Source organism: Pteronotus mesoamericanus, unplaced genomic scaffold (assembly GCF_021234165.1).
Source record: "Pteronotus mesoamericanus isolate MK-2021 breed Mesoamerican mustached bat unplaced genomic scaffold, CSHL_Meso_final scaffold_137, whole genome shotgun sequence".
Taxonomy (NCBI): domain Eukaryota; kingdom Metazoa; phylum Chordata; class Mammalia; order Chiroptera; family Mormoopidae; genus Pteronotus; species Pteronotus mesoamericanus.
Window position 1 is genome coordinate 6,442,247 of NW_026555306.1, and position 131,678 is coordinate 6,573,924.

Sequence of the window (131,678 nt, forward strand, 5' to 3'; positions counted from 1 at the left end):
CTGTTTCATTTACCGGATGGTGTTGTTACTTGACTGCTCTCTGTGCCTCAGTTTCCTCTCTTGATGAAATGAGAACAGTGGCATCGTCGTCACAGTGACAATATTGAAAGAATAAAACAAAATGGTCATAGCGCAGTGCCCCGCACATAGCTGAAACATAGGTCCTGCGCTGCTGTAGCCTGAGCCCACTCTTAGAGAACCTACCTCCCTACAAGACAGGCGATACCTGACCCAGGCTGGTCGGTGAGCCGTAGTCAGCAAAGGGTTTCTGGAGAAGGTGGCATGCAGTAGGGTTTTGGAGGGTGAGTAGGAGTTTGCCGGCTGAAACAATGGGGTAAAACAAAGTGCTCCCAGAAGAGGAAACAGCGAGGACAAAGGCTGGGTGTGTGCATGAAACCGTGGTGCTTGTTTCGGGAACTCAGGAGCAGAAGGCGGGGAAGCGGTAGCTGTGAGGCCGCCGTGTGGGAGGGGCCACGAGAGGTAAGGCTGCCAAGGCGGGGCTGAGGGGCTCGGACCTCATCCTGGGGCGATGGAAAGAGAGCGCCCGGGGAAACAGAGGACGCTTCAGCTCACAGGTGGGGAGACTGAGGCTCATGCTCAGACTGCGTGTGGCGGCCCCTCTGGTTTCCAGCCAGACGCTGGCTCCCGCTTCCTCGTCCACCCTCCTGTGAGCTGCCCGCTCCGCCCCACCCCAAGCCCTCGGGGGGAAGCCCGGCTGCCTGGTTCGGCGGGAAGACACCTGCCCCCCGCCCGCTGGTGAGTGCAGCACAACAGGGGAACAGAGTGGGTAAACCGAGGCCCACGAACAGAGCAGGACCTGTGTGCAGATCCCCCAAGTTAACATCCAGGCCTTTGAGGTGGCGGAGACATGAGTTCAAATCCAGCCGGGTCTCTGCTTAGCCTGCTTTGATCTTTGAGCAAGCGAACCTCCCTCCCCTGCCTCAGTTTCCCCATCTCAAAGGCAGAGCTGTTAAGAGCGGCTGCCCCGTAGGACTTGGCACAGCGAGGCTTCCGCGGTCCTCGGACGGTACAGGCTTGCTGAGGGGACCGAGAAGGACGGCAGGACCTGAGGCTGCAGAATGGGCTGGTTCGGGGAGCAGGCGGGGCCCCCGACCCGGGGCTTCACCCCCAGACCGAAGTCACCCCCAAGCTCTGTCCAGGGGCACCGGGGAGCCATGGGAGGGCTTTGAGTAGGCGAGAGACAGGCCAGCTCTGGAGCCACGGGGTGGCCAGACCGGAGGTGGAGGCGGGAAGCAGGGAGGCAGGGGCGGAGGCTGAGCTGAGCGCACAGGTGAGGTGGGCGCCGGAGCTGGGCCAGGGCAACGGGGACAGGGCGGAGAGAATCGGAGTGAGGCTGAGCGGTGACCGGAAGACACGGGGAGAGGACAGCTCACTGGGTTTGTGTGGACGGTGATTGTCCCTAGGATGGCGGACCAGGGGAAGTTTGGGCGGCGGGCGCGGAACATGCCAACGTGGAGGCCTCTGGGTCCCGACAGCGCGATCCGGCCCATGGAAGACCCTTCGGAGACTCGGTGGCCGGCAGCCCTCGGAATCCTGTTCCCACCAGGGGTGGCCCGCTTCCTCGGCTACCGCCTGGCTGCCCTCGCCTCCTCCCTGCTGGAGGGGGCCAGCCGGGGCCTGGTGACCCAAGCAGCCGGGCCCCGCCTGCCTCCCCACCTCTCAGCAGCCCGGTTCGGCCACCAGGCCGCAACCAACATCGTCCTCATGACCCTCCTGCCGCCGATCCTCACCTGGATGCCCTCCGGCTGGCCCCTGGGAGGCAGCTTCTGTCGCCTACGCCCCGGCTTCGCCTTTCTGACCTTCTGTGCCAGCGGCCGCCTGCTGACCCGTGGGGCCGTCGACGGCTGCGCCTCGCTGCTCCGGCCGGCCCGGGCGCCGAGCCACCGCACAGCCCGCCGGGTGGTTTTCTGGGCCGGAGGCTTCTGGCTCCTTCTGCTGGTCCTGGGCATGCGGGCAAGGCGAGCCCCATGGGGCTGGCTGACCCGGGTCCCACCGCCCCGCCTCTCCCCCCGACCTGGCGCTGAATCAGCTGGTGTTTGGCTTTGGGGTGCCGCCAGGGTCCTGAGTGCCTCTCACAACCTCCTGAAGGCCAAGCTGCACATGGCGAGGCTCACAGGGAGGCCCCCGCTGCTGGCGCCCTGGCCTCGGGGGCCATGTTGTTTCTCTGCTGGTTCCCCTTCCACCTGCTCTTCGGGACTCGGGAGGCCGGACTGGACTCGCCGGAGGTCTGGGTGCTGCTCAGGCCCCTGGGGCTCACGCCGGTGGGGACCAGCGGCTGCCTCAACCTCCTGCTCTACGCGTGTGGGGACCAGGCCTTCAGGCAGAGGTTGTGCAGGACCCTGTGGTCCCGCCCAGCTGGAGGGTCTGAGGAGGACGCGGGCCGGAGTCGGGTGCTGGGGATGGAGACCCAGCCTCCCCGCGAGGGCCTGAGGGAAATTCTCGAAGGGTCGGGGACAGTGAGGGGGAGGACGTGAGGAGGAGGCTTGCCATCTGTTCATCCTCTGGAGAATTAGGGACGCGGATGTAGTGAGAGACGGTGAGGGGAATGCTGGGGGGGGGGGGGGGGGAGGGAGAACAGAGACCCAGAAAGAGGGGGACAGGGGCCCAGAAAGAGGGGGACAGGGGCCCAGAGAGAGGGGGACAGGGGCCCAGAGAGAGAACAGGCACAGTGGAAGAGGGGACAATGGGCGTGATGCTACTGGGATGGGACCGCATAGTCTTGGTGGCAGATGGAGGTCACGTCCGGGAGAGGAGGCGGGAGGTCAGGGAACCAGATGCTGCGGCAGATCGGGAAAGGACTCCGTGGACACCAGGAGAAGCGAGGGGAAGGGACGCTTTATTGACGCCTGCGGGCCCAGCCGGGTAACCCCGCAAAGTCTGGGCCCTGAATCACGACCCTGCGGTCCTTGTATGTTTGGCTTAAGAGGGAAGGATTCTACGGGGCAAAGCCCTGCTTTTGGCATGAAGCAGGTTATAGAAGCGGAAGAAAAGCCGTTACTGCCTCAGCCGGGGTTAAAATGGCGATTGCCACCAGGATCGCGGTCTTCCCGCTACATTCCCCCGCTTTGGTGCCTATGTTACATGGCATCATCATAGGTATCATTCCGTTCCTCTAAAATTAGGTGTTCCTCAGCCTCAGGGCCAGATATCCCTGCAGGGCTAGCGCGTGGGCGGTGTTTCTGCGCGTGACCGTGGTCTCTATGGACCGAATGAGCATTCTCACTATGCAGGGGCCGAGGGTCGCGGCCATAATGATCACTAAGAACAGCCCAACCCGTGGGAACAGCCAGGGCCAGGGGCTGCTGAGACTTCCCCGTCTCTTTTGTAGACGGTCTCGGTCTCGGTCTCGGAGCTCTTTTACTTTCCCTGGGACGATTCTTGATTGGTTAACGAAACAGCAACATTCCTCCCCTAGGAACCTGCAGGGGCCGCCCTTCTCCGCGGTTAGGAGATCTAAGGCGCTTCGGCTCCGCAGGGTAGCTGCGGCTAGGAAAGTACCCTGATTTTGGAGGGACAGCAGTGAGTCGGCTACCCCCTCCATGTCATCATTCAGTTCCTGGGACGGTTTGTAGTATATTCCTGCTGAGGTCCCTGGCCCACTGACACCAGCTCCGATTCCAGTGGCGTCCCCAGCCCCGGGTGAGGGCCGCAGCGAGAGCTGCTGGCTTCCCTTGCTTCCTCTGTAGGGAAGGAGGAAGTTGGATACCTCTTCAGCGGTGTAAATGCTGATATCTGGGGTTAAGAACACCCTTATACACAGTCCAGTCCAGTCAGTTTGTGTGGGGAGAAGGCTGACGTCAAAAACCAGGTTAAGCGCTTGGCAAGGCCACGCTCGATGGCTTGTACCTGTGAAGCAGAGCAAGCTGGCAACTGGTAACAGCCCGAGCCCAGGGGTGCAGGGTGAGAAGGGAGTAGACACCCGCAAGCTTCCACTGAAGATGACCGCAACCTTTGCAGAAGACAGTTTTATCATGTAGACAGGCTGGGGACGGAACAATCCATGCCCAACAGCGTTCCCCTAAGTCTGCAAAACTCCCCTGAGCCTTATCTACCCAACCCCTGTAAAATAAACACAGAGACCGTGGTCATTGTCGTCATCTCTCCATCAGAGGACAATGTCCCACCTGGCCTCCGCTTTTCTCTAAACTGTCTTGTGTTGTCTTTGGTTGTGCGGTCCTTTCTCGATCTCCCGTTGCCCCCACTCAGGGGCTGCCGCGCCGCGCCGCGCGGGCCGTGGCAGGTGTGTAGGCCTCGGTAGGCCGCGGAGCCACACAGGAAGAAAACACCTGGAAGGTTACAGAGTTTCATTGTTCAGTAGGGTCTCGTTCTCGTGGCAGAGGCTGCCCGGGATTGACCCTATTTCCCGAGGTTCCTTGCTGCTCCCTTGGGGAAAGAGGCAGGTTAGGCTGGCCCCTGACCACGTGAGTCTTACCCCGGAGGCTACCGGGCCAAGGAGGACTGTTTCATTCTCTGTGTCCCACTCAGGTTCCCACTCGACAAGGGCTGGTACCCCAACGAGTGCCTGTCACACTAGGGGTAGACATACCGAACAGGTGGCTTGGGAATGGGACTGGCTGATATTCTGGTAGAGGGAGCAGATGGCCTGGACCACCCACTCAGCTTGTTCTGCTGGATGGAACCTTCGTACTAGTGCGGTTCCAAATCCTGTCAGGTTGAGGCCTTCTTGCTTTGTTGGGGCCTCTACCTGTACCAGTTTTTCTTTATCCAGGTGTTCCCGGAGCGCCTGGTCCGGCTTTCCCCTCTTACTTGAGCTTCCTAATCAGGGGTAACAGGTCCAGCAGGCTCGGGTCCCGCTCCTCCCTATGTTGTTACCTACAGCCTGGCCTCTACGCTTTAACTGCCCTGTCCAATAGGTGGCGCCCCTCCAGGTGCAGAGGGTGGCCTGGGATTGGTCGTAGCAATATGCTGGCACCAGGGTGTGTGATGTGAAGGCAGTGGAGGGTGCTGTCCAGTAGGTGGCGCCTACTTTTATTCTTCGCCCAGCCTGCCCGCAGGAGCAAGCCAGGCAGGCACAGGCCACGCCCCAGAGTGACACAGCCACTGTTACTAAGTGTTGCAGCCGCATGCTGAGTTATTTATGGGGGGGGGGGGCAGCACAGGCACCCGAAAGTTACTGCCAGCCCAATGTAAGTGAGCCGGAGCGCCAGCAGCTGGCCTGGCGTCTACTCTTCTGGGGTGGCAGCTCTTAGTCCAGCTCCTAATGTGGCGGCTGCTAGGGCAACGGGCACAACGGTCCACCAGGAGCGATCCACCATTACACATTGTCCTTGATTTGAGTTCGTTGGAGCCGGAGCAGGTACCTGGAATTCTGCTTAACCTTCCATTGTCTCTCGGGTTCCTCCGGTGGGGCTGCCCGTTTAACTCGGCTGTGATGCACCCAAGGGGCGATACCTGCAACTTTAAGGGCAGTTGGGGTGGTTACAAGGACAGGGAACGGCCCTGTCCAAGTCGGTTGGAGTGGCTCCTTCTTCTAATCTTTTACCCATACGTAGTCTCCTGGACAGAGGGGATGTGCTGGGGCCCCTAAGGGGATACGCTCCCTCCCGAGGGCTGCTCTGTGTATTTGGGCTAGTGCCTCTCCCAGTTTCTGAAGGAAGACTCCCTTCTGTGTCTCTCCAACTATTCTGGGGTCCCCCGGGGGTAGCGGTAACACTGGCGGGGGCCTCCCAAAGAGGAGCTCGAAAGGGGACTAGCCTGTGTGGTGGGGGGTGTTCCGTACTCAGAGTAGGGCTCGTGGCAGCAAGTCCACCCGGGGGAGTCCGGTTCCTCGGCAGAACTTGGCCAGCGTATTTTTCAGAGTCCGGTTCATGTGCTCTGCTTTTCCTGAACTTTGGGGCCTGTAAGCAGCGTGGAGGTTCCATTCTGTTTGCAGCTGGCGTCTGAGGCCCTGGACCACCTTAGCCACAAAGGCTGGCCCGTCGTCGCTTCCGGCTGAGAGGGGACGTCCGACCTGGGGAACGATGGCCCTGAGCAGGGCCTGGTAACTTGCCCGTGCTTTCCTGTGCGGGGCGGGTACACCGCTACCCAGCCCGAGGAGGTGCAGGTGAATACGACCAGGGACTTGCAGCCTCGACTTGGTTTGACTTCAGTAAAATCATCCTGTACATCTTCAAAGGGGGCCGCCCCGGATAGCGGGACCCCTGGAGGACCTTTGGACTTTGTGTGCAATTCCCAGCGGCTGGCCGGCGTTCATCCCGGCAGAGCCCGCCAGGTTGGGCAGTTTCTCCTATGCGTGTGGCAGCCGGGTGACAAAGGCGGCCTTCACCACGCGCTGGTTGTCAGGGCTTCCCGGAGCAAACGGGGTGTCGTTGTGGAATGCTTCGCGAAGGCGTTCGTAGAAGTCCCCCGGACATTCATCTGGCTTCCGAATTACGGCGGCAGTTTTGGACGTATTTGTGAGCCTTCGAGCCCCGTCTCGAACGCAGCACAACAGGGCCTCCTGGTATCTCTGGAGGGCTGCTTGCCCGGCTTCCATATTAGGGTCCCACTCCGGCTGGGTCTCTGGAGCCGCTCCCCGTGCCCAGGCCTCCGGGTCTCGTGTCCCGGCTGGGGTGGTGTTCTGTAAATATTTCCGAGCTTCTTGCAGAGTTTGTCGTCACTCCTCCGTGTTAAACAGGGTGAGGAGGCGCTGGCGGCAGTCGTCCCAAGTGGGCCGATGGGTGTGCACGAGGGACTCCATGAGGTCGGTGAGGCCGGTGAGGCCGGGGCTTCTCCGAACAGGACGGAGTGTGGTGCTTCCAGGGCAGCAGGGCAGCGGTGGTGAACGGTTGGTGTACACGATCGGCCGTCTGGGCTGTACCGTCCCATCGGGGCCTATCTGGGGCGGGCCCTGAGCCTCCCTGAGGGGCTTCTGGACGACGGGCTTCGCCGAGCGCAGCCTCTGGGCGACAGGGCTCCGGGCTGTCTCAGGGGGTGGTCGGTGGGGAGACCGACGGAGGCGGCGTTCCTGGGCCGACCTCTGGTCCTACGGCACCCGGGGTGGGCAGACGGGCATCGGTGGCTCTTCATCGGGGGCTCCCTGGTACATGGGGTGCCTTCGTGTGCCGGCTGGTTGAGCGACTAGGATGCACGGCTTCCTGCATTTGGAGGCTGGCATTGATGAACTCAATTCCGGCCTCGTGCCCCGTTTGTTCCTTTCCTTTTCTGTTGGGCTCCTGTGCACCCTCGGAGCCACGCTGGCATCTGCCGGGCCAAGTCCTGCCACCGGTCTGTGTACTGAAACTGGTCCGGGTACCCTGGCCTGCCTGTCACTCTTACATGGACAGCCCTGATAATCCCTAGGTCTAAGGTCCCCTCTGAGGGCCACCCCACCCCGAAGGAAGGCCACTCCAACTCACTGAGGGTAGTCAGGGTATCTGGATCCATGGGGGGGAAACGCCATAGTCTGCCTTGAATTTGTCAAAGTTCTGAACCATGCAGTCTAGGACTGTGGGGGTAGACTGTCCGCCTCCCATCTTCCCTCCTTTACAGTGTAGAGAGACAAGGTGTCAGGATGCCTCCAGTCGGAGACCGATCAGGTAGGTGCCCCCCTCGCCTCTTTCTCTGGGGAGAAACTTAGGTCCGTCTTAGTTAAGGCTGCCTGCGTAGAATCCGGGTTACTCAGCTGTTACGGCCGTTTGGCGGTGCCGAGGCATCGCAGGTTCCGGCCACCCAGGCTCCCTGGTTATTCACCATGGGGTCACAAACTGGATGCCCGGCCGCCAGCAGCCGGGACCCCACACTCGCTCACTCACTCAGAGGCTATACAGTCCTCCCCCTCCGTTCCCGGGAAGGCCCCACCTGGTGGACCTCGTGGCCCTGGGAGGCGATCAGTCCCCTTCCCTCCGAGGATGAGGACGGGCCTGACTTGGGGCACTTTCCCAGGGGAAAACTCACCGGATCCGACGCCACGTGGCTCCCAGGTTCCGTTCGCTCTCCTCGTGGTCCTTCGCTCTCCTCGTGGTCTGGAGTCGGGGTGGAGGTTCCCAGCGCTGTCCTGGGAAACCTCAGCGCGACGTGGGTCCCGGTAACTGTCTCGGGCGGCGCCTCCCCGTTCACCGCTGGGCCTCCCAGGGGGCTGCTGCCGGTCCCCCCCCCCCCCCCGCCCCGCCCACCGGAGGCAACTTGCCTGAGCGAATGGGTCGTTTCCCGGTCAGGGAACCAGATGTTGTGGCAGATTGGGAAAGGACTCAGTCAACGCCAGGAGTAGTGAAGGGAAGGGAAGCTTTTTTAACGCCTGCTGGTCCAGTGGAGTAACTTCTTAAAGTCTGGGTCCCGAGTCAGGGTCCCGTGGTCCTCTTGTGCTGGGCTTAAGGGCGGGGGCGGAGGTGGATTCTACGGGACGGGGCATTGCTTTTGGCGCGAAGCAGGTTACAGAAGTGGACGAAAGCTGTTACTGTATCAGCCAGAGTCAAAATGGCATTTGCCGCCAGGGTCACGGTCTTCCCTCTACACTGGGAGGGACCAAGTGGGAGCCAAGGCAGGAAAAGGTTTGAGACAAGGACGCAGGGAGAGGCAGAAGCAGGGAGAGCTCCGGGACGGATGGAAACAGCGCCGGCGTTGGACTGAAGGACAGGAGGATGAGTAGGGAGGGAGGCAGACGGACAGGGAGGCAGAGCCCAGCGGAAGACAGAGAGACAGGGGCCTGGATCTCAGGATGGGAACGTAGCCCCAGGGGTGGGAACTTGGAACTAGGCTCCCAGCCAGCCCGGTCGCTGTGGGACTGCGCGGTACCAAGACGTGGGGCTTTCAGGCTTAAAACCGGGCGAGTCCCATGCACATCGGGGTGCCTTGGTCCCCCAGGTGGACTGGGTTACACAGTACAGCCCTGGGCCACCCACTTCCCCTGGTCCCCAGGGGCTTCGGTGTCATTTGTCTTCCCTGGAGATACGCGCGCACCTCCTGACCGGCCCGGCCGGGTCCCTGCCTGGGAGCCACGTTGTTTGCTCTCTTCCCTGTTCAACTGTCCCCAATGTTTCCAACTAAAGGTTAATTTTTGCTCCATGTTCTGTGTCTTCAGTGTGTCCATGGAGCTACCTTGGCAATGCACTGAGCCCCGGGGGCGGGGGTGGGGGTGGAATCTATCTCTTTCTGTCTTCAGGAAATGCATCGCTGTGATGCATCTTGACCCTGTCGGTGCATCAAAATCTCCAGGGGGAGCTTTTAAAATCCAGTCCCGGACCAGGCCAAATCTCCAGGCGCTGTGGGTTTAGTGGGCTGCGGGGGCGGGGGAGGCGGGTGGCTGGGCTCTGGGAGTTGCAAAGGCCCCCCAGGGAAACCCAGTGGCCGCTGGGCTGAGCCCCATCCCTCTGCCGTGCCTGCGGTCATGGAAATGCAATGCCGATGGCTCCCAGGGGACAGAGAAACCGGCGCTAAGTGGTTGAAAAGCCTGGGGGAACCAAAGACCAACTTCTTTGTCAATAAGTTGTTTTGCAGACATCGACATCCACGCTTCACGTGGGGCCCAGCAGCAATCAGGGTCCATTCTGGGTCCTCCCCATCAAGCTCCCAGTTCCAACCCCCAAGAATGGGAGGGGAAGGGAAAGGGAAGGATTTCCAGGAACCTTCCGGAAGGGCTGATGCAGACAGAGGCGGCGAAGGACACTCCAGGCAGCAGGCACAGCATGTGCCAAGGCACTGGGGCATGGCGTTAAAAAAAACAATCTCTGAGTTATATGTGGTTAAGGATAGGCCTTGGCGGGGGCTTAAGAAGGGGACGAAATGTTTAAAAAAGAAAGATGGGAGGGAGCCAGGCCACACAACCTTCAGTGCCCGGCTGAGGGGACATGAGTCTTGTCTTGGGGGGCTAGGGAGCCACGGGAGGGCTGTGAGCAGGGAGGCAGCAGGTCAGCTTTGGGTGTAGAGAGACCGCTGTGAGGGGTGGAGAAGAGACACAGGAGGCTGAAGCAAGCGTCCAAAGTAGTCCAGGCAGGGAGGTGGGGGGCTGGGGGTGGAAACAGCAAGGGCCCCTCCTCTCTCCCCTCCTTCCCCAGTCTCAGAATATTGGTTCTGCAGAAACCCACTTCCCTCCTGGACTGGGCTGACTCCTGGCTGGGAGAATAGTCCGACACTGCCTCTCTGTGGTTATTCAGAGTATTGCAACCAAGGCCTCCCCTGAGCGAGGCTGTCCAGATCAGGGCGCTGAGGGTTGAAGAGGGCGAGACTAGGAAATACGCGGCGGCAACTGGCCCAGCGTTTGCAATCTCCCAGCCAAAGTGGGAAACTATGGGAAACTATGATCCCATCCCTAATTAGAATTTGCCGGGTCTTTCCTGGGAAGCCCTGAATCTTTAGTCACCCTATTCAGGAGTCGCCTTCTCAGATCTTGAGTTGAAATGAGAAAATTGTTTTTAAATCCTGGCTTGAGGATTATCTTTTTATTAATCAGAGAGAGAGAGAGAAACATCCACGTGAGAGAGAAACACCTATTAGTTGCCTTCCTTACGAGCCCCAACCGGGGATCCAACGGCAACCTTTTGGTGTCTGGGACGAAGCTCCAACCTACTGAGCCCCCCCCCCGGTCCTCGGCTGTTTCTTTCCAGGTGAGAAAGTAGCTACAGCTCAACCAAAGGCTGAGGTGTTGCCCACCCAAGGCATTGCACCCGCTGGGGATGGAGGCAGAGCGTGGGGCGGCGGCGGTTTTCCGGGGAGCTCTGTCTTGGACGCCTGGACGCTTCTGCAGGAAGGGGCGTTGACAGGGAGCAATGAAGGGTGAATAGGAATTTGCTAAGAAATAGAAAGAGGTATTGATATAATACAACAAAAGAGAGGACAACGACAGACCCCTTTGACGCTTATAACTTCCATTCTTGGCTGTGATCTCAGGCTGTCCTTGCTGTGGCCTTCTGGGGCCCAGGGGACAAAGATTTTTTCTCTGTGTGACTGGTAAGAAACCAGGACTCAGAGAGGAGGGATGCAATCGATGCACACAGAGCCTGTGTCGGTGTCAGGTGGCGAATCGGCCCTGTGTTCTGACACCCAGACTTAGAATACCCTTCCCCTCTCTAAAGACTCCTGACAGACTCCTACTCATCCCTCAAAACCCCACTCAAATCCCGGGCCCCTTGGCTCAAACCCAGGAGTCCCTGCCCTGGCCCCTCCTCTATCGGGCCCAGGAGTCCCTGCCCCTGGCCCCTGCTCCCTCAGAACCAGGTGTCCCTGTCGCGTGTCCCCTCCCCCCTGCCACCCCTCTGACGGAGCCGGCCCAAGGTGGCGGGATGAAGCTGAATGTGCTGTTTCAGTCACATTTATTTGGTCTCAGAGGCCTGGGTCATGGTCGGGGCCGAGCAGGGCTCTTGGCTTAAGCTGTCCTGTTTCTTCTCATTGTTGAGCCTGAGAGAGGCGGAGAGACAGACAGACACAGAGACACGGGAGAGAAAGAGGCCACGGCAATAAGACGGGCCCCAACTGAGGGAGATCCAGCCCGCCGCCGGCCTCGTCCGCTCACCTTGTTGAAGAAGTAGATGGAGGCGAGGATGGTGAACACAGCGATGGCCAGTGTTACGTTCTGCGGGGTGGGGGGTCATAGATCAGGGCCCATCCCCATCGTCCCCAGCCCCAAGCCTCCCTTTCCCTGCCAGGTCCGTCCTCACTTCTTGAAAGTTCATGGCCATGGCCAGCGCCCAGTCGCTTGACCTCCCCCTGCTTTGCTTGGGCTTCTGACACAGAGCGGGGAGCTCAGCCACTTGAATCTGGGAGGGGGTTGTCTAGGAGACCAGAATGGTGGCCACGGTGACGGAGAAGGGCATTCTGGGTAGAAGGGACACGGGGGCGGAGGCTTGGGGGTCCAGGGCACTTGGGTGCAGAACGTCCCAGGCAGCATCTGAACTTGGGATCAGGACACTGAGATAAGAGAGTCTAGACCCTCCACTTTAGTGAGGAGTTTGCCTCCTCCCACCCCAGGGCGCTGGGGAGCCACCGGAGGGCCGGGAGCAGGGAGACACGGGGGAGCTCGGGTGGCCAGCCAGAGGTATCTGGGAGCAGGGGGGGCTCGCTGGAGGCCGGGAGAGCAGGTAGGCGGCCCGGGCGCGTTCCCCCTAAGCCGTGCCTGCCACACACATGGCCGCCAGGTGCAGCAGAGGTTGGACCGGACATCCCAGAGCCTGGTCGCCTGTTTTGGGGGAGGGAGTGGCAGTTACAACGGTAGAAATCATGGCCGTGGCGGCGGCTTCCCCACCTCTGGGCGACAGGGACAGTGACGTGCCCGTGGCTCCCACAGGCCACCACCACTGCCGGCTCTTACTCTGCCAGCCCTCCAGCTGCTCTTGTAGACACTTATCTCTTTTTTTGTCCATCACACCTTTAGAACTGACCTCCAGGTTCCCGGAAACACAGTGGAGAGAGAAAGAGGGCAGCCGTCCCTCATGAACAACAGAGAGCCCATCTTGCTAAAAGCTGTTTCTAACCCCAGAATGAATACTCACAGTGCTCTGCGGTCATTTGTGGAACACACACGCACGCACACACACACACACACAGGATCCAGCACAAATAACGCCCCGCCTTTCTTTAAATTTATTTATTTATTTATTTATTTATTTATTTTTAGAGAAGGGAAGGGAGGGAGAAAGGGAGAGAGGCATCAATGTGTTGTTGCCTCTCGCGCGCCCCCTGCTGGGGACCTGGCCCGCAACCAAGCCTGTGCTCTGACTGGGAGTCCAACTGGTGACCTTTTAGTTTGCAGGCTGGCACTCAATCCACTGAGCCAGGGCTAATGCCCCTTTTTTTATGATGAAATCTTTTATTACAAAATCATAAACACATAATTCTGTAATATAACAATACCACACTCAAGCACACCAATATGACATTTTAGGTGAAATGTTCAAATCAAAATTATGACACCCCTATTATTACCCTACCAACCACACTAACCAGGCCTGCCTCTGCCAGACCCTGTGAGTATAAATACATCTCCCCTAGAAGCAGTGATTCAGGGTTTGCCAACTCAATGTCCCCAGTGACTTTATACAGCGTAGCTACTGGGAATGACAAGAATCAGCTGTGAAATGATACATCAGGGCACCAACCAGAAAGCTCCAGAAGGCAAAGCATTCAACAGGGCAAGTATGCACACAAAACAGAACAAACAAACCAAAAAACTCAAAGGCAAAGGGGCTTTCTATACTTTAGAAAAGCCCATTAGAGACATAGGAGCAGATTCGATGGGTGGTCTGAACTGGGTTCTGCTTTGGACAAAGCAACTGGAAACGATATTTAGAGGGAAATCGAAGGCATCTGAGAGGAGATTGGGGTTAGAAAGGAGATGTTAACTGAAAAACGCAGTTAGAAAACTGCATGTCCGGTATGATCTCGTTTTGCTAAGAGGCGTGTATATGAATAAAAGTGCATAAAAAAGTCTGGCAGGGCATTCTATCTTGGCATCACAGCCGAAAGCAGCAGGCCCAGCTTGACAGGGGTTTGTTTTGTTTTTTTTTGTTTCGTTTTAAGATTTTATTTATTTTTAGAGGGAGGGAGAAAAGGAGAGAAACAGCAATGTGTTGCCGCCTCTCGCGCGCCCCCTGCTGGGGACCCAGGCAAGTGTCCTAGCTGAGAGTCCAACCACGGACCCTTTAGTTCAGAGGCCCGCACGCAGTTCACGGAGCCACACCAGCCAGGGCTTGAAAGGATTTAACTGGAGACACCTTAATGCGGGGACCGTGCTCAGAGGTGGCAGGAAGGCGCAGTACTCCAGCTTAGCAAAAGTGAGACGCTGCTACCCCTCTATCAGAGGCGGAGTCCCACCCCAGCAAGTCTGTTCAAGTCCTCATCCCTGGGACCTTTGGATGTGAATTTATTTGGAAACAGGGTCTTGGCAGATATAATCAATTAAAACGAGGTCATACCTGGTGTCCTTGTAAGAAGAGGAGAGACCCAGAGACAAGCAGACCTGGAGAAGGGAGAACGCGGGGTCTACAGAGCAAGGAACACCAAGGGCGGCCAGCAATGCCCAAAGCTAGGGGAGGGCCTGGAACAGATCCTGCCTCCCAGCCCTCGGGGCCGGCGGCTGGGGGCCAACCCCGCCAGAGCGTGGCATTTCTGACCTGGCCCCCAGAACCGAGAGAGAATAAATTTGTGGTGTTGAAGACACCCAGTGTGCTCTCATTTCTCCAGCAGTCCTAACAAATGAATTCATACACAACTCCAGGGTGTCAAGGGCCCCGAGAGGGATCTGCATCCCAAGAGATGGGCAGGGACGGGAGCTACAGGACAGTTGGCGCCGCGTGTCCCTGGGGTGCCTGCTCCCCTTGATGGCCGATGGAAGCCGGGGCACAGCAGCCCAGGACAGAGTCCCTCCCTGAAGGCAGAAAGTGGATGGGGGAGCGGGGGGCCTTGTGAGGCAGGAGATAGGAAGGAGGAAACTCCAGAGGTGCCCCAGGGCTAAGATAAAGAACCTCGATCAAGGTCCAAGACCCAGTTCTAAGGCTGGAAAAGCACTGAACTCAGTGAATCAGGAATGCAGCTGTGCAGAACATGCGACCTGACCCCTGCTTCATTATAATATCATTATAATAAATTAGCATGGTGGGACCCCCTTCCAATCAAGGAAGTCATGGGAGACCACATGCGCAGTAGAAGCCCGCCCCAAAAAATAAAAGCCCTCCAGCCCCTATGGGTAGGCCCTGCTCTGCTCAGCTCTGCTCGGAGCTGGCCTGCTCCCCTGTTCTGTGTGGCTTAATAAACCTGCTTTCTCTCGCTTTCTGCTATAAACTCTGTGTGTTCAGTTCCATTTTTTGCCCGCGATCACCAAGAACCTGGTTACCTGTGCCCACCTGCGACACTTGGGGGAAGAACCTGGATGTCCGCCCGCCCCCCACACAGTGGTGGGCGGAATCCTGTCCCGGGAGAGGCCCTGTCCTGTGAATACGTCCGCTCACGTGGCCAAAGGGACTTTGCTGAGGCGATTCTGTTAGGGATCTTGAGACGGGGCCTGTGCTTCCTCGTGGGGGCCGCGATAACGGCATACTGTAGACTGGGGGCGTCCCAACAGCCGCATGTACGCCTCGTGGTTCTGGAGGCCGGAGGCCCGCGGTCCAGGTGCTGGCGGATGCGAGGTCTGAGCGAGCCCGCCTCCTGGCTCACAGTCGGCCAGCTTCTCCGCGCCCTCACAGGGTGGAGGGGTGAGGGAGCTCTGTGGGGCGTCCTGTCTAAGGGCGCTGGTCCCATGCAGGAGGGCGCCCCCCTCATGACCCGCTCTCCTCCCAAAGGCCCCCCCCCGCCTCTGAATACCATCACCTTGTGGGGGGTTAGGATTTCAACATATGGATTTTGGGGAGACACAGGAAGTGGGCTGAAGAGGCCTCTGTATTTGTTTAAAGAAGTTTACCAAGGCCCTGGCTGGCGTGGCTCAGTGGATTGAGCGCCGGCCTGCAAACCAAAGGGTCGCTTGTTCGATTCCCAGTCACGACACAGGCCTGGGGTGCGAGACAGATCCCCAGTAGGGGGCGTGTGAGAGGCACACATGATGCTTCCTTCTCTTTCTCCCTCCCTTCCTCTCTCTCTAGAAATCAACAAAAAAAAAAAACTTTTTTTCTTTTTAAAAGGGAAGTTTACCAAGGAGCGAGCTTCCAGGATACCCTGGTGATCCTCACCCTCTGGCGTTCAGGCCCATGTAGTCCCCGCCCACCTGGAATAGGACCCACCTGTGGAATAGACCAGACCTGGTGGGAGTGTTCTTCTGAGGCTTAAAAGACGTTACCATCTCTTGAGCCATCAGCGTGGGAGACGCTGGCCATGCTGGGAGGAAGCCCGGGAAGCTCCGTGGAGAGGCCTGTGTGGTGTGGCCTGCCCACAGCCACGTCACTAAGCCTCAGAGTGGCCCGTCCGGCCCCAGCCAAGCTTCCCAAGGACTGTGGGCCTGGCCGGTAGCATGATGGCAAGCCCGCGAGAGACCCTGAGCCAGAATCACCGGCGAACCCACTCCCAGATTCCTGACCCACACGCTCCGTGAAAGAAAAGAAATGGCTATTGTCTTCAGCCACTAAGTTTTAGGGTAATTCACTACAAAGCAATACCTAACTAACACTATTTAGTCGTTACTGCGCAAAACCCTGTTCCAAAGCGCTGGATATATTGGAATGCATTTAACCCTCCAAGCGGCTGATTGCGCTCTTCCTCATTGCGGGAATGAGCAGACGGAGGCACAGAGAGCTACAGCGCTTGCCCGAAGTCACACAGCGCGGGCATGGTTAAGTTCGGGTTGGAACCCGGCCTGTCTAACTCGGGGGTGGTCCAGCCCAGCCGTGGGTGAACACCCGGATTCTTTACCGAAAGAAGGTGAAATCCCCGTGACACCCAAGGGATCCTCAAAGAGCCCCGGCATTTAAGGGGTGAGAAAAGGAAGCCCAGGCTGGGGAGCGGGGTGCGAGGAGAGAGCAGAGACCATGGGACTAGACTGTGGGGCAGTGGGGGGCCTCCTCGCCTCTGTGCCCAGGTGACGGGCGCGTGGGTTCGCAGTCCACCTCGGCCTGCCGCTCACTAGCTGTGTTCCCTCAGTTGGATGACGTCACCCTTTTGTGCCTCGGTTTCCCCATCTGCACGGTGGGAGTGGCGATAACAGACTCAGCACCTCTTCGGGTTATAGGGAAGTTGAAACGGGTCAGCCCACAGGTTCCTGGGGCCGGCAAAGGCCCGCGGGGAGCTGGCTGCCCGGGGGGCGTGCCGGGACCCGCTCCGGCGGGGAGCTGGGGAGGTAATGGGCGGGTGTGGCTGTGGCACAGCCGGCGGGCTGAGCTCAGCGTCTGGCTGTGTGGACATGGCCGGGCCAGGGTTTTGGGGCCACGCCGCCGGACCGCTCCTGCTCCTGCTGCTGCTCCTGCCCCAGGGCCTGCCAGAGGGACCCCTGCTGTTCGTGGCAGTGGTGAGGAGCCCCCGTCCCAGCCTGGCCCCACCCCCCTACCCCCCGGCCGGCCCTGATCTGGTCCCCTCCCCAGGTGTTCCGCCACGGTGACCGGGCCCCGCTGGCCTCCTACCCCACCGACCCGCACAAGGAGGCTGCCTCCAGCCTGTGGCCGCGGGGCCTGGGCCAGCTGACCTCGGTGAGAAGCTGAGGGCGAGCGTGAGTGGTGGGCCGGGCGGGCTGGGCGGGGCAGGGTCTGCTGAGCCTGCTCTGTCCCCAGGAGGGGGTCCGCCAGCAGCTGGAGCTGGGTCGCTTCCTGAGGACTCGCTATGAGGACTTTCTGAGCCCCGAGTACCAGCGGGAGGAGGTACTGCCATGTTGGCCTTCCCCTGGCCTCCTGACCCCCCACCTCCGACCGCCTCCGGACCCCAAGCTCTCCTTGGGCCTCCGCCTCTGGCCTTTGATTCCCATCAACCCCATCGGCACCCTGTGTCTGATCTCTGACCCCGAATCAGCGACTCACCCACCCAGCCTCTGACCCCATCCCAATCTGAGTCACACCTTGACCTCGCACCTCTGGCCCCCATCAACTCTGGCTTTATTTTCTGGCCTTCACCTCTGTCTCCTCACTCCCACCGGCACTGGCCAGACCTTCTCTCCACGCTCTCGCTCCAAAGCTTGATGGATTCTGTCTTTGACCTTCATTGAATCACCTTGCCCTCCTGACCTCAAAGTTTTGACCTCTACCCATCATCAAACCTGACTGTCTCCTCTCCTGTCCTCAGACCACCGCCGGTCAGGATCATTCCTCCTGACCTCTGACCCCGATAGGCATGTACAGAACTCTGACCCCCTGTGCTCCCTCCCACTCTCCTAATCTTGACCTCCAGCTTCCAGCCAACATCCTTTCTGATCTTCCTTCTGACTCTTTTTTTTCCTTTTTGACTCTTACTGACTCGACCGACCCCCTTAATCCTACACGCCCACCCAACTTCTGACCTCCAATCGGACTGCTCCTGCCACTGACCTCTGACCTTGGACCCCTACTTCCAACACTGAAGTTCAGGCACTCCAATCTGCCCTGATATTTTGACTCTTGGCACCTGACCTTCGACTCCAAAGTTTTTAGTTTGCCACTGACACCGACTTCTGACCCTGACCATGGTCCCCCGGCGACTGTCATCCCTTTGCCCCCCGACCCCCACCCCAGGTGTACGTTCGAAGCACAGACTTTGACCGGACGCTGGAGAGCGCGCAGGCCAACCTCGCTGGGCTGTTCCCCGAGGCCGCGCCGGGGCGCCCCGAGGCCGCCTGGAGGCCCATCCCTGTACACACGGTGCCTGTCACTGAGGACAAGGTCAGGGGACTGGATAGGGCGGGGGGTGGGAGGGACGGAGAGAGGCCGAGACCCCAAGGAGCGGGCCAGAGGCTCGGAGACGCGGCGCTGGGCTTGGTGGGGCAGCTCCCGGGAGCGAGGCTGTCCCCCGGGGCAGAGTGGCCCCGGGGGGGTGAGCCACTGCCCCGTGCTGCTCAGCCAGGTCTGGGACAGACGGGGCCGCCCAGCCCCGACGCTCCCACTCCCAGTCGTGCTGCTGTCCTCTCTGAGCCTCAGTTTCCCCCAGCTGCTGAGGTTCCCCACGCGCAGTTGTCCCCGATACCGTGAGCTGCTGCGCGAGGCCACAGAGGCTGCCGAGTACCAGATGGCCCTGGAGGGGTGGACGGTGAGCCGAGCGGCCGGACGGGGCGGGGCGGGGCCGGGGCGGTGGGGGTCCGCCGAACTCACCTGGCCCGGTCCGTCCAGGACTTCCTGGCTCACCTGGAGAACTGCACGGGGCTGTCGCTGGTCGGGGAGCCCCTCCGCCGGGCGTGGAAGGTTCTGGACACGCTGATGTGCCAGGTCAGCCTCTACCCCGCCTACCCTGCCACGTGGTTTCAGGGCACCTGTATTCAAACCCCGCTTCGCTGCTCAACACCCGTGTTCCCGCGGGCAGGTCACTTGACCCTTGGTGCCTCCGGTTCCCCATGGGCACAAAGGGCCTGGTGACCCGGGGAGGAACGGCCCCTGGAGTTGCTGAGAGGAGTGAAATGGGTTAGTCCACGCTGCGTGCGTAGGACAGCGCCTGGCCGGCACTTGGGCTCCAGGCTGTGTGTGTGTGCGGTTTCTCCTTTGTGGACTTATTGCCCAAGAAGCTCCCTGCCCTGGGCAGCAGGGGCTGACCCGAAATGCGGTACTCCTCGCGGGCTTGGGCACTCCCAGTCACGGGACTGCCCTTAGTTGCACGGTAGGACCAGCGACGTGTATGCCTCAGGGGTACCCCGGGCCCTGCTGAGTGTTACGAGGCACGTGGTGTTGGCACTACGCGACGAGGCCAAAATCCCAAACGTCCGAACTCGGAAACCTCTGGGCACTAGGGTCCAGATAAGGGCTCCTGGACTGGCAGCAACGGCGATTGCTAATAACGGTTGCCCCAGCCACAACTTCCAGGCCAGACCCAGCCCATGAGAGGGCAGATGGGAAGGGGGCGGGGAGAGAGGATCGCAGGGAAGGGAGACAAGCGCAGACAAGCATTGGGAGGACAGAACACCCCAGTCATGTTGTCCCCTCACCCTGTCTCTCCCCAGAGAGCCCACGGTCTCTCCCTCCCACCCTGGGCCACGCCGGACGTCCTGCAGACGCTAGCCCAGATCTCCGCTTTGGACATTGGAGCCCACGTGGGCCCACCCCGGGCAGCAGAGAAGGCCCAGCTGACAGGGGGTGAGGTGTGGGGCTGGGGGGCGGGGAGGCCGGGCGCCTCCCTCTAGGGGTTCTCAGTGCCCTGGTTTTGCACCCTCAGGGATCCTGCTGGATGCCATCCTTGCTAACTTCTCCCGGGTCCAGCGCCTGGGGCTGCCCCTCAAGCTGGTCATGTACTCGGCTGTGAGTCTTTGGGATGGGAGGCAGCAAAGGCCACGTGGGCACAGGGATGAGGGGCAGCGTGGAGGTTGGGGCGAGGAAGAGCCGGCGGTCTCGCCAGACCCCCAGCCCACTGGTTTGGGGCGCAGATCTGCAAACCATCCTCTTGGGCCCTCTGGAAGGAGGGAGGAGGTGGCGCTCTGAGAGAAGGGATTTAGCTCATCTGGAAGGGCAGGCCGTTTCCTCGGGCTCTGCAATCATGCAATCGCTTTGCGTCCATTCGACCAATCTTTACTGAATGATTAGCTGTAACTGGCGGGGCCGCCTCCCGGGTGAGCGGGTGTGGGCGGGCCGCGCCCGGGAGGCTGCGGGAGGCACGAGGCTGGCGCTGGGGCGAAGAGGGCACCGGGCGAGGAGCCGGCTCAGCTCCGATCCGCCGGCAGCACGACAGCACCCTGCTGGCCCTCCAGGGCGCTCTGGGCCTCTACGACGGCCACACGCCGCCCTACGCCGCCTGCCTCGGCTTCGAGTTCCGGAGGCGCCTCGGGGACCCGGACGGGGACGCGGGGTGAGGAGCGGTGGCCCCGGGCCTGGGCGGGGCGGGCCTCTCTGGCGGGAGGCGGGAGGGGGAGCCGGCGCGGGGCGCAGCCCAGGCGCGCGCCTGGGGCGGGAGCCGCCCTGAGACGCCGCGCGGAGCTCGGCAGGTGGGAGTCCGGCTCCCAGCTCTCCTTGCGGACGCTCTTCTGGGGATCGAAGGTCGGCGGCAGGGAGGTGGGCAGAGCCCGCGAGCCGTCGCCTCCTGTGCCCCTGCAGGAACGTCACCGTCTCCCTCTTCTACCGCAACGACTCCGCCGGCCCGCCCTTGAGCCTCAGTCTCCCCGGGTGCCCGGCGCCCTGCCCGCTGGGCCTCTTCCGCCAGCTGACCGCCCCGGCCCGGCCCCCGGCTCGCGGGGTCCCCTGCCACGGCGCCCACGAGCCTGCCGCTTCCACGGGTGAGGCCTCGGCGTTGGGTGGGGGGCTCGGAGGGGGTAAGTCCCGAGGTTGACCCCTCTCCTTCTCCCCGCAGCCGCCGCGGTGCCCCTGTTGGCCGGGGCCGTGGCCGTGCTGGCGGCTCTCAGCGCGGGGCTGGGCCTTCTGGCTTGGAGGCCGGGCTGCCTGCGGGCCTGGGGAGACCCCGTGTGAGCCGCCGAGCCGGGCACCCCTTCCCCGCCGCTGCCCCCGAATCCCAACACGTCTGCTCACCCGCTGCGCTGGCTCCCGTGACTCACTCTGTCCACCTGCGCGCGTGGGGGGCGCCCGGGGCTCCCGGCCGGAAGCCGCGAGCGGTTTCTGTGGGAGCGTGCCCTTGTGGGCACCCGCGGGCTCGTGCGTGCACGTGGCCTGTGCACACACACGCGTGGGGCTCGAGGGTAGGCAGTGGTGTGAACGTTCCTGCACTTCGGACGGATGTGTGCAGAGTGGCTGCGTGTGTAGGTGCCTGTGAGGGGCACGTGTGTGGACATATTTCCCTCTACGTGAGGCAGCAGGTGGTGAGGCCCTGCAGGGCCCTGTTATTTGCGGGTACAGCGCGTGTGAGGTGTGTGGCCCGCGTGCACGTGACCCCCGACAAAAGCTGCGCGCGCTCCGTGAGCCGCTCCGCGGGCCACGCGCTGTTCTGGCTCAGCGCCTTAGAGCGGAGCGGCACTAGTAGGGGGGTGGCGGCCAAGCCTGCCTTGTGCAGGGAGAGTTGGAAGCCTGGCTGGCCCCCCACTGTGAGATCCCCGCAAGCGACTGGCCTCTCAGGGCCCCCCTGCTCACTGGGCAGAGCCACGACGCAGAGCCACGGGGCCGCAAGGCCCCTGAAATCAAGCTCCAGGGACTGGCAAAGATGCGGCCGGTGCCCCTCGCTCCGGGATGCCACCACCTGGCCGTTTAAGTAAAATGTAAAATTCGGGCCTCAATCACTCCGGCCACATTTCAATTGCTCGTCAGCCAATTGCAAACCGGCTGGCTTAAAGCTTCGGCACACCCAAAACAGCGGGCCCCGCGGGGCCCGCGGTGTCCCCGGGCACGGCCCGGCCAGCTCACGTGCTCCGGCCAGCTCACGTGCTCCTGCGTTCAGCCCTCAGCACTGCCCCCACCCCCACATGCCAGCAGCACCAGGCTCAAGTTGGGGGAAGCCCCCTCCTGGTGTGGCCTTGCCCCACGTGTGGCTCCATCGGGCAAATGTGTGAACATCCCAGGTTAGAACCCAGCGCAGTGGGGGAGCCTGGTGTGCCGTGGGCACTCAGCCGCTTGTGCCCATTACAAGTGGCAGAGCTGGAGGATCAGAGGCAGGGAGGATCGTGGCTAGAAGTCACTCCCAGCTCCCAGGACCCCCAGCCTCCAGTGGGGAAATCCGGGCACAGGCCCCCCAGGACAAAGTGTTGGGGCTTCCGATAAAGCCTCCCCCAGGCCTACCCGGTTCCCAGCGTTCTGGGCAGGGCTTAACCCTGGGCCCCGATAGTAGCCGCGTCAGGAGCCCCCACCCCTGGGGAGCCCTTGGGTGCCCCACCCATCATTGTCCCCGGAGGTGCAGAGCAGCCGCACCACGCAACACACTCTGCTCTTCTTGGTCCTGGGATGAGACCGGGCTTCCTGCTCAGAGACCCAGGGAAGACCCCGCCAGGCTTGGGCAGGTCCCCCTGCTCTGCTGCTGTGAGCTGCTCCCACAGGCCGGGCGACCGGGGGCCACGTGTGCCTTGAGCACAGCCTCCCCACCCCCAGGTATGCTCAGCACCGATGGCCAGGGCCGTCTGTCCTCACCAAGCCCCCAGACACTGACCAGAGACCACACGCTGCTGGAGAAACCGGGTAAGGCTGGCCTGGCCACCCTTGCCCCAAGTGAGCAAAGAGCAAGTCTGCTTTGCAAGGGAAAGATAATACGAGATAGTCTTTTTTTTTTTTTTTAAAGATTTTATTTATCTTTAAGGAGAGGAAGGGAAGGAGAAAGAGGAGGGAAACATCAATGTGCAAGAGATGCATCGATCGGTTGCCTCTCACAGGCCCCCAACTGGGGACCTGGCCTGCAACCCAGGCATGTGCCTGACTAGGAAATCAAACTGCCGACCCTTCGGTTCATAGGTTGGCACTCAATCCACTGAGCCACCGCCGCCAGGGCTACAAAATAACCTTGAGAGAGAGACCATGGCAAGAGAAAAGAGCACCCTTAAAACCAAAGTGCATATATGCTTAAAGTATTAAGTAAAAACAATACATTAAAAAGAAATAAAGAAAAAGCCCTTAGGAAAAAGGGTACAAACTTCATGTTGTGGGCCGCGGGGCCTCCCCGCAGGGCCTGTAGTGCTATGGGGGTCCATGGGACAGAGGGGTGGGTGCCCACCCATCATGCCGTCTGGGCTGCAATGTAAGACGCCTGCTGGGGTCTCTTAAGGAGCCACCGGGCGCCCAGTCAGTTCACTTCCCTCTATCAGCTCCACCTGGTGACAACAGCATGGCTTGGGGCAAGGACAGTCTTCTAGGCTCCTCAGAAACGATGCAGGGGTAGTCTGCCCTTCACAGGCTCAAGGGCAGGTGGGAGGTCCCTCAGCCCACCCCAGGAATGATTGGGGGCTTTGCATCTTGCCTACAAGGACCCGGTCCCCCGGATCTCCAGCATCCGCCTCGCTGGCGGGTTCCTAGTCAGGGCGCACGGGTGGGTCGTCCCCACAGGCCTGGTCAGAGTAGGGGGGCGGTGTGGGCTGCTCCTCCCCCTGCATGTAGGCCGGGTGGCTTTGGCTGCGCTTGGCCTCTTTGATGTACAGCTCCAGGAGGACCTTGGTGGGCTGCTTGTCCACCCTCTCCCTGGGCACGCCGTGGCTGAGGAGCCAGCCCAGGAGGTCCTTGCGCGTTGGGTTGGGTCCCAGCAGGAGCTTGGTGCGGCCTGGCTGGTTGTGGCGCCAGAGCAGGCCAACCTCTGCGACAGCCTGGATCCTCATCACCATCTCCAGCACCGTCACACCATTGACCAGCAGGCTGAGCAGCGTGACCCGCAGCTCAGAGGGTGCGGCCGTCAGCAGGTGCCGCTGCAGGTGGCGTGCAAAGGGCACGTCCTCGGGCGCAGGCCACGGTGCCTGCTCAGATGCGGGGGGCGAGGTGGGCTCTTGGTAGATCCAGTCCAGCATGCCCAGCTCGCGCACCAGCTGGACACCCTCCTCTACGGTGGTCCAGGGCCGGAAGGGCAGCTCGGTACCCTCGAAGTACATGAAGGACTCCCAGCGCTGGCGCCAGGCCTGCAGCAGCCAGGTGAGCAGCGTCTGGCAGCCGCCCCGCAGGCCCTTGCAGTGGTAGTTGAAGGCGGTGTCGCTGGTCAGGTCGCCCAGCAGTGTCAGCTCCCGGGAGTTCAGGGTCAGGGCCGAGCCGCCTTGGTCATACACGCGCAGGATCCAGGAGATTATGAGCTCGTTGGGGTTCTGTTTGAAGCGCCGGGAGATGGCCAGGAGCTCCGTGTACGTGTAGTAACAGTCTCCACGCCCCACCTGGGTAGGTGCCGATGCTCTCTCGGCCATGACCACGGTCACGGCTGTCTTGGAGGGAGCAGCAGGAAGCCCGAGGGGTGCCGCCACGGGAGCTGTGGGCATGGACAGAGGCATGAGGTGGGGGAAAGTTACAGGCCCCAACAGCTCCCCAGAGCCAGGAGCCCTCAGACTCCTGGTGTCAACCGTCCAGGGGGCACAGTGTCCTCACAAGTTGTCAGCACCTAGTGCTGAACGTCATGGGGACCCCCAAGGACAGCATGTCTCCCTGCAACACTCCCACTCCAACCCCACAGCATTAAAGATTCAAGGAACCAAGTGAAGGGGACCCTGTTGAATGGAGTCCTCCTGGTCGCGGACGAAATTAGTCCGGACACATTCTGTATGGAGGAAAGGGGATGGCGATTCTCCCTACTGGAGAATGCCCCAAACCCTTCCCCAAAACAGCTTTTATTGAGATCAATATGTGCAGGGGTATACAGCATGCATGCATAGCTCATCAATCAGTATCAAAAGGCTACAGCTATAGAAAACACACTATTCTATAGATGACAATAGAAGGGACACAAAGATCTGCGTCAGGTCAAGGTATGTTAGACATGCTGACACCACATGGTCATTAAGCCGTGGTTCATAAGTTGAGAGGATCACTCCTTACGTTTTGAAGTTAAACATCTACCTGGTTTATACCATCAGGGCCACAGAAAGCAAAGCAAGCTTCAAAGGGCACAATGCGTTCTTCAGGCCTGATTTCCCACGGGAACCCTTGGTGCTGGCATCGGGTCATGCTGCCTCCTGCTTTCCTGGGTTTCAAGGCCTCGCTTGTGTGGGGCTAGTCTCTGATACCACACAAAGCGGTCCCCAACAGAGCGCCTTTGCACTCTCAGGTCCTCAGCTGGGAAATAGGGACATACCATGCCCAGTTCGCAGGGTTACCGGAAGCAGAATGAAGCAGGGCTTAGGACTGTGCCTGGCTCCAGTAGATAGTCAGCATTTCTTTTATTGTATCAATATCACCATCATCTATACATCTTATTATCTATCAATTTATAACATGAGAAATGTAACACGATTGTTATAGTAAGGCAGTACTTCTGTTCTTACCAAGAGAGGTGGTGGGGCTGCGGACTCCGGGAGGCACCACCTGCAGATGCGAAGCTGTGGGGGAGGGGGAGGTCAGTGGAGCGCAGGGCAACCACGGCCCCCACGCATCGCTCCCCAGAGCCAGGGCCCCTCAGACCCCTGGGTGTCAAAGGTCCCAGGGGGCACCGTGTCCTCAGCGAAGGTCAGAGCCCAGTGCTGGCCATCACGGGGGTCCTGTTGCCCTAGTGCCCCTCCTCATCCAGGTCCCAGAGCCCTTGCCTACAGTCCTAAGGGGATGACACAGACAAGAACCCAGAGACTCAGGCAGGGAAATGACCAAGAGCTGGCCCCTGCGCTGCCAACACGCAGTGCCCACGGCCTGACTTCTGACACTGCCCCTCCCGATCGCCACCTCTCAGTGGCTTAACTCCAGGCATCATTTCTTGTGTGGCCTGCAGCAACCGATCTAAGACCCACCACTGAAAATAAAACTGGATTTGCCCCGCAGACGGGGTGTTGGCAGCATCCAGCGAGATGAAGGGGCGCCTCCATTGGATCAGCTCCGGGGCAGCCCGATGACCGCTCCCCTGCACCTCAGGCCACGTTCCCCACCCTGCTCTCTGAAGCCTTGCTCCGTGCGAGGCCTGCAACGCTATGCCTTGCTCTTTAACTTAGGGAACGCGCTGCACCAGAACCTTTTGTGAACCAGGGACAGGTTATATGCCTGTCATCGGAAGCCAGGGAGGACCCGGTGAGTTAATCCTCAAAAAGTAGTGTGAGCCACTATTTAGCAAGCAGAAATACTTAAACCCAAATTTTGTATAGGAATGCGGTGTCCGAAAGACAAAGACACTATTAAATTTACATAACATTAGAAAGCCCAGTTCCCAGGTGCACTCCCCACACTTCAGAGCCACATATGGCTGGGAGCTACTGAACTGGACACCACAGAACAGAATGTTTTGTCTAAGGCCGTTCTGTTGGACTAGGCTGCCTTAGAAATCAAGACATTCCATGACCCTCTTCCCCAGCCTGCCCTGGACGTCCTGTTCTCTTTGGCCCCTCCCCTTCTCCACACTTTCCCAGAAGAGGACACCTGGGCAAGGAGCGCCAGCCCACCCGAAAGGCAATGAGCGACACAAAGCCCAGGCTCACCAGAGAAAGCAGTTTCTCCTCCCGAAAGGGCCGCTGAGAACCCCAGAGAACACATCTGCCCTCTGCCAGCTGGCGTTCCCACTGCTCCTGCCACCCAAGGCCAAGAGGGAAAGCCCTCAAGGCCTGAGAACACTTGCCTCTTGTTGGTAACAGGTATGGAGGCCCATTTTATGATTTAGGCCTTTGAAACACTTGTGAAACACCTGTCAGATACATTGTGTCCCTTGCACAATAGCTACTGTGTCAATCAAGGGAGCTTTAAGAGCTCTGTTTATATGCACATGACTCTTGGGAAGCTTGGGCAGCTTGGCTGAAAGATACATGGTAGCCAGTCTACCCAACGGCATCGGACAGCGCTAAAGCTGGGAGCCATTCTGCTTCTTCTGCTAAGTCTGAAAATTGGACTTCTGATTAGTCCCCCCATCCCAAATACATGTACATTTCTTGCTTTCAGAGCCTGTATGTTTCGCTCTACTCAACCCTTCACACCCGCCTCCCCCCCAGCTGAGAGAGGACAGGCTCGTCTGCTCTACAGACAGAAACTGAGGCTCAGGAACACAGTCCCTTGTCTGACACCTTCAGACTCACAAATAGCAAAGCTGGTGTTTGTACGTAAATACTGAACATGACTGCTGGCATACAAATTAGGTCCCAAGGATATGCGAAGTCACCCAAAATGTTGATTTTAGACCTGGGTGGGTCAGCAAATGGGAGCAAAGGCACTTACCAAGATGGGGTGGTGGTGGGTGGCCTCTCAGCTTGGAGAGAGAAACCTGTAACACAGGAAGGACGTGGTGAGCGTGGGCAAAGAAACAGTCCGGGGGCCCAGAGAACATCAAAACCAGGGCCCCTCAGACCCCCAGGTGTCAAAGGTCCTGGGGGGCACTGTGTCCTCATGGGTGATTGGAGCCCAGTGCTGAACATCATGGGAGCCCCAAGCTGCTTGCAACCAGGCCCGGAGGCTACTCACCTTTGGGGACAGAGACAATGCTGACAGCTCTCAGAGACTGGGAAGCATTAGGGGTGACAACGGCATTGTCATTAAGTAGAAAATGTTATTTTAGGCACAGAAGTGGTAACTATTTTGGATGAAATAAGAAATTTACTTTCAAAACACTAAGCACAAATAATGCAAACACGGTGGCATGTTAATAACTCTTAAGCTTATGTGTTTCCTGTAATGTTTGAATATTTCAGTAATAAAAAAAAAAACAGGCCTAAAAAAAAAAACCACTGTGGACAATGGTGAAAGAGTGCGTGCCAATCATGAAAGTATGAGAAAAATCTACTTGCGACATGGCAACAGGAGAAACTCAGCTCGAGGGAGTTCCTGCTGGGTGCGGGCAGGGAGACAGAAAATCAGCTCACTGCCCTCGGGCGAGCGCCTCGGGTGGGGGTGGGGTGGCACTGCTCGGCGGCCAGGAGACGGAAGCCCAAGACCTTAAGGATCGATTAGCACATAACTAACATTTAACAAACTCTATTTGGAGTTGACTGTGTCAAAATGATTCCTGACGGTGACCAAAGGCCTCGTTTGCTTTCTCCTCAGAGCATTCCTCTCCGCTTCTCAGAAACAAGTCAGTAATTCACTTAGGAGGCCCCACTCCCTCGTTTTCCTTAGCGACCCCTGGGATCCTAGCCGCACCCCTCCCCGCCATAGCCCCCAGTCTTTGTTCGATGTGGCAAAAAAAATGCCAGCCGCCTGGGATTGAAAACACAGGAACGATGCCCTAAGGGAAGCCCGTGTATCTAGCACCAGCTGAAAAAAATCTCAGAACTCGATGTCACATGCGACCCCCTTCTCACCCCCCAAGAAAGAAAGACAAGATGGCGCGGGTCGGCAACGTGGGCCGCAGATTTGGCGCAGCCGGTCTGCGATGCAGACAAAGGCGGGCTAGCCCCTGTTCACTCCGACGTAAAGAGTCCTCCCCACTGTGAACACCCCAAAGAGCCGCCACCCGCTTCAGACGCCATCGCCCGCCCCACGGGGGAATCCCCCAGCCTCGCCTCTGAGCGCGCTCACGGTTCTTAGGAAAACCGCGATCCCAACATACGACAACGAGGCCACCCGGTCGCAGCCCCGGTCACCTCATTACACGCGCGGCCCACACTCCGAAGCCCCCAAAAGAAACCAGGAATTTAAGAACACCTCACCCGATCCTCGCTTTGTCCAAAGCGTGTGCGGGGTTGCCGCGTGTCCCTTCTTATAACGCGCGCCGCTCGGAAGGCCCCCCGCAAGGCCAGCCTGGGCTCCGCCCCGAGGCATCTAGTATACTCGCCTGTGCCGGAAAGTCCGCTTTGTTGCTTGGGGACGGGACAGTGCCTATACTATTAGAATCTTCCTGACAAGGGCATAAGAAGTTGTCTCTGGAGGCGGAGAATAACGAACAAGGAAATATCGTTGCCTGTTGTCAGGAGCGTCAGGCAATTCTGTGGATGGCCGCATAGGGGGACCGTGAAGAGGAAGGACCCCGGGTGTGGGCGGGGCCAGGAAGTGAAGAAACTGGAGTTGCCAGAGTGGCAACTATGGCTGAAGGGGCGAGGCCGACCCAGATGAGGTCCCCGCCGCAGAGCGGGAGGTGGGGCCAGACCTGAGATTGACGGGGGCGGAGTTCTGGGAAAGCGCAGGGGTGGCTCCGTCCGAGGTTGAGCCGGGACGTCGGGACCGGGTTGTTAGACGTTGGTTCTGGGAGAGGGGGGAGGAGGCTGGGGTCCTGGACTCCCGGGTCCATGGGAGGAGGCGCCGAGAACAGGACCCCTGGGGCTGAGGCAGGACCGGATTTGGGGCTCACTTCCCGGTTTAAATCGTCGAAGACTGGGGGGCTCGGATTCTTGATAGGGTTCGAGATCTAAGGCGTGTCTTTCGACAGGACCGCAAACATTTTTTTCAAAGATAAAAAAATGAAACTTCTTTATACCAAACCCACTCACCAGAGGTCGCCACTGTCACCAGTTTGGTGTGGATTCTTTATAGCTACACACACACACACACACGTATTCCCTTATATGAGTAAAACACATTTTGTTTAGCTAGGTCTCCTGGTCATTTGGGTTTTTTTCTTCCTTCTAGTTGGGAAACTCCTCCCGTGAAGTCTGTCGTCTGAAGTGAAAAGAAAAGACGCAGGCTCCTCTCTTAGGAAAACGAGGCATTTCCTACCCTGTCCTCTGGCGGAGTAAAGCAAAAGCCTCACTGTGACCGCTCACCGCAAGGCGGGGAGGGATCTGGCCCCAGGCTCCTCTGCGCGTGTCTCGTTCTTCTCCCACCCTGGCCCCGGCTACACGAGCACGTTGGATTCCCTGGTCTTCTAGGAACCTGCCATGGCCATTGGTACCTCAAGACCTTTGCATTTGCTGTTCCCTCTGCCTGGAACTCTTTTCCCCAATTTAACCCCAAGGCTCTCTTCCTCTCTTCAGGCAGGATTCTGCTCAGACGTCGCCTTAGCATAGAGCCCCACCCCTTTGCTCTGTATAACAGACCCCTTCCTTCCCAGACTGGTCTCCCTTACCCGCCTTTATTTCTCTTCAAAGCAAGTATCCCCTAACATACCTCACTCTTTGGTTGTGGATATATTATATATACTATACATAATTATATATAATAATATATAACACAATTATTATTATATATTATTATATATTATATTGTATTATATATAATATATAATATATTTGTATATATAAATATATTTAATAATATATAATAATATATCATTGTATTATATATTATTATATATTATACTGTATTATACATAATATATAATTATATAATAGATAAATATATATTTATATATAAATATATAAGTATATATTTAATAATAATATATAATTGTATTATATTAACATATAATACAATTATATTTAATATATATTATTAAAAATACATTTTTTGCTTCTCGATTGAAACGTCCGTTCCATAAAAGCCGGGATTTGGGTCCAGTTTGATCACTGCTATAGATCCAGGGTCTGGCACATGGTTACAGCTCAGTCTATGTTAAAAATGAACAAACCTGAGCTCTGGCCGGGTAGCTCAGTTGGTTAGAGCATCTGTTCCAATACGCCAGAGTTGCAGGTTCGATTCTCAGTCAGGACATACAAGAAGCAACCAAGAATGCATGAATAAGTGGGACAACAAATCAATGTTTCTCTCTCAAATCCATCAATAAAAAATGATTTCAAGGAATAAACAAATGGGAAAGCCTTTTTGTAGGAGACAAGAGGAAGGGTTACTGCAGCAACACGGACAGAGCCTGTACTCTGGATCAGGTGTGACATTAAATGCTGTCTGCATTGAAGTACTATAATTATCCTCATTTTACTGATGAGGACGCTGAGTCTCGGTTGGGTTCAACACCTTGCCACAGGTCACAGAGCTCGTAAGTGGTTGCCCTTAGACTCACAAGCTGATGGCTTAACCACCTAACCAGTATGAGAGGGAGCTACATGGGACTTCCAGGTCCAAGCCCTGCAGGGAACCTCAGGCAACAATATAACTTTGTACTTGAGTTTCAACTCTACCCTGTTCAGTAACTGACTCTCTGTTAGCCCCAAACCATCTGCAAAAGTCTGCTACATACGACAGCCTGAAAAATAAATAAAATAAAATAAAAATTAGGGGAAGAATGGGAAACCATAGAAGGAAACTGAAAAAAGAACAGCCTTGTGTTGGGGAATTTGGGGAAAAGAAAGAGGCGGTAGTGGCAGGTAAGACAGGAGGGGAAGTGTGGGTGCGGCGAGAATTTGCCTTGGGGGGGAGGGCAATTTATTAGGAGGTCTCAAAAGTAAAGGATGGTCCTGGATAGGTGGCTCAGTTGATTAGAGCATCATCCGGATATGCCAAGGTTGTGGGTTTGATCCCTGATCAGGGTAAATACAAGAAGCAACCAATGAATGCATTAATAAGTGGAACAACAAATCTCCCTCCCTCCCACCCTCCTTCCCTTCTTTTCTCTCTCTACAATCAATAAAAATTAAAGAAAAAATTAAAGTAAAGGATGAAGCCCAAAGGGTTTGGGGAGAATCAGCTATTCAATAAACATAGATTGAGCGCCGGCTGTATGCCAGAAACCACTGGCCCCAATTCTTTGCTGACCTTGGGCCTCAAGTCTTTTTCTCTTGCATCTCTTCCCTCATCTCTACCTCTGAGTCCCATCCTTCTGCCTTAGAAGGCTCGAGGGGTGGCCCCAGGGACGGATGGCAATTCCATGAACACTTTCAAGGTACGGAGCTAAAAAGATGTTCTGGGCAAAAATATAGGTTTAAAAATACTGATTAGTAATCTGAGTGGGGGATATTCAGCGGGGACTGAAAAAGGACAAGAATCTTGGTGGGAGCGGGAGCCAGAGAGCAGGGCAGTCAGGCGCCTGGCAGGAAGCTGTGCAAACAAGCAGGCCGGAAGTAGGGTCATTCCCGCATCCTAAGTCCAGATGCCCTGGAGTGCCAGGATGCACCAGAAATTAATGTAGTTCAGGTAGGAGAAGAAACCTGAAGGAGGGGAAGAAAGTAAGGGGTCAGGCGTAGAGCTCGTCAGCCCAACCCTGACCCCAGTCCTCTCCCTGAACCCAATTACACACCTTACCCTGTCCCCAAACCCCATTCCCTGCACTGTCCTTAACCCATGCCCAACCCAACGCCGTCCCAGCCCAGACCTGTCATCATGAAGAAGAAGATGCCCATCCACGCGAGGTAGAAGCTGCGCCCCAGCCTGTAGGTCATGCCTTCCTGCAGGAACTCACGGGCCTGCATCAGGTAGAACAGGACGCCCAGTACCATGCTGGTCCCTGCATGAGCACAGGCATTAGGAGGCGGCGCAGCAGGTATGGGACGACCCCTGCCCACAGGTGTGTGGCTGGCTGGCTCTTGCTCACTCTTTCCCCACTTCCTTTCACCTCCCTGAACCTCTGCTCGCAAGCAGAACAGCTCCCATCAATGTCATGGGAGGTGACACTGGAAATACAAGTCTTGGACTCTAAGCAGGCAGTGGTGGTGTCTAAAACCACAAGCTGTGGGCCCGGCTGATGGGAGCTCTCGTCCTGTCTCCTTCTGCCATCTCTGGGCGGCCACTCTGTCGCTTGAGCCTCCTTCCCTTCCTCTGTGAGGCGGGCAGAATCCCAGGAACCACCTCCTTCGCTCCCAGGAAGAGCTGGCACATTTCCTTCAAGTGGGCCTTCAAGAGTCAGGATCGACTATTATCGTTACATTGGGTCTTTAACTTGGGCCTTCCGAGGGGGTGGATAGGGAATGACATCCTTCTGGATGTTTTTCACTATTTTGAAATGATACGAATTCAAGATGATTTGTGAAGAGGGAATATTTTAGGGGGTTTTTTTTCAGGTAGTGGACAGAGTCCTAGGTGACTTTTTTCTTTATGTTATTGAAAAATAATATAGGAAGTGTTTTCTTATTTAATTAAAAAGGAGAATAGGTGGACATGATTTCCTTATAGAAAAACATCCTAGTTGAGAGGACATAAAGCCGAGGTGGTCTCCACCCTATGGACCTTATATTTAAACACTCAGAAAGAGCTAACGGACAAACCAAACAAATAACAGATGCTAACAAGGAAGCAGGAAGTTGGGTGGTCTCCCTTCTCGGCCTTACTACCATTCTCCAAAGACGTTCTCTTGATGCAACGGAAAGTTGTGGTTAATTACTACAAGCAAAGGCAACGTCCTTCATTTCCCAATTAAAGGGCTCCCCCTACTGCCTCCTTTTCTAGAAAGCGTCGTTTGGCCCACGAGTGGAAAACGGAACTATTCTAATCGGAATATGAGTTTTGAGCTATCTGGGGAGGAGTATGGAGACCAGGACACAAACAATAGCTGCTCTCCAGAACTGACGTTTTCTGACTCAGCTCTCGTGACATCTCCACACGGTAGGAAATTCGCCCCCACCCCCCACCCACCCGACAGGAGAGGAAACTCTGGCCTGGAAAGATTAAGCAGCTTGAACGGGAGCGCAGGGCGGTGGGGAGACAGGGTTTGGGACGGGGCGGGGACTGGAAATGGCAGTGGGTACTGGGTGGAGACTGCAGCCTGAGTGATAAGACTGGAAAGTGCCCTGGCTGCTGTGGCTCAGCGCATTGAGCGCCGGCCTGCAAACCAAAGGGTCGCTGGTTCAAATCCCAGTCAGGGCACATGCCTGGGTTGCGGTCCCCCATTGGGGATGTATGAGAGGCAACCACACATTGATGTTTCTTTCTCTCTCTCCCTCCTTTCCCCTCTCTCTAAAAATAACATATTTAAAAAAGACTGGAAGCTGAGGTTGAGGCTGGTGTGGGGTTGTGGCAGGGGATAAGGGTGTCTGGGAGACGGGTGAGGTGAAGTCGGAGAGCGAGGTTCACAGGCGATAGGGACAGGGTGGCAGCTGAATGTTGAGATTTGTCAGGGGGTGGGGGATGGCTTCGATTTTGGAGAGAAGCCTGCCTCGGAATGGGGGTGAGGGTGGGGGTTGGAGGTTGGCCAGTGATGGAGACGGGAGATGAAGCAGAGGCTGCTCCGGGGGCTGGAGGTGGGGTCAGGTTGAAAGGCGATCTTTCTTATGGGAGGGGGGGTGTTGGGAGACGGGATTTGTTTGGATCGAGGTTGAGGGTGAAGGTGGAGATGGTGCCGGAGCGCAGTGTCGGGGTCGGGGGTGGTATCACGGTGGACACTGGGCCAGGCATGGTTCGTCTCCGTGTCCCTGACCGAAGGATCTCAGTGCCATGCCTGTCAGGATGCTGAGGATGATGCAGGAGAAGTCCAGAATGGGCAGGTTGGAGTTGGTGAAGAAGAGGAGGTTTACGAGTATGAGGCAGAGGCAGGAGCCGGTGATGCTGGCAATGAGGATGGAGGTCCAGGCAAAGTCCAACAAGTCTGGGGAAGGAAGCGGAGCAGAAACACCAGGATGAGTATCAGGTAGGTGGGCCGGAGCGCAAGGCCGTGTGGACGGATGGACGTTCCGGGGGCAGGGAGGGCTGTCCCAGCAAACACGGGAGGGAGGTGGGGAGGAGGAGGGCAGAGGAGAAGCAAGTTCCAGAGCAGCGAGCCCAGGGCGGGCCTTACATGCTTTGTTGTCATGCTCCTGCAGGCAGGAGATGTCGGTGCACCGCACGAAGAAGATGGCTTTGGTGGCGATGGTCAGGGGCCCAGCGGGGTCCCCGGGCGGTGTCAGCGGCACCTGGAAGTGGATCCAGGGCTGGCCCAGAGAGATGAGGCCAAGGATCACCATGCCAGCCAGGCTCAGCGCCAGGCCCAGCTGGCGGCTGATCTTCTTGGCCTCGTGCAGCAGCCGCTGGCCGAGGGGCAGCTGTGACCGCCTGCGTTTCTGCATGTCCTGGAACCTGCAGCAGGTGGCCCGCCCCCAGGGTCAGCGCCGAGCCCAGCCATCCAACCCAGCCACCCCAGGTCCAGCTGCCAGACCCTGTCCCTCACCCCCAGTCTAGCCTTCAGACTTTCTCTTGCATCCACCCTCCGTGTCCTGTGTCCCCCCCAGGCCCTGCGTCCCCCAAATTCAGCCCTGGGGGTGAGCCACAGGTCCAGCCTCTGTGCCACGACCTCTTCCGGGCCGGCCTTCAGATCCAGCTACCAAGCGCCGCCACGCCCAGGCCCAACCTGCCGTCTCTGAGGTGCCGGCCCCGTTTCTGGTCTCTGACATTTGACTGCAGCCCCCACACCTCCAAATTCTAACCCATAACCTGGCCTTTTGCCTGGACCTCTGCCTCTCACCTGCCAGAACTGGCCTCCACGGAGCTGCCTGGCAGCGTGCTGTGGATGCTGCTGTCTAGAGCAGTTTCGCTGAGTTGTAAGCTGACCAAAGAGTTTTTGAGATTCTCCTGGGAGGTCCCGAAAATAGATTCGATGCTTCCGATACTGGCCTCGGGGCTAAGAGTAATCGAGGGGGGGACATCGACTTTGCCCCGGCTTGGTAACCTGGAGCCTTGAAGACTTGAGTGGAGCCTCGGGGTTGTTGGCAGGTGGTCTTGGATTCTGACTTGACTAGAGGAGGCAACCGATTCTCTGTTGAGGATGTAGGTAATTAACTGAGGGCTCGGGAGGCTGAAGTGGCTGGTCTGGGCACCCGGTAGAGCCTCTTGGGTACTGACGTGGGAACTGTAGGTACCTGACGATGTGTCTTGGAAACTGGCGCCGTGACTATTGCTAATGGATGATGTTTCCTGGATACTTACTTGGTGGCTGTTACTAATGGTTGGTGACTCTTTGATACTGACCCAGCGAGGGTGGAAAAGGGATGGGGGTTCTTGGACGCTGCCCCGGCGACTGTGGAGGGCGGGGGGAGGTTCTTGGATGCTGACCCGGCGAGTGTGGAGGGCGGGGGGAGGGTCTTGGATGCTGACCCGGCGAGTGTGGAGGGCAGGGGGAGGGTCTTGGATGCTGACCCGGCGACTGTAGATTATGGGGGGAGGTTCTTGGATGCTGACCCGGCGAGTGTGGAGGGTTGGGGGAGCGTCTTGGATGCTGACCCGGCGAGTGTGGAGAATGGATGGAGGGTCATGGATGTTGGCTCTGGGCCTGTAGGTAATTGGCAAAGTGTCTTCAGTCTCATCTTCGGCGTTGTTGTTGGGAGCTTCCGGAAGGAGATCCGGCTGGTCGCTCTGTGAGCCAGGTTGGGACTTCTGGGACATGTGGTGGTGCAGGGCAAGGCCAGTTCCCCGGGGCACCCAACAGCTGCCAACTGCCGCAGCCTTTCTTTCCAGGCGCCTCTGTGGCCACCTGGAAGTCCGCCGGTCTCTCTCTGGGGTGCGGGCTCCTTCCCTTGGGATGTGGATCTCTTTGTCCCTTCGGCGTTGTTTCTTGGTCTCCCGTCGCGTCCGCAGGCAGGTTCAGGCTGCGGTCTGGCCGGAGGCTGGGGGCTGAGGGGGTTCCATGGCAGTTGGAGGAGTTCCAGGAAGTTGGGACACTGGCCATGGACACAAACTCCACATTAGACCTGTGTGAGTGACCCGGGGTGGGGCTGGGGCCGGTGCGTTGAGTGTGGGGTCTGGGCAGGGTCAGAACTGGGTCAAAAGGAGGGCACAGCTGGGTAGGAGAGGTGCCAGGACAGGACAGGGGTGGAAGGGGGGTAGGGGGCAAGCTCAGGGTGGAGACAACCGCGTCAGACAGGGGCCAGAGTGGGGTCAGGACTAGGTAGGGCCCAGTCAGCGACATCTCGGAGGTCGGTCCTTACAGCTTCTGGGAGGGGGGGTTGGGGCGGAGCCTGAGATCTGAATTGGCCACACCCTCTTCCGACCTGCCTCCAGGGCGGTCTCGGAACCCATTTAATCCCTTTATTTATTGCCTTCTCAATTTCCAGGTCTCTCCTAACTCCCCTTTTCCTCTTGTCTCAGCCCCTCTCCACGTTTCCCTGAGGCCTCAGGGACCCAGGGAAGATCGGGCTGCTCCCTGCCCCCAAAGAACTACAGGCCACAGCTTAAGAAGGGCTTCGTGGTGGCGGGGCGGCGGGGCGGGGCGGGGGGGGGGGGGGTGGGTGGGGGGAGTAGGCTCACAGGGGCGCAGGTGCCCCAAAGCATCAGGAGCAGAGGACTTGCAAACCACTGTTTCTCTCACCCTTTCCTCTGGTTTTTGCAATGATCTTTTGAAAAACAAACCGAACATAAGTAAATAAGTAAATACACACAACAATCCCCACCAACCTTTAGATCTTTAATTACACGAATATCCGTTTAACTACCCCGTGCCTCTGTTTCCTCCTCTGTCAGTGGAGATAAGGGCCCTTTGGAAGTTTCGTTAGTTATCAGGGTGAAATGGGTTAATAGCATGGGAAAGCACTTAGAACCCGCTGCAATAAAACCTGTGGAATTTTCCCTCTTCATCGATATTGATTGTGATGCTAAAAGGTTTTTTTCCGTCCCCCACACTCCTTCCTGAGTTCCAGGCCCATAGGCCCCCGCTTCCTCTGAAATCCACCCTGACGTGCACCCCAGAAGATGAGAAAGGAGTTACTGTTAGTGGGTGCCCTTCATGCACCCACCCATTTGCTTAGTCACACACTCATTCATTACTCCTTTTATTTAAAAATAGCAAAGGCTATTTTCCCCAGAGGGTGGGGGTGCAGCAGGAAACACCAGAGATCTGCCCTTCCCTTCAGGGAGGTCTGTCGGGGAAGACTGGTAGCGGCAAAGACGGTTGAGGAAATAATGCACGAGGAGTTGGCGAAGAATTGCACATGGTACTAGAGGACCATTGAATGGGCACCCAGCCCCGAACAGCGGGGAAGGGGGGGTGGGATGCGGGGAAAGGAGATGTGAGGAAGCGACGCTGGAGATGAGGGTGAATTCGGCTGCCTGGGCGAAGGGAAGGAGGCCCCCAGGTAGAAGGGGCAGCCTGTGCTGCGGGGAGGCTCCGGGGCAGGGAAACTCCTGATGCGCAGGAGACGCCCTGGGAGGCCTCGCAGGGCTGGAGATACGCGAGCAATGGGGGACGGGGGTCCCTGCCAGCGGGGGCGGTTGGCAGGACCACAGGGGCTTGGTGAATATTGGCTGCCTCACTGAGTTCCTTCTTTTGACCCTGTGGGCCTTGGGCTCGTGATCGCGCTCTGGGAACTGTGCCGTGGTTGTGTGAGCCCTGGCTTGCGGTTTGCAACCAGGAGGGAGATAAGGGGATGAGGGTGAGTCGGTATAGTTTTAGCATTTGGGTAACAGCGCCCGGAGGACGGAGCTGAGCTCGCAACTGGGTTGTGGGGGGCGGACGAGCTGGGCCTGAGGGTTGGACATGGGAATGGAGTCGTGTTTGGGCCCGAGGACAGAGACCATTTTGGGTGACGTGGGGCTGCGAACGGCACCGCTGGAGACAACGTTAAACTTGGGGATGAGACAGGAACAGAGACGCGGAGGAGGCTGGGGCGGGGGCTTGGGGCGGAAGGGGATGGAGCACAGCGTAAACGGTGAGGCTCGGGCGGGGGCGCAGACGTGGCCGCGGTGGGGTGGACGTGGCTGTGGTCGGGGCAGCCGCGAGCGAGCGAGCAGCAGAGGGACACAGGCAGATCCAGATCCCCAGGACTCTATTCTTTCCCAGGGAACCCGAACTATTCCTGGGAGGAGGACAGAAAGTTCATCCTGCGGGGCTGGTCCCTTGTCTTCAGCATCCTCGCCACCCTGCTGGTGCTCAGCGTGGCGGACGGGCGCATGGCCTACCTGCAGGGCTCCTACACCGGCTACGTGAGCATCTGGCCCAACTGCGGAAGGCACCGGTGCGCCAGCCTGGGCCAAGTGCCTGGTCAGTGGGGTCTTGGACGGGCTGGGGGCGCCCTGGAAGGGAGTCTGTGGAGATTTTCAGGTGTGGGAGTCTTTAGGCGTGCTTTGGGGAAAATCTTTACAATTGTGAGAGAGGGTCCCTGAGAGTGTCTTCTCTGGAGGCCTTGTGACGGGGTCTCCTGGTGGAGTTCGTTTTGGCTTCTCAGGAACTGGGACAGTCGGACGCAGTGAAAGGGGAGCATTAGGTGTGACCCAAACCCAAGCTGCCTCATCAGTAGGTGGCTAAAAACATCATCGCTTGCTCTCTCTCTCTCTCTCTACTTCTCTCTCTCTCTTAAAATGTTGTGTCCCCAAAAAAGGCAACAAGAGACTTTCAGCTCCTGTGGAAACATTCTGCCTTCCTGCTGGTCTTGGTGCATTTTCATTGCTTTTAAGCACTGGAACAAGAGGCGGCCCAGAGCCTGGAGCCAGAGTGCCTGGGTTCAAATCCTGGCTCATCCGCTTGGTAGCTGAGCGATCTTGCATACTTTCTTCACCTCTTTTTTTTTTTTTTTTAAGATTTTATTTATTTCTTTTTAGAGAGGGGGGAAGAGAGGGAGAGAAACGTGTCTCAAACGCCCCCTACTGGGTACCTGGCCCGCAACCCAGGCACATGCCCTGACTGGGAATCGAACTGACAACCCTTTGGTTCACAGGCTTGCACTCAATCCACTGAGTCACACCAACGAGAGCCATTTATTCACTTTTTTATGCCTCAGTTTCCTCACTTCTAAAATGGCAGCGATAGCAGTATCAATCTGCTACGTAGGCTGTTTACATGAGAGTAAAAACACGTAAAGGAGTCAGAACACTGCCTGGCACATATTAACTGCTACACCAGGGTTAGCAATTATGATTATAAGAACACTTTTTTTCCTCAGCCAATGCATCTACCTTCATTTTATTTTTTTGTCTATTCTTATTTTTATTCTTTTATCCTCACCTGAGGACTTGCTTACTGATTTTAGAGAGAGGGGAAAGGAGGGAGAGAAATGTCAATTGGTTGCCTCTCATATTCACCCAGACTGGGGACCACACCCACAACCTAGGTATGTGCCCTGACCGGGAATCGAACTTGTGACCTTTGGTTTATGGGATGACGCTCCAACCAACTGACCCACACCAGCTGGAGCCTTACCTTCATGTTAGATCTCAAATGAGCACTTATGAAATTTCCAGAACACTGTATAGCATTGTTGTTATTTCTTTGAGTATCTTTTTCTTTCATACCTCCCCAACTCCGGCTTGAGTTAAGTAAGGTGAACGTGTGTAGTTTAAAGTTTTGGGTTATGGGAGAGTCCAAAGGCACATACCTCTCAGGTTCACGTACAGCTGGACCCAGGCGCTCAAAGGGCGCGGTTAGCCATCTGTGACTCGCCGTCTCTCCGGGGAGGCTTCCGCTCTGCTGGGCCCTCAGGGAAGCTGCCTCCCCTGCAGGGACAATGGGGCACCGGCAGCTCCCACGTTCTCCCCTTTGTTGGTACGCAACACAAAGAAAAGAAAATAAGTTATCTTCTGTGGCCCTCAAAGCTCTCGGGACTGGCTCTGAATGGACAGACTTGCTTTGCCAGCTGCTGTGGCTGGCAGGACGCCATGCTGGGACTGGCTGGATCATACCCTTTTCTTAGGGGGCCTTGGGTGGGGGTCACTTCTGTCAGGAGCATGTGGTGTGGTGTGGGCGGGGTTCCTCTGAACAAAGCTGCTGTTGCCAGGATGGGAAGAGATGCTGGGTGGGCAAAAACAGCGGCGAACCTCTCTGCATATATGAGAAAATGGCTACATGTTTGCACACATGTAACATAAATGCATGTAGATACATCTATGCATGACAATATAGAGGTATGAGTACACTTAAATGCTTATTTATTTATCATTCAAAGTACACACAGGAATATTTTAATTATCTTTTTACAGGCAAAATCACCCTGTAGTGAATGCCAGTAAGAGTGCACTGGTGTGGCCCAGTGGGTTGGGCGTTGTCCCAAAAACGGAAAGGTCACTGGTTTGATTCCGGGTCAGGGCACATGTCTGGGTTGCTGACCAGGTCCCTGGGTGGGGGCGGGTGAGGGCAGCTGAGCCTTGTCCTGATACACCAAGGTTTCCGGTTCCGACCCCAGAACAGGTCACAGACGGAAATCAACCAATGAATGCATAAATAAGTGCAATAGAACAATAAATTGATGTTTTTCTCTCTCCTTTCTCTCTCTAAAATCAATTGATAAAAAGAATGTAGAAAGCTTTATGGTTGGCCTAAAAAAATACCATACAGGTTACAAAGGATTTTTGTGTGTGCAGAAATTAGAATTTTTATGTAGTTTCATTTCTCTCCCTTGCTTCCGTGACTTTACTGATTACTTCTCAGCTTCAGGAAGATCTTCTCCCTCTAGGGTTTTGGCAAATGTTCAATTCTGGTTTTGGGGGGGTGGGTGTTTCCAACTTTACTGGGTGGTATGCAGACGGCATGGAATCCTGTGCTTCTTGCAGACCCACAAAGGGAGCTATGAATTAATCCAGAGCCTTTATCTCACAAGTGACGGAAACTAACCTGAACTAGCGTGAGTGAAAGAATTTATGGGCTCCCTTAAGAGCAAAAGGCTGGGAGTCGGAATGTTTTTGGGTATGGCTGAATTCAGGGATGCAAGTGATAACATCAGACATTACTTGTGTCAATGTAAGAAATGTCTAAACCCTTAGGAATTTTTAGGAGCTTCTTTGCGCCAAGCTGACAATTGCCGGGAAGCAAAAGGGATGGAGAAAACGCTCCAGAAAACGGTTGTTTCGCATCTTATTTTATACACTGCAATCAAAAGAGGAGGCATAAGGGGGTTTACGTGATAGATGAGGGAGGCGGGGAAAAGGAAAGGCGGGGGTGGGCGGAACCTCTGGGATTGGATAAAGTAAAATGATAGGCACCTACTTCTTTAACTCCGTGGGTAGAGGAGAGTAAACAGTCGGCACTGAACAGGACAACAATGAGGGCAGTTGTGGTCTCTGCCTTGGGGGATGCTTGTGCTTTGAGGGGGGCAAAGGTAAATTACTCCGACATTCCGGACCTTATCGTAGACGCAGAAAGACAACAGAGAGGCTTCACTGAGGTAAAGATTGACCTTTGTCAGGGAAGATTGTAGCCCTGGACAGGACTACCCACCATGATCTGCCTGGAGTTAGAAAGTTTTAACTCCAGACCGTCCTATGTGGTCACTTTCAGTCTCTGAGTTTGTAAGACCACCACGCAGGCTTCCCCTGAGCCTGTCAGGTTCATATGTGCCCCCCTGTTTGTCCAAACTTGCCTGTTTGTTTCTTGGCTACTTGAACTGGCTTTATTCTCAAAGCTCCGTGGAGTCAGAATCTAGTTAGGAAAAGAAATCCTTCTAGGTGCATCAGAGGAAAGTAAAGGTAGGGAATTGGCTTCCTGGGTAACGGAAGAGTGGAGAAGCCAAGCAGGGAATGGTGAGACAGGGCAGGAGACAGCAACTCCGGAAAGCACCGCACCGCTGGACCCGAAGGACGAAGGGAGGAGGTCGTATTAATAGGGCCCGGAAACTGGAGCCTTCTGGAAGGCATAGGCCCTTGGTGGGGTGCGTAGGGGCAGCTGCATCACAGAAGAAAGGCAGCCGCTGCTGGAGACACCAGCTGAGGCAGAGAGAGTAATGGGGGATAAACATCCTAGCTTGTCCCCTCCTCCCCGAGCCATTCTTCTGCCATTGCCAGACCTGGCCGGCCAGAGAGCAGAGGAGCCTGGGAAATGCAGTCCTTGCAGCACCGAACAGAGCAGGGTCGGGGATGGACCAGGGGGCAGGCAAACAGATGACTGGCAGAACTGCTAACAACGTGGGCCGCAAGTGCAGTGGGAAAGAAGGCAAAAAATTTCCCGCGGAAGCCCTGGCTGGGCCACACCGGGGCCCCGAACCAAGCATCGGGGCCGGAGCCAGGCGGTGCATTGGTTGGCTCATAACTGGGGCTGGGAGAGGGGAACAGGTAGGAGCCTGAAATGCATGGTGGACAGGCAAGCTGCAAACGCCCACTCTTTTCTGACCACACCCCAGAACAGGCTGGTCTCAGGGATGGCAACAGCCAGGGTCACCTCGACTCTCCTTCTCTTGTCTGCTTTCCTTTCTCCGTTCTGTTCTCTCAGGTCTCCCATCGCCCTGGAGGCTGGGACCAAGGCTCAGGCAGCGCCAGGCCCCTACCCCTGTTGACTAGAGGAGAGAGAGCTGTCCCTGACAACTTCAGTTAGAAAAGGTCCCCGGGCGGAGCCTTGAGCCTGTGCCCATCTTGGGGCCGGTCACCGTGGTCTGGGACGCTGTGCTTGGCTCGGCCAGCCAGGGTCACGTGACTACCTCTGTGGCCCGCAGCGCGAGGTGTGTCATTGATGCAAAGATCACCATTGCTGTCCTGTATATAGGACTAGCCTTTTGCTTGCCGGTGAGGTGATAGAGACCCACGGTTTGCCAGAAACAAAGCAGACCGAGTCTTGGCTCCTTTGGCTGAAAGTTTTGCACTGTTCAAAAGCAGGCCACGTGGGAAGGGACTAGGAGGAGGGGATGGTCACACTGCCGTGCGACTCGGGTAAATGCCAGTTCTAAAGCGAGTGTGACGTCATCTTTCAGGTGCACTGATTTGGAGTGTTTGCAAGTTTTTTCTTTTGTGTACATGTGCGCGCGCTCTGGGGGCTCTGGGGGGTGAACAGGGGCGCCATTGAGGAGGTTCTGGGGTGTGAAAGGGGCCACTTGGGAACCTAGGCTGACGAGGGGTAGAACGGTAGAGTTATTCTGGAGATGACTAAAGTGAACGAAGGGTCTTGGATAAATAACTTTGAGGCTGCTTTTGCGAGTGTCCGGGAGTGAGAGTGGGGATGTTCATGTGAGTTGCGGCGAGGCGTCTTCTGGGAGTGTGAGCACGATGACTTTGGGGCTCTCTGTGGAGGTGACTCGAGACATGACTGAGATGATTCTGTGGAGTGACCTTGAGAATGTGAGTTGAGGGTGTTGGGGGAAAGCCCCAAAAGTCTAAATTCAGGATTGGTTCTGAAGAACGGACATGTAGCCTTGATCAAGTTCGTAAGAGCTTTAGTAGGAGACACTTAACAGGCAAGGCAGCAGCTCCCAGCGGTGGGCGGCCGGGGAGAATCCACACCCCTCCCAGGACAGGGCCTCTTTTTCAAAGGGCGTTAATACTGAAACCACATGGCGGGTGGTCTTGGAGACCACCAGGAAGAACCATAGGTCCCTAAGTTAACATAACATTAGGCAGTTATCATACTCTGCTCATCCATTAACCTCCTCCCTGGGGGCCTGACGTTTACCTGTGGGCGCCATTCCGGTTTCCTGGGGCGTCAGCCAAGCCTGAGGCTTGAGAGAGAGTTAAATAGAGTCCAACATTTCCCAGAGGCCTTTGCTGCTGGAGCCATATTGCATCTTAAGTAAGTTCCCCTGCAGGGGGTGACTCAGGGTCCCTCCGTGGGATGACCTTGGTGAGATGGGTAGTTGATTACGAGGGCGTCTGGGGGTTGACTTTGGGGTAAATGGGGGACAACTTTGAGGGTGTGGGTGGGGGTGACTCTGAGTTTACGGCTGCCTGGGAGGGACTTGGTGAGAGTGGGAGTCATTGGGGGACTCCTAGGAGGTGACTTTGGCGATGCGAGAGGGGGTGACTTTGACGGTGTTGGTAGTCAGACTCGGGGGAGGGGTCCTTTGAAGGTGATGTACCCGGGTGTCCGTAGGGGTCAGTCTGGGGGTTGACCTTGGAGAGTGTCTGGGGATGACTCTGGGACAACCTCTCTGCTCCGCTGACCCCTCCAGTTCTCATGCACATGAGCATGGGCTTCATGATGCTGGCGCTGGCCCTGTGTCTCATCCTCCTTCCCACCATGGGCCTCTCCTTCCGGCCCATCTTCAACCGCCTGAGCAAGATCGACCTCATCTTCAGTTTCCTTAGCTTCTGCATTGGTAAGCGACGGCTCGGGGGGGAAGGCGGACCCGCCCCCCGCTCCCCCGCCCCCAGCATCTGTCCCCCGGCTTTATTTTTGGCTTTGGGCAGGTCTCTCTCTGCGTGTCTGTCCTGCTAGTCCCTGGGTCCGTCTTTGAAAGTTTCTCGGAATCTCTGCCCACTCTCACAGTTCTCCTTTCTCTGTCTCTCTCGGCCGCGGTGAGTGTGTGGGATATCTTCCAGGCATCTCTGTCTGTCGTGTGCATGCGCGCGTGCTGGAGGGGTGCTGTCGTGTCTCCTCTTTCTGGGCGTTCCGAGGTTCCTGTCTAGCCTCGTGTCCATCTCTGGCCCCACCCAAGTGCAGGGCTCCTGATTGTCCTCAGCATGACGCTCTTTGTAGTCAACTGCCAGACCCTGGAACCGAAGCCACAGGTATCCTACCTGTTGACCACATACCTATGTTGGGGCGGCGGCGCCTTGATGCTGTGGGCCGGTGAGGGCAGGGCCTCGGGCAGAGGGGCGGGGCCTCGGCAGGTTAAGGGGCGGAGCCCCGGGGAGAACCCTAGGCAGGGCCTTGGGCCGGAAGGGGGCGGACCCGAGGGGAACGGGGCAGGGCCTAGGGCCGGGCTCAGAGTCCCCTGGCCCACGCAGGCCCCTCTCCCCAGGAACTCTGAGCTACTTAAACCACGTGGGCATGTGGGGCCTCCAGTCGATCTCCTGGGAGCGGCGGGTGAGCAATCGGAGGATGAGCTGTCGCCGCTGGGCCTTGCGGCGCAGCTCTCGGAGGCACACGATCGCCCAGCAGTCAGGCGCAGACCCCAAGCCAACTGTGGACCCGCCCAGTTCACTGCCTTCCCAGGAGACCCCCGCCAAACCTCTCTAAGCAACTGTTTCTCAGGACACGGACGGGTAACTGCGGCCAGGTGCGGGGCCACGCGCCTGAGACTAGCCCTCCCTTGGGGCCCCACTCCCGTATAACAAGCCACGCCCTCCGAGGACTGTTGACGAGGCCCGGTCCCTCGAGCTTGGGCCCACCCCCTGCGACTCCGTTCCGGCCCGTTAAGTCCTCATTCTGCCCTCACCCTCGAAGTCGGAGCCCGCGCTGTGTGGTCAGGGGGCGTGACCAGCCCCGAGCCAGGCCACGCCCCCCTGACGGCCAGCCTTCGCAAGCCACGCCCCGAGGGCGCACTTCTTCGCCGGAGCTCCTCCCGCTCCGAGGGTTAACCCCACCCCTGGATTTCTAGTCTTGCCTCCGGGCGGATACGACCTTGCCCAGTTTTCGAGGTAACCCCTCCCCAGGAAGGCGTGGCTTGCAATAGCATCCCTGTGTCCCCTTCCCGCCACAATAAAACGTGGGCGCCACCCAGCCTCTGGGAGTCAGACGCTCGTCCTCTCCCGCGAGGTAGGGGCGGGCCCCGCACGTGGAAGCGGTCTCGAGTCCCTGCCTCCGTTCTCTGCCTGTCTGTCTGGCCCTGTGGCCCGTCCTTCCCCCCTGCCCGTAACTGCGCGCTTCCCGCCTCGAGACCGGGAAGGCTGGGCCGGCTCCTGGCTGGCTCCAGGGGCAGGTCCCGGGCTCCCAGGCGCTCTGCGTCTGGAAGGCCAAAAGACACCAGAACTTCGAGCGCATGTGATGCATATTAGGTTTTACTGGGGCTTAGGGAGAGGGCGAGAGCGCTCAGGAGTTGGCTGCCATGGTCTCCTTGATCCAGTCCAGGAGGGACACAACTTTAGTGAAGGCACTGGGCTTATTGGGCCGGGCGCAGGGGGTGTGGCCCCATGACACGATTCCTTGGAGTTGACCGTTGCAGATCAGTGGGCCCCCCGAGTCACCCTACAGAACAAAGCGGAGGGAGGGAGAGCGTGGGGTCAAGCCGCTGACCTGTGTCCAGGGTCCACTCCCAGAAGAAGGTGGGCCGGATTCCAACCGAGGGGACACGGGGTTGGGTTCTAGGCAACGGGGATGGGACACAGGGGTCCAGTTTCTGTGGGTGGGGGTCAGGGCCTGGGGGGGCAGTCCCTGCAGACGGGTCAGCAGGCAGGAGAAGAGGGATCGTCTCTGGGACCCTCTTGCCTCCGGACTCATCTTAGATGTCACGACTCCCAAGCGGCTTTCTCTGACAGTGTGACAGGATAGTAAGACGCTAGGAGAATTCCTGGGCGAGTGGAGTGGGGAAACGGAGACAAGGAAATGAAACAAGCCCAAACAGTTCGAGCAACTGACAGACAGCCGGTGAGTCGCAAGACCTTATCTCCCCTGACCAAGGACACGTGAGAGCCAATGGTTCATGCCTCTCCTCCCCACCAGAGAATACATAGCGTCCAGGCCATAACCCGCTGATGTCCTGGGAAGGGAGCAAAGCTAGTGCAAAGGAGAGATAACATCGGAACAAGGGGAGGGAGCTTGGGAAGAAGCAGCGTGACTCCCTTTCCAGCCTCCCATCCCCCTCAAATACCCAAGTTTCCCTTACACACTTGCTTCTGAAAGCTCAAGGGGAGGTGGACGTTAGGGTTTTTACCCGCCACCTGCTCAGACGGCTGGCGTCTGATATGAGTAAAAGCGCAATTGCAGTCCAATCCCTGTCTCTGCTTTGTGGCTGAGCGGCGACCGGCAGTTCAAGCCCTGCACCCAGTGGCCCTCTGGTTTCAACTGGACTGTAACTATGTTTTAAAGGGAGGAAGGGGTGAATGATGATGTGGAAGGGGGGTGCATGTGACACCTGGAGGGGGGTGCAGGAAGGAAAGGGGGCTGAGGCACTCGGGGGAGGGGCTACATCTGGGCAGCCTTGCAGACGGACGCCTGGAGGACTCAGCCCCAGCCCAGAGCCTGCGTTCTGTCCCCCAGCGCGCTGGGGCCCGCGGGGAACAGGATGGCTCACCGCGCAGCTGTCTTTGCCGCCCTTGAGGTATCCAGCACACAGCATGACATCTGTCACCTTCTGTGGGTGGGCTTTGGCACACTCTTCATTGGGCAGGAGTTGGAGGTCCACACACTGCAGGTCCTTTGGGTATTTGACTATGGGCCATGGAGACACATGGCTGTGGCCGATGCTCCCTGGCTCCTCAGCCCTCCTCCCTCGGACCCCGGGGTCTCGGCCCCCAGCCCCTCCTCCCTACACCCAGGAGTCCGGGCTCCGGGCTGGCGTACAGGGATACGGTTGGATGCTGCCCCAGCCAGAGGCGTAGCAGATGCTCCCCAGTTGGGGTTCCTGGGTGGGCAGGTCCAGGACATTCACAGTGTCTGTTATCTGGGCGGGCTCTGCCAGGCGGAGCAGCATGATGTCGTAGCTGTAGTCTTCTTCGGGGTAAGTGGTGTGGTTCTTCAAGAGGCTCAGGTTGAACTGAGGGTGCGGGAAGCTCTGGCTGACCTGCGCGTACTGCCCCGAGTCTTCGATGTCATTCAGGTTGTGGAGCCCCAGCCAGAGCTGGTAGTTCCTGGGGAGAGAGGAGGGGGAAGGGACATGGGGCGGGGCAGGGCAGCAGGCAGGCAGGTCCCAAAGGAGGGGAAGAGAAACAAAAAGGAAAACTGAGAGGGCACGGAAGGTTCCGCATGGCAGAGAGAGGGACAGTGAGAGAGAAAAAGAATGTGGTCGTGTGAAAGGCTGATCCAGGGACAGAGAGGGAGGGAGCAAAGAAGGGAGCTTACAAATGCCAGGGAACGGGAAAGACAGAGGAAGAGCAGAGAGGAGGAGGGGGCAGAAAGGCCGAGCGAGGAGGAGACAGTCAGACAGAGGAAGGCGCAAGAGGGAAGGAGCAGAATAAGGGAGGGCAGTGAGAGGCAGAGCAAGTGAGGCAGGAGCGGAGGGAGGAAAGACGGAGAGCCGGAGATGGAAGCAGAGGAAGCCAGGGGGTGGCGGCCCGTGAGACAGAAGGCGGGGGTGGGGGGGTGGGGGGGGACAGGAGGGAGCCGCGCAGGCGGAGAGGAGGGGCCTTGGACCAGCTCAGGTGCAGCTGGGGCTGTGGGGCTGGTTCCCCAGCAGGCGGGTGACCTGGCCCCCAGCCCAAGGTCAGTGGCCTCCTTCCCTCCCCAGCGCCCTTCCCTTCCTCTTCTCACTTCTTCCTTCTTCCTCCATGGCCTGCGCCCAGCTCCAGCTGAAACCAGCCCTTCCCCATGAGCCCCTGGAGTGGATGGATTGTCCTGAAGGGTGGGCCTGGGCAGTGTCAGAAGCCCCCCCACCACATACACACACGCGATGTTGCAGACAACCCTCCCCTTCCTCTAGGGGTCCCCTTGGGTCCCATCCTGGTGCCGGAGAGAGGGAATGAGGCAGAGACCCAGAGAGGGAGACAGAGCAGCGAGCTGGAGTTTAAGACGTACAGAGATGAGGAGAGACCCAGAGATGGACAGAGACAGGGAGACACCGGGGCATGGAGACGGGAGAGAGAGGCAGCAGAGCCAGTTGGCAAGAGACAGAGCCAGGACAGAGGAAGACAGAGAGACGGGGGAGAGGCAGAGACAGGCTCAGGCGGCCCTGGGGGGCTTCCCTCCCCAGGCCTCCCGGCGGTAGTGGGATCTGGGGACTCAGGAGCCAGACCATCGGGTCAGAGGGATTGGGGGCGAGAGGGGCCCCAGGGTCTGGCGGGACTGGGGGCTCCTTGGAAGAGTTGGAGTCCCCCAAAGAGAGAGGACGAGACGACCCAGGCCCAGCCCTGCCTCTCTCCTTGTGGCTCTGGACCACGACCTTCCCTTTCGGCCCTTGGTCCCCCAGCCTCCCCTGAGGGTATCCCAGGGGACAGTGCTGGCTGCCCAGTCCTATGGTAGCTCAGATATCCCCTCCCTGGACACCGCTGCCCCGCCCCCCGCTACTCACTCGCCTATGCAGTGGGCAGCCGTGAGCACCCACTGCGGGTGTACCAGGATGCCCCCGCATTGCAGCTCGTGGAAATGGTACAGGGCTACCTGCCAGGGGTGGGAGCCCTCCTTACACTCCCAGCCTCCTACGATCCGGGACTGGATGGCAGGGGCGGCACCTGCAGAGAGGGCACTGGGTCAGGGCAGGCGGTGGCGGCAGCAGGGCCAGGGGGCAGGACTGAGAGCGGGGACCGTGCATGGGGCGGAGGAGCGGGGGCTGAGGACGTGGGCCAGGGCTGTTGGGAAGGTCCCAGGATTCGGAAGAGTGAGACTGTGGGCTGGTGGCGGGGGCGGGGTGGGGACAGAGAGCAGACCCCAGGGTCAGGGCAGGAGACAGCAGGGTAGCACCTGGAGCAGGTAGCGGGTGTGGTGGCTGGGCTTGCAGGGTGGCTTGGGTCTTGGACGGGGTTGGGGGCGGGGACAAGAGGCTGTGGGTTCTGAGAGGGAAACCAGGCTAAAGGCCTCAAGGGAGCGGCTCAGGGGCTGGGAAGAGTTTAGCTGGTTAAGGGCTTCCGGGCTGACGAAAAGGTGAGGGCCTTTTGGAGGCTTGGGCTTTCGGGGGTCCTGGGAAAGGCGTGGATTTGGGGAATCAGGTCTGATAGGCTAAGAAGAGCCCCCGGGGAGTTTGGGGTGATGGGGGTTCCCGGCTGGGGCTGGAAGAAGTGGGAGAATTTGAGACTGCAGGCCAAAGGGTGAAATCAAGGACCAGCCTGGAGGGGCCGGGCTTCGAATGGTATTCTGGGAGGCGTGGGGGCTCTAGGCGGCCTGGGGGTCGGAAGTGGGAGGGGCTTTAAAGGAGGGAGAGCCGGCGCTAGTCCCCCTGGGATTGGGTGAGCCTATGGATGCGGGGTCGGGGTGACCTGGCTGGCCTCCATGGTGTGGAGAGGGGGGCGGGCCAGGGGCCAGGCAGCTGTGGGAACCCGGGAGGGCCCACGTGTGGGGTTTCTGAATCCCGTGTTGGGGGACTGAGGGAGGCAGGGCGGGACAGCCGGTCCGGGGAGGTGTCTGGGGTCCTGGGGAGGGGCGCCGCCCCAGAGAGCCAGGGCTGTGCAGGAGGGTGCAGGCGGAGAGGAGCTGGAGCTGGGGGGAGGATGGGACTCCCACAGGGAGAGGAGCGTGTGCCGGGGGTCCCGAGGGTTTTCCTGGAGGAGAAGGCCCAGGCTGCTGCGTGGGGGCCCCCGGGAAGAAAGAGACAATCCCAGAGCCCCCATACCAGGATGGACCAGAAAGTCTGTTTTGGAAGAAGCCAAGGCCTCGGATGGAATTGGGAGGGTCCGGGATTGGGCGGGAGTGGCCAGACGCCTGGGGGGCCTGGGGGGGCCTGGTTGAGAGCTGCCAGCTGGATGGAAACCACCTCCAGGGAGGGGTGGGATCTGGGGACTCGGGAGCCAGGCCATTGGGTCATAGGGATGCGGGTGTGAGAGGGGTCCCACAGTCTGGTGGGGCTGGGGGCTCCTTGGAAGAGTTGGAGTCCCCCAAAGAGAGAGGATGCAACGGCCCGGGATGCCCCCTTGGCAAAGTGAGTGCGGGCGGGGTCCGAGTGAGGAAGAGTAAGAGATTCTGGGGGTTCCTGGGAGGGAGCGGGGCTTCGTGCGGGGGAGAGGGCTGCGGGGAAGGTGAGAAGGATGCTGGGCTGGGGTAGGGTTTGGGGCGGGGGTGGAAAGAGCCTGTGGGGGTGCAGGCTGGGCTGCTGGGTGCAAGGGAAAGGATTTATTATTCTATTATATGGGGGGGGATGAAGGCAGCAAGAGAGTCGGGGCCCGCTCCCCTCCCACATCTTCCCCGCTGTCTTACCAGTCCCAGCCAGGGACAGGGCAAAGCACAGGGCCAGGAACCACATGGTAGCAGGGGTGCCCCGGGCCAGGCAGGTGGAGAACCAGCAGCTGAAGAGCCTCCCTGAGGAGCCTTTAAAAGCCGTCACCCCCCCCCCCCGCGCCCCTCCCCTGCCCTGCTGGCGCCTTGAGGCCGGCCAAGGCCCTGCCCCCGCTGCCTGGGGGCCCGGACACCTCCTCCCACCGCAGAGCCGCAGAAGGGATGTGAGAATAAGCACCTGTTGTTCTGCGGGCCCTCGACTGGGCTGGAAGCGTTCCTGGGGCCGAGGCCAGCCGGGGCAGGGCCAGGACGGGGCCCCGCTCTTGGGGACAGAGCCAGCGGGGGTAGGTGGGGCAGTGAATGGGGACTGAAACATGAGGGCGGGGGAATCACGGACCCCCCCCATAGAAAGCGCCCTATTCCTGAACCCCGAGTAAGGCCGCACGCCCCAAGACCCAGCGTACCATCAAATACCAACTGTGGGGCTCTGGTTCCCTTCTCCCTGCCTTGCTTGGGGGCCAGGATGCCAGCTTCTCAGCTTCCTGGTCCCCCTGAAATAGAAGCTGTGGCTTGCAGAACACCCTGGTTCTTGCATTCCTAGACTCAGGATCTAGGTCCCCCCATCTATTGTTCCTCTCATAAGAAAATCTTAGAGTGTCCTTCCCAGTGCAGCGCCCCCAGAATATGGGGTAAGATTCAGCGGGGTAAGGCTGGAGGTCAGCCCAGGGGTCTCAACGGCTTGTTCGGATAAGCCGGGGGGTGGGGGGGAACCGAACCAAAAAACAGAAACAAAAACAAAACCCACAGGGAGGGCTGGACGGAGCAGACACAGCCTTTATTAGTCACGTTACAGGGAGCGCCAATGGCGGCAGGTCGGCGAAGCAGGACCGCACCTCCCTGAGTCCAAGGCTCGGGGTCCCAGACAAAAGGAGGCCCGTGTCTTGCCCGTGACTCTGAACTACTTTGCCTCAGCGTGTACGTGCGGAAAGAAAGGGTCAAGACACGGTCACGTGGGACAGAAAGCTGTTTCCGAAAAGGAGATAAGGAGGGAAATGCAATCCATTTCCAAAGCCTTACCCGTTCCCTCTGGCCAGGGGCCCTCGGGCCAGCCTTCCGTCCTGAGTGTGGGAACAGCCAGGTCCAGCAGGGCCCCGCAGGTGGTCTCCCTGAATATGTCCCCTGGCATTTCAACGTCCGTCATTCCCCCAAGCCCCACGGAGCCCGTCACCCCTCCCTCAATGCCCTGTTTTGCGGATCAGGACGTTCAGGGTCACATCCTCCAAAGTCCCAGAAATCCCGGGCGACCTGCCTCCCAAGAGCACCCTCGTCACAAATTCCAATCTCCCCTCTCCCAACAGAATACGTAGGTCTCAGGGGCCAGGTGTGAGCACCGCCACATTCAATGACTTTGCCAATCACATTTTGGGCATCTCTGAAGAGAATCAAACACTAGATTCCCGGCAGCCTCCACGGTAAACCCTATCGGCCTCCGACATGTCCCCTGGGGTCTTTAGTAAAATCACAGCAGCTCATGGGGTCCCCGTCTCTGCTGTAGGTTGGGAACCAACCCCAAACTAAACCTGGAAGAAAATGAAGTCATTCTAGACCGGGTGTGCACTGGGTCCTTTGGCTTGGGTTCAGAGATCTCAAGTATTTTCCCAGTGCCAGGTCCTATTTGAATTGGTTTATACGAATTTCCTCGTTTAATCCTTACGACCCTCTGAGGTGAGCAACATGAGGATCCCTGTTTCACAGAAGGGGAAACTGAGGCTGGGTGAGGTTGAGCCTTTTGCCCGGGAGCACACGGACAGACGATGCCCGGGGTGAGTGAACAGAGGCCCGCCTCCAGCCTTTTCTCCTCCCTGCGGGGGCGGGGCAGCGGGCAAAGAGGGACCCAGCACCTTGGATCGGGGTTCCCCGCCCCGTTGCTGCTCCCCACTTCCGTTCCTCCTCGGAAGAAATCACAGAAACTTATATAGAGAAACTCGCATCCATGCTGTTATCTTGGTGTTAAACAGGTGACCTTCAGCACCAGCTGGCACCTCAGGCGGGACAAGTCCTTGGCTGACAATGGGGCCTTGGACAAATGGGGGTCTCGGGGGATGGCTGGACTCTGCCCCAGGTCGGGATGGAGCCGCTGTGGGAGTTTCCGCTCAGCGTGGGAGAGAGGACTGTGGGGAAGGGTAGGGAGGGTGGTGGGTGGGGGTGGGCCAAAGCCATCAGTTCCTCTTCATGGTGTCCCTGATCCACTCCAAGTAGCTGCACACTTTGGTGTAGACACCAGGCTTGGTAGTACTGTCACAAGGGACATCACCCCAGGACACAATGCCCTGTAGGACGCCTCCGCAGACCAGGGGTCCCCCAGAGTCGCCCTGCGGGGAAGAAGGGGAAACTTGAGGGAGAACCTCCGGCTCCAGTGTCCCCGTCCCCATCCTCATCGTCGTTCGCGGTCTCAATCAAAATCCGGCCCCGCTCCGTCTCAGCGCCGTTCACCCCCGGGGCAACCCACATCAACCTAACCCGGCCGGCGCAGCTCAGCGCAACGCACCGGCCCACCCAGCCCAGCCGCCCGCCGCCTTCCTGGTTCAGAGCCAAACCCGCCCGCACCCACCCTCACTTCCCACGCGACCACCCCGACCCTGCTGTCGTGTCTTTGGCCTCCCAGACTACAGTCTACCCAGTCCCCGGTTCGACCCTGACATAGTGCCCATCTGCAGTCAAAACCAGCCCGCGCCCATTCTTAGCGCCAGCCTGTGCCGGCCCAAGCCGCCCGCCGTGTCCCTCCCCCACCTGGGCCGCCAAGCCCACGCTCACCCGGGTTCTAACTGCCCTTCCTGCTCCCTCCGCAGACCTAGCCCCAGGCCCTCCTCTGGCCTGGCCCAAAGCAAGCAAAACCCGGCCTGTCTCAACTCCCACACCTGCCCCCTTCCAGTCTCCCCAGGGCACGGCGCTGCGCCCCCCCCCCCCCCCCGCCCCTGCCTTGGCGCTGACCTCACAGGAGTTGGTGCCTCCGCCTTCCACACCTGCACACACCATGGTGCTCATCAGGTGGCTCGCGTAGTCCTTGCTACAGGACTCGGCCGGGATGACGCTGATGTTGGCGCAGTGCAACGTGTCCGGGAGATTGACTGGGAAGGACAAGGGAGCTTGGAGTAAACGCAGGCATTTCCAGGCCCTCGTTCGCGCTGCCCAAGAGCCCCGGACGGTAGGGTCCCTAAAGGCCTGACATTCGGCTCCATTATTTCACGCACCTTGTGACTCCCGGCTTCCTGTGGTCTCAGGCTCCGTGTCAGACACCAGGCCCCAGCCCGACACCACGCAGGACTCGCCAGGCTGGGGGCAACGCGAGGGCAGCGGCACGGGGCGCACTTGCGGGGAGAGGCGCGCGGGCCGCCTTAGACGCACCAGCATCAGGTCGTGGAGATGGGAGCGCGCTTCGTAGCGCGGGTGTGGGATGAGGCGAGACACAGCCCGCAGCTGCTCCGGCCCGTCGCGCTTGCGCAGGTTGTGCTCGCCCAGGCGCGCCATCATGTTGCTGCGTGGCGCCAAAAGCGGCGAGCGGAGGAGACAGAAAAATCAAAAGAGCAGACAGCTGGGGGCTCCTCAACCCTATGGGAGTCTGCATATCCCATTACCCTCCGCGCAAAGCCCCAACGCCAAGAGTTCAGCCGTCGCCCCCCGGGGGCCGAAGTGTCCGTAGTCCCGCGCACACCTGGGACTCAGTCCTCCGGCTCCAGCCTTTCCTTCCCGAGTCCTAGAGCCCCAGATCCCTCGGCACTTCCTGCCCGGCCCCCTGAGGCCCTTGAGCCCCGCCTTCATACCCTTCATACCTCGTGTGGCAGTGGGCCGCAGACAGGACCCAATACGGGGAGATGAGGGACGCGCCGCAGTTAAAACGGCCGCGCTCGAAGAGGGCCACTTGCCAGGGCTGGGAGTGGGGCCTGCACTCCTCGTCTCCCAGGAACTTGCTGCTGCCTTCCTGGGCTGCTGGGAGAGGAGACAGAGGAGCATCTCTGAGGACAAAGTCCTTTCCCTTGCGTCCTGCCCTCACGGTGTATATTTCACCTGTGCCTCCCTGCAGCTTCCTAAGGTGGCCCTGCTGTTGCTTTTTTAAGCACTGCCTTCTCTCTAACTTTTACAACTTCTGCTTATTTTCTTCCAAACGGCGTCCCTGTGCCTGGCCCCCACCAGCTTACCACGGGGCTGGGGGCGGGGGGAGAGAGAGGACAGGGAAGGGGCCAGAGGGCGAGCCGTCCTCTGTGGCTGGGAGTGGAGACAAGGACGATGGACCCCGTCCAGCTATTCAAGGTCACTGAGCTGTCACAGACATCAAATGGATGTGGCCACTCACTATGTATGACACACAGTCTTGGCTCCAGAGTCTAGATATCTCAGCCAAATGTAGTGTGTCCTACATACAGGGACACAGACATGACCACACAAGGTCATGGGCGCGCAAACAGGCACAACTGGTCTTCCAGACGTAGGAACTGGTGGGGACAGCACTTGACGCAGAACTCACTTGTGCATCCGTGGGTTGCAGCTTCAAGGATCAAGCATCATGGCATCGGGGTGAGGGGGGGTCGTCGGTGTGCGGGAATAGGGGCAGTCAAGACAGGGGCACCCGCGTGCACGCACGCACGTCCACAGACACAGCTTCGCATGTAGAAGCTCAGACCTAAACTTACGTCCGTAGGGCGGGTCTGTACGCACTAGGTCACAGGTGCTCACACTTGCCCTTGGGGTCCGGAGGTGCAAGGCGGGGTCTTTAATAAAGGTGCATGTGAAGAGGCAGACACGGGTCTACAGTATCGAGGTTAAATTTGGGGTGACAGAGTAATCCCTGCCCCCAGGTCTGCACGTATCATCCGTGGGACTGTGAGCAGATTATCTGACCTCTCCGTGCCTGTTTCCTCATCCGTAAGATGGGCTTGTTATAATGATGACGCAGGAGTGTGTGTGCGAGATGCCTGACACATTGTGACTGCTTAATAAATATTCGTTATTTTAAACAAAGGACTCGTAGGTTTATTAATGCAGGCATGACGCATGGATGTTCAGGTTGTGGATACAATGCACATCAGATGTATGACTGGACCCAGATAAAGATAGTCAAGGTCAAAACTGACTCATCCCCAAGCCACTTTATGGAGATTTGAAGGGCCAACACTCAGAGGTGGACCAGCTAGATCAGCCCTCAGGGCAACCTCTGGACACTGGTCTGGGCATTCAAGGCCAAGGACGTAGAGGTGGAGACACAGGCTGCCAGGACAGGACATATTTATCCATCACCAGATCAGCCCCCAAGTCAGTGGCTTGGTGTTCAAGGTCACTCACTCATCGGGGTTCGCATGTGGGTCCCTGGATCACACATGGGAGCAGGGACCCACAAACGGCACCACGCACAAAGACATGAACAGGGACGTTTCAAGATCACAGGACCATGCCTCCCTTCACTGGGCAACGTTGATATGTCTCCTCAAGGTCACGGCCAGGCACACGGTTATATCCACACGCGGGCAGGATTTGCACAGTCAAGACCAAATGCCCACACTCTGCCCGCTAGGGCTGGGAGCTGGGCCAAGGGCCCTGGCAAGGCGGAGGGAACTGGGATGAGGTGGACAAGGGGCTTAACAAGGGTGAGGTCGTCCTTCAGAGAAGGGCAGAAGGTTCGGGCTGAACAGTTGGGTGCCAAGGCTGCAACTGGCCAGTCCGAGCTGGAGGAGGGCGGAGGCCCCAGCTGGGTGCCGCAGGCGGGCAGGAGACGGGGGCGGGGGGGGGGGGGGGGGAGAAAGCGAGGACCGAGTGCAGGGGGACGCTGGCCAAGGGGGCGGGGGATGGCTGGAGGGGCCCCCAGGGGCGAGAGAGGGTCGTGTCTAAGTGGAAGGTAATGAAAGTCCACCCTCCACTCCTCCAGGGTAGAGGCATCAGGTTACAATTAATTTCTCCACAGGTGGTGGATGAACGTGGTCTGGAGTTCTCCGGCCACCTAGGGTCACCTTGGCCTAGTGGCTGCCCCTCTCCAAGCCCCAGCCCGCTCCCCACTGCAGAGACGTTCGCTGGATCAGACGAACTGAGCCTGGCAGGTACTGGGCGCTCAGCAAAGCTGGCCACCCTTCCAGGGCACTGCCCTGGGCCAGGCCCTGGGCCAGTGGGGAACCTGTCACAGGGATGTCCAGTGACTAGACACTGGCAGGGCCTAGAGAGGTAAAGTCATTCCTCCCAGTCTCCCAGCGAGGCAGGGGCAGCCCTGGCACTCAAACCCAGGTCTGTGCGCCCCCCGTGAGAGGCCCCGCATGGCACGGGGACCCCGCAGCAGCGGGGTACGCCCGGGGTGGGCGCGGCTGAGGGGGCACCCCGCTCCCACAGACCCTGACCTGACCTGGGCCCGCCTCACCTGCCGACGTCAGCAGGAAAGTGAAGATGAGAAGCCACATTGTGGAGGAGGGGCCAGGGCTCTGCTGAAGTCTGGGGAGGGGAGAGAGTAAACTGGGGTGCGCTGGAACCCCCTGCCCCGACTTGGAGCCCGGCCACGACCCCCACAGGAAGGTAGCCCACCTGCTGCGTAAGAAACTTCTCCTTGGCAACCTCGCTCCCCACCCCCAGCCCCAGCCTGCTCTTCCTCCCAGGCTTCCCATCTCCAAAGGGTCTGCCCTTCGACCCCTCGGTGCCCCAACAACCTATCAGACCCCAGCAGCATGGCCCCTGCGCCTGGATCTCTCTGCCTCCAAGGCCCTGGCTCGGTACACAATCCCCCCCAGACCCGTTCCCAGTCTCCTGTTGGGCCTCTCGGGTCCTCTGCCCCGCCCCCGTCCCCCAGTCTGTCCCTTCACGGAAGGTCCCAGCCTACACGGCCTCAGGGGGTCTTTCCACACCTGGAGTTGACCACGCCCCACTCCTGCTCACAGTCCTCCTGACTCCCAGCGCCCCCAGGATAAAGTCCCAGCCCCCCAGCCACGTTTATGAGGACAAGAGTGGCTTCTCCAGCTCCCAGCCTCTCGGGCTGGGTCTGTCATGACACAGCCGACTCTCCCATTTTCCTCCCTGGAGTTTCATGCCTCCCCGCCTTTGCGCGGGCTGTTCCCCCTCCCTGGTACCATTCCCTTCAAGGTCTGCTGCCTCCTCGCGGCCTTTTCTGACCTTCTCCCACGGGGTGGGGGGTGTGTCTCTCCTTTAAGACAGAGAACCCCCCAAGGGGACCTCTGGGGCTGCCTGCAACCTTCCAGATTCATCCTCCAGACCCCTTCTTCCCTCTGAGGCTCAGCTCCCCCTTCTTCCGGGAGGCCTCGCTTCCTCGCAGGAGTCTCTTCCGGGTCCCCCCCCACCCCGTGCCTGTCTGCCTCCATCACAGCGCAGGCCCCCAAGAATGCTCAGGCTGGGTCCCCCCTGTGTCCCCTGCGCTGCCCAGCCTGAGGCCTGGCGCATCGACACGCCTGGTGAGTTGTGCTGAGCTGACCTGAGCTGACCTGCTCTCCTCCCCGCCTTGGCTCCTGACACTATTCTTGCTTTGGGCGCAAGCGCTTTCAGGGACATCCTCCTGAGTCACTCTATATCCCACGCCCTGCACCTCCTCCTTGCACCTCTCTTGGTTGGGGTTCAACGTGAAGGTCCGGTAAAGGACATACGGACCTACCCCAATGCCCTTCACACTCAGGGCAGACCATGTCTCCCTTTACCCCCTTCCCCCACTCCGGGCCCAAAGGTCTCACCCCCTCCAGATTCCTCCAGCAGCATCTGGGGCAGCTTGGATGCCAGGAGAAGGGGAGCAGCAGCCGAATGCCCGAATTTATAAGCTTCCAGCCCCACCCGGGTCCGGGGAGGCTGAGTAAGGTGGGGTGGGAGGCGGCCGTCAGTCGGCTTTACAGGCTGGACGCCCGGGTGGTTGGTGGGGTGGGGATGAGACCTAATAAACATTTATGAGGCTGAAACTTTTGTCTGAGTCTACAAGGAGGAATTCCCTGGCAGTTTCTCAAGGAGGAGGAAGCGGTAGGGCAAGGGCCGAAAATGGGAGACCAAAATAGAGAGCCAGGGTTCCGGAGCCTGGAACCTGGAACGGGGGTCTGCAGTGCAGAAGCCGGATTCCAGCGCCGTACTCCTTGTGCCGGGAGTAGGGTGCCGGACCTTGAATTCTGGGCCTGGATCTGGAGTCCCGATGCTGGGTCTCTGATTCTGGATTCGGAGCCCTCAGTTCCGGATTCTGGACCTTTGACCTCTGATGCTGGATTCTGAATCTGGAGCTCCAAGTCTGGGACCTGGATTTTGGATCCAGATTCCCGATGCTGGACCTTGAAGGCTAGACCTCTCAGCTCTGGGTTCTGGGTCTTGCATTCGGAATCTGGATCTCTGGTGCTGGGTGCTGGGTCCAGGTCCCTGGTTCTGGACCTTTGATTCTGGTTCTCCGGTGCTGGATTCTCAATTTGCGGGTCTAGAGTTGGGGGTTCATGACCTGAAATCTAGAGTTTGAAGAATATTGGAGTAGTCTGTGTTCTGGAGTTTGGGTGTGGAATCTGGAGTCTGGTCTTTGAGTGACGATTCTCAGACTTAGAGTCTAGATCCTGAGCCTTTGACCTGAGCATCCAAACTAGCAGTCTGGACTCCGGCATTTGCAATCAAAAACGTCAAGTTAGAAACCTTCACACTTGCTGCTAGTTTGCAAGTGTGGATCCTAGAGTATGCGAATGGTAGATTTTGGATTTTGAGTTTTGGAGCCTGGAGCCTAGAGTTTGGGCCTAGATTCTGAGGTTTCATGGGTTGCCTTTGGAATATGAAGTCTGGAACTTCAAATCCGCCTGGTACATTCAAGAGGCCGGACATGTGCCTGGCTGCCATGATTCCTAGACTCTGGAATCTTGACTCCAGAGCTCCAGAGTATGACTTGAGCGACTGGGAGACTGGAGTCTTTATTCTAGATTCTGCAGTCTGGATTCTGGGTTTTGAGGCTTTCTGGAGGATGGAGGTCATCCTGAAGATGACCCAAGGCTTTGGGAATTTGACGTTGTCTCACAGAGCCTCAGAACCCCGAGGGCCCCGAGCAATTGTCTAGAGTCTCTCCTGGCTTGTTTAACTAATGAGGAGGCACAGAGAGCAGGAGGGACTGACCTCAGATCACCCAGCAAAGGGTGGGACCTGTTAGAGGCACAGTCCCACCTTGTGTGTGGAAAGCCATTACCTTTATGGGGAGGGGCTGCAAGATGGCGCTGACTGTTTAGGAGACCAGTGGCCGATGTCTAGGGGGCCCTTGATACCCCCACAGATAATATGGGAGGATAATAGCACCTCACACCTGGACAGAGTCTGATGGCCAGCTCACTGGAAGGGCGCCCCGCCCCGCCCCCCGCGCCTCCTCATCCCCACTCCCGCCGTGACGTCCACGCCCCTCCTCCCTCCCTCTCTGGCAGTCAGTGTCCTGGGTGACCAGTGTCCTCCTGGGCATCTCCCCTATGTCCTTCACCTTGACCGCAGCCCGAGTCCCGCTCTCTGCCCTGCTCCTCCTCCTCCTCTCGAGAGTCTTTTGTCAGCTTCTGTGGTTCAACCACCAACCACACAGGCCTCCTCCCTTTGACCTTGAACTCCTGCCTAGGACAGCCTCCTGCTCCGGGGAGGCCCCTCTCCCTCACTGCATCCTAACTCATTTCTCTTTCCCCAGACATCTTAGGGACAGTCCTGCCGACCACCCAGTCATGTGGCCACTCTTACTCGGGCCCGCCCTGTCCTTCCCTTATCCCTGCAGCTCAAAAATCCCCAGCTCCGGTCCCTCCTGCCCCTGCTTCTCTCTGCCTCTCTCTTCTCTGGCCCCTGGGTCTGGCTGCAGCTCAGGCAGCCTCCTATGCTCCCGGGTGCTCACCCCAGCCTCCTCTCTGGTCCCCCGCCTTCTAGTCTGGACCTTCCACCCATCACCAGGTAGCCCCGGAGGGCTGTCTGCTCTCTGAGCTGACCCCCCTCCCTGTCCACAGGCCTTCCTGCTCCCTCCTCACTGCCCCTGGACGGGCCCCCACCCTCAGCCTGACATTTTGAGTTCTTTCGATTCCCCCTGCCAGAACAAGCTTTATCTTGCCCCGGCTGGTGCGGCTCAGTTGGTTGGAGCATCATCCTGTAAACCGAAAGGTCGCGGATTTGATTCCGGGTCAGGGCACGTGCCTGGGTTGCAGGTCCCTTCCCTGGTGATCAGAGGGTGCGCAGGAGGCAACCAATCGATGTTTCTCTCCCCCTCTCCCCTCCTCCCTTCTCCTCTTTCTAAAATCGATAAACATGCCCTTGGGTGAAGATAAAAAAGAAAAAACAACAAGTCTTATCCGGAGACAAGCTTCCTCTCTGGAGGGAACTGGGGGCCTAGACTCCTGGTCAGAGGTCAGAGAAAGGAGAGGTGAGGAACCTCCCTCCTGCCCGGTTTCCAGCCTAGGCTGGTGTCCAGGCCACCTCTGCCAACATCTTGTTTGTCTGAACCGAGTCCCAAAAGAGCAAAGATGCCATGCTGTGTGCTGGGCACTGAGGCCAGGGCAGAGCTGTCTGGGGGCAGTACCCAGCACGAGCAGGATAGCATTGGCCTCGTGCGCTCACAGGCTCCCCCTGGCGTCCGTGTGGGGCAGGCTGCACAGCCTCCAGGAGGCGGGGGCTCCGGGACAGCGGACACCGCATGCAGCCGATGCTCTGCAGGCAGCGCTGACCAGAAGCTGGAAGTGCACGCCAAGGACAGACCCTCACACCTTCAAACCGAGCTGTGTCAGTCAGGCTCTCCCGAAGGACAGAATCAACAGGAGACCCTAGAGCTACATCAGCTCGAATTACATGCACATGGGTTCGTAGCTGCACTCCATTTGCTGGGAGGGGAGTTTGTTGATTGGAAGAGTTACCGGCGAGACCTCGGTTCCCGTTTTCTTGAAGGCAAGATTTCTGGTCAAGAGAGGAAGCACAGTAAAGCAGCAAGAATGTATTGGCTGCAGCAAAGCACGCTCAGATGGGATGTTTATTAAAGCTGGAGACTGTGAGTCCTGGCTGGTGTGGTCCAGTGGATTGAGCACCAGCCTGAGAACCAGGGGGCCACCAGTTTGATTCCCAGTCAGGGCACAGGCCTGGGTTGTGGGCCAGGTCCCCAGTAGAGGGTACGTGAAAGGCAACCACACACTGATATTTCTTTCCCTCTCTTTCTCCCTCCCTTTCCCTCTCTCTGAAAATAAATAAATAAAAATAATTCTAAAAAAAGCATTTGAGAACTTGGAACATCTTGGAACTTTTCCGAGATCCATCTGTATTTTTTGGGGGGGGGTGCTGAGTTGAATGGGGGACGTGGTGGGAATCTCCATCCCTACATCCTTACATCCTTCAGCGCCTTGAAGGCGGCAGGAAAGTTTTGCAATCCACCCGGGAAGGCAGGATTGCTTTGGTTTCACTGCTCTCCTCGCTGGAGACAGTTCCAGCGTTGACACGTGGCCTTCCTCACCCGCAAGAGCCACCACCGTGAGCCGGGGAGCCAGCGCGGGCGCCCCGCCGGTCGCTCCGGACGCCCTTTCCGGTGCTGCACCCCAGAACCGGGGAAATTGCCACAGGACTCCTAGAGAGACAAAAAGCAGATCGGTGGTTGCCCAGGACTGTGTAGAGGGAGAAGGGGACGTGACAGCTATGGGGGACGGGTCACCTTCCGGGGGGTCGAAGTTTCAGGTAGTTTTCTTTTAGTCCATTCACAATAGCACAGATATTGTGAATGGACTAAATGCCACTGAATTGTGTTCCTTTAAATGTCAATGGTATAGCTGAGTTTTAAACACACACACACACGCAGGGAGAGCAATTTCACACACATACAAACCCTGGTCTACATCTCAGGAAACAGAGTTGTCACAGCAGAGCCCGAATTTGGTGGCGTTTCCCTGGGCCCAGCCTGGTCGCTGTGCAGGGGACCCGTCCCTCACCCCCAGTAAAGGGAGGGAAGGGCAGTCACCAACCCCGGGCGCCCAGCTGACCCCACAGGCATCTCCAGTCCAGCAGCCTCAGGCGAAGATTTGGGGAAATGAGCGCCCAGGATGGAAGAGCTGAGAAGCTTGGTGTGGGAAGCGAGGCAGCAGATGGTCAGCTGAGGGCGCCCACTGGGACTCAGCCCATGGGGGGTTCGAGTACTGGCTCGAGAGTGTTCACAGCACGACCCAGCCTGGGAGGGAGTGATGTGCCGAAAGCACTAGGACAATGGCAGGGCCATAAGCATAATAGACGCTATGACTTTTTTATAGATCAAGGTGGCTTCCAGCAGGTCCTAAGTACGTCCTGGCTGAAATGGCACTGGGCCCGCTCAGCACACGGCCCTTGGCCGACGGTGCCAACATCCATCCTGCAGATGGAAAAATGGCTCCCCAGGGCTGGGGCAGAGGGGCTGAGCCGGGTGTGGCTGGGGAGGGCGTGCAGGTGAGTTAGGGGGTTGGCAGGAGTCCCCTGGGGTTGGAGGGAGGTAAAGGCTCTCCACCAGCTCCCCGGACGGACCTGCAGAAGCCCAGTCACCTTCCCTGAGCCCGTGGCTGGGCTGCAGAAATTGCTGCGTTGACCGGGTCAGCTCACCTGGCTCACGGTCCCAGCACCGGCCCGCTCCCAGGAGCATGGACTGCGGGAGGAACGACACGGCCAGGCTTATTGCTCCGGGTTAAACCGGTGGACACAGGATTTGAAGCGGGAGCGGGGGGCGCAGCCCATTGGCGAACATGTCCTCAGGGCCATTGCCATGTTCCTGGCTTCCTGGGAAACGGACCCACACACTGCAGACGTGCTGGTCACCGGCTCACGGGCCAGGCCGCCCCCCGCCCAAAGCTGGAGTCGCAACCCAAGGCGCCGGGGCGCCTTCTGTCCACAGCGCTGCCCACGGAGTCACCGGCAGAGGCCCGAGCATGGGGGAGGGGCCGCGTCCTTCCGAAGGCGTCTTGGTGGAGGAGGAAGAGGCTGCCTGCTTCTTCCTGGCGGGGGCGTTCAGCGGCGCCAGGCTCTGGTCCCCGCACCTCGTTCAGCCTTCTTCCGGATCCCCGCCCCCACGGCCTTCTTGCGCATTCATTGCGGCATAAGGCGCACCTTCTCGGAAGCGATCACGCGACCTCCCTTCCTCCGGCCCCGGTTCCGCTCCGAGGCCACCGCCACCACCTTGCTCTCGGCGGGCCCCTGCGCCATGGCGGGGCATGCGCCACCCACTGTACTTTTCCGGCCTTCAGGGAAGGGCGATCGCAGGCCTTTGCAGGATGCTGGAGCTCCCCTTGCAGGATTTATTTGTCGTATCCTCGTGCCAAACTGTTACCGAATAACGGGCCCGTGGCGGGGGTCGCGCAGATGCTGTTACCGAAACTACCCCGCCCCCCTTCCCGGGGGTCCCTCGGTTGCAGGTCCTTTGCCTGCCGCCCTGGAAATTATGGCTCTCAGTGGCAGAGTTTGGGGAAAAGGAAAGCAACGACTTATTTAAAAGTTATACAGGTTTGATGAGTGGCTAAATGTCGCTCTTAAATCTCAAAATCCCTTTAGACACCTACTATTTAAAACACCCACCGACACACACAGGCCTGCCCTCCCCACTTTGCCCCGTTAGGCTGCTCAGGGGCACCGTCCTTCAGAAGAAAAAAGGGACCAGAAATCTGGGGCTTGGATAGGCAGGCCTCTCGCCGTTCCCAACACCATCCGCTGTGTCGCCGCGACCTCCACCTCTTAATCAAAACCATGTTGCGCCATCTCATTGCCCACTAACAAGAGTCCTTTCTCCCCTTCCTGTGTGGCCTTCCCATTATTCCCCAGAGTCTGGGTCCCTTTGTCTCTCCTGCAGGCCCTGCCTCCCCTCTCCCAGTTCCATTCCATGTTACAAGTTTTTCAGGCCTCCCTGGTTAGCCTTGTTGAGATGCAAAATAACTGTCTTTGCATATGAGGTCTGAAGCTATCCTGTTATTGACATGCAAAGTGACTCTCAATGGCCCTGCTCCAGTTCAGGTGTGAAGCTGGCCTGTTACTGATACACAAAGTGACTCTCAATGGCCCTGCTCCAGATCTCCCATCCTCCATGGCGGCCTGTCGTGGGGTGGGGAGAATATCTCATATTTTTCTTGGATACCCCAAGTTCTGGACCCTGTTACAAATACCTTTTGGGGGGGCTCTGGCTGTGCCCCATTACAATACCAGTTCTTGCCGGGGGAGGTGAGCAAGTCTTACATAATAAACCCACTGTAACATTCCTTCTCCTTAAGCCTTTAGTTCCCTTCCTTCTCGGTTTACGAAGAAAGTTCTGGTGCTGCAACCTCACTCAGCGCGGAGACGGCCTTTGGGTCTGTATTTCCGCCAACCAGACAAACACGCTGCTGGAGACCTTCAAACTTCTTAGCCTGCAAGGTTAAACCCAGAATCTGCTGCGTGAACCCTAACCGACACACTGGGTCTGATCCAACCTGATGTTCCTTCTACCATTTACAGCATTAATATCTATCCGCACACCTATCTCCCCCACATTTCTGTCGGTATGAAGTGGGAATATTATGTAATTCCTTGGGTCTGTCCTATCCATACTCATCGGTCACACTTTGTACCTCACTTTCAGAACCTCGTGGGCCTGGAGCCTGTCTAGTTATAGGTCCCAAACCGGAGAGGGGTTGTGCTGGGGACCACTTGCTGTATCGAGCCCCGTGAAAGAATGCAGCGTAATGACTGACTCGACTCCGCACTGCCCTGCGAAGGAAAAACCAGATGTTTTACTTAAGCGTCAGGAGATAATTCCTGAGCCCCGACACCTGTGCCTGAATGAGCATCTGGCGCCAGGTTGTCTGACAGACCTCGATTTAAGACAAACCTCTGTTTTTCTTCCGTTCATTATCTATCGCCCTCCGGAGTAGTTTGATAGGCTTTGCGTGCTAAAAGCCACTTCCAGAGACGAGCCTGGGGCATTCTCCAAAGGAGGGAACCGCCACCCCCTTTTCCTGGCAGACCGAGGGTGTCTGGAACGGGTGGGGGGACTCGGCGGGGCGGGGAACCCCCTCAGGGTTGTAGGGGGAGGACCTGAGAAGACTCAGCAGGGCCTGGGACCCACCTCCTCAGACCCCGACGGGGCGCCCAGAGCACGGGGTGGGGACAGGCCTTTGGACAGTGACTTCTGACCCTGAGCCTCAGGCTGCCCTCTGCTTCAGCGAACACGGCTTTCTTGCTCTTTTGATTCTTGGAGGAAGATCTATTTTGGGGGGGGGGTTACTCTGTTATTTTTTTAATTTAATGACTTGGTTTGCTTCTGTTCAGCCAGTCTTCTTTTCAACTGTAATCATTTCACACTGTAGATCTGTTGCTCTCCCCCCACCATTCTGATAAGTAATATTTTTATTTATCATTCACGTCTAAGGATTTTTAAATTTCCATTGTGAAATCTTCACCCTTTTCTCCGCCCTGACCACCCCCCCCCCCCACCGGCACCGCTATGACTTCATTTTCATTGTGCAGGATTTAGACGAGTGGAGTGGCTGGGTTTTTAACTTCTGCGTGTGCGGGTATCCTGTCGACGTGCTGCTGAGTTTCGATTGCCTTGCAGTCGGGGTTGGAGAACGTAGTCTGTGTGATGCTGAAGCCGGAGGGCAACCCAGCCCGGGGCTGGCGCTGCCAGTCACCGCGCAGCCAAAAAGCGCAGACAGGGAATGGATTGTAATTGCGCTTCCATTAATATCAGAGGCCAGCTGCCTGCGACGGTGGCGGGTAAAGACCTTAACGTCCACCTTCCCTTGAGCTTTCGGGAGAAATTTGGGAGGGGGAGTTCCCAGGGGAAGTGCAGACCCGCTGTTTCTGTAGGGAGTGAGGGAGGGGGAGCAGAAAGGGAGTCACCGGCTTCTTCCCAAGCTCCTTCCCTTTGTTCTGCTGTTCTCTCTCCTTTGCCCTAGCTTTGCTCTCCCCCCCGACACCTGTGGTTTATGACCCCGAAGTTCTGTGTTCTGTTGGCGGGAAAGGGAGGTATAAGCCATTGGCTCTCCAGTGTCCTTGGTCAGGGGAGATAAGGTCTTGCAATTCACCCACTGGCTGTGAGTTGCTCAAACTGTTTGGCCTTTTTTCATTTCCTTGTCTCTGTTTCCCCTCCCCACTCGCCCAGGAAGTTTTCTAGTTTCTTCCTATCATCCTGTCTCAATGCCACATTTTTTTATGACAATTGTTGAAATCTCATGGGGCAAACTTTCGTGGGCTGTTTGGTTCATTGCTCCCTGTAGTCCTACTGACCGTTTTTCAGATCCTCACCAGAGAATACGTTTGTTGCGGGGAGGGGGAGAAACATTGATATGAGAGAGAAACATCCACCGGTCGCTTCTGGCACTGGAGATCCATCCCGCAGCCTACGCGTGCAGCCTACGCGTGCACCCTGAGCGAGGACGGAACCTGCAGCTTTTTGGGGTACAGGACAGCGCTCCAATCAGCTGAGTGACCCTCTGGGCCATCCTATCCATTTCTATATTAAATATTATGAAGTGTTTTACTAGGAATATTTAAGTTTAGAATGTGTTATAATTTTTTTTATTACTTTGTAATGCCCCATGCTAATAATGGTTTTCGTAGTCCTACCTATTTGACTGATGCTGATAAAGGGAGACTGCCTTTCTTAGGGGTAATATTTTGTGGGAAACCTTTTCTTTGCCTTTTGCTTTCAAGGTTTTCATGAGCTTTTGGTGCATCTCTTATAAAGAGCATATAACAGCCTTTTAAATTCTGATCAGAGTTGAGGCAGCATTTGCATTTAATATGATTATGGATATGCTTGGTACTATACTATCATGCTTTTCAATTACTGTTTGTTCTTCCTTTTTTATGCTTCTTATCATTTTGGATTATTTGACTTGTGTCTCCCCCCCACCTATTTCATTTTCCCCTCTCTCCTTGTTTGGAATTCATATACCCTTGTTCTATTCTTTTGTGATCCCCTTTGATATTTCATCATGCATGTTTATCTTAGCAAACTCTCAGATGAAAGTATTTTAGTGCCCACTGATTGCTTGAGTCCTAAAGCAATCAAGGACCTGAGACGACATTGATCACCCTCCTTCTGGCTTGCAAGCTGTCGTTTCCTAGGATTTTAGTTCTCTCTCTTTTTAAATTCTCACCCAAAAATGTTATTTTTTGATTTTTAGAGAGGGAGGAAAGAGGAAGAGAGAAGGAGAGAGAGAGAGAGAAATATTGATGTGAGAAAGAAACACGGATCGGTGCCTCCTGCTCCCCGACGGGGTAGAGCAGTGTTGAAACCTGCAACCTTTTGGCATATGGGACGATGCTCCAAACAACCGAGCCCCCCAGTCATGCAGGGCTCAGCTGCACTCTTGCAAGGTACCTTTACTGAGTGTATAATTTTAGGTTGCCAGTTGTATTCTTGCAGCGCACAAAACACACAGTCCCACTTTTTCCTTTTGCCTTCTGTCTTCCGTTATTGCTGTTGAGAGTTCTGCGCTCTCTCTCATCGCTTCTTCTTTATTCACGGCTTATCCTTTCTTATTTTTAAAAAATATTCCTCTTCGTTTTAGGTTCTCTGGAGTTTCTCTGTGGTGTATCTGGGCAAGGGTATTTTTTATTACCATGAAGAGAATGCCTTAGGCTTCCTACCTTCCCATTCTCAATAGTTTTGAAACCGAAAGAGCCGGCGTTCCCGCTGCCTGTCACCTGGCAGACCCGGAGAACAGAGACGGGGACTGGATCCTCATGGGCGCTTTATTCAGGCGGCGGGTGATCTGAGAAGGCAGCGGGTTTGTACCCTAACAGACTGTCTTACATTTCCTTCCAAGCCAGTCTTTTTTTAAACAAGAGGGCAGAAGTGTAGGTAAGGGATGTGGAATTCAGGAAAGAGGTTAATCAGATAAAAGCTGCTGTCTGGCAATTCCCTGACATCCTCTCATCCGCTGATTGGTCATTATCTGCGTCCTGGGTGGCCGATTGTCTCTCCCTGGAGCACAAAGGCTCGGATGCCGCTTTGATTGCTCATGGTCTCTTGTGGAGCATAAAGGTCAATCGCCCATGGTCTCCTGGAGTCGGGGGCGGGCGAGGTGGGGGGAGGGGCGGCGGGGCTGGCGTACCTGCAGTTCCTGAAACAATAGCCTTTCACATGCATTAACAACTAGGCCTATTAACTATGATCTTAAACTAAAATTTTCCAACTCCTGAGTCCCCCATCAGTTTGTTTTATTTTTTTTTTTAAGCTTTATTTTCCTTCTCTCTATTTTTCCCTCTGGGCAATGTTCATTTTTCCTATACCTTCTCATTCCGTTGTCCCAATATTTTAACATCCTTTTTCTATTTTCCCTATTTTTTGTCTCTATGCATTCTGACTGATTTCGCCTAATATATCTTGCATTTTATGCAGACTTTCTTCAGCTTTGTTCAGTTTGCTCTATAACTTTTTAATATGTCATTTAAAAACATTTCACAAGTATATTCTTAATTTCTAGAGGTTACATTTGTTCTTTATGTCAAACTTTCTGTTTATTCCCAAAACCATCTTGTTAACTAGAAGTCAAATTTGTTCAAATCTCCTCAATTCTGTCTTTTTTTTCATTTGGATTATTTAAATCAAGATGCAAAGAAATCCAGCTTGCTGCATTTGAGTGAGGAGCCACTTGACTATCTTTATTTCTTGAAACACTTGGCATAAGCTGTTCCATGTTTTGAATATCGCGGCTCTAACGTCTGCCACCCTCACAGCCCGAAATCTGTTGTTTATTCTGCTCACTTTGAGGCAGATTGGTTTTCCTTCTCTGGTATTTGCTAATTTTTTTAAAAAAGATTTTATTTATTTTTAGAGAGGGGGAAGAGAAGGAGCGAAACATCAATGTGTGGTTGCCTCTCGCGCGCCCCCTACTGGGGGACCTGGCCCGCAACCCAGGCACACGCCCTGACTGGGAATCAGACTGGCGACTCTGTGGTTTGCAGGCCGGCACTCAACCCCTGAGCCACACCAGCCAGGGTTGGCATTTGCTAATTTTTATGCCTGGTGGTAGTACCAAGAGTCTAGGCTTGCACCTCTTTTTCTTTCAGAAACCTGGGTTCCCCTGCTCAGGAATCACCCCAACTTCCTTGAGCGTCTCAGCTGAGAGCACAGGTTCCAGGCTGTTCATGATCCACCTCTGACCTCGAGATCAGGCATCATTGCCCTCTTCTGGGGACCCTGTTCCCAGCCTGAAAAGTAGTATCTGGGAGGGACTTGCTTTTGGGGGCACTGCTGGTTTAGTAAAAGACAGGGGAGAGTTTCAAGGATCCCCAGGCTCAGAAAACTCCGGACTATCCCTCGGATCCTGGGTCTCCATATCTTTTCCCCAGAGCAGCCCTCTCCAAACTTATTCCCACCGGCCTTTAGCCACAGGACTGGGGCCTGGGGCAGATCTGAGTGAAGAATTCTTTCTTTTTTTTTTTTTACTTAAAAAAAATATTTTATTTATTTTTAGAGAGGGGAAGGGAGGAAGAAAGAGAGAGAGAAACTTTATGTGTGATTGCATCTCTCATGCCCCCTGCTGGGGACCTGGCCTGCAACCCAGGCATGGACCCTATACTGGGAATTGAACCAGCAACCCTTTGGTTCACAGGTCGGTGCTCAATCCACCAAGCCGCACCAGCTAGAGTTCAAAGAAGGATTCTTCAAATGCATTTAAGAAGACAAAGTTGAAATAGGTCAACTAGAGCTGAATAAACCAAGCAAGAAAATCTCACTCATTTGCTGTTTGCTCACTTGACTTCTCAGAAATTGGGCAACGTCCACAGAATCAGTGTCTCCTATTCTCCCAGGTAGGTCTCTTTTTTGGGGGACCTTCCGGCCCTCCTGGTCAAGACTCCCATTTCTCAGATGTGGAGACTGAGGCCTAAGGAAAAGAAGCTATTTTCTGGAATCCTTTGAATAGGAATGGAAACCAGGAGACCAGTTCGAACAGAATCAGTGCTTCTCTTAGACTTTATTTCTGGCCTTTGAGGAAAGGGGAAAAACGGTGGAAGATTAACTTTTTCTACCACTGGTAAGGCTGAGTCAATATTGTGCCCCTAGGGGGCGCTGTGCACAAAAAAGATTATTGGTAAGACTGGACTCCGGAGGTTGAGGGAAGACAGGGCTGGGAACTCAAATTCCTCAATTCCTTCAGCAGCATGTATTTGGGGGTTCTCTTACGTGGCATCAGTGCTGGATGGTCTTTTGTATGCAGCCAGGGAACGTGCAGAGATTGGTGTAGGTGCCAGGCACGCTCAGCAGGCCACACGAATCTTTTCCAAAAGATGGGAGCTGCTGCTGAAGCCCCGTTTCATACCAGGGGTCTCCAGAGTGACCCTGTTGTTGGAGAGAAAGAGACTCCAAAACACAGAGACGTGCAGTTCGATGTGAGGTCAGGAAGCCACCAAAGGAGACTGAGAGACAAAGACAGAAGAAAGAAAAAGCAGAAAGAGAGCAACGCACCCATTAGAGGTTCCACGGAGCCCTGGCTGCACCTAGTTTGTTCCCTGCGTCCAAACAGCCGGGTTTTCTTGGGTTTGTTGTTCTGCCTCTTTCTGCCTCATGTCTCTGTTTCAGTGGCTTCCAGAATCTATGTGCGTCTCTTCGTATAATCTGTTTCTTTCCTCTTTCTTTTTGCATGTTGCCCCTGAGTGGCTCTGTCGGAGTTTTTCTCTGTGTGTGTGTCTGCCTCCCTGTGTCTCTCTCTGCTTCTTTCTGTCTCTTTCTTTGCTTCTCTGTATCCCGGCGCCTGGCGCTGTTTCTCCCGCTCTCCCGTTGTCACTACGCCCTGTGTCTGTTTCCCACGGCGTGTTCCTGTGCGTCTCTGCCACCCTCCCTTCCCTGTCCCTCCCTGGACCGCCTTCCTGCCCCTTCCCTCATCTCACAAAGCTCAGAACTTGCTGGGGCGGTGTGTGTGTGGGGGGGGACGGGATGGGGCGGGGCACAGATGGTGTCGCAGACCCTCTCAGGCACCACCCGAGCTTCTGCCTGGAAGCAGAGCTCTGGGTCAGCCCCTCGGGGTGGGCGCGAAGCCCTCAGAGAAGGCAGACCACCCATAGCCCTAAGCCCACCGTCCCCCAACCAGACTCAGTGCAAGGCGCTTAGAGGCGGTGCTGGCGATGCTGACTGCTGACCTGCCGCGTGGGGTCAGAGTGAGACACTGGCGTTTTCCATGTGAGGAGCGTGACATCATCGGCCACAGCAGCTTTGTCGTCCTCTGGGTTCGATTCCTTCAGCTTCACAGAATCAGTGTCTCCTATTCTTCCAGGAAGGTCTCTTTTGGGGGGGACCCTGTGGCCTCCTGGTCAAGACCCCCAGTGTCCAGATGTGGAGATTGAGGCCCAAGGAGAAGAAGAGGGATGAGACTGGACTCGATTGTCCTGCTGCCTGTGGGCTCAAGGCCGAGCAGGCCCAGCCCGACGGCGAGGGGACTGAGGGCCCCGGGGGAGGGGTGAGTTGTGTGGCAGCTACGCCGTTGCCTTCCCTCTCACAGCCCGTCCTCGCCGCAGCAGCTGCGCCGCCCCAGCCTCCACTCCCCAGCCCTCGTTGCTCTGTCTCACTGACGCCCTCGCCTCTCTCTTCTAAGGACGCTCGTGGTTTCATTGGACCCATCGGAATACCCAGGATGATCACCCCATCTCGGGACCTCTGACTGATCCCATCTGCAAAGTCTCCGAGCAAAAGCACGTCTTCCCAGGGCCTCTTTGCTGGTGGGCCTTGCTTTACCCACCACAAAGTCGGTTCCCATCTTCAACGACTCGCTCGTTGTCTGTTCTGTCTCCTCCGTGGCAACACAAGCTCCTCTGTAAGGACAGAACGTCCGTGTTAAGGGCAACACCGTACCCTGCCCCCGAACGTGGGCCCGGCTGCCCGCCGCTGCCGGAGCCAGTCCCCAAGAGGCAGGTGCCCGTGTAAAGGAAAGTGGCTTCTTTTCAGGCACCGGCCACCTGGGAGATGGGGGCGCACGTCTCACCGCCCATCTCTGGGGAAGAGGGGGGCTTCGTGCCTCCTGACGGGGGAGAGGCGCACAGAACAAAGAGATCAGGGAGGGGGTTGAGAGGTTCTCTGTGGAAATGAGTGCAGTCCATTCGGATGAGGCCAGGGACAGTCCCGAGTGAGTCATCCTTGCTTCACATCCTCCTGACTCTGCGGTTGAAGGTCAGCAAATCTGGAGCTGGTCTGTGTGAAGGCTGGGTCTGTATCTTTTGAAGCCTGTTCCTAGTATTCTTTTCTTTTAAGATTTTATTTATTTATTTTTTAGAGAGAGGGGAAGGGAAGGAGAAAGAGAGAAACATCGATGTGCAAGAGAAATGTCGATCAGTTGCATCATACACATCCCCAGTGGGGGACCTGGCCCGTAACCCAGGCATGTGCCCTGGCCAGGAATCAAACCAGTGACCTTTTGGTTTGCAGGCCGGTGCTTAATCCACTGGGCCCTAGGATTCTTATACAAACACGCTGTTCATCTACAAGTTATACCTTCGTCAGAGCCTGCACTTACAGGAAAAAATGTCAAAAGAATGGTGGGGCGGGTTACAATTTTATTTTAATTAATTAATTAATTTAAAAAATCCTCACCCAAGGGGGGAGAGAGAGAAAGAGAGGGAGAGAAACATCAATGTGAAAGAGAAATTGCCATTGGTTGCCTCCCATAAGCACCTTGACTGGGGATCGGACCCATAACCTAGACATGTGTGCTGACTGGGAACAGAACCCTCAACCCTTTGGTGCATGGGACAACGCTCCAACCAAGTGAGCCACTGAGGCAGGGCTGGGCATTCTGTTTTTTTAAATTGTAATAGGAATACTTAATATGAGATCTACCCTCTCACCACATTTAAAAAAAAAAAAGATTTTATTTATTTATTTTTAGAGAGAGGAGAAGGAAGGAAGGAAGAGAGGGAGAGAAACATCACTGTGTGGTTGCCTCTTGTGCGCCCCTTCCTGGGGACCTGGTCCGCAACCCAAGCATGTGCCCTGCCCGGGAATCAAACCGGTAACCCTTTGGTTTGCAGGCCAGCGCTCAGTCCACTGAGCCATACCAGCCAGAGCAGAAGCAGCCAAATGTGAACCCAGTAAGACTTGCATGAGAATCTGCGTGCATCATATCATTTCTAGTTGGTTTTTTGAATGGGTGTTATTTCCACATCGTACAACATGAGAAGCAACCACACATTTATGTATCCCCTCCCTCTCTTTCTCCCTCCCTTCCCTTCTCTCCAAAAATAAGTACATACATTTTAAAAAGGCATAGAGTGCTAAATCCTGCCCGGACCCCTTCTTAAAAACATGACAACTACACTATGTTTCTTGCATCATCTTCAGGCGTTGTGTTGTTCATAAATAGCAAGCGCAGAGACGCATTCTTGTTTTCCCCTTGCCCGTAACTGCCGGACTGGGCTCCTCGCAAAGCCATGTTTCTCCTGGCGTTCAGGACACTTGGTTTTTAGTTCTTTTAAATTCTTTTTCCTATTATGAGCCTCAGAGACCTGTAATGCCTGGTTAGTTTCCAGGTTTGTGAAACACTGTTTAGATAATTACACATGTTATAAAACAATGGCTGGTGTGAAAATAACAGGTGATTCATAACTATGTTTACTGCCGAAGCCTTTCGGTCTGGGAGGACTCAGTGAGAGGCATCCCCCACCCAAGCAAAGGTGTCTCTCGTTTTGGCCAGAAAAAGAAATTGGCGATAGAGCAAGTGAGAGCGAATGAAAAACGCACGCAGGAAGATCAAGGATGCTGATAACTGATTTTTTTTGGTACTTTTGATGGACCAGACATGCTTTTACTATAACGTTTTATTTTGAAATCGTTCAAGACTCACAAGCAGTTGCAAAATAGTACAGGGCGCTCACGCAGTGCTCTGCCAGCTTCCCTCCATGATAACACCTTTCACAACCCCAGTGCATTGCTAAAACTAGAAAACCGACACTGTTACAATGCTATTAATTCAGGTTAATGATCTCATTTTAATTTCCCCGCTCCCCTTTTCCTCTCCCTCCCTCTCCCTTTCTCTCTCTCCCTCCATCTCACGCATCACCACAAAAAATTCTCCCGTGTTATTCCCTAAGAATCATAACAACCACACCCTTCCCCGAACCCTTACGTCCTGACTTTGAGAATGTTATAGAAATGGGATCAGACGGTATGCAACTCTTTTGATAGGAGGCATTTTCTCACCCAGCACAATGCTCTTGAGATGGATTGCCACATGTATTGATTGCTTATTCCTTCTGCAAACATGAAAAAATACTTTGTGTGTCTATTCACAATCATTCACAAAAGCCTGGAGTTATAGGCTGTGCTACTGATTCTATTTACAGGTGAGAAAACTGAGGGTGGAGGAGTGAGGTAACTTGTCCAAAGGCACGCAGCAGGTAAATGGCAGAGCTGGGATTTGAACCCAGGCAGCCGGACTCCAGGATGGGAGGGGGAGGGGGAAAAGAGAGAGAGAGACACAGAGAAGCCACACTTGGTACTAATGAAAAGTGATGGCTTATTTTCTTTTTATATAACTAAAGACCCCCTGATCCCACGTACAGGTATGTATTCAGAAGGATTGAAAGCAGGATCTTGAAGAGATTGTTTGCCCACCCAGGATCACATCAGCATTATTCGCAACAGCCAAAAGGTGGAAACAACCCAAGTGCCCACCAGTGGATGAACGGAGAAATGAACTGTGCCGTATCGATGTAATGGATTGTTATTCAGCCTTAAGAAAGAAGAAGATCCTGTCCTATGCTGCCGTGCAGATAAACATTGTGGACATTATGCAAAGGGAAAGAAGGCAAAAGACAAATACTGTAGGATTCCACCTCCATGTGGTATTTAAAAAGAGTCAAGTCCGCAAGGAAGTAGAGTAGAATGACAGAGGCTGGGGGCTGGGGGAAGGGGAATGGGGATCTAATGCTTAACAAGCACAATGTTTTAATTTTGCAAGAAGAAAAAGTTCTGGAGATCGGTTGGGCAACAGTGTAAGCGTATGTAACACCATTGCACTGTACCCTCAAAAATGGGTAAAATGGTAAATTTTATGGTATACGCTTATTGACCACCATTAAAGATTAAAGGCTAAAAAAGACGCCCTGATGCTTGAGTTGGTTACAAAGCCTGTGAAACTCATTTAGTCAGTTGCATAAGTCATCAAACAATGACTAACTGTGAAAACCAGTGACGACTCTCATAATTGTTATCACTGGAGGCACATGACCCAGCCCTGAAGCTTTCTCTGGCTAATTTCTTAAGGTGCATTGTTTTGAAAAGCTATTAAAAAAATCAGCACAAATGTCTAATTGTGAAGTTGAGCAATTTCACTCTTTGTCTACTCCCCCGGACCGGTGTTTGGGCAGAGTGGTTGGTCACTCGATTTTTCTGAAACTCAAGTCCAAGTTACAAAATTTCATTAGATATTATATTTCGCTCTCTTTGAAACAACCCCACGAGACTGTGCTGCTATTCTTGTTACTTCACAGACAGCTGACGGATAGTGATGTTAACATTAGGACCCAGCATTCTGGCTTTTGACAGCTGTGTGTCTATAGATGCCGCTCCTTCGCTTCGTTCCAGTGTGCACACAAAAATGTCGATGTTAGTTTATTTTTTTTAATTTTTAAAAATGTATGCATTTAAGAGAGAGGGAGGGAGGGAGGCGGAGAGAGAGAGAGAGAGAGAGAAGAGATGAGAACAGAAGGGAAGGGAAGCAAAGGAAAGAGAAGAAGAGATCGATTTGTTATTCCACCTATTGATGCATTCACTAGTTGGTTCTTGCATACGCCCTGACTTGGGATCGAACCTACAACCTTGATGTATCAGGATGATGCTCTAACAAACTGAGTTACCCAGCCAGGGCCACAACACTGGTTTATTTTTAATGAGAAACAGAGCTGGATGTTTGAAATGGAGCCAGGTTCTTACCTTCACCTCGCCTGGTGGCATCCAGACACAGGCTCCAAATTCCCCCTGAGATTTTGCTCCCTCTGCCCCCCACCGCCCCAACCTAGGGCAGGGTCACAGGAGTTGAGGCTCGGTCCGACCTGCTCTTGAGCGCTGCCCTATCTGAAGGATGGTTGTCCCGGTCCCTCGGGTCTTTTCGTCGACCCCTCACTTCTCACTACAACCATTTCAAGAGGTTTCACTCTGAGCCCTTATGTCTAGAGCTTACACTTTCTGGCTCTCTCTCTGTAGACATTTTTTTAAAACTTTTTTTCAATCACAGTCTCCCTTCAATATTAGTTCCAGGTGTGCAGCGCAGTGGTGAGAGAATCCCAGACTGTACAAAGAGCCCCCCTCGATATTTCCAGTGCCCGTGGGCTGACGATGGCACAGACTTTTGGGCAAAGCCGCGGCCTCCAGAGGCGTCTCTTAGCCACCCAACGCGGCTCCTCCTCTCTGCCTCCCCAACTTAGGTGACACTCAGGGTCCTAGCGCCGCCCCGCCCCCGCCCGGTCCACCCTTCTCCTGACTGCCCCTGTACTCCTCACCCCGTCCGGAGTACACGCACCCCCCAGCCGCCTCTGCCACGGTGTGTGTGAGCCAGTGTGCGAGGACGTGCAGGAGCGCGAGAGCGTCTCTGAGTCTGCGCGAGCACGTCGCTGGGTGCCCGTGTGAGCGCTGTGTGCTTGCGTGCACCTGCGTGTCGGAGTGTGAACGTGCGCGCTGAAAAACCCGCCTCCAGCCCCAAGGTCAGAGACCAAATTCTAGCCTCGACGACGACCCTCCTTCTCGCAGGGAGCCCCCGCTCCCGCCCTCCCCTCTGCAGGTATTAGCGGATTTAAATTTTTTGAAAGCGCTCCTGAGAATATGCCAGAGGGATGGGCCCAGGAGGCACCGACCCAGACCCGCTGCCCCTGCGGGGCCGGGGACTCAGTCCTGCCCACCTCCACCAACCACTCTGTCCCTCTGCCCCCGGTCCTCCCTTCGTCCCCACTGCTGCCAGGTTTAAAGCTCCCAGCAAGAGTTCGCAGAGGTGTTTTGATGAGAACAGTGAGGGATGCAAGGGGCTGGAGTTGTGGGCAGTGACCCAGCGTTTCCATCCTCCCCCCAAACTCCGGTGCGAGCCCTCCCCAGCCTCACTGTGATTGTCAGAGCCTAAGGCACTTCCTTCCCTGAAACCACAACCTCCCTCCCTCCTCCCCCCTTTACTGTGTGAAGAAGAAATGAGGGGCAGAGCAGGGAAAACCGAACCGGGAGCCGAGAAGCCTTCACAGGGGCCCCGCTGGGGCGCTCGCCTCCCCCCTGGGAAGGCCCTTCCGGCCACCCCCTCCCAGGCTGTCTCCCTGGCTGGGCTGTGGTCTGACTTACCCACCCAGGGAGGCCTCTCCTTCCAGCCAATGGAAAAGAAAACGGCTCCCGAGCACCCTCTGTCCCCTTCATAAGCTGTGATGCCCCCTCCCCATGTACTTACCCGGCCTTACCTGTACTCACACTTGTTGGCTTCTCTTCTTCAGGAAAAGAACACGGGCCCATGAAAACAGACTTTCTGTGACTTGTTCAATGCTGTGGTTTGGGAACGTAGGACAGTGCCAGGCTCCTAGTAGGTGCTCAATGAGTATTTGTTGAATAAATGGATGGAAGGATGGATGGATGGGTGGACGGATGGATGGATGGATGGATGTCCAGGGAAGAGAGGAGAGCAGCTTGGGATGAGCGGGTGCCCATGAAGATGGGGTCTCAGCCACTGCAGATCAGCCGGGCACATGTCTGATGTCCAGCGCTTTTATCACAAACACCTTCAAACATCGGGTACAGTTAAAAGAAATGCAGAACAAACGCCCATATACCCATTACTTAGATTCCACCATTAATACTGCACTATCCTTGCTTAATCCTGTGTCTGTTGACCTTTTATCTTATTTTTAAAAATTAGTCTTTTAATTTTCACCTGAGGATATGTTTTTAATAATTTTAGAGAGTGGAAATGGGAGAGGGAGGCGGAGAGAGAGGGAAAGAGAGATCAACGTGTGAGAGAAGCAGCGATTGGGCGCCTCCCATCCACACCCTGGCCTGCGGTCAAACCCGCAACTTTGGTGTATGGGGCCGCGCTCCAACCCACTGAGCCAACTGACCAGGGCCATCCATCTTATCTCTGACACATTTCCTTTTAAGCCACAGACATTGGTAACACTTTGTCCTAAACTCTCAAACATACTTGCTACCTACTATAATTCAGACTTCTCTTAAGGTGAAATTCACATGCAATGAAATGCCCAAAACTTCAGCCGTCCCTTTAAGCGAGCTCTGACAACTGTACACCTCTCTGCCACCCAAACCCTGGTCAGTATGTCAGACATGCGCCACCCACCCAGGAAGTTCCCTCCTGGGGGTTCCCGGTCGATCCCCACCCTGACCTGAGGCAAGTAGGTTTCCAATTTCTTCCCACCGTAGGTTACTTTTGTCTGCTCTGGAATGTCCTATTAAATGGACACATAAGGCTTCTTTCTTTCATCTGAGGCTCTCTCATGTAGTAGCATAGTGATTTGTTCCTTTCAACTGCTGAGGAATAGCCACTACATGAATACAGCACAGTTTGTTTATCCTTTCCCTTATCCACCGATGCCTGGGGCTCCTGCAGATAGAGCTGCCGTGGACATTTGTGTAAAGGTCTGGGTGTGAACGCGATCTTTCATTTCTCTTGGAGGAACAGCTCCAAGTGGGATTGTTGGGCATAGAGCAGGTTCTGTTCAGTGTTACAAGAAACTGTCAAAACTTTCCCCATAGTGGTTATACCGTTGTATGCGCTCATCATCCCTGTCTGGGAATTCGGGCTGTTCTTCTCTGCTGCTTTTTGGAGTTTGGGGATTTAGCAACTGAGTGTGTGGTTTTAAGTTGCATTTTTTTCCTCCTGACTAACCATATTGAGCATCTTTCATGTGCTTATTGGACATTTGCGTATCTTCTGTTGTAAGCAGACCTCTGTTTAACTTCTGTGTCTAGAGGGAAAGAGTCCTGGAATATTCTAATTGCCCTCGTCTGACCTTCGCAGAAGAGCAACCTTCTGTGCATTAGTTTCCTGGGGTGCCTTTTTCTGCGACAAAGTCCTGCAAACTGGGTGCCTTAAGACAGCAGACATTTATCTCGTCACAGTGCATGAGGCCAGACGTCCACAGCTAAGGTGTCGCTGGGGCCGTGCTCCCTCTCACCCCCTGAGACTCTTTCCTTTCCTCTCCCAGCTTCTCGTGGTGGCCCTCAATCCTTGGCCACAAAGGGGGAGGGAATGAGAGAGAGAGAGAGAGAGAGAGAGAGAGAGAGAGAGAGAGAGAGAGAGAGGCATTGATTTGTTGCTTCTTGCACATGCCCTGACCAGGGATCAAACCTGAAACCTAGGTATGTGCCCTGACTGGGAATCGAACCTGCAGCCTTTCAGTGTATGGGATGATGCTCTAACCAGCTGAGCCACCTGGCCAGGGTGGTCTTCCCTGTTCTTATAAAGACACCTGTCTTATTGGAGTCGGGGTCCACCCTACTCTAGGATGACCTCCTTGTAACTAATTGCATAGGCAATGGTCATATTTCCAAATAAGGTCACATTCTGAGTCCTGGGGATTAGAACCTCATCATATCTATTTTCGGGGACACAATTTAACCTGCTCCCTAAATTACACCCAGGCTCCATCTGGAAAACATCGATGCCTACTGTAAGGGCTAGAACATTTCTCAGCACCAGCTTGGGAAAGGTCCTGCGCATGAGGTGGAATTGTCATCTCGGCGTCACAAGGCAGGCGCCTGACCCTTCCACGGGTAGAGAGGTCAAGCAACTTGCGCACAGCTGGCCTGGGAACCAGGCTGTGAAACTCCAAACCTCACGCCACGCCCACGGCTTTCCCAGGGCGGTTCTTCCACGGGCCTCAAGGTGGCGCCGGAGAGCAAATGGTGGATTCCAGCACCTGGCGTTTCAAATTCCCTTCTGCTGTGGGGCCCATGTCAAAAGTTGAAAGTGCACGCAAACCGCTACAGTCCTATGCTAAAATGCAACTCCTGATACAGTTGGTCTCAGGAGGAGCTAAGAACGCTCGCTTCTAACCAGTTCCCTGGGGATGTACAATAGATAGGGCCCAGGGACTCTCTTCCAATATCCCTAATAATCACAGGAACAACCCCCAGGCTCCGGGTCCTCGCCCTTCTCTTCTTTAGTGCCCACGGCCGTCCTGTGAGGCGGCCCTATGTCACAGGGCAGGAAAATCGTGCAGATGTGAATCCAGCCCGTCTGCTGCATGGGACACTTCTTTAGTACAGGACGGACACCGTCCATGGGGGACACGGGCCAGGGCCTGGGGCAGGGGTGGGGGGGTGGGGGGTGGGGAGAGAGGTGGGGGGGATCTGGAAGCGGAGGACAGTGAGATTAAGGGTCAGCAAAAAACACGCCCCCACCTTGGGCTGCCCCCCCAAATTCTCCCCACTGGAATTCTTTCTCTCCATATACTTGTACATCCATATCTGTATCTATATCTGTATCTATATATATCTCTATAATCTTAGTCCCTCTTTCCATCTTTCTAAGTCCTTCTTCAGAGCCTTTATGATTCTGTTTCAGTCTCTCTTTCAAAGCACCTCAAAGTGCAAGGTCTCTCCCTTTCTTTCTCCCTCTCTTCAAATCTGAGTCGGCCTTCAAACACTTTCTAGCCTCTTGCTCTGTAATGCGCTCGGACTCTCTCTTCTCCCTCCTCCCTCCCTGCCTGGTGCCCTCTCCCCACAGCTTCCAGCGCCCTCTCCCTCGCTGTGGCCCTGGGTCCCCAAGAGTGAGTTCTGTTGCCTCCAGGCGCTGTGGTTTCAGCAGCGGCGCCAGGCCCGCCCCGCGCGCGCAGCCCCTGAGCCTCCCGGCTGGAGGTGCCTCCCGGGGTTGCTGCCGGCGGAGCCTGGAGAGCTGCACGCAGCAGCGAGGCGTCTGGCCCTCGCTAAGTGGCAGCTGTCACCACAACTACCATGATTACTAATAAAAGGTAACCCACAGCCAGCCTCTCTGTGGCCAACAATGTGGTGTTTATCTGGTGTGTGGAATGCATGTGGAAAATACTCCCACTAACAAAACTGCGGCCACGCCCTGACCTGGGTTTCTAGCCAGGATTACCCACCCCAGCAGCGAGGACACGGGGCGGAGGACACACCAGTTTTCGGAGCCCCACCCCGTGACACTTCTCGCCCTTAGCTGTGGCCTCTCGCAGGTCCTGAGCCGATTCTGTGCACTTCCGGGGGGTGTGTGGAACCCAGTGAGAAGCATCCGCAGTTGGGTTAGACTAAGTGTTAGTTTACTAAGTCAGGATATGAAATAGTATCCGAAGGCGGCCACCGAGAGTAACCGCCGCCCCCCCACGTGTGTGCACGCTCCGCGGGGCTCAGCCCCAGGACATAGTCCCTGAGCAAGGTGTCGCTTGATGGTTTTACACGCTTCTGTTTTTACTCCCTTGAGACCTTACTTGCAGAGGTTAAATAGCATGTGCATCTGTATCATCGCTGGTTGGTACAGAATCCTTTTGTTCTTTACTCTCCCTCCCTCTTTCCCCTCCTCCTTCAGCCTCACAAAACGGGTAGTGTGCTTCTTAGGGCCTGTCATTTGGATTCGTGCAGTTGGCGTTAGATATGCGTCTCTCACTCTACTCCCTTTTCAAACGGCCGGCGCAGTGCGTGGAAGGCCCACCCGCGGTTTGCTGTGTTCTGCACCTGCCCCGGTGGAGCCGAGGCCACCGCGCAGCTCCCAGCCACCGCGCAGAACACTGCGAGGCACATCCCCGCACGTGTTTCTTTGCGGGCGGGTCGGGATTCCTTCGGGGCGTCCGGCCAGGAGAGAAACTGCTGAGTCAGAGGCCGCGTCACCATTGAATTCCCTGAATCGTGCCAGGTCCCTTCCTCAGAACTGCAGGCACCACGCTCACCGGAGGGGCACCTGAGCCTTCTCCTGTCTGTGCGACTCTGACCTCGCCTGACACTCCCCGACCTCGGAATTTTCTCCAGGCCAATGGATGCAAAGTGGTATCTCCCTGTTGTTTCGATGTGCAGTTCCCTGATGACCAATGAGTTGGAACATCTCTAGCTTTTGCGGTTCTGTTTCTACAAATAGCCGGTTCCCATCCTCTACTCACTGTCCCCAAGGGGAGCCACCGTTTTTCTTATTGATTCACAGAGGCACCTTAGAGTATTTTTTAATTTAATTTTTTAATCCTCCCCTGAAGATAGGTTGTTACTGATTTTTAGAGAGAGAGAGAGAGAGAGGAAGGGGGGCGGGGGGGGAGTGGAAAGAGAGAGAGAAAGAAACATCGATGAGAGAGAGAAACTTAGATCGTTGCCTCCTGCGCATGCCCTGATGGGGTACTGAACCCGCAACATTCTGGTGTATGGGACGACACTCCAACCGAGTGAGCCACCCAGACAGAGTGATGCTTCTTGCATCCTATAGGTTCTAGTCCCTTGTCCATTTCTCATGTTACATGGAGCTTCTCCCCTTCTGACAAACGCCTATTCATGGTCCCTTTTACCTTCCTTTAACCTCAGCTCTTAATTTTGACATAATCACAAACTCATCACTCTTTTGTCCTAGGACCTGTGCTTTTTGAAGTCTTAAGAGTCACTCCTTGTCACAGAGATGCACAGACGTCCTCTTTGATTTTCTGCTGTTAACTTCTGCATATTGGTCTTTAATACACGTGGAGTCTTATCTTCGTGGGTGGTGTTACAGAGGAACCTAGGTTTATTGCTTTATTTTAAATTTTTATTCTGCTCTTTATTTGTCTTTTTTCTGTTTTTTTTTTTAAACTTATTTTTCAACTCCCAGTGACATTCCATATTGTTTTACATCAGTGTCAGGCGTACAGCATAGCGGTGAGCCGGGTAAGTCATTTACAAAGGGTTCCCCCACTAAGCCTAGTCTCCACCCGGCCCCGTACGTAGTCATTACAGTAACGCTGACTATCTTCTCTAGGTTAATTTTCCTCTGCACAGTGAGCCAGTCTTCCCTATGCCACTTAGTAACATACTGTCATTCCCCCATTCATTGGGGTTGCTACTTTATCCTAGTTTATATATGTTCAAGAACACTACGTTGCGTTCTCACGGGCCTCCTTCTGAGCTCCTTCTTCGGTGTCGCTGGGCCAGGTGTTGGCTCTTGCGTTAACGCCACACTTTTTTTCCACATGTGTGAATCGTGTTCTGTAGTATGTCTTAATACCTAGTAGGGCAAGAAACTTACTGCTTGCCCCACCACGGCCCGAGTCTCTTGCCACTTACATCACCAAGCAGGAAACACTCCGATCTTCTCCGCCCTTCACGGAGACTGCTTGCAGGTTCCCATCCCCTCCTGCTTCTCGGGAGTTGGCCTCCCTGCTGGAAAAGACACGTACGAGGAGACAAAGGCAGACCTACCCAGGAAAACTGGCGCAATGTCTTAGCTCATCTTTGAGTTCCTAGACACTTTCTTTCCCCATCGCCTCGTCTGTATCCGCACACTGAGAACCAGCGGCAGTAGCTCACTCAGGTCCTTGAGGTTTTTCCTCTGTTTCAAGCCCAGATGTCGGGAGTCCATGCTGGGAGCAGGTGTTTAAGCAAGTCAGCAAAAAGGCAGGCTTTTCTTCTTACTTCTTGTGGTCCCATCTTTATCCTGTGGCTTTCAGCCTCAGGGAGCGGCGTGGCTGGCCCACCTCAGCGCGCCCACGTCCCAGGTGAGAAGAAGGGGGAGGCCCCAACGTGCATCCTCTCTTTTCCCAGCAAAATGAAAACTTCCCCGGGAAACCCAGCCACTAGGTTTCAGCTTATATCTTACTGCTTGGAGCCAGGTCACGTGGCCACCTGCAGGTAGGGTGAGTAGCTTTAACTGGGTCACGTGCCGCCCTGAGTAATAGTTGGCCTCAGAGGACAATGCACTGGGGAGGATCATCGCCTTATCTCAATTTCGCCCAACTTGCCCTGTGCGGAGTCAGACTAGTTCATCCACCTCGGCCTCCCTGCGCACGCACCTCCCCCGCCCCGCACGATGTCTCGCGCACCCCTGAGCCTACGCTTGACCAGGGGTGCGTCTGGGCTCTGCAATCAGGTGGCGGTGACACAGAGATGAGATGAGTACAGAATCAAGCTCACTGCTTCTCCCATACTTTTCTTCCTAATTTTAGCAAAATGTTCCATCAGCACACTACCTTTAAACTGACCAAAGAAACTAGACACGGCTCAAACGCCCATTCACAGTAAACACCAGTAAATAGAGTAGATTTTTCTAAAAATGGTTTTATTCATTTTCAGAGAGAGGGGAAAGGAGGGAGAGAAGGAGAGAAACATCAGTGTGTGGTTGCCTCTCACTCGCCCCCTACTGGAGACTTGGCCTGCAACCCAAGCATGTGCCCTGACTGGGAATCGAACCAGCGACCCTTCTGTGGGCAGGCCGGTGCTCACTCCACTGAGCCATGCCAGCCAGGGCACACGGAGTACATTGACACACTAGGCTGCTGTGCAGCAATGGGATGTTGACAACTATAGACAAAAATCTGTAGTTGAGGAACCACACAGATAAGTAGCGTGGGATTTTATTTAGATAGATTTATTATATTTCTAGAAATCTATTTAGACAAATACATTTATATGTCATTATGCAAAGCTTAACTAAACTAGTGTTGTTTGCTCAGGGAATTTCCGAAGCTGGTCGCAGTGTGTATTTGATTTTAACAGGTTCCTGGGACCCGCCCAGCCTGTTCCCACCTGGGAGCCTTTGTCCTTCTCTCTGTCTGAAACAGAAGACCCCCAGGGATTTGCGAGGGCGGTCCCTGCCGCCCTGCCGGTCTCAGCTCAGATGCCACCTGCTAGTGTCCCAGGGCCGCTGTGACAAATTACCACAAACGTAGAGGCTTAAACCAACGCTAATTTATTCTCTCCCAGTTCCCGTGGTCCAGACGGGCCTCCGTGGGCCATAAGGAGGACGGAGGCTCCAGGGGAGCATCCTCGGAGCTTTCCCGGCTGCTACAGGCCCCCTACCTTTCCGGGCTCACGCCGCTTCCAGCGTCATCAAAACCGGCAGTTGAGCATCATCTCATCTCTCATTCTGACCCCACCTTGGGATTATACTGGCCCCACCTGGATAATCCTTCCATCTCAAGATCCTTCATTTAGTCACCTCTGCAAAGCCCCTCGGCCGCGTACGGTCCCGGTTTGTGCGTGTAGGATGGGGACCCCTTTGGGGGCGGGTGTCACACGGCCGTCCGCCCCCTGTGTGACCGCCCAGGGTAAGCGGGCCCCTCCCTCAACATTTCTTCTCTTTCCTTGTGCCTCATCCTCATGTTATTTCTGTCATTCGTATATTTACCATCGCACCTAATGGATTTGCCTGTCTCCTCTCCCTGAAAAGGGAGCTCCAAGAGGCAGGGATTTTTTTCTCTTCGGCCTGTTGAAGGCTCCCAGCCTCTGAAATGTGTCTGGCACACAACAGCCAGACGCTCGGTCAATATTTGTGAAGAAAGTGAAAAGCGGCTGGAGTGGACCCGTTTTTTGCCACCGAAAGAAACTTCCAGAGCAAGCACAGGAATTGGGGGGGCGCGGTGAAGGGACTTGCTCCTGGCTGCCCGCCCCTCCAGGGCGCGCAGCAGGGAGGAGACCACACACACAGGCCACTTCTCCTTGGACGCTTTATTTCCGGCCATTCTGGGAAGGGTCCCCAGGACCCACCGGGAGAGATGGGCGCAGTCCACTGCCAGGCAGGGGGGACCTGGAAACTCGGCGGGGGGCTGGAGCGTAACATCTCCAACATCCAGGGGAAAAAAAGGGGGTTCTGGAAGGAGCGCCAGGTCCTTGCAGCGGCGGGGACTTGCAGGGGCTGGGGGCCCAGAATGCCGGGGGTGCTGGGGCGGCTCAGGGGTTGGCTTTGATGGTGTCCTGGATCCACTTGGTGAACTTGCAGAGGTTGGTGTAGACCCCGGGTTTGTTGGGCTTACCGCAGGGGAAGTCTCCCCAGGACACGATGCCCTGTAGGGTGTTGTTGCAGACCACGGGCCCCCCGGAATCGCCCTGTAGGGGAGAAAGGGAGGCAGAAGGAGGAGAGGTGGGGGGAGGGGGAGAGAGGGGGCCCCCCCGCACAGATGAAGAAGGGCCAGGCAGCAAGAGACAGAGACAGAGATGGAAAGGTAGGTAGATGAAGAGACACAGGTAGAGAGAGCGTATTAGCATTGCAGCCGGCATCTGAGTAGGACCGTCGCTACCTACGCAACCGGGCCTGACCCCTCATTGCACCTATTTCTCTTCTCTCCTCCAGGCTCGCGGTGCCGCCTTCCTCCCACTGCACCCCTCACTCTCTGCCCATCCCTGACACCAGTACTTCTCGTGGTTAGACCTTAGTGAGACCTGCTTTTTCCGAGATGCAGTTCTCGGCTCCTGGAAGAGTGCGTCTCACGCCGGGCCCCTCTCACGCTGGGGCCACGGAAAGCTTTGCTGTGGGAGGCTGTTCTGTGTTGTCATAGCAGCAGCATCCTTGGCCTCTGCCGACTGGCCATCAGCAACTGCCCTCCTTTCTCTCCCCTCCCCCACCCCCTGCACCGCTGTGACAACCCAAAATAGCTCCCAGCATCGTCACATGTCCCCTGGGGGTGCAGAGTCACCCCCAGTTAAAACCCGTGAGTGAAAAGGAAGCTACCGGGCAAGTGTGAAAAATTGGTAACGGAAAGTAACCCCACGGGATGTTCTGATCCTTAAAAAAAGAAAAGTCCTCATTGAGTGGGTTATTGCCAGAAGGCGTGTCCTGTATGACAGGTTAACCATCACCTTGAGCAAGGCCTGTCCGTTGGTTCTGTGCACCTGGACTAAAAACAGAATATGCCTGAAGGATCTCCTCTCCAGCCTGTGAAGATTAAATACCCTGATACCATGATGAGAGGACCCGGATGTTCCTCATTGTTTTCTTTTACCCCGAGCGACTACTACATATATGCGATAGGAACTATCCTGCATCTGCCATAAAAGAAACATGTATCTCCCCATGTTACTTTGTATCCCTCCCCTCTGATCCCCCCGGCCTCCGATTTCTGCCGCCTCCTTAATCTACCACCAATGAACATCATGTGACCTTCCTTACATCTTCTCCACTGATTCTAAGGATGAAAGAAACTACAAGACTGCTATTCCCTGGAGCGTTTTTCTCAATCCTTTGAAACTTTGCTTCTGGGTCTGGCTCCAATAAACTCTTCAAACTTTACTTGAGGCTTGGAACTTCTTTTGTAGCTGGAACTGCCCCCTTGGACTAATTTGGGTTGCTGATCCTTACTTCTCTAGCCAGTAATTATTCTCCTATAATAATACTCGCCACTCTTTACTGTCATTTCTTATTTGTTCATACAAAATACGAATGACTTCACAGAGCCTGGTATCAATAAGGAAGACTAAGACCTGGTTTCTTTCCCCACTAGCGGATACTGTTTCCAGGCGGAAACGTTTGGCTCCCCAGAACCCTCCATTTCAACTTTCCTGTGGCTTAATTTTTCTCATGATTTTTTGTTTCATATCCCTGCAGAGTTACTTTGGAGATGCAGTCAGTTAAGTGCATTGAGCCTTGGCTCCTTGTCTGTAAAACAGAGCTAATAATAACAACGCATAAAGGACTTCATCAGTCGGTGGATGTGAGCTACCTAAAACCGAGTCCAGCCATTAGCTGCTGTCATTAGACTGCATATGTTAAAATTGTTGTTGTTCTTTCTTGCTGTTCGTGGCCTAGCCCAGACCACACGCTGGCATGAAAAAGCAACCTGTAATATACACACAAAACAAAACGAAATCCAAAACCCAAAACAACAAAAACACAGGCACTCAGCTTGCCGAGAGAAAGGCTGAATGGCTTAAAACGCTGCCATTCAAATCAGACCTGCTTTCTTCTGATAAGCACCCCTCGCCCCCTGCCATGGAATTGAAATTGGGAGACTGGGAAGCTGTTGAAATGGTCACATTTATAAAATTGGCGGCGGGGGGTGGTGGTGGTGAAGAGCTTGATAATTTTTATCCCACTAGACCCCTCGCGGGCTGGAATACAAGCGAAGGTTCCTGATCGCTGTCTTGCTGTCCACCATCCTCGATGGAAATGACTTCCATGAGAACCCAGGGAGGCCCTGTGTCGGGGGTCAGGAAGGACTGCTGAACAGTGGCCCCCACCCACCTCTCCAGCCCCAACCCCTCCTGGCCCCATCAGTCCGCTAACACTGGCCCCAGACACAGTGGCTTCCACCTGTTCTTTGATCAGCCCAAGTTCTCCCTGCCTCAGGGCCTTTGCTCGTACTTTACATGCCCTTTAACCTTTGGGAGGCAGGCTGCTGTGCTTCTCTCAGTCCCTGTTTAAAAGCCCCCTCTCCAGGAGGCCTTCCTAACCTCCATTCTGAACACGCCCTTATCACTCGCTATCCGAAAACGATGTGTTTCTTTTCTGCACAGCCCTTACCACTCTCTGAAATTACTCTGTTTAGGCAGTTTCTTGTCCATGTTTCTTCACCAACTTTGTTACCGATATTCTATATTAACAGTTGTCTCTCTGTTTTTAAAAAGTACCTAGCAGGGGTTTCTGTTTTCACCCCTCAAGACACCTTATTAGCATCTGCCGAACTTTCATGCTGCAAGACATATAACTGCCATCTGCTTGAAATTTGCCAAAATAAACAGGCCAAACTGCGATGTCCATTAGGTGAAGGGGGCCCCTTTGGATTTGATCTCTTTGCGCAGTGCCCAGCCTGCCCAACCGCACAAAGCAGCCGTAGCGCGCTCTCTCCATCTGGGCTGCCTGTGCAGTAGCCGCCAGCCGCGAGGCGCCGGGGAGCTCGTGAGAGCGGCTGGCCCACATCGAGATAAAAATCACACTGGCTTTCAAAGGCCGACTATTGGGAAAAAAAAAAAAGAATGTACAATGTCTCCTTCCTAATTATTTTCTATTAATTACATTTTGAAATGATGGTACTGGAGATACATGGGGGTAAATATACTATGAATATTGTTAATTTCACCTGTTTCTTTAAAAAAAAAATGCTGCTACTGTGCCCTGGCCGGGTGGCTCAGTTGGTTGGAGCATCATCTCATACAGCAAAAGGGTGCAGGTTCAATCCCCGGTCAGGGCACATGCCTATCCTAGTCAGGGCGTGTACAAGAAGAGGCAACCGATGGACGTTTCTCACATCGATGTTTCTCTTTCTTTTTCTTTCTCTTTCTCTGAGATCAGTGAATGTACCTTGAGTGAGAAGTGAAAAAGTGTTGCTACTGAACAATTTAAAATTGCACGTATGCCTCATGTTGTATTGCTTTTGGGCTGCGCTGTTCCACACTACGAGCTCCATGGGAACAGGGGTCCTAACGCATCTGGTCATTGCCGGATTCTCAGCGCTGAGCCGGGCTCCCGGTTTCGAGCTGGCACATCGTGTGTGTCTGATGACCGAACAGGGACGTCTCGGCTCTCACCTGGCAGGAGTCTCTGCCTACTTCATCGCCAGCGCAGAACATGGTGTCATCTATCTGTCCCGGGTAGGACTCCTTGCACTTTTCGCGACTTAGCACAGTGATGTTCAAGCACTGCAGGACCTTGGGGAAGTTAACTGTCAAATGGAGACACAGAGAGGAGGGCCACAGTGAGCGGCGGAGGAAGTCGGGGAGGCCGGGGGAAGGCCGCCGTGGGTGAGCCGCAGGAGCCGCTTGGACACTCACCCTGGGGACTGCTGGTTGTTCCCCAGCCAGACACCATGCAGCTGGTCCCGGCAGTGGGACAGCAGGAGGAGATGTTGATCGGCTTGACGGCCAGAGTCTCCTGGACCCTTCGGTTCAGCTTGATGAGCATGAGGTCATTGGAGTGGGCAGGGTGGGAGTAGCCAGGGTGGGGGATGGTTTTGACCCCTCGAAACATCTGCTGCCCATGTTCATACATGGGTGACAGGGAATGGTGGCCGAGGCGGATTTTGACAACCCTGAGGAGGATGACACGGGTCACCGCCCGCCCTGAATTCTATCCCCGTATCCAATACCGACCGCAGCCACAAAACCAGGCCCAGCCCCGGGTCCGCCCCGGCCTCCACCGCGGCCCCCCGACCATCTACATCTCCAGCCCCAGCGCTGTCCCCACCCTAACCCCGTCTCCAGCTCATGGCCACCACCCCCAACCCACCCCGAAGCCACCAACATACGCGTCACCTCAAACCCAACCATCCCCAACCCATGCCGCTCCAACCGCGACGCCATCCTTAACCTCAGGGCTGTGCCCAGTGTCCACGGCCCCGGTGCCCCCCATCTCCACCTGCTTCCAACTCTAGAGCCGAGCCTAACTCCCCCTCCCTCCCAGACCCCTGACCGGTGCGCGCACGCCCACCCCCATTCCCACCCTCAAGCCCAACTCTAAACCCATCCCTAATCCCTTACCCGCCCCCAAGACATCAACCTAGGCATTCCTGACCCCAAATCCAACCCCTCCCTCCCTCCCGCGCCCCACGACCCTCTCCCCGACTTAACCCCACCCCCACCCGGCTCCTTCTCCCACCTCCGTCCGGGCTCCCAGCCCCACCCCTTCCTCCTCTCGCTCCTCGGTGCCCGCCCCGTCTCCGCCGACCGGCCTCGCCGCCTCCCCCCCCCCCCCCTCCCCCAGCCCCGGCCAGCCGCGCCCCCGGAGCCCCACTCACTTCTTCCAGCAGTGGGCGGCGGTGAGCAGCCACTGCGGGTGCACCAGCACGGCCCCGCAGTACAGCTGGTCGGGCTTCAGCAGCAGAGAAGCCTGCCAGGGCTGCGCGTGCGGCTCGCAGTCGGTCCCGTTGACGATGCGGTTGCCGCTGCTGTTGCTGCCGCTGCTGCTGCCGCTGCTGCTGCTGCTGCTGCTGCTGCCGCTGCTGCTGCTGCTGCTGCTGCTGCTGCTGCTGCTGCTGCTGCTGCCGTTGTCCATCTGCGTGTCCCCTCTGGCCTCAGCCCCAAAGTCCTGGGTGCTCCCAGAGGCCCCCTTGGTAGGGGGGTTGTTGCAGGAAACAAACTCATTTGCAAGGACAGGCTCTGGGGGCAGAAAATGGGCGAGAAGGGGCTTGGGAGTGGAGCTTGAACTCAGAGGGTGGGTCTTAGAAGGTCAGGGCCTTCCCTCGCCCTCCTGCCCTCATTCCCTCCCTCCCTCCCTCCCGTCTTCCTTCCTTTTTTGGGATGTCTCATTTCTGAAGGGCGCTTTCCTTGAGAAATCTGGCCCAGGGGTTGAGGGGCGGGACCAGGGCTCCAGAGGCAGAGCTTGGAGAATAGGTGTGGAACTACCGAGAGGGGGCGAAGCTTAGAACTCAAGGGCAGTGTCCTGGCTCAGGCGGTGAGACCGGACTCTGACCGGACCGCGAGGTTCCTAGGAGTAGTTCGAGCTTAGTGGGTGGGGGCAGGGGATGGTAAAAAAAAAAAAAAAAAAAAAAAAAAAAAAAAAAATTGGACCTCAGGGGCGGAGCCAAGGGCCAGGGGGTGGAGCTTGGATTGTTCAAGGGGTGAGGCCTGGGGATAAGCCAGAGAATAGGGCTTTAGGGGTAGGACCTGATTCAGGAAACGCTGTCATTGAGGGTGGGAGGAAAATGGAGAGAACCATTGTACTTGAACAATAAAAAAATAGATTAATAAAATAAAATAAAATGGCCCTGACTGGTGTGGCTCAGTGGAGTGAGTGCTTGCCTGAGAACCAAAGGGTCCCCGGTTCGATTCCCCGTCAGGCACATGCCTGGGTTGCGGGCCAGGTCCCCAGTGGGGAGCGCGTGAAACGCAAACCACACATTGATGTTCCTCTCCCTCTCTTTCCTTCCCTCCTTCCCTACCCCTCTAATAAAAAGAAAAAAGGTGGTCAGGCCTCAGTGGGCGGGGTCATGACCGGATGTGGGAGGGGCTTGGAGCCAAATTGGGTAGGGCCAAGACCAGGGTCACATGGGGGAGTCCTCCCAAAAGGAGCCTTGAATTTGGGAGAAGATGGGGAACTGGGCCCTAGGACTTGAAGACAGGAGGCGGGGTCTGGCTGAGAGGGTCGGAGGGGCGGGGCCTGGCGGGGCCTGGCGGGGCTGGGGGGCTGGGGGGTGGGGGTAGGCAGAACCCAAGGGCCCCTGACTGGTGCAGTGGAGGAAGAGGGTCAGAGTCAGGGTGCACAGGGCAGTGGGCAGGCCCGGGAGGCGAGCTCAGCTCGGGGGCTGCGAGCAGGGGAGAGCAGGGCTGGTTTTCTGCGTTGTTCTCCCACGCGCGCCTCCTGAGTGCTCCTCCCATACAGGAGTCTACAGACACGGATACCCCACTCCCTCCCCAGCCCCCCCATTTTGTTCACCCCACTCCCTTCCCAGCCCCTCCCCCCTTTTGTTCACTTCTTTATACTCTTGCTGCCGGCCCAGAGCAGCGTTACGCACACGCACACCACATCTCTCACAGACAAGAACGCACGCAGCGGCACGGAGACATGCACCGGCGCCCCAGAGACAGCCACGCACACAGCTCTGTCTCGTGGCAGGCACACTTCATAGGGACACACACTCGGGGGAGGCCTCGCCGGATCTCACACCCACGCCGCGTCTCAGCGGCCTGTCTGTACGCCTCCTATGCACACACGTGCAGTCTGCGCCCTAGAACTCCTGCGCACAGGCGCGTTGGCACCGCTACAAGATTACCCTCCGTGGACCCAGCACTGTGCACCTGGCACCACACAGCCACTGTCTCGGACGGACAGCCACGTCTGCACGCTCATCCCCCGGAGGCAGGGACGCAGCTCCACGCACAGCCGCCCCACCACACCTGCAGCCCCGGAGGGACACGCAGGCACGTGCGACTGCCCGGCCCCAGACCTCAGACCTCGGGCAGCCCGACGGCCCTAAGCGGGGCCACAGGAAAGCCTGCCCCCAGATACGGTCCCACAAGTCCCGAATATGGACATGGGCTCCCGTTCACCCAGTCCTGGAGCCAGTCACACGCGGGCCCCCTGGGGACAGGCGCTCCAGGGCCACGCAGCGTTCCCAACTCCATCCTGCACACGCGGGGTGCTGGTTACCTGTCACCCTTAGAGTCAGAGCTGTGATCAGGGCACAGGCCATCCACATCCAGGGGGGTCCCGTTGTAGCCATGGTCGCTGCACCTGGCAGGGGAGGTGGGAGAGGGAGGGCAGGTCCAGGTGAGGATGGGAACGCTTCCCCCCTCTTCCTCCCCTACCCCATTTCCCAGGGCATCCAGATGTTCAGCAGCCTCCAGTCGGGGCGAGGAGGGATGACAGATGGAGAGAGAGCTGCAGCCAAGACAAGAGCCAGACGCGGAGACGCCGGTCCCTCGCGGCCCCCCTCCCCGGGCCTCACCTGCGCGCGTCCCCCAGGTAGGGGGTGGGGAGCCTGCTCCCAGCTCGGCCGCGGACTGCTCGGGCCTGCGCCGTCCTGCCGCCGCCTCCACGTCGGCTCCGGCACAGGGCCCGGGTTATAACCTCCCACTGCCGCCTGGGGCGCATTCCCGGGTAGTGAGGCGCCCTGCCGGGCCTTAGCAATCACTCCTCCTGCCTCCCCCCACCTCCACCCCCAGAGCACCCCCCACCCAGTCCCGAAAGTCACTCCCTACCTCCCTGGCCCGGGGATGGGGACGGGTCTCCGCTCTGGGGCGCGTTTCTGGGCGCGAGGGTACTTCTTCCTTCCCCGCGCCTCCGCTCGCCCTCCGTATCACCTTTCCAACCTCTGTCTCCGTGTTTTCAAACTCTTCCACCCCTTCCTCCTTCTCTTTCTGCTTCCCTCCGAATCTTTCCGGGTCTCTTTCAGTTTAGGGCGCCCGCGGAGTATCACTTTCTGAGTCTCTCTCTCTCAACTTCCCCAGCCCCACCCCCGTGCAAGGATCCCGTCTGTGCCTCAACGTGCCTCTTTCTCTGTCCAACCTCTGTCCTCCTGTGTCTCTACGCGCTGCTCTTACCTGGGTCTCCACGATCCTCTCTCCTTTTAATGGTTCTGAATACGTAGTAGGTCAGATATACCTTGGAATTCTCAAGTGTGCTTTTTTTTTCTTTTTAATTATAAGTGATTTTTTATTTTTAATTATATTTTACTGATTACGCTATTACAGTTGTCCTGATTTTTTTCCCCCTTTGCCCCCTTCCGCCCAGCGCCCCCCACTGCCTCAGGCCGTCCCCCCACCATTGCTCATGTCCATGGGTCGTGTGTATAAATTCTTTGGCCACTCCATTTCCTATACTGTGCTTTACAGCCGCATGGCTATTCTGTAAGTACCTATTTGTACTTCTTAACCACCGCCCCCCACCTCTTCACCCATCCCCCCTACCCGACCTGGCAACCCTTAAAACCCTCTCTGTATCCATGATTCTGCCTCTGTTCTTCTTGTTTGTTTAGTTTATTTTTTAGATTTAATTGTTGATAGATATGTACTTTTGCCCTTTCATTGTTCATAGATTTGATCTTATTTTTCTTAAGTCCCTTTAACATTTCATATAATAATGGTTTGGTGATGATGAAGTCCTTTAGTTTTTTCTTGTCTGGGAAGCTCTTTATCCGCCCTTCAATTTTAAATGATAGCTTTGCTGGGTAGAACAGTCTTGGCTATATATAGGTCCCTGCTTTTCCTGACTGAATATTTCTTGATAGTTTCTTCTATCCTGCAAAGCTTCTTTTGAAGAATCAACAGATAGGCTTATGGGAACTCCCCTGCAGGTAACTAATTCCCTTTCTCTTGCTGCTTTTAAGATTCTCTCTTTATCTTTAACCTTTGGCATTTTAATTATGATGTGTCTTGACATGGGCCTCTTTGCATCCATCTTGTTAGAGACTCTCTGTGCTTCCTGGACTTGTATGTCTATTTCCTTCACCAAGTTAGGAAACTCTTCTTTCAGTATTTTTTTCAAATAGATTTCCAATTTATTGCTCTTTCTCTTCTCCTTCCGGAATCCTTATGATGCAAATGTTGTATTGCTTCAAGTTGTCCCAGAGGCTGCTTACACTATCCTCATTTTTTAAAATTCTTTTTCTTTCCTTCCTTCCTTCCTTCCTTCCTTCCTTCCTTCCTTCCTTCCTTCCTTTCTTTCCTTCTTTCCTTCTTTCCTTCCTTCTTAGACAGAGGGAAAGGGAGGGAGAAAGAGAGGGAGAGAAACATCAATGTGTGGTTGCCATTTGCGTGTCCCCCACTGGGGACCTGACCTGCAATCCAGGCATGTGGCCTGACTGGGAATTGAACTGACAACCTTTTGGTTCGCAGGCCAGTGCTCAATCCACTGAGCCACACCAGCCAGGGCATGGATTGTTTTTCCCTCTTGTAGTTCTGATTGATCGTTTTTTGCTTCCTTATGTTCCAAATCATTTATTTGATTATTGTCTTCATCCATTCTGCTGTTGTTTCCCTGTAAATTGTCCTTTATTTCAATTAGTGTATACTTCATTTCTGACTGGGTCTTTTTTATGCCGCTGAGGTCCTCACTAAGTCCCTTGAACATCCCTATAACCAGTGTTTTGAACTCTGCATCTGATAGATTGCTGATCTCCATTTCGTTTAGTTCTTTTCCTAGGTTCTTTTCTCAAAGCACCTCTTTTGCTTTGTTCTTTCATTTGGGCCATGTTTCTTTGTCTCCACATTTTGGCAGCCTCCCTGTGTTTGTTTCTATGTACTAGGTAGAGCTGCTTTGACTTCGTGTCTTGGTGGTGTGGCTTATGTAGTAGTAGCTGTCATATAGGGTCCAGTGGCACAGCCTCCCCTATCACCCAAGCGAGGTACTCGAGGTGCACCCATTGTGTGGGCTGAGTACACCCTCCTCTTGTAGTTGGGCCTTGGTTGCTGTTGGCAGATCAATGGGAGGGATTTACCCAGCTGCAAGGATTGGCTGTGACCACTGACCACCAACCTCTGCCTTCCATGGAGGGTCCGCTCTGCAGGGGCAGGGCGGTGGTGCTCCAACATGGTCTGGAGCTGTCCACTGGGTGCTCTGGCCCTGGGGTATCCCGGGTGATGCAATCCAAGGTCAACCCCCACCTGTGTTCTCTCTGTGGCCGCCCTGCCTGAACTATAAAGCAATCTGAGATGGCTGCTACTTGTGTTGGGCTTGGAGATTCCCAGACGAAGCCAAGCTGTGAATCTAGGCTGGTTGCTGCTGGTGCCAGGCCCGGGGCTCACTGAGGCCGGCTGTGGCTGGTTTGAGAGGATTTAGGAAGTTGTGAAGCACCAGCCAAGACCAGCCATTCATATGGAAAAACAGCTTGGGTGGGCCTGTAAGTTAGGCTGGGTGGAGTCTCTGGGGATCTCCAAGATGGGTCACACAGTGTTGGCCAGGTTGAGGGAGTCTCAGATATGGCACCAGCTTGCCAGCTCTGTGGAGGGAGGGTTTAGAAAAGGGACAATGGCCTCTGCTCGCCTTGATGCCAGACACCTCAGATCCTCTCTTAATGCCACTGGTGCCCTAAAGCTGCTATCCTGGTGCTGGAGCCCAGAGGGAGTGAGTCTGAGTAGGTGAGTTGGTGTGTGGGTTCTTTAAGAGGAACTGCTTGAGGCTCCGGAATTTCTTCCACCAACTCAATCCCCGCTGGCTTTTGCAGCCAGAAGTTGTGGGGACCCTGCACTGGTACCCTGGGCTGGGGGGCCTGGTGTGCGACTGGGACTCCTTGTTCCCAAGGTATTGCTCCTGAATTTTTATCCACCACACATGGGTGTGGGACCAGCCCATTCTGTATCTGTGCCCCTCCTGTTAGTCTGGATGGATGTGGCTTCTTTAATGCCATAGTTGTCACATTTCCATTCAACTCAATTTGTGACAGTTCTGAGTGACGGTTGTTCTACATTTAAGTTGTAATTTTGCTGTGGTTGTGCAAAGAGGCGAGCCATGTCTGTCTACGCCTCTATTTTGTGTCTCTGTAATTCTTTTTTTAAAGAAGATTTCATTAATTTATTTTTAGAGAGAGGAGAGGTGAGGGAGAAAGAGAGAGAAACATCGATGTGTGGTTGTGTGCCCCCAACTGGGGACCTGGCCTGCAACCCAGGCATGTGCCCTGACTGGGAATCAAACTGGGACCCTTGGATTCACAGGCCAGCACTCAATCTACTGAGCCACGCCAGCCAGGGCGCGTTTCTGTGATTCTTGGTTAATCTCTCTACACCTCTGGGTCTCTGTATCTTTCCTCCTGCATCTCTTCTCTGTGGTTCTGTCCTTTGCAATCTCTCCTCTCTCTCTCTTTCTGTTGCTGGCTCTAAGGACCTGTATCTCTGTGTCTTTCTGTCCCTCTGTCTCCCCCACCCTGCATCTTGGGCCCAGAAGACTCAGGCCCGTTTGCCCAGGGACCCCCTCGACCTCTTCTGCACTTCACCCTGGAGCTGGGACTACGGAGCAGAAAAGGGCAGGGACCCAGTCTGTGCGGTGGCCTAGCTGCACACAGGCGTGGGTGAGAGTGCTGGGCAGGGCCACCCATCGCTGAGGAAACAGGCCAAGAGGCCAGGAAGCGGGGCGGGTGGCTCCTGGCCCTTTGAGAAATGGGGCACTGGGTGGGGAACCCAAAAGGTGGCTTCTCCCTCGCCGGTCCCGGGCTGCCTGGGGTGGCTTCTCCTGACCTCTTCCCCAGCCCATCTCTTTCTGTGTGCCCACAACTCTCTGCATCCATTTCTCTCCTTCTTCTTCTTTTTTCCTTTTAATGTTTAATTGTGTAGGCTATTACAGGAAAACACGGAATAATACGCTTCATAAATTTGCGTGTCATCTTTGCACAGGGGCCTTGCTAATCTTCTCTGTGTTCATTTTAGTGCCTGGGCTGCCCAACTGAGCACTCTGCATCCATTCCTGACTGTGACCCCAAGTTTCTGTCCCCCCTTACATCCTAGGCAAGGGTCAAACACCCACTGAATGTGTATGTGCTGAGCACCTACTGTGTGCCAGGCTCAGGTCTCTCCACGAACAAAATGGACAAAGACCCCTGGAGGTGTTGCTCTTGTAGAAGTCACATTCCTTGAAGGAAAACCCTGAGCTCCTTGCTCATGTCTGTCACCCAGCACCTGTGGATGGGACTTCAGAGCCCCTGAGGCTGGTTTAGGGCACAGGGTGGGGAAAAACTTAAAAAATACAACTCTGAGCCCTGGCCAGTGCGGCTTAATTGGCTGGACCATTGTCCTGTGGACCGAAAGGTCGCGGTTTGATTCCCGGTCAGGGCACGTGCCCAGGATGTGCATTTGAAAGCCAGTCGCAGAGTGTACGAGAAGGAACCCATCAATGTCTCCCTCTCTCTCCCCCCCGCCCTTCCACTCTCTCTAAAAGAAATGAAAAAATGGTCTTGAGTGAGGATAAAGAAGTAAAAATGAAATTCTGAGGTTTATTTGGACTAGCATAATAACATTTCTCACGTTAAAGAGACAAATCTAGCAATCTAGTGCTTTCTTCGTCTTTTAAGTTTAGCTTACAAACCTTTTCATTTTAGATATTTCTTAACACACTTTTAGGGGTTCTTTATAATGATGCTCGGTCTAATTTAGAAGCTAGGTACAGTATCTTCAAACATCTTAAACCACGTTTCTAAAACGAACACATCCAATCTCTCCCGGAAGTCTTTCAACTGTCAGACAAACCTCCCAGCATTAAAATACACGTACACCCCTCCCTATGTTACATTTATAAATATGACCAAGGTTGCATTTTTTCAAGTTTCCCAACACTGGATATAAAGCTGGTATGACTCCAACTTAAAATTCACAGATCAATGACACATTGCAAGCTGAAGTCACAAGGCTGTCCCTGTAAGAAGAAAAATTCTCTTAAAACATACACGCACCTTCAGAACCAAATGTGCAAAGATTCTGCTTCAGAAAACAGTCATGTTAAAGATTGGACCTTTCAAAATTGCTCTGCTCCATTTGAAAACTTATCGGAATTGAAAGAAGGCTTTTCACGTAGCAGCGCAGTGAAGAACGCTGCCTCCTGCCAGTCAATCCCCGACTTGGCCACTAGGACCTGTGAGGCTTGGGGCCAACCATGGAGCCGCTCTGAGCCTCAGTTTCCCTACCTGTCACTAGGGAACATAAGGGTTCCTAACTCACAGGCTTGCTGTGAGGACTAAATGAGTTAATATACATATAGTCCTTAGAACAGTGCCTGGCACGTGCTGAGTGTTAATTATTATTATTATTATCCATTAAGGGAGAAGAAGAACTGAAGTTGATTCTGGTCGGGACGTTGGTGGATCGGGTTCCTCTTGGTGCTCCGGGGGCATTTCATGGCCCTGGTTTCCATGTGTAACTTGTAGAAGGGTGTGGTCACCCCGGGCCCAGTTCCTTCCTGAGACTCAACATTTCCATGTGCTCGTAAAAGGCACCTGCTGCCTCCTATCCCATCCCCTTGGTACCGTTTCGCATTTCCTTGGTTCTTAAGACGTGGAAGTGCTTTTTCTCCAACTCCAAAGATCTTTGGAACCGAGGGTCTCTGTCTCAGGGACCACATCGCCCTTCCCTCAAAAATGACACAGGGTTGACCCAAGACTGCCAATTTCATTCTACCCTGTCCTGGGCCAAATAAGGCTGCCTTAAATATTTGTGAAACAAATGGATTATCTTTTCTGACCCTCCCTCTGTTCCCAAATATGTCCTCACCCCAGCCCCACACAGGGCCCTTTATCCCCTCTCTCTGAGGCGTCACTGCCTGTCCCGCTCACCCTTCTGGGGGGACATGTGACTTAAGTGCTATTTCGTCTTCCTCAGCGATGGTGCCGTGGGGGGTTGTAAGAGAAGAATGTCCCTCTGGGGACAGGTGCAGGCCTGGGGTTCGGGGGCCGAGGGATGAACAATCGGTTTGGGTCACGTGTGCTGCACGTTGGTGGCCCCCGAGAGCAGCAGAAGCTGGGGTCCTCACCCGGCCCTGCCCGCCCGCCTCCCTCATGTCTTTGGGGGCCTCCGGCCACGCCTCCCCCCTCAAAGGGACCCCAGGGAGACCTCCCCAGCCCCCAGCCCTGACCCCCTCCTTCCTTTCTTCAAGGCCCTCCCGATCAAGGCCAGGTTCTCCTGTCTGGCATTCGAGGCCCAGCGCCGGCTCCCATTGACCTACATTTCCAGTCACGTCCCCGCTTCTCCTGTCTCAAGCCCCAGCCTCCACTGTCCTGAGCGATGTGCCAACCCCGGGGCACGCCCCCGAGCTTTTCCACAGGCTGTGCCCTCTGTGAGAAAGCCACCCACCCAAACTTCTCCTGCAGGGAATTCACGTTCAGCCTCCCCAGCGCCAGCCCCAGCTCAGCCCTCGTCTCCTCTCCGCGCACCATCCCCTCGACCTCCGGCCGACCTCCAGCCCCCCCCTACCTGCTGCGTCCTGCCCAGCTCCATGACTCCGCCTTGCTCTCAGCCTCGGGTCTGAGGTTGACCTGGTCCCCGCTCTTCCCTTCCATCCCTTTTACCTGCACACAGTGGTTCCCAACCCTTTCACCTTCCTGCTTTTACAGCTACAGAGCGGGGTTAGGGGAAAGGGCCACCCCTGAGGCTTAGCCCAAGGTGAAAGGGCCCAGGACATCTCGCTGGAGCAGAAAATACGTCAAATCAGGCAGTTAAAATAACTAATATCTGGCTTTCAGAGCAGCAGAAGGGGGAGAAAAGCAAAAAGCATCGCCAACAATGAAGCTCCCTCTTTATTGAGCAGGTGGGCGTGCCAGACGCCCATGCGCACATTTCTCACATTTCTCGCGTTAGAGACCTTGAATCCTCCCAACAGCAGCCCTGAGTTATGAGGAATTTACTGTTATTATCCCCATCGTGCAGGGGAAGGAAGGCACTTCCTAAGGGTGCATGCGTAGCGAGGGGGAGCGAGGGGCAGCGTGAGGGGAGTGTGACCCAGGTTTTTCCAGACTTGTGACCGCTCCTCTGTAGCCATGTCCATGTCTTGTGACCAAGTCCATGGGCTATCAGGCAAGGTTGGGTGGCTGCTTGGGAAGGATTTTCCTGTGTTCTCTTAGTGGTGGGGGCAAAACTTCAGCCTGTGTCCCCATTCACCCCCAGGGATGCAAGGTTGGGGCTGGAGTAAAATCAGGCAGCATTAAGCGTGAACAGTCAGACCTGGGAGGGTGCGGGGGAAGGCAAGGTCTTGGTCAGAGATATTTTAGAGCCAGCAAGTGGGGACCAAAGTCAAGAGCTGGGTGTCACATGTCAGAGCTAGTTGGCCTGAATGATTTTTCGGATCCATGGGCCATATCTGCAGACATCGGTGTAGACCCCTGGCTTCTCCTTGGATCCGCAGGGAACGTTACCCCATGATACAAGGCCTCGGAGGCGGTCTCCACACACCAGTGGTCCCCCGGAATCACCCTGTGGGAGAGAGGGAGGGAGTCAGGAATGCAGGGAGAGAAAGACAGAGACAGGAGACACAGAGACAGAGAGAGAAGGAAGAGAGACTCAGAGAGAGAGAGAGGAATACTCAGGGACAGACAGATGGGTAGACAGACACACAGTCACAGACAAGGAAGTAGAGAGACCAAGGGAGACTCGAAGCAAGGGGCAGCAGAGAGAACACGGATATCCAGAGGGGCACAGAGAGGAACAGGGAAAGGAAAAAGAATAAAGGGTAGGAACAGAACAGAGTGACAGGAGGCGGGGCGTGGGGAGAGGGGGAGGGAAAAAGAGAGAGGGATGGGCATGTCCTGTCTTTTCATCTGGACCACTGTGTCTCACTTTATCTTGGTCTCCCTCTCCTCCTTGGCTGGCCCAGAGCCTTCAAAGTTAAGTTTTGGCATAAGGCGGAGAGACCCAATGGACAACAATGGAGGAAACCCAAGTTGACGGTGATTGGGAGTTGGGGGGTGGAGCCCCTTCTCTCCCTAGCGAGGGCCCCCTCCTCCACAGCGTGGCCATGTCTGAGCAGGACTTGCGGGGTCTCTGTCTGAAGAAGGACAGTCGCCTTATGCATCTGCCTCCTCACTGTGTCTCTCGGGTTCTCCATCTCTCCATCTCCACACCTGCCTGCGTTTCCCGTCTCTGCTGGCCGGCCTCGTCTCTCTGCCTGTTCCTGACTGTGTCTCTGGGTGTCAGATGGAGTCTCTCACCCTCTTCATGCCTCAAAGCCTCTCCCGGCTTATCTCTGTAAAGCTCTGTTAGGGTCTGTGCGCGCCTCTCTCTTCCTGTCTCGGTCTGTGTTTTCGTGTCTGTCCTTTGCTATGTAACCGGCAGGCCCCGTACTCACCTGGCAGGAGTCCTTCCCGTACTTCTCATCCCCTGCGCACACCATGTTCTGGGTGATCTGGCCGGGGTAGGCGCGCTCACACTCCTCACGAGGTACCAGGTGGATGTATGCACACTGGATGGTGTTAGGAAAAATACCTGGCAAGAGACAGGCTCCATTCACAGCCCACCCTCTCTGCGTCTTCTGCAGCCGCGCTCCAGCCCCTACACTTCCTCCCTCCCCTCTTCGTCCCCATTCCCCATGGATTCCCTTCTCCCCACTTGTCTTTCATTCTTAAAACCCATTTCCTATTGGCCGTGACTCCTGACAGGTCCCTCTCGGGGTCATTCTTCTCTCCCATTGACTTGCCTTTCTCATTGGTCACCTCTTCTCCATGAGTCATTTCCTGTTGGTTTTTCCTTTTTCCTAGGTCCTGCCTCCACTTCTCTCGTCCACTGATCCCACCTTCTCCAGTAGTTCTCGTTGACCTCTGCACTCTCTTCCTGGAGTGGTGACCCCCTCTACTGTACCCCTTTGTCCTTCACTGGACCAGTCTTCCCATTGGTTCATCCTGATTGGTCACCACTTGACCGTTAGTCCTTTCCTTGCTGGTCCCCTTTTCCCACTGGCTCTCCCCTCCTGTTGGCCCCTCATCAATGGTCTACCTCCCTCATTGGTCCTTTTCTAAATGTCTGCCCTCTCCCATTGGCTCCGTCCTTCCATTGGCCCTTCATCCAATAGTCCATCTTCTTTTTTGGCCCTTCACCTATGGGCCCACCTTCAGTGGTTCCTGCTGATTTATTGGACCTGTTTCCTCCTCCTGTCTTTCCTATCGTGACTCTTGACTATTCACTCTTCGCCAGTGGTCCCTCCCCCATTAACTCTCTCTATCCCTTCACTCTCTCAATTCACATTCTTCAACTGGTTCTCCTGCTTCATTAATCTCTCTTCTTTCATTAGGCCCTCCTTTGCTTATCCCTTCTTGATCATCCGTTCATCCTGACTGGTCCCCTCTTGACAACTGGCCTTCTTCCTCACTGGTATCTGCCCATTGGCCCTCCCTCCTCATTGACCCTTCATCTTATGGCCCATCCGCCCACACCATTCATCCGTTGGTCTGCTTTCCCCATTGGCTATTTACTCATCGGCCCAGCTCCCATATTTGCCGTCCCTCCCCGTTGACCTTTCACCCAGTGATACAGGGCCCCGTTGGTTCTCATCATTGGGCCACCTTCATCTTTGACCCTCCGGTCCACCTTCTCTATGACCCGTCACCCATTGGCCTTCTCTCCCATCGCCCTTGCCCTACTGACCGTTTGCTGTCTTGCCCCAGCCTAGGATGTGGCATCTGGTGCGGCTGGCGGAGCAGTCCCCCTCCAGGGCCAGGGGCTGGATGCGTTCAGAGAGATTGGCTGGGCGCTTCAGGCGTAACAGCATGATGTCCTGGTCGTGAGTGCCAGCGTTGTAGCCGGGGTGGACCACAGTCCGGACGACAGGGCTCTGCTCCTGGAAATTCTCTGTTTCATAAATGTTGTGCTTCCCCAGGTAGACCTGAAGATTCCTGGGAAAGAGGGGGGCTGGGTCTCACCTTTAGCTCTCGGGCTGCAGCCGGGACTCCAGACGGGGCAGCAGTGGGAGCGGGGGGTGGCCTGGTACACCGTGGACTACCTGGCCTGGTTCCCTTAGCCTTCCTAGCTCAGTAAATGACAATTCTGTCTGTCTAGAGTCACCTGGGTGACTATTCCATGCCTTACCTCTACGCTGTCTGGAATTCCTTTCGTCTCTCCAGGGTATATCCAGAATTTGACCACTTCTCACTTCCTGCACTGCTACCATCTTGGTCTGAGCCAACGTCGTTGCTTACTTGGACTATAGCAGTAGCTACCTCATGGAGTCCTTGCTTCTGCCACGGGCCCTCCGTAGCCTATCTTCCACAGAGATATTTTAAGAACGTAAGTCAGCCCTGTTCTTCGTCTCCTCATGATGTGCCCATGACCCCCACCTTACTCAGAGTAAAGACCAAGCTATTCACCATGGCTCACACAGGGCTGCCCATCGCCTCGCAGGTATCTCCTCCCCTCTCCCCTCTCTCCTTCTGCCCCGGCCACGCTGGTTTCCCTGCCTTTCCTTGAACACAACAGTCACATCCTTCCACCCCAGGGCCTTTGCTCTAGCTGTCTCCTCTGCCAGCAACTTTCCCCCCAGATATCTGCATGGCTCACTCCCTCGCCTCCTTCAAAAGTCAGCTCCTTAGTGAGGCCTTCCCTGGTAACCCAATTAAGATGTAAATATCCACCCCAACAGGCATTTCCTATCTCCCTCTCCTGTTTTTCTTTCCACCAGAAACCCTATCATTATTATTTTGCGTGTATGTGTTGACTATTTACTTGTTTTATTGTCTCTTCTCCTACCAGAGATCAGTGTCCAACAAAGCTGTGTGCAATGATGAAAATTTCTCTGTGCAGTTTGATACAGTGATTGATACTGACAGGTGGTTACCGAGCCCTTGAAATGTGGATTTGAGATTTCATTTCATTTTTGTTACTGTAAGTTTAATTAGCCCTATGTGGCTGATGGCGCAGCACTAGAATATCAAGATGGGGCTTTTGTTTTGTTCATATACAGCATCCTCAGTGTCTAGACCAGTATTTGGAACATGATGGATATTCAATACACATTGTGAAATGGATCACAGAGCCACTCCCTTGCTTGCAAGCCTCCCAGAGCACCCCGCTGCCTCAGAGTAAAGCCCGAGCATCTCATCCCGCCATTCTCTGCTCCCCCGCCACCCCGTGAACTGCAACACTCCAGATTGTTCTTACTTCATGGCCTTCGTCCTCGGGTTTCCTCTGCTCCGAATGCTCTTCCCCCAACTTCCCCTCGGCAACTCTTTCCTATTTTCCGTGCCCGCTTGAATTTCATCTCATCCATCTGCAGGAGGTACCTCTGCTCTTTTCTCTCGGGGAGCCATCCCTGTTCTCCCCCTTCCCTGGATTTAGGGTGATTTGGAATTGTACAATTTTTCTGAGGGCTTTTTTTTTTGTTTTTTGTTTGTTTGTTAAGGAAGTGTCTTTCTGCCCTTATGTCCCCACTGCCAAACTCTAACCCGGCCCTGCGTGGGCACTCCGTCCACGGGCTCCGAATGAACCCATGAGGACGGCGGGAGTCGTGCCAGGTCTCCCTAAGCGTGGGGGAGACCACCCTGGCGGTCCCTGAGCCCATGACCGTGCCTGACAAGACCCCCCTCCCAACAGGGAGGTGAGGCACCTGTTGCTTTCCCCACACGTGAGCTGTCCCTTGTCATTTCTCTGAGCCTCCGTTTCCTCACCGGCAAAACGGGGCCAGCAGACCCTTAGTGTGGAATTCTTCCCAGGAATTTCATTGCCTCACTGGGCGCCGGGCCCCTATTAAGTATTGAGCAGCTGTTGTCAATCTAACATGTGGTTATTAGTCCCCTGAGGATTTGTCCCAGGCCTTCTATGCTCCTCTGTCTGTGCCCACTTTCTGGCTGATCTTACCCATCCCATGGCTTTAACCGCGCCCTGCTTTGCAGACGACACCGTAATGTTTGCCTCCGTTTCTGAGCCCTGCCCGGGGCATCAGCAGCCAGCCCAGCATCCTTCTTGGACATTTCCCAGGTCTCTCAAACTCATCTTGGTGAAAGCAAAGTGTCTGATGCTCCCCCGCCTAGAGCCAAGCAGTTTCTCTTTCCCTCTCCCACGACTCAGCAAAAGACACAGCCAAACACCCCGTCACCCGGTTCAAACACTGGGAGGCCAGTCCGGCTGGCTCTCTTTCCCTCCCATCCCGCATCACCAAGTCCTGCCGGCTCAGTCTCAAAATAACTCCCAAGGTTCCCAACTCTCGCCCATGCCCACCGTTAGCGCCCTGTCCCCAGCCACCCCTGTACGGCTCCGGGCCATGGTGGCAGCCTCCATGGTGGTAGCCCTTCCTCTCCTCTGGCCCGGTCCCCTTCCCCCAAGGCAGCCAGGGCACTTTTAACACTGAAATCAGGCCTGGCTGCTTCCCAGATGAAAGCCCTTCAGTGGCTTCCCACTGCACTTCCAACTCAGTGCATCTCTCTCTCCAAGGCCCCAGCGAGAAGGTGGTCGGCTCACGGAAGCGGCGGTTCTGCTTGTTCTATCTCCCTGCTGGACCCCCCGGGCACCCCAAACAGTGCCTGGCACAGATGTAATGCTCAGGTAAAGGCTGGCCAAATGAGGCTGCTTATCAGATGGCCTCAGCCTGGGACAGGGGATGTGTGTGTCATCTCCCGCCTGAAGTTTGCAAGATGCTGGCGCGATCGAATCGCGGCTGCTCCCTGTCCCCAGCGTGGAAACTCACGGCTTTCTGCAGTGGGCAGCGGTGAGGACCCACAGCGGGTGAATGAGGACGCCGCCGCAGAGCAGGTGGCCTGAGCTGTAGAGAGCAGCTTGGTAGGGGTGAGACATCTGGTCGCAGGGTCCGCCATGCTGCACCTTGTCCTTCAGCTCGGCCTGGGCTGAGGGAGGGAGGGTCTGGGTCAGAGAGGAGGGGTCAACTCCAGGGCGGCCTCAATCTCGTCTTAATCGGCAAGGTCGTCTCCATCCCCGCACCCAAAGCTTTCCAGCACCTTCCGGAGCCGACCCCAGCCCCCTGTCTCTTCCCCGTCTTCACTCTCACCTCCCACCCCTTCCGGGTCTGCATCCCCCATTCCCCACCCATCCTCCAACCCGCCCCACCTCCACACCTGCGGCTCCCAGAGCCCTGTCCAGTGTCTGCGCCATGGGCAACGCCCACCCCGTCTGTCCCCAAGCCTCCCCACCCCCTTCCCTTCCTTCCCACCTGCCGCAATCAGAACCAGTGCTGCAATCAGCGTCTGCATGGCCGGTCCTGGGTGGGGAAGCCAAGTGTTCCATCAGTCCTGTCTCAGACCTCACCCGCGCCCCTCCCCCTTCACCCTCCCCCTTCCTGGCCTGCCTTGCTTTCCCAGCCCTGGACTTCTGATCTTCATCCGGCCTCCAGGTTGATCCCTTGTCTCCTAGCCCCCCATCTTCCACCTGAGCGTCCCGTGAAGGCAGGTGCCGGCGAGAACCCGGCACGGCTTGCGCCAGGCCCAGGAGCCGCTCCCTGTGCGAGGCTCAGGAAGCCTTTCTACTCCTCTCAGCTCTGGTTCGCCTGCCTGGTTCAGGCGGGGCTGGCCCGGGAGGCCCTTCGAGGCCATTCGAGGCCTGTCTTTCCGTGCATTTTCCTCTCTCTGCACCTTGGCTCTGGGCTCACCCGCTGCTCCCCGCTCCCTGCTCGTAGGTTCTGCGGTGCAGTGCCGTGTGGTCTTACCTGCTGGGGGCCACTGCCTACGGGCCCGGGGGCGGGGAGGGGGGTCTCGGGTTGGGGGCGGGGACAGCACGTGGCACAGGCAGATGAACAGGGAGACAGAGTCAGAGACGCGGGAAGCTGAGGGGAGAGAAGAGACTGGCAAAGTTGTGAGGACTCCTAGGAAGGAGGGAGGGAGACAGACAGGAAGAGAAGGACAGAGAGACAGAGCAGATGCAGGGGCTTCGGGGCCCAGGGCACCAAAGACTGCCTGGCAGATCCCCCAGGGCTCAGCCTCGCTAGGATAGGCCGGTCTTGTCCCCAGAGACTCCTGCTTCTTCCTTTTAACCCCTGTCTCCCCAGGTCCTGCGGAAACTGCCCCACCCTTTTCCTCCTCACCAGGCCTCCCACACACATTCCTCCTGCTCCAGCAGCTCTGCTCCTGATGACCCCTGACCCCAGCTTCCAGGAAAGGGAGCACTGGTCCCTAAGTGCCCCAAGCCAAACTCCTGGGTCTGAGGGGGCAGGGGCTGGGGGCCCGGGGGCTCCTGGGTCTGAGCGGGGAGAGGCTGGCGGCCTGGGGGCTCCTGGGTCTGAGGGGGGAGGGGCTGGGTGCTGACTCCTGGCGCTGGGAGAGGGAAAGATGGCGGCTCGCCCTCTTCAGTCCCTGGACTTCTAGGTCCTTGAGCAAGAAAGCGTCTGAGGACCAAACGTGGGCCTCCTGGGAGAGCGGCAGTAGCCCTGGCCTCGAGGGACCCCACCACCTCTGTCTGTCGCTGCTCGGGCCCCGGGAACCAGGCCCAGGGGTTAGCCGGGTTAGGGTGACCCACGCACCTGCCTCAAGTCCCTCCGTGGGTGCTGACGACCTCCTTGTCCCCACGAGAGAGTGAGCCAGCTAGTGAGAAAGCATGTGTCACCAAGCTGGCACTCGACCCTGCCCCGGGCTGGGGCGCAGGCCCAGGCACTGCAGGGACAGTCAGGCGCTTGGAACAATCAGGCTTTGTCCGCCCGCAGCGCCCAGTGCCACGCTCCTGGCAGCTCCGTTTCCCAACCTCCCTTCCAGAAAGGCGGGTGCCAGGCGGCTGCGTCAGTAGTTCCTCTTTGTCCCTGCCTGACAGTCCTCTGGCTCTGTCCACCCACTTCTTTGATTGTCCACCCACTTCTGCCCAGACATTGGGACTCCGGGCCCTCGCGGCCGCCCTCCTCCAAGCCGGTCCACCTTGGCGGTCTCTGTCCGTTCGCCTCCCTGGCGCTGGCGACGTGTCTCCACTCCAGGAATGTGGCGATTTTCTGGGTGTTTCTCGGCGTTCATCTCAGCCTCTACCCGTGTCTCTCTGCCTCTCTGCCTCTTTTTCCATCTATTTCTCTGTGTCTGTCCTTCCCCTTGATCCTCTGAGTCTCTCTCTCTCTCTCTCTCTCTGATCTCCCCCTATTTCCAGGAGAAGCGCCTGCATGCACAGAGAGGGGCATCTGGTTCCCGGGGAGCCAGAAGGGGAGGTGTGGGGGGCGAGGCGTGGGGAGGCTGGTGGGGCACAGGAGGATTTGGGGACTTGAAATTCAGCCCCTAGGGAGAGACGTGGAAATGAGCAGGAATGCTGAGAACTTGAGCGCGATGTGGGAGTGTGGACTGGGGGCCTCGGGCTCTGCAGGGACGGCGTGAGGCGCGAGGGCCGCCGGTCCTGGAACGGCAGGTGGCCCCGGGTGTGGGCTGGAGCAGCGAGGGTGTGCGTGGCTGAGTGGAGGGAAATGCGGACGGGCGTGGTGACCGTGGGGACGGGGAGCAGCAGGGCGTGAGAAGGAGAGCGGGGGCTTTCAGGAAAGTCGTTGGGCAATGAGGACTCCTCATCTTAATAATGTCCACGGGCTCAGCACGGGCTTGGGCCCCGCGCTGCGTGTTTTCCTGCGGCAAAGCTCATTGTTGCCCCCTTTGCTTGGCCCCCATCACTCCCGGGATGAAAACCAACCTGGCCCACACGTTGATGTTTCTCGCCCTCTCTTTCTCCCCCCCCTTCCCCTCACTCTAAAAGATAAATAAAGAAAATCTTTAAAAAAAGAAAAAGAAAGAGAAAACCAATTTGGCATTGAGCATACTCGTTGGGGCTGGGACTCCCTGCCCCACCCCTTCCCGCAGGGCCTTCCCAGTCCTGTCCCCACTGAACTCAGGACCCACCCACCACCCTTGCAGGCAGCAGGCGGGAGCCCCAGGCCCTGTCCCACCGCCGCCCCTCCCCGTGGGGCTCCCTCCTCCCCATCCCCACTTGTTGGGGGGCCTCAGCTCAGACCTGAGACTCTCCCACCTCTCCCTCCGGGACCATCACCCCAGCCCCTTCCCCCTCCTCTGCACCCTTCACTCCACCCCAGAGGGTTCTTGTATCCAGAACTGGCCCGTCTTTCTCTCCCTCCTGCTCACAACCCCGCCCTGGGTCCCCCATCTCCCTGGGGACAAAGCCCTAACCCCTCATCCTGGGGTTGGAAAACCTTCAGCATCCGACATGGTGCTGGCAAGTGGAAAGATAATGCCAGGTACACGGGCACTTTGACATTTTCTAGTAGACACACACACACACACACACGCATAGTAAAACGAAGCAAGAGTTACTACCAATCTGTGCTTCTCAACGCCTTCACCTTTTTTTACCTAGTCCTGCTCAGGGGGCTGTGAAGCGCAGCACAGGAAACAGTCAATAATATCGTAATCACTGTGCGCGGTGCCAGGTGGGCACCGGAAATGCCAGGGAGCACGTTGTATATCAAGTCCATGATTGTCTAACCACCACGTGCGACACCCGAAACCAGCACAAAACAACATCGAATGTAAACTGTAATTGGAAAAATAAAATTAAAAAAATGAAAATCTCAAAAAAAAAAGAGCTCATTTTGCTATTTCATTGACCTCAATACATGCAACATATTGTCCCTCCAACATGAAATCAAAATAGGAAAAACTCAAAGGGACAGCGTGCTTGCTCATTTTTTGCACAACGAGTGTTTGGTCACTGATGTGATTTTTCCACGTCAACAGCGCGTCTCAGTTGGACCCTGCCACGTTTCAAGCAGCCGCGAGCCACGGCTGTGGCCGGTGGCCACTGTGTTACACGGAGCAGCTCTGCCTTCTGCCCTCATTGCGCTCCCGCCGTGGAGATTACTTGAAGTTTCCCTGAACCTTGCCGTGCCCTCTGACCTCTAGGCCTTCACCTATTCCATCCTCTCTTCCCAGAACGTTCTTTTCACAACTTGTCCTTCAAGTCTGCTTAGATATCACCTCCTTCAGGAAGCCTTCCCTGAACACCACCCAATTCCCACCCCCCTGTGGTTAGGTTAGTCACCCTCTTACCTAGATTCCCACAGCAGGTGCCTCCCTCCAGTCACCCTGCGCCACGACCATCTGGACTCATGTCCGCCCCTCTCCCCGCGCTGGACCGCAGGCTCCGGGAGGGCAGGCACCGGGACTGACTCACCCCTGTGTCCCAAGCACTTGCACAGGACCTGACCCAGCGGAAGCCTTAGGAAATGTTGACCCAATGACTGAATGGCTTCATTATGCCCACTCCTATTTTAGAGATAAGAAAACTGAGGCGCAGAGAGACGAAGTGAATTGCTCAACGTTAAACACCCTGGAAACGGTGGAGCCCGAAAGGAAACTCAGCCTCCAATGCCGTGGTGGGCACGACCTATTCCGGGAGCCTGCAAGGGGTCTGCCTTCCTACAGGCCAGGGTGGGTGGATGTAGGAGGAATAGCTGAGAGCCGAGGGGGGAAGAGGAAGGTGGTAGGCTGTGGGGAGTGGAGGAAACAGAGAGAGAATTAAGTCCCCAACTCCGGGGACTTGCCACTGACCTTCCGGGATTTGTCTGCACCACACACTGCACACGTGTAATCATGGAGTGTTTTTCTCCTAGTTGACATGCTCTGTGAAGTCTTCAGTAAAGAAGACGTTTTATAAGAAAACCTTACAAGAGCATAATCAGGAAAAAGTGACAGGCGTTCCAAACAATTAAAAACCAACACTCATTGAAGACTCAGCCTGTTTGAGACAACGTGCTAGCACTTTCTGGATGTTATTCAATCTTCCTTGCAGCCCTGGGAAATAGGGGTTGCTTCTCTCCTGTTGAAGATGAAGAAACAGGGAGGTAATGTGCTCAAAGGCTTACAAGAGCCAGAAGTGGGATTGGAACCCACAAAGCCCAGTTTCTAGAATTAGTGCCTTTAACTACTATGCTATGGTGTCTACCCAAAGAGAAATCACATTGTTTTTAGAAATTCAGCGAGAGGACTATCTGAAGTCATTGCAAAGCAACCCACCTCCAGACATGCACAGAGACGCTGCCAGGGGCTCCTGCTGAACTGAGTACCATTGCCGTGTTTCCTCACTTTATAAAATTTCGGACTGAATACTGATTTGGGGTAGCACTCTGGAGAGGGGGAAGTTGATGGAGCTTCATGGGGGCGGGTGACCCAAAACGCCACATGTTCCTTCGTGTCACTGTTCAGAGAAAGGGCAGTGCTCAAGACCTGGGCTCCTGGGTCTGAGGGAGGAGGGGCGGGGGGGCCTGGGCTCCTGGATCTCAAGGAGGAGGGGCTGGAGGCCTGGGCTCCTGGGTTCGAGGGAGGAGGGGCTGGGGGCCTGGACTGCTGTGTTTTGTGGGAGGAGGGGCCTTAGTTTTCTCTGAGCAGATTGTTGGTGTCTGCAGAATTTCTGCCATATGGCAGGGGGGGCGGGGCGGGGTCAAGGGAGACTCAAGAGGGAGACAAGTTGAGGAGAGGAAGTATCTGGAGGAAATTGGCCAGAAGAAAATTCTGGGAGAGAAGCTGGAGAGGCAGGTGTGAGGAGGGAGTCCTGGGCTGAAAGACCCCGCTGTCAGCAGGCAGCAGGCTGAGGTGTGACTGATTGCCGCGGGAGCCGCAGGTGGCCCCGGGCCGGGGGTGTGGCCAGGCTCTGAGTCAGGGGGGACTCCGCCCTCCTCTCTTCCAGAGGCCCCTCCCCTGAGTTCTTGGAGAACGGAAGCCCACCTACCTGGGTTCCCAGCCCCACCTTTTTCTCCTACCTGGGACCTTGGATGCTCACAGTGGCAGACCCTGGTGGGACCCCAGTGTCCGGTCTAACCTCCCTAAAACGCTCTTGCCTGGAGAAATGCTCAAAACCAGTTTCAAATGTGTTTCAACACTGATAGAATGGGCGTTTCTCATTTCTCTTTTCTCCTCCCCCTCCTCCTCCCCATCCTCTTCTTCTTTCTTCTTCTTCTTTTCTCTCTCCCCCTCCCTCCCTCCTTCTCTCGCTCGGTCCCCCATGTAATGGATGGGGAAAAAGGATACCTGGGAAATACGGAGAAACATGCCATTGGACCAGCAGAGGAGAGGGCAGGAGGCAGTGAAAGCTCATAACTGGATACCTTATCCCTTCCCATCTGCCTTTAAGGTCTCCCCTCCCCACCGGGAGCTCTTCAGGGGTTCCCACCTGTGTTTTCCAGGTTCTAGAAGTGCACAGACACAGAAAGGGAGGAAGGAAGGAAGGAGGCATTCATGACTACATCCACGTGCAGTTTGGTACATGCTCTGTCAGATTTTATTCTGTGAATATTTTACATGGTGAGTCACATGCATATATATTTGTCTTCCTTTTTTTCATTTAACATCAGATGGCATCAACATTCTTGCGTAACACTGACAACTCTGCATAATTATTATCCTGGACAGCTTCATTAATATCCTTGCCACAAATCCCTTTATTGTTTACATAAACAACCCACTGATTCAAACCTCGTTGCACATTTCTGGTTGCTGAGCATTACTGCGTCCCAGGTGGTGAATAAGCATCTTGATTTACTTTGCCCAGCTAGCTGCCTTCCAAAAATATTGTACCAATTGACAGTTCCCGTGATTGAGGTTGCTGGTCTCATTGCATCTTTACGAGCCCCGAGATTTTTTTTGTGTTTGTATTGATCTTGGTTTTTTGCTTTATTTCACTGGTTTACACACATGTAATATTGTCGAGGTTTTAATATGAGTTTGAGCAAAGGTGAAGTCAAATATGACTACAGGTCGCCGATGTCCTGATTTCTGTAAATTTCCCGTTCAAGGCACAGAGCTGGGGAGATGGGAGTTTTGGAGAGATTAGCTGTTGTTTTTCATGGTCTCCTTTATCCAACCGACGAACTTGCAGACTTGGGTATACACTCCTGGGTCGTTGGGTTGGCCACAAGGGAAAGTTCCCCAGGACACCAGGCCTTGCAGCGTGCCTCTGCACACCAGCGGTCCCCCTGAGTCACCCTGGAGGGGAGAGAGCGGATTAGCTTTGACTTCAGAGCCATCAGCACTGAGATCTCATATACCCTGAGGTTATCAAGTCACTGTCCTGCCAGACAACAGTCTTCCACCCTGGCCAATGGGAAGAGACTCATTGTCTATGTGGACCAATGGGAGAGCAGGAATTAATGTTACCATGCTGAGGACAAACCAAGTTTTCTGAAGACATCGGCTGGAGCCCCCACCAATGGGACTGATCACAGGGAGGGGGTGGGGCTTCCCAAAAGTCAGAGCCTCACTGACCCACTCTGCTAAGCCACTAAAAGGCGGCAAGCTATCTCCACGGAATGTGTACATGCCCTTGTCCAGGGATCCGGGACAGGATAGTCCTGGGAACCAGGGGCAGGGCCAGTCACCTAATTCAAGTGCACACTGAAAATGCAGACCACTTGGTGCAGATATATAAATTTCAAAACAGCAATAAGAGTGCGTTAAACCAAGTGCGGGACTGTCCTGAGTGTGGGGCTCCGGATCCCTGCACAGCTTCCACAATTATAAATCAGCCTTCGCTGGGGGCCAAGGGGAAACTCCTCATGCTTTAGGATGCACAGCCCTGTCTCCTCATCCCTCCCCCTAACACACACCATCCCGTGGCCCCTGAAAAATGACAGCTGCAGGTGGGAGTAAAGAGGGTAGAAGTACGAAGAGGCAAAGGATGAAAGAGAAAGAGTTAGAGAGAAGGGCGGAGAGAAGGAAAGAAGAGGGGAACAGAGAAGCAGAAATGTTGGGAGTGTGGAAAGAGGCAGAGGGCGGGGGAATAACAAGCGTTCCAGAGGCAGATGATAGGTAGGTAGAGACAGACTGATTGGTTCCAACACAGAGAGAACAGAGGAAAACGAGGAAATAACATGAGGCGTGAAGGGCCGTGAGGGAAGGTGGTTCTCAGAGACAAAGATGGGTTAACAAAGATGGGGAAGGGGGACAAAGAGGAGGAGGGGGCTCCGTGTTCCACCCGACCCAGGACTCAGGGGAGGGGAATGAGACATGAGCTTCTGGCATCAAACCTCAGTGATTGCAATGAACAGGATTTTAGTGCGACATCTTAAAAACCAAATTTAATAGGGGAAAATCCATGACAAGCAGGTTATCCCAATTTTAGATATAAGGGGCCAGTACCAGGCAGTGCTGAACCATATGGGAGCCTAAGGCAAATGGAAAATTGGGTGAAATGAATCGTTTCTTATTGAAAACTCCGATTATTTTGTGCATTGAGGACTTTTGCACAGATTTAAAAAATATATTGCATTGGAATAAGATTCATCTCAGTCACTGAGTGTTTGGTGCCCCCTTAAAGTTTGCGCTTGATGCCCTGGCTGGTGAGGCTCAGTGGGTTGAGCGCCAGCCTGTGAACCAAAAGGTTGCCGGTTCGATTCCCAGTGTGGGCACATGCCTGGGTTGCGTGCAAGAGGCAACCACACATTGATGTTTCTCTCCCTCTCTTTCTCCCTCCTTTCCCCTCTGTCTAAAAATAAATAAATAAAACCCTAAATAAAAGAAAAGGTTTGTGCTTGAAGCCAGTGCCTGCCTCCCCTTTCCCCTAGGTCCCCACCCCATCTCTCTGAACTCCAGTCCCTCCCCTTCAACTTAATGTCCACCCCCCAGGGCCCCCCCAGCATCCCCCCTCCCAGGCTCCCACTCCGAACGAAGCAGAGAACTGAGTAGAGAACAGGAAAGGGAGACTGGTCAGGCGCGAGGGAAGTCTCGGCAGCCGGGTCGGGGCCCCGGCCTCTGGATGGAGAAGAACACAGACTCTGGGTTAAGAGGAAGCAGGACCCAGGGCCGGGGAGGGCGTGGGGTCTCACATTGCAGGCGTTGGACTTCGAGTTGGGGATGCCAGCGCATAGCATGGATTTTCCCAGCAGGTCCTTGTAAACCTCCTTGCAGTCCTGGGAGGAAATGAGCTTGACATTCGTACACATGAGCTCCGATGGAAAGGTCACTGTCGAGTGGGGAAGAGCAGTCGGTCAGAGGCCTGGGCTTGGGGATCCCCAGGTGCTGGTGGAGGGAGAGTGTGGGCCCTGGACCTTGACTTAAGAGAGGGCCGGGGAGGACTCAATACTATGGTCATGGAAAGATGTTTACCTCCTGGTCCCCAGGGGCTGGGGGACAACGGGGCTGGGGGCCTGGACGCCAGGGTCACTGGGCATCCTCACCATCAGGGCTGGTGGTGGTGCCCCAGCCAGAAACGGTGCACGTGGTCCCCGGCGCATCACAGCGGGAGGGCAGGTTGATTCTATTCACAGTGGAGGACAACCTGGCTGTGCGGCTTAGCTTCACAAGCATGATGTCGTTGACGTGGGTCTGTGTGGAGTAGCCGGGGTGGACAAAGGACTCTGTGGCCTTGATCCTCTGGGCTCTCCTGCTGTCCAGACGATTACTACCCATGTGCACATTGTAGTCACTGGGAGAAGAGAGACACTGTCACGGAGAGAGGGGGACAGAGATCCCGAGAGAGGGGAACAGGAATGGAGAGAGAAGGGGACAGGGGCCCAGAGGGAGAGCTGGAGATACTGCGGCTCCCTGTCACATACCTCATCTGGCAGTGGGCGGCCGTGAGCACCCACTGCTTGTTGAGCAGCACGCCTCCGCAGTGGAGCTGATTGCCTTTGAGCAGGGCCACCTGCCAGGGATGGGAGTCACTTGGACATGGAACTCCATTAATAATTCGATCCTCGTTATCCTGCCCTGGATGGAGACGTGGAGAAAAACATGGGTAGCAAGCATGCAAGCAAAGCCGAGGAATCGGCTGAGAGATTGGCAGAGACTCTGATGGACAGAGACAGACAGACAGACAGAGAGACGTGGAGAAGGGCAGAGGCCGCTGCAGGCAGAGGCGGAGGGAGCCTGCTCAGGACCCAGGGGAGCGTCTGGGCAGGAGGCGACCCCAGAGGGTGATGGGAGAGACACTGAGGGCAGGAGGCAGCCTGGGGGGCACGGAGACCCCAGCAGTGAGAAGGAAGGAGGAGGAAAGAGGCCTGGCAGGAGGGTCCTGTCTGCATGGGAGGAAGCGGCTGCAGGGGGCGGGGCCCTGGCTCAGGAAGGTGGGTGACTTCAAGGCCCAGGAACAAGGTCAGGCCTCCCAGTCTGCCTCTCACCTCCTTGTCTAGCAGATCCCAAGGCGAAGGACAGCAGCAGGATCAGCAGGGTGGAGAGAAGGGGACCGGCCATGTGTTCTCTCGGAGTCTCTTCTGCTGGGGCTGGAAAGACAAAGAGGTCAGGAAGCAGGAGTTTTGGTCCCCAGGCCCTTCTGCTCCCTCAGACCCAGGGGCCCTGGTCTGCACCCTCCTCCTCCCTCAGACCCTGGAGCCCTGGTCCTGAAACAATTCTCCCAGACCCAGAAACGCTGTCCCTCAGCCTCCTTCTGCCTCAGACCCCAACACCTCCCTCCCTCGCCACATCCTCCTCCAGACTCAGGTTCTCAACCTGCAGATCCCCTTCCTCTGGGATCTAAGAATGCGGCTTCTCGCCCCTCCTTGTTCATAAGTTGGTTCCCCCAGTTTTGTTTTTCGGAGAGATCCGAAGTTCCACCTCCAGCTTCTCCCCTCTTCCAACCTGGCCTCCAGGCCCCCGCACCGTGTCCCTCCGTTCAGGAGCAGCAGCCAGCTGGCCGGCCAGCAGCCCCTCCTGCCCTCCGAAGGCCCCTGCTCACCTGCGGCGCGGGTCTGACCTGATCTGGGCTCCACTCTCGGTCGGGAGCCAAGCCTGCCCAGCCCCGTGCAGGGCGGCCGTCTTATAGCATGCCGCCCCCGCCCCCGCCCTCGCGTCCCTGTCCTCGGGTGCAGGTGGAGCCAGCTCTGAGACACCCCCTTCCTGAACGTGCGGGTATCCCGCAGCCCTGAGGCAGCTAAAGCAATAGGCCTGCACTGTCTCCACCCTCCCCCCTGAGGCTGTGTGGGGGCGGTACCCAGCTGGACACCTTGCACATTCTGTCCCCAGTGGCAGCTACCCAAGGAGGGGCCAGGGGCTGGCGCCCAGGGGCAGGAGCGGGAATCAGGGACCTGCCAGCTCAGGGGTGGACTGTGGCCTGGTTCTCCCACTTTGGCCAATGTCCTTGCTTGCACCTCCTGTCATGCGTGGTCTAAACCCTACACCCCAGCTCTGCTCAGCCTGTGGGAACTTTTCCCGACGGAGTCCCAGACGTGTCTTTGAGCCTGAACCCAATACTCACTCTAATATAGGGGCTTTTCTAACTCCATCCCGTAAATGTTTACTGTTATCACTTAGTTGGTGTCTCATATTGCACACAGATTGCTACACATACCATAGATTTGTAACCAAAATATCTGTACAAACATTATTTAATATACCCTCCTATCTACTCTATAAAATATCCTGAACAATTGTTTCTCTTGGTGCATTTAGGTCATTTTTCCTTCTTTTATACTGCTGTGTAATATTCTACACTATGGGTTTTGTTTTTTTTTCCCCCTGATTTTATGTGACCTGTTTCACATTGAAGTGTGTTTGAATAGTTTTCATTGTGACAACGGTGGGAGGCATTTCTTTGTATGTTCATCTTTGCTCATTGTTTCCTTTCAGTCATACCCACTGAGCCGTTTGCTCTGAGCCACAATCTGTCCCGACCCCTGAGGACACGACACTACCCAAAGAGCAAAACGCCCCTCACAGAAGCCCTCGTTCCAGTGGGTGGAAACCTCAGGTAGCAAAATAAAAGCTTAAAATATACAGTTGGTTTTCTTCTTTCTTTTTATTAAATTTCTTGCCTGACATTGGTTAAGATTATACAGGGTGGGGCAAAAGTAAGCTTACAGTTGTTTGTTTGGAAAATAACACACCAACTAATAAAGAACAGCGCAAGAACAAACTGTTTCAAGTACTCACAACTGGAAACCTGCGTAAGTTTCACGTGTGCATTTCTATGATACGTGATCTTTGTGTTGCATTCTGTGCCCACCGCCCAAAGTCAAATCACCTTCTTTCACTGTATATTTAACCCCCCGAGTTTTTGTTTGTTTGTTCCTTTGTTTTACATTTCATATGAGTGAAATAATATGGTTCTTGACTTTTTCTGTCTGCCTTATTTTGCCAAGGATGGCATTCTCAAGACCCATCCATGCTGTATCAAATGGCAGTACTTCGTCTTTTCCCATGGCTGAGTAGTAGTCCATTGCATGTGTGTGTGTATATATATATATATATATATATATATATATATATATATATATCACATCTTCTTTATTTAATTGTCTATCAAAGGATACTTTAGTTAGTTCCATGTCTTGGCCATCATGAGTAACGCTGCAATGGCCATAGCGGTGCATGTGTCTTTGTGAATAAATGTTTTCAATTCTGGGGGGTAAATACCTGGAAAAGGGATTGCTGGGTCATATGGTAACTCTGTCCTTAATTTTCCATAGTGGCTGTACCAGTTTAACAATGGACATATGAGGCAATTCTGGAGCAGGACAAGAATTCTCCGTTACTGTATTCGATGGTGTCCTTTCTGGATGTAAATTCTGAGAGTGAGGCAACCCTCCTGGAACCATGGAAGGAAGTGGTTGCGAGAAAAAGTCATAGCTCTACAGATGACCGAGTGGGAGACGAAGATAATTAGGGTCTTTGGTGAGGTAGCTGAGCTGGTGAATTAACGCTCCATGGAGCTCTTTCATCTCACGTCGTCTTCATGCTTCCTTCCTGGTCTGGAGATTTTTTTGTTTGTTTGTTTCCACAGCCCAGCCAATCTCTTCCTTACTGAGACCTCAATGTTGAGTCCAAATATCATGTCCGAACCCAAATCCTGTCTTAAACCATGAATGGAAACCTAATTCAAACTAGAATCTCCATGTGGGATCCCAATGAACCCACCCTATCTCAGCAGTAGCTCATTCTCCAGACCTTCTCCCACATCCTCTCTGAGACCCAATCCTCTACACACTTGTGAAATATGAATCGAGCCCCAGCTACTACACACCAGCCTGGTTTAGGTGCTGAGGATCCAGTGGTGGTCAACTCTGGGCACGCAGAGTCCCTTTCTTCAAGGAACTGACAGTCTGGTGGTGAAGAAAAACTAATCAAATCATTGATAAACCCATGTAAAATTATAACTACAGTAAAGGGGCAGAGGATTATGAAAGCACTTACGGGGGTTTTAAAACCTAAAACGTAACAAAGAGCTCAGAGTGCAAAGAACGGTAAGTGTGAACCAGAAACAAATGGTTGGGGCCGGGAACGGGTCATATAGAGAAAGCAGCAGGTGCAAAGGTCCTGAGATGGAGTGAAGAACCGACGGAGCGTAGAGAACAGAGGTCGTCTGGAACGGGGAATGAAGGACTTGGCATGTAATCGTGAGTCGGACTTCAACTTGTGGACAATGATGAACCACCTGGGTCTTAGTCAAGGGAGTGACATGACATGATTTGTATTTTCAAAATATCCATCTGGCTAGTTAAAGTCCATCCATGAAGGACGGCTTTTAAGGGGTTGGGGAGACATGAGGAGGCCATCGCTATTGTCCACGTGAGACGTGATGGTAACTGGGATAAGGTTATTGGGGAGGTGGGGATGGTGATAAGTGAATGGTTCAAGATGGATTTAAGAGAGAATATCAACAGGCCATGGTCATAGATTGAATGGAGGTGGTGGTGAAGTGGATGGAGGGGTTAGGATTCAAGGTTTCTTGCCTGGCGGGCTGTGGTGCCATTCTTTGAGAGGGCACGATTAGGTATGATTAAGAGGGTAGGAGAGGGTGAGAAATATTGCAGTCTTTGACTTTCTACATAATTCCAACTCTAATCCTTATGTTGATGTGTCCCAACACCTATCTCGACACCCGCCTGAGTTTCAGCGTGGAAGCTGAACTCGGAGGTAATTCTCATCTTCAGCGCTGCATTATACTTGACCAACCCCAACGTATACCTCAACCTGGAACCTACTTCATGGCCAAGTTACTGGGTCAAAATATTAACAAGCTACATCTCACACCTCCACCAACGTTAATCCTGACTGTTGAGTTGAACCCCGAACCCCTAACCGTAAGTCACAACCAACCTTGACCCAAACACTGGATATCACTGTAGTTTCAGTCCCAACCGTGGCCCATGTGCAACTCAGACTTTAGTCTCGATCCTTGTCATCCACGTTGACGTCTTCCCTGTGAACCCATCTCCAATAGACTTCTGACGCCAATCCCAACACCTGAGCCCTATCTTGCACCAATTCTCATTCTCAACCCAATTTCCACCTGAAATCCCGTTCTTATTTTCATTTCCAATTTTACTCCGCCCTCTTCATGAACTCCATGCATCCCCTGGATCCTTGTTTTATGGAACTTGTGATATAAAGTCTACCAACTCCTGGTCAGGATGGTGAAGTAGGTAACTGTGCTCGCCTCCTCTCAAAATCATATTAAAATTATAATTAAGTTATAGAATAATAGTCACTGAAAACCACTTGAAGACTAGCTAAACAGATGTCCTACAACTGGAGACATAAAGAAGAAGCCTCATCAAGAACAGGAGAAAAGGCAGAGAAGTGCAACGAGGAGGTACAACAGGGACAGTGTGGTGATTAGAATTGGGGGAATATCTTGGTTGCAGAAGTTCCCCCTAAGGAACGCGGGGTCACAGCCCCATACAGCCCTCCCCAGCCTGGAGCATCAGTGCTGGGAAGAGGAGTCCCTATAACATGTAATTGTCAAGACCATGGGGGCGGGTTTTGTGTTAGAAAGACAAAGTGCTGCTATAGATAGAAAAATGCCTCCTTAAAGGGTCTCCCCACAGACTCAGTGGCTCACAAAGTCATTTGCTCTTTAGTATAGGGCTAGTGCCTCAGAATTTGCCAGGGAAACACAGGGAAAAACAACATTGACTAATCAGGGTGAGGGCTGGAAAGGCAGGGGACAAGGCCACTCTTTCTAGGGACAAAAGTACTGGCAGACACCACTGTTTATTTGTTGAACTCTCCTTCTACCCAGCTACCCTGGTGCAGGCAGGCACCGAGTCTGACCTTGGTCTGCACCCGAGCCCCACCCAAGAGGCTCCAGTCCCAACACATCTAGTAGCTGGTTTCAGATCCCACCGATGCACCATCCCATGAGCTCCACAAATGTTAAACCTGCTGCAATGACTTCTGCTCCATGGGGTCGGCTCCTGCGCCACAGTTCATCTGCTGCGGCCACGGCCAGCCCGCTCAGGCCGTCAGCCTGCAGGTCCAACCCACCAACTGATGTGCCAACAGCAACAGAGTCCCAACTACAACTGGAGGCACACGCAGCCCACACAGGGGACACCCCTGGAGTACCCAGCGCAAGTGACCACGGTGCTGTGCCACTGGGCCCAAAGGACACTTTCTTTTTTAAAAAAAATTTATTTTATGTTTTAATCTAATCTTTATTGTATTTTTTCCCATTACCATTTAGTCCCCTTCCACCCCTCCCCCGGCAATCACCACACTGTTGTCCACGTCCATGGGTCCTTTTTCCTCCATCCCTCCACCCCTAACCTCTCACCCCCAGCTGCCAGCCTGCTCTCCCTCTATGAGTCTGTCCCCGTGTTCCTTGTTAGTTCAGTGTGTTCATTAGATTCCACATATGAGTGAAATCGTACGGTATTTGTCTTTTTCTGACTTACTTATTTCATTTAGCATGCTGTTCTCCAGGTCCATCCGTACTGTTGCAAAGGGTAAATTTTCTTCTTTTTATGGCCAAGTAGTATTCCATTGAGTAAATGTCCCACAATTGTTTTATCCACTCATCTACTGATGGGCACTTGGTTGCTTCCATATCGTGGTGATTGTAAATAACACTGAAATGGACATTTGGGTTCCTTCAGATATATTCCCAGAAGTGGAATAACTGGGTCAAAAGGCAGATCCATTTTTAATTTTTCAAGGTATCTTCATACTGCTTTCCACATTGCCTGCACCAACCTGCATTCCCACCAACAGTGTAAAATGTTCCCCTATCTCCATATTCTCACTAGCACTTGTTTGTTAATTTATTGATGATAACCATTCTGGCAGGTGTAAGATAATATCTTGTAGTTTTAATTTACATTTCTTTCATGATTAGTGACATTGAGCATCTTTTCATATGCCTATTGGCCATCTGTATATCCTCTTTGGATAAGTATCTGTTCAGGTCCTTTGCCCATTTTTTAATTGGGTTGTTTGTTTTTGGTGTTTAGTTTTGTAAGTTCTTTATAAATTTTAGATATTAACCTCTTATCAGATGCATCGGCAAATATGTTCTCCCATCCTGTGGGTTGTCTTTTTATTTTGTTAATGATTTCCTTTGCTGTGCAAAAACTTTTTAGTTTGATATAGTCCCAACTATGCAGCTAGCACAAAGATTCAAAGACAAAAATAGAAAGATCACAGGTAACTACAAAATAAATTAAGTAATACACACATGCAAGAAGTAAAGATAATTTAAAATCATAAACTTGCAAAAGATGAATAATAATTGTAATAATCTTGGGAGGTGTTTGAACTTAAGTGACCATCAACCTAAAATAGACTTCTATAAACATAGCTTGGTATATATGGAGCACATGGTTGCTACAAACCAAAACTTTATGAGATTTCTAAAAATAAAGAGAATGTAAACCAAACACGACACTCTAGGAAGTCATCAACATACAAGAAAAGAGGAAGAAAATAGGAAAGAACAGAGAACTATGAAGACAATCAGAAAACAATCAATAACATGGCAATAACTACTTACCTATCAGTAATGATTTTACATTTAAATGGGTTAAATGCTCCAATCAAAAGACATAGGGTGGCTGAATGGATACGAAACCAAGACCCATACCTATGCTGTCTACCAAAGACCCACTTCAGATTGAAAGACACACAGACAGAAAATAAAGGGATGGACAAAAGTATTTCATACAAATAGAAGCAGACAAACAAAAATGCTGGGATAGCAATACAATACACATATCAGTTAAAATAGACTTCAAAACAAAAGCTGGAACAAGAGACAAAGAGGGCACTTCATAGTGATAAAGGGATCAGGCCAACAAGAGGATTTTGCAAACACCTAGGCACCTAACCTAAGAGCACCCCAACAGATAAAGGAAATATTGACAGACATAAAAGGAGAGGTTGACATTAATACAGTAATAGCAGTGGACTTTAACACCCCATGGACATCAGATAGGTCCCCCAGATGGAAAATTAACAAGGAGACAGTGGCCTTAAATGACACATTAGACCAGATGGAATTAATTGATATGTTTAGGACATTTCATCTAAAAGCAGCAGAACATACATTTTTTCCCCGGAGTGCTCATGGAATGTTTTCTAGAATAGGCCGCAGGTTAGGCCACAGTAAATTTATGAAAATTGAAATTATGTCAAGCATGTTCTCCAATGGCAATAATGTGAAATTAGAAATCAATTATAAGAAGAAAACTAAAGAACACATGGAGGCTCAATAACATGTTACTAAATAATGAATAGGTTAACAATGAGGTCAAGGGAGAGATCCAAAGATGCCTTGAGACAGATGAAGATAAAAACACGATGACCCCAAATCTATGGGACACAGCTAAAGCAGTTCTAGGAGGGAAATTCATAACAATACAAGCCTATCTCAAGAGACAAGAAAAATGCAAATAAACAATATAACCTCACACCTAAAGGAACTAAGAAAATAAGAATAAACGAAATCCAAAATGAGTAGAAGGAAAGAAATAATAAATATCATTAGTGGTAATGAATAAAATGAAGTCTAAAAAGTAGTAAAGTAAAATGAAACTGAGAGCTGGTTCTTTGAAAGGATGAAGAAAATTGATAAACCTTTAGCCAAACTCAACAAAAAAAAAGCCAAAATAAATAAAATAAAAAATCAATGAGGAGAAGTGACAGTCAAGAGTGCAAAAATACAAAAGATTATAATAAGTCAGCTTCATTTTTAACTTTTTGAGGAATCTCATACTGTTTTCCATAGTGGCTGCACCAATCTGCATTCCCACCAACAGTGCACGAGGGTTCTTGATGTTTACAACAGCCAAGATATGGAATCAACCCAAATGCCTATCAATAGATGAGTGGATAAAAAAATTATGGTACATAGCCCCAGCTGGTGTGGCTCAGTGGATTGGGCGCCAGCCTGTGAACAAAAGGGTCACCAGTTGGATTCCCAGTCTGGGCACATGCCTGGGTTGCGGGCCATGTCCCCAGTGGGGGACATGCGAGAGGCAACCACACATTGATGTTTCTCTTATTTTCTCACTCTCTTTTCCTCTCTAAAAATAAATAAATATAATCTTTAAAAAATTATAATACATATATAATGGAATATTACTTGGCCATAAACAATAAAATCTTACCATTTGTGACAGCATGAATGGACATAGAGGGTATTAGGCTCAGTAAAATAAGTCAGTGAGAGAAAACAAATACCATATGGTTTCACTTACATGTGGAATCTAAAGAACAAAATACAAAAATAAACCCCCAAAATTGAACAGACTCAGACAGAGAAAGCAGACTCATGATTGCCAGAGCGGAATGGGATTTGGGGAGTGGATGAAAAATGCGGAGGGATTAAAAAGGACTAATTGGTAGTTACAAAATAGTTACAGGGACGTAAAGTACATCGTAGGGAATATGGTCAAAATTACTGTGATAACTATGTACGGTGCCAGCTGGGTGCTGGGCATATTGAAGAGGACACTTTGTAAAGTACATGGTTGTCTGACCGCTATGCTGTATACCCGAACCCAATACAAAATAATATTGACGGTAAGTTGTAATTTAAAAAGAAGATTGGAAGGAAGACAAGGATGTCTACTTTCACCACTTTTGTTCAAGATAGTATTGGAACTTCTAGCGATAGCAATCAGACAAGAAAAAAACAACGACATCCAAATTGGAAAGAAGTGAAATCATCATTATTTTAAAATGACATGATACTATACACAGAGAATCCTAAATATTCCACCAAAATGCTATGAGAACTAATAAATGAATTCAGTAAAGTAGGAAGATACAAAATTCATATTCATAAATTGGGTGCATTTTTTTGAGTCTCAAATTTATCCTTTCTTCCAATATTATTTTGTATTAGTTTCAGGTGTACAGGATAGTGGTTGCATTTTTATGAGCTAATACTTAACTGTCAGAAAACGATCACATTTACAACTGCATAAAAAAAAGAATAAAATACATAAGAAAAATTTGATCAAGAAGGTAAAGAGCTGTATTCAGAAAATTGTAAAACATTAAAGAAAAAAACTGGAGAAGATACAAATAAATGGAAGTCTACATGACCATGGATAGGAATGATTAACATTGTTAAAACATCTATACCACCCAAAGTGATCTGCAGATTCAGTGCAACTCCTATGAAAATACCAATAGCACTTTTCACAGAATTAGAAGAAATGTTTATAAAATTTATAAGTAATCAGAAATGGCCCTGAAGAGCCAAAGCAATCTTGAGAAAGGACAAAGTTGGCGGTGTCACACCACCTTATATCAAACTATGCTACAAGCCTATAGTAATCAAAAGAGCTCGGTACTGGCATTAAAACAGACGCATAATCTATGGAACAGAATAGAGCCCAGAAATAAAGCCACACCTATATGGCCAATCAATCTATGACAAAGGAGGTAAGAATATACAATGGAATCAAGACAGTTTCCTCAATAAATACTGTTGGGAAAACTGGACAGATGCATGTCAAAAAAAAAAGAAAAAGAAAAAGAACAAGAAATTAAACCATGTTTTTATATCATATTCAGGAGTAAATTCAAAATGAATTAAAGATTTAAACATAAGACCTGACTCAAACTGTAAATCTAGAAGAAACCACAGGCAGTTTACTGTTTCTCATCACTCCTAGCAATATATATATATATTTTTGGTTATTCCTCATCAGGCAAGGGAAATAACAACAAAAAAGTAAACTAAAAAGCTTTTGCCAGCAAAGGAAACCATCACCACAATGAAAAGACAACCTACTGAAGGGAGAAGATATTTACTAATAAAACATTTAATAAGAGGTTAATATCCAAAATACATAAGGAACTCATAACTCATACAACTTAATGCCCCCCCCCCCCCCCCCCCCCCCCCCGCTGCCACAAAACTCCAATTAAAAAAAGGGCAGAGGACCTGAAGAGACATTTCTCCAAAGAGGTCATATGGATAGATGGCCAATAGACATTTGAAAAGATGTGAAGATCCATTGTTGTTTTACTTCCTGGATTCTCTACCCCTTTGTTTCAGGAAAGGGTAGAGAATTCTCTTCCAGAAAGCTGCCCTCTCATGTGCTCTGGTGAAATTGTCGGATTTAATTCCCCAACCCCTCCCACGCACTGGGATGTTCGCATGACTCAGGCCAAGCCAACAAGGGCACCTCTTCTCCCTTAGCGATAAAGACTCATCCCAGGGTTGGGCTCTGTTCAAGCTGGACCAATCAGAGCTCTTTCAGGAATTAGCATCCAGGTGCCAGGAGAAAGGAGGTCTTTATTCCTACTGGGTGTGTGTATCTGCAGCCGACTCAGCTGCTATGTTCTTATCAAGTGAAGAAGTCTGCCTACAGAGGCTGGAAGGAGATCCACAGGAGAAAGAAAGAGATAAGCGGTGATGAGAAACAGCTGACACATGTGGACAGAGGAGCGGTGACAAAAGGAGAAAAGGAGCCAGGCAGAATGGCAGAGAGAGTGAGAGCGAGCCCGTTGGCTTACGTCACCTTTGCAGCAACTTCAGACACTAACGTAATGATCCATGTCCAAAGCCTTCTTAGCCACCTGAGGGAACCAGTCCGTCTTACGGTCAAACTAGTTTGAACTGGGTCACTGACCCTTTTATCCATATGCTCCCCAACTGCTGTAGAAATAAGCTCCCTGTCTACGTGGGTCGTTCCAGTTACTGTCCAAGCCTGGTGTTCTGATCCTCTGCCAGACTCCACACTCAGCGATTCTATTCCTGACTTTCCAGTTTACCTTGAGCAAGTAATTTCCCTTCCTTAACGCAAGCCACCCAACCTCTTAAACCCAGAAATCGATCTCCACCGGGATAGGGATGTCGAAGGGCAATGAGGAAAATCCTGACAAATGAGAGAAGAGAATGGTGACTTGAGGGTGCAATCAAGAGAAAAGAAAGTGAGGACTCAGCTGGTATCTTTTCTTTCCTGACCTCTGGTGACGAGAACATTGAATCTAGTTAACAAACATGGCAGAAAGAAGGAGCATTCTTTGGACACACACACATACCGCCCCCCCCCCCCCCCCAACGAGGGTCTCGGGGAAGAAAACGATGCCTCTAAGGCCCATCCAGAGAGACTGGACTTCATGACTGGAACACTGATGGAATGACAGTGACCCTGGCCAATGGGGAAGAGCATATTAGAACATCGTCTTCAGGGACCAATCACTGACTAAGGGGGGCGGGGCTTCCGTGAAGGAGACGAAGCCAGGGAGGGCCCTGAGGACTGGAGGTGCAGCCAATGGGAGAGAGAATGTTTTATCTGCGGGAAATCCCAAGACTTGTTATCGTGGGGACAGGGCGTCTTTGAAGGAGCAGTGAAGTCCATGGCAGTATTTCTTGAACAGTTTGTAAGAGAGCATTGCTATAGGCGCAGGCCGCTGTGCCAGGGAGCCCGGTCAGGCGCCAGGAAGCCGTGGCTGCCTAGCTGGTCGCAGGCCGAGTCAGCACAAACGTCAGGAACTGACGCTCAGACACGGAGCGGAAGGCTGTGTGTCCTCTAGCCGCAGACTCTCTCTTTCATGGGCATCTCCTCTCACCCCCTTTAACGCCCCCCTCCCTGGCTCTCATCCTGCAGATGGGGTTCCCAAGACAACGAAAGCAAACATTTAACACCCTCCGCCCGTGTGCAGTGGGACGCACAGGGAACGCGAGGCCTCCTCTGCATCTGATACGGTGACCTCAGTGTGCGCGGACCCTTCAGAGCCACCTGCTGCCACCCCTCCAGCCTCTTCAGGGTGGCAGAGGTGAGGGGAGGACGAGGCCTCGGAGTCGCGGACCTGCCGCGGGTCCGCCCCACTGCCGCCTCCTGCACGGACCACGCCGCTGTGACTTGCCCAGGGCAGGCGTCCTCACGCGGCTTCCAGAAAGGAGTTCTGCTTCTGCGCAGCCCAGGGCACCAGGAAAGGCCTCTGAGCGTGCAAGTTCCCACAGAGAGCGACCTTTCCCTCACCCCGACTGCACGTAGCGTTTTTAGTGCACCCGCAGCTGTGCAGGCCGTTTCTGGCCCATCCCACCGGGCTCAGCCCTTCTCACCCGGGAAACAAAGCCGTGGGCCCTGCTGTTTCGTTTTCTCCACCTCGAGTGGGACCCCTGGACCCCGCCTTCTGTGTCTTGCCTGGGTCATTTTCAAATTAACGCCCAGGTGACTGGCGGACTTGGAGGGGCCTATTCGTGACACTTCTGTCCCTCTCTCTGCAATCTCCCCGCATATAGAAACCACCAGGTTCTCAATGTCAGCTAAGTCCTATGTTTCCAAATGTCACCTCCTCCTAGAAGCCTTCCCTGACCATTCTAATGGAAACACCTCCTTCCCCCCACCTTCTTACTGCCTATGGCATTTCATTATAGCGGTTGACCCTGCCTCATGTTTCCCGTCACAGGCATTTGCTTATTGTCACTTTCCCTCGCCCACCGGGCAGCCCCGCGAACATAGCGACTCCGGCAGCACAGCGCCGCCGGGGCCTGTCAGATCCTCACCAGCAAGTGTCGAATTAATGTTTCGGAGTAGAATTCAGTTTTCTTCTTCTCTTTACATAGATACATATTTATTTTATTTTTCAGTTGTTGAAATTCATGATTATTTTATATTGGTTTCAGGTGCACTTCACAGCAGCCAGGCAAGTGTGGAGGTACAAAGAGGCAAAGGATGAAAGAGAAACAGGGGCGTAGAGAGAAGGGCGGGGAGAAGGAAGGGGAGAAGAAGGCGAGCAGAGAAACAGAAATATTGGGGGTGGAAAAAGAGGCCGAGGTGGAGGGGGAAATAGAGTGACAGCGACAGAACCAGAGAGAGAGAGAGAGAGAGAGAGAGAGACAACACAAAGAGAACACAGAGGAAAACGAGGAAATAGAATGAGATGTGATGAGCGATAGGAGAAGACGGTTCTCAGAGACAGAGAGGGAGCTACAGGCATGAGGAAGGAGGGACAAAGGGGAGGAGGGAGCTCCTTCTTCTCCCAGAATGAGGACCAGACACAAAGTTATATAAACAAGCCAAATATTAGCTTCTGGAGCACCTCAGTGATTGCAACGAGTATTTTAATTCGTACTTTAAAAAATCAAATCCAATATAAAAAAAAAAAATCCATGACAAACCCGGTATCCCAGCTTTAGATAAACACACGGTCAGTACCGTGCTATGCTGAATTACACAGGAGCCCGGGGCAGATAGAAAATCCAGTCAATTCTGATTGCTTTTTGTTAAAATTTTTTTTTTGATAATTTGGTCATCATGGGTGTTTTTTCACATGGATTATTTTTCAAATATTTCATTGGACTAGGATTCATCTTGGTGACTGTTTGGTGCTCCTTAAAGTTTGTGCTTATAGCCGGCGCCTCACTGCTCTTCCCATAGTCCAGCCCCATTCTCCCACCTCCAGCCTCTACCCTTGAATACTGTGCCCGCCCAGGGCACGCCAGCCCCCTGTGCTCCCTCTCCGAGCGGGACAGAGGCCCCGTGGAGAGGACAGGGAGGCAAGACTGGTCTGGGGGAGGGACGGCTCGGCACCAGGATTGGGCACCCCCCACCCCCCCACGGCCGCCAACTCTGCGGAGGGCTATTCGGGGCTCAGGGCTGAGAGGAAGCAGGACCCAGGGCAGAAGGGGCCCCTCACCCTGCAGGCCAAGGGACTCTCCTTGTGCGTCGGGAGAGAGCGGC

The 131,678-nt window shown here is 54.8% G+C and overlaps 7 protein-coding genes and 4 non-coding genes across 13 annotated transcripts; 1 reads left to right on the forward strand and 10 right to left on the reverse strand.

The window, feature by feature from the left end:
- Positions 1-16,774: 16,774 nt before the first annotated feature.
- ACP4 (acid phosphatase 4) lies at positions 16,775-20,933 on the forward strand. The gene is made up of 11 exons (XM_054588771.1): positions 16,775-16,879; positions 16,953-17,057; positions 17,139-17,225; positions 18,069-18,215; positions 18,481-18,579; positions 18,660-18,755; positions 19,481-19,613; positions 19,693-19,775; positions 20,195-20,319; positions 20,565-20,743; positions 20,818-20,933. Exons 1-11 carry the CDS (start codon positions 16,775-16,777, stop codon positions 20,931-20,933), a joined length of 1,275 nt encoding a protein of 424 aa, XP_054444746.1.
- Positions 20,934-22,705: 1,772 nt separating this feature from the next.
- LOC129082961 (Friend virus susceptibility protein 1-like) lies at positions 22,706-28,718 on the reverse strand. Its single transcript, XM_054588772.1, has 4 exons — positions 28,637-28,718; positions 27,210-27,255; positions 25,349-25,402; positions 22,706-24,339 (listed from the first exon to the last, which is right to left on the reverse strand). Exon 4 carries the CDS (start codon positions 24,275-24,277, stop codon positions 23,408-23,410), a length of 870 nt encoding a protein of 289 aa, XP_054444747.1. The 5' UTR covers positions 24,278-24,339; positions 25,349-25,402; positions 27,210-27,255; positions 28,637-28,718; the 3' UTR covers positions 22,706-23,407.
- LOC129082993 (small nucleolar RNA SNORD88) lies at positions 24,405-24,493 on the reverse strand. The gene has a single exon (XR_008530457.1). It is a non-coding gene; the product is annotated as a small nucleolar RNA SNORD88 (small nucleolar RNA).
- LOC129082992 (small nucleolar RNA SNORD88) lies at positions 25,472-25,562 on the reverse strand. Its single transcript, XR_008530456.1, has one exon. It is a non-coding gene; the product is annotated as a small nucleolar RNA SNORD88 (small nucleolar RNA).
- Positions 27,327-27,417, reverse strand: LOC129082991 (small nucleolar RNA SNORD88). Its single transcript, XR_008530455.1, has one exon. It is a non-coding gene; the product is annotated as a small nucleolar RNA SNORD88 (small nucleolar RNA).
- A 17,550-nt stretch (positions 28,719-46,268) lies between the features above and the next one.
- On the reverse strand, positions 46,269-51,376 carry KLK1 (kallikrein 1). The gene is made up of 5 exons (XM_054588787.1): positions 51,280-51,376; positions 49,445-49,604; positions 47,782-48,068; positions 47,513-47,649; positions 46,269-46,467 (listed from the first exon to the last, which is right to left on the reverse strand). The coding sequence occupies exons 1-5, from the start codon at positions 51,323-51,325 to the stop codon at positions 46,312-46,314; spliced, it is 786 nt and encodes a 261-aa protein (XP_054444762.1). The 5' UTR covers positions 51,326-51,376; the 3' UTR covers positions 46,269-46,311.
- Positions 51,377-53,480: 2,104 nt separating this feature from the next.
- KLK15 (kallikrein related peptidase 15) lies at positions 53,481-57,758 on the reverse strand. 2 transcript variants are annotated; one of them, XM_054588780.1, is made up of 5 exons: positions 57,695-57,758; positions 55,128-55,284; positions 54,549-54,832; positions 54,289-54,425; positions 53,481-53,669 (listed from the first exon to the last, which is right to left on the reverse strand). In XM_054588780.1, exons 1-5 carry the CDS (start codon positions 57,732-57,734, stop codon positions 53,517-53,519), a joined length of 771 nt encoding a protein of 256 aa, XP_054444755.1. In that variant the 5' UTR covers positions 57,735-57,758; the 3' UTR covers positions 53,481-53,516. The 2 variants fall into 2 exon arrangements, with proteins under 2 accessions (XP_054444755.1, XP_054444754.1); XM_054588779.1 differs by having other exon boundaries at positions 55,128-55,281; positions 57,695-57,734.
- A 29,199-nt stretch (positions 57,759-86,957) lies between these two features.
- On the reverse strand, positions 86,958-94,770 carry LOC129082815 (kallikrein-5-like). The gene is made up of 6 exons (XM_054588551.1): positions 94,712-94,770; positions 94,161-94,244; positions 91,810-92,170; positions 90,848-91,104; positions 90,605-90,738; positions 86,958-87,190 (listed from the first exon to the last, which is right to left on the reverse strand). The coding sequence occupies exons 2-6, from the start codon at positions 94,231-94,233 to the stop codon at positions 87,035-87,037; spliced, it is 981 nt and encodes a 326-aa protein (XP_054444526.1). The 5' UTR covers positions 94,234-94,244; positions 94,712-94,770; the 3' UTR covers positions 86,958-87,034.
- Positions 94,771-98,791: 4,021 nt separating this feature from the next.
- LOC129082979 (U6 spliceosomal RNA) lies at positions 98,792-98,893 on the reverse strand. Its single transcript, XR_008530444.1, has one exon. It is a non-coding gene; the product is annotated as a U6 spliceosomal RNA (small nuclear RNA).
- Positions 98,894-101,991: 3,098 nt separating this feature from the next.
- On the reverse strand, positions 101,992-109,472 carry LOC129082816 (kallikrein-6-like). Of its 2 annotated transcripts, none has more exons than XM_054588552.1 (6): positions 109,374-109,472; positions 108,072-108,119; positions 107,592-107,748; positions 104,561-104,808; positions 103,269-103,405; positions 101,992-102,397 (listed from the first exon to the last, which is right to left on the reverse strand). In XM_054588552.1, exons 2-6 carry the CDS (start codon positions 108,109-108,111, stop codon positions 102,245-102,247), a joined length of 735 nt encoding a protein of 244 aa, XP_054444527.1. In that variant the 5' UTR covers positions 108,112-108,119; positions 109,374-109,472; the 3' UTR covers positions 101,992-102,244. The 2 variants fall into 2 exon arrangements, with proteins under 2 accessions (XP_054444527.1, XP_054444528.1); XM_054588553.1 differs by lacking the exon at positions 109,374-109,472 and adding an exon at positions 108,564-108,608.
- Positions 109,473-114,648: 5,176 nt separating this feature from the next.
- LOC129082817 (kallikrein-7-like) lies at positions 114,649-118,008 on the reverse strand. Its single transcript, XM_054588554.1, has 5 exons — positions 117,936-118,008; positions 117,372-117,525; positions 116,994-117,241; positions 116,643-116,779; positions 114,649-114,804 (listed from the first exon to the last, which is right to left on the reverse strand). Exons 1-5 carry the CDS (start codon positions 118,006-118,008, stop codon positions 114,649-114,651), a joined length of 768 nt encoding a protein of 255 aa, XP_054444529.1.
- Between the last annotated feature and the right edge of the window lie 13,670 nt (positions 118,009-131,678).

What these genes read in the sequence shown, in the direction of transcription:
- ACP4 (XM_054588771.1), top strand. Translation starts at nt 16,775, where the DNA reads ATGGCCGGGCCAGGGTTTTGGGGCCACGCCGCCGGACCGCTCCTGCTC. An exon ending in GCCTGGGCCAGCTGACCTCG is followed by an intron (nt 17,058 to 17,138) that starts GTGAGAAGCTGA and finishes CTCTGTCCCCAG; the next exon opens with GAGGGGGTCCGCCAGCAGCT. An exon ending in TGCCTGTCACTGAGGACAAG is followed by an intron (nt 18,216 to 18,480) that starts GTCAGGGGACTG and finishes AGTTTCCCCCAG; the next exon opens with CTGCTGAGGTTCCCCACGCG.
- LOC129082961 (XM_054588772.1), bottom strand. Translation starts at nt 24,277, where the DNA reads ATGGCCGAGAGAGCATCGGCACCTACCCAGGTGGGGCGTGGAGACTGT.
- KLK1 (XM_054588787.1), bottom strand. Translation starts at nt 51,325, where the DNA reads ATGTGGTTCCTGGCCCTGTGCTTTGCCCTGTCCCTGGCTGGGACTG. An exon ending in CAGCATCCAACCGTATCCCT is followed by an intron (nt 47,650 to 47,781) that starts GTACGCCAGCCC and finishes CATGGCCCATAG; the next exon opens with TCAAATACCCAAAGGACCTG. An exon ending in GCGGCAAAGACAGCTGCGCG is followed by an intron (nt 46,468 to 47,512) that starts GTGAGCCATCCT and finishes TTTGTTCTGTAG; the next exon opens with GGTGACTCGGGGGGCCCACT.
- KLK15 (XM_054588780.1), bottom strand. Translation starts at nt 57,734, where the DNA reads ATGTGGCTTCTCATCTTCACTTTCCTGCTGACGTCGGCAG. An exon ending in TTTCCTGCTGACGTCGGCAG is followed by an intron (nt 55,285 to 57,694) that starts GTGAGGCGGGCC and finishes CTCCTCTCCCAG; the next exon opens with CAGCCCAGGAAGGCAGCAGC. An exon ending in GCGGCCCACTGCCACACGAG is followed by an intron (nt 54,833 to 55,127) that starts GTATGAAGGGTA and finishes GGCGCCACGCAG; the next exon opens with CAACATGATGGCGCGCCTGG.
- LOC129082815 (XM_054588551.1), bottom strand. Translation starts at nt 94,233, where the DNA reads ATGGCTACAACGGGACCCCCCTGGATGTGGATGGCCTGTGCCCTGATC. An exon ending in TCTGACTCTAAGGGTGACAG is followed by an intron (nt 92,171 to 94,160) that starts GTAACCAGCACC and finishes TTCTGCCCCCAG; the next exon opens with AGCCTGTCCTTGCAAATGAG. An exon ending in AACAACCAGCAGTCCCCAGG is followed by an intron (nt 90,739 to 90,847) that starts GTGAGTGTCCAA and finishes TCCATTTGACAG; the next exon opens with TTAACTTCCCCAAGGTCCTG.
- LOC129082816 (XM_054588552.1), bottom strand. Translation starts at nt 108,111, where the DNA reads ATGCAGACGCTGATTGCAGCACTGGTTCTGATTGCGGCAG. An exon ending in CTGGGGCAAGACAGCAAACG is followed by an intron (nt 103,406 to 104,560) that starts GTCAGTAGGGCA and finishes GTCTCTTGCCAG; the next exon opens with GTATTTTTCCTAACACCATC. An exon ending in ACGGGAAGGACTCCTGCCAG is followed by an intron (nt 102,398 to 103,268) that starts GTGAGTACGGGG and finishes TCTCTCCCACAG; the next exon opens with GGTGATTCCGGGGGACCACT.
- LOC129082817 (XM_054588554.1), bottom strand. Translation starts at nt 118,008, where the DNA reads ATGGCCGGTCCCCTTCTCTCCACCCTGCTGATCCTGCTGCTGTCCTTC. An exon ending in GCCGCCCACTGCCAGATGAG is followed by an intron (nt 117,242 to 117,371) that starts GTATGTGACAGG and finishes CTCTTCTCCCAG; the next exon opens with TGACTACAATGTGCACATGG. An exon ending in CACCACCACCAGCCCTGATG is followed by an intron (nt 116,780 to 116,993) that starts GTGAGGATGCCC and finishes CCCACTCGACAG; the next exon opens with TGACCTTTCCATCGGAGCTC.